General features: G+C 36.6%; 4 protein-coding genes and 1 long non-coding RNA gene across 6 annotated transcripts in view; 3 read left to right on the forward strand and 2 right to left on the reverse strand.

Moving 5' to 3' along the window:
• The first annotated feature begins 4,124 nt into the window (after nt 1-4,124).
• Nucleotides 4,125-11,095, forward strand: LOC121406163. Its single transcript, XM_041597182.1, has 8 exons — nt 4,125-4,185; nt 4,915-5,051; nt 5,281-5,368; nt 6,500-6,664; nt 7,117-7,293; nt 8,670-8,753; nt 10,066-10,278; nt 10,516-11,095. The coding sequence occupies exons 2-8, from the start codon at nt 4,957-4,959 to the stop codon at nt 10,621-10,623; spliced, it is 930 nt and encodes a 309-aa protein (XP_041453116.1). The 5' UTR covers nt 4,125-4,185; nt 4,915-4,956; the 3' UTR covers nt 10,624-11,095.
• A 681-nt stretch (nt 11,096-11,776) lies between these two features.
• Nucleotides 11,777-77,983, reverse strand: LOC121406213 (small subunit processome component 20 homolog). The gene is given in 57 exon segments (XM_041597236.1): nt 11,777-12,654; nt 15,749-15,894; nt 16,415-16,553; nt 16,836-17,030; nt 17,728-18,083; nt 18,442-18,580; nt 20,086-20,280; nt 21,383-21,502; nt 22,084-22,233; nt 22,745-22,855; nt 23,615-23,746; nt 24,256-24,426; nt 25,033-25,149; nt 27,080-27,221; nt 29,019-29,185; nt 29,703-29,870; nt 30,321-30,419; nt 31,957-32,113; nt 32,713-32,852; nt 33,133-33,392; nt 34,148-34,233; nt 35,228-35,499; nt 35,831-35,968; nt 37,529-37,675; nt 38,592-38,874; nt 39,357-39,430; nt 40,453-40,543; nt 41,601-41,745; nt 43,042-43,253; nt 43,940-44,163; nt 44,585-44,714; nt 45,530-45,605; nt 46,150-46,316; nt 47,015-47,226; nt 53,121-53,211; nt 53,800-53,943; nt 54,872-55,026; nt 55,028-55,202; nt 55,949-56,025; nt 56,554-56,700; nt 57,738-57,803; nt 58,836-58,986; nt 60,503-60,608; nt 61,209-61,300; nt 62,418-62,558; nt 63,196-63,383; nt 64,057-64,134; nt 64,990-65,124; nt 67,143-67,271; nt 68,025-68,189; nt 68,591-68,668; nt 70,016-70,160; nt 71,166-71,354; nt 72,044-72,176; nt 72,691-72,757; nt 73,390-73,470; nt 77,817-77,983. Coding segments are annotated over 57 exon segments (8,280 nt in total). The 5' UTR covers nt 77,871-77,983; the 3' UTR covers nt 11,777-12,522.
• Nucleotides 77,984-82,296: 4,313 nt separating this feature from the next.
• On the forward strand, nt 82,297-87,596 carry LOC121406384. 2 transcript variants are annotated; one of them, XR_005968784.1, is made up of 5 exons: nt 82,297-82,417; nt 83,558-83,650; nt 84,306-84,477; nt 85,737-85,824; nt 87,189-87,596. It is a non-coding gene; the product is annotated as an uncharacterized LOC121406384 (long non-coding RNA). The 2 variants fall into 2 exon arrangements; XR_005968785.1 differs by having other exon boundaries at nt 82,298-82,417; nt 85,737-85,820.
• Nucleotides 87,597-100,433: 12,837 nt separating this feature from the next.
• On the reverse strand, nt 100,434-106,079 carry LOC121405659 (achaete-scute homolog 5-like). Its single transcript, XM_041596557.1, has 2 exons — nt 105,243-106,079; nt 100,434-101,550 (listed from the first exon to the last, which is right to left on the reverse strand). Exon 2 carries the CDS (start codon nt 101,372-101,374, stop codon nt 100,844-100,846), a length of 531 nt encoding a protein of 176 aa, XP_041452491.1. The 5' UTR covers nt 101,375-101,550; nt 105,243-106,079; the 3' UTR covers nt 100,434-100,843.
• Nucleotides 106,080-141,656: 35,577 nt separating this feature from the next.
• The window catches only part of LOC121405652 (dual specificity protein phosphatase Mpk3-like), a 12,072-nt gene continuing 9,549 nt past the window's right edge, over nt 141,657-144,179 (forward strand). The window contains exon 1 of the mRNA XM_041596546.1: nt 141,657-141,888. The gene's annotated coding sequence lies outside the window, so the exon portion shown is untranslated. The remainder of the gene's footprint in view (nt 141,889-144,179) is intronic.

Genomic DNA, 144,179 nt, shown 5'->3' on the forward strand with positions numbered 1-144,179 from the left:
ATAAGCTGTGAGTTAACAAATAGATATAGAGAAGAAAAGTTTGAAGAAAAAACAAAATGAAAGAGTTATACTAATAATTTCACCATGTTTCTACTATTACTTACACAGTGAAATCGGTTTGTACAACCTAAACTGGGGTATTTTACAATTGTTTTACACAAACTTACAGTCATGCTTAATTGTTAATTGCATTTTTCGTCACAGGACAATCAGATATTGTTTTTCAATAAACAAATGTTTAAAATATAAACAACAAAATTAAAATTTTCTATACTAATTGCTTAAAATTGAACAATGTGGTTAATTTTATATGATCATACATTTTTCAACCTTTTGTTTTAATAGCGTCCCGAATGAATTCCAAATAGTAAACATTTTACAAAAATTGTACACTTGGTTTAACGTTGTTTTATCATCCTTTTGTATTGTAGCGCGCTTAGAGACTTCTGAAAGAGGTTAAGCATTAATTAAGCGAGTACGATTATAATTTCTTTCATGAGGCCGCCATCAATTACAAGCTTAACCGCTCACAATGGCGGTCTCCTGCGCTCATTAAATTTTGTTAATGTTCCCTATTATTAAAATGTGAAGTATATGCCCACACCATTTCCTTTGCTAATTATGTATAATGTTTATATTGTATACATTATGATTTTTTTGTAAATTACAAACAATGTAAATATTTTTATAATGTATTGTGAACGTCGAAAAAAAAAATGTCTGCTTTGGTTATTCAGATTTCAAGACGTTCACAATTACCACACCCAGTTCATCCCGAAACCCGGTGTTGATTGGCTCCAAGGGAGCGCACTCAGGACTATCCGCCTCAAGGAACCCCAGTGGAAACCGGTCTCTATTCTTACCATAGTTCTCGACTCAACTTCGAGGGCCCACTTTCACAGGAAGTGCGGACTGCCCAAGACTGCCGCCTTGCTACGGAAGTATTATGACGGTAGGCAATTCTTCAAGGTAATTAGGTTTGTGATTATTTAATATTTCAAAATAAATCTAGAGCAGTATTGTAATGATAAAAAAATGAAACTAAAAACGTGGGATACTGACCATAGCGTACGTCGAAAGTCTAGATACTTGCGAGCGAGCAAAAATAATTTTTATACTAAAAAGTAATTCTGAAAATTGTTTCATATTATTCTACCCAATTCATTTCTTTCCTTTTTCTTTTTTTTCGGTTGTGATTTTTTTTGGGTTTTTTTTTTTTTGGGGGGGGGGGGACGGGGGTGAGGAGTCGGGGCCACCAACCTCCCCTCCCGCTCCCATGCATCCGTTCGCCAATGATATGAGGTGTATTTATATTCATTTTAGGATCAAGAAAAAATAAAATGTTAGCCATAAAGGTAATAGTTGCATACGATATAAAAATTTGTTATATTTGAACATGGTTCTAACATACTAAGGATCCCCATTTTAATACCAACGAAAATCTAACGTAGTTATTTTACTTGCGTACAAGTTTTTTTTTGCATTGATGTGTAAGTATTATAGGCTCCATTGAACAAGTCCATTAGAAAAAAAAAACAGTAGGTAAAAAGTAACAATATTCACAATTAGTGTAAAGTGTTAACATTCTCCAGGGTATCGCACGATGACTCAGTTATTCAATTTCCTTTATTTTTTTCTCCATTTTCACCCAGTATTATTAGTTTCTAGTGTACTAGTAACACAAAATTTCGTGGCTGTGACTTAACATAAACCTCTGCAAATGTTTACACGAGTTCGACTGCAGAAAGCGAAGCGGTCATAAGGTTATCAAATATTCGTGCTTTTTCGATGCGTTCCGCAGCTTATATCAGAAATAAATTACAAAATGCCAAGATGTTAATGACAATTTTTTTATACTGCCAAATAGTGCACCCCCATTACCATCGTTGTTTCCTTGATTGAAATTTCACCTCCTTGTTAGTCACTTTTAATGAATTTAATTGTGGTCATGGGCACGTTCTTATCATAGGTTTAGGATAGGGTAAAGTGCTACATCAATGTCTGAAATTAATAAATCCGTCAGTGTGTGGAATTTTACATGGGAGTAAAAATTGTCGCCAGATGAATTGTAATGGAACCGGAATATATCCATTCAAGTTTTTTCAGTCCCAAAGTTTATGTTTCTGTTTATGGTAACTCCCGTAGGAACTCGGCAGGACAGCATTTGTTGCTGGTAAACGCCAAGCTGGTATACAACTAATTACCTAGGAAAGTTGTTTCATATTAGGGGGCCAAATGTCATCTTCTCTGTCTTGGAGGCTTTAGGGGTCCCAGAACGGATTTGAAAGTGGGGGATGGGGAGGTTGCTGAGCCAAAATGGGGGAGGGGGTGGGGCGGGGTAGCTGTCCATTCCCCCTAAAAAAAACACACACACAATCCGGTGGTCATTCGCACTCCATGGTCCATGATTTATCTTCATTTTTTAAAAATACTTTTTTGGTCTTTTTTTCTCAGGAATATCATTAGGTTTGTCCCATCAGTCATTCATGTTTAATCGGTTTAATGGAATCAGCAGTGCTACGGTACTCAACCTGACTCCTCTCTTCACTGGACAACTTTATGAAAATGTTGATGAGGAGAAAGTCAGACAGAAAATGTGAGTTTAATGTTGGTTTTATCCTCAGATACCCATAATATTTCATTTTTCATTTCATTTGCTTTCCATTTCCAACAATCATTTACAATAATTTTTGTTACATACATCTCAAAAAAGAAGAATAATAATAAAACAAGGAAACTTTATATGTATAATAATCAAGATAACCATGTATTGCAGGTTCTGTTTCTGTTTATGGTAACTCCCGTAGAAACTCGACAGGACAGCATTTGTTGCTGTTAAACGCCAAGCTGGTATATATAAAACCAATAACCTAGCTGGGATACATTTTACGCCTAGTTTAATCAGTCATAGTGGCTGACCTTATAGACGACAGAAATCACTCTTGGGTCTTTTTATCAAAGTGGAGACAATGTCAGAGTGGGGATTCGAACTCAAAACCTTGTGATTATGAGTTCAATGCTCGAACCACTAGACCAAACGACTATATAATTTTCTTTTTTTTTGTCTAAAAACGTTTTATGTCTGGTTGGATTCCCTTTAATTCTATCTCTCTTTTTTTCTTTTAGCTACGGAAAAGAGATATCAGAATGGATATGGCAGTATGCAGAGTCCAGAGGATACCTAACAAGCTATGGTGTTGATAACGGTAGCGGTATGATGGGTACTAGAACACATTGTAAGGTATCCATGACAACCATTTGTAACAATTTCTCTGGAATCTGGATTAGCCTGTGTAAAATGTCTGGAAGATGTCCTTTTAAGCGAGATTATTCAATGCACAGAAAAATATACATTTATCTATCCAGTATATATCAGGAGAAATCAAGGATATTTCATATTATGATCATGTAGGAGATTTCACATAATAAAATTCAAAATATTTTAGATAGATAACTTATCATGAATCATTTAAATGCATTGTGAAAATGATGATTGCAATTTGATACTAATTGAAAATACATCAATATTCAAAAGTTATTTAGTCGTTCTCCTCAACAGAATACTGTGATTTTTATGTCTATATTGTTGCGATAAATGAAAAAAAAAATCATTTTAATGGGCATATATCATTAGACTATGATCAAAACGTTACGTTCTGGTAATGAATACTCTCTAAATTCAAAGGAGCTAATCTGATCCTTAATCACTCCTCTCAGAGTGAGATGAGGGACCAGTCCTGATGGAATGAGATTTCAATCTTTCAAGAGTGAATTACCTTTTTGGAGTGAAAGTGTAAAAAATGCTCAAAAATAGTAAAAAATCACTCTTGAAACATTGAAATCTCATTCCATCAGGACTATATAGTCCCTCATATCACTCTGAGAGGTGTTTGATTAGCTTCTTGGTATTTAGAGAGAGGAGTATAAGAGAAGAAATCTTTGTGAAGTTTTAGGGGAGGAGCTATCAATATTTTTCTTGATATTAGAGTTATTTGTACTTTGGATAGTTTTATGGGGTGATGTTCCTTATTTAATACTTTCCTTTCCTTTTTTGCTATCATAAACGTGATTATAAGACCGTTTGTTTGACTATATGATCAATATTTTTCCTTGCCAGGCTTGTTTATACAGACCACTGTGCTGCCTCACATTGAGCATGGATGGAAGCAGAGAGAGAATGAACGGGTAAGATTACAGTGGCGTACCGTGGGTCACGGCATGGGGGGGGGGCACCATCAATTTTTTTAGTCCTTTAGTGGGCATGCCAAGTGCGCTCAATTGCCAGTTATACTGACTTAATAAGGACTTTGCCATTAAACGGATGTGTTTTTCACTGGTCAAATAATGCGAGCGCGATGCGCGAGCTGAAAATTTTTGATATTCAGACCTAAAAAGGGACTTCATAAGCAAATTTTTGTACGGTAATTATGCTGCTCTCACCAAACAAAAATGCAAGCACGAAGCACGAGCTGAATTTTTTTGTATATTATATTGACACCAAACAGACATTTTAAGGACTGTTTTGTATGAATTCATGAAGAGCACACATATCTCACCATAGTCAGGCAAGCGCTTGCTGCATTTGTTAGAATTACATCTAAACAAATGAAGCACTTCTTGTAGTAATGAACATGATACGTATCTCACTAATCAAAATCAAATATTGCAAGTGTGAAGTGCGAGCTGAAAATTTTAGAAATTCAGACCTGAAGAAGGGCAATCTATGGCTTGTTTAGGAATTTACTGAGACCATACTTTTTTCATCCGATTTTGATGAAATTTTCAGTGTTATGCTTATTCGATTTTTCTCTTATTATTCAAACCAACTTTTTGTTAGGGTGGACTTATCCTATAAATTAATATTCCATTTGTGGAAGCCCAATTACCTTGGATATGGATTGTATTTTTCGGCAGGTTTCCTACACCTCTTTGTCAGGCTTGTGTGAAGGCAACCACATGATACATGAATATATTCTCAACTACACCAGGGACTTTCTACGTCATCCTCATCCTGCCAAGTGGGCTGCGCTAGACCTCAATGCGGGTCACAGGTATATTCTCTGAAATTTGTATATTCTTCTGTTCACGAACACCCCCTAAAAAATGATGATGCCATTGATGACAATATAATGAAAAAGAAGAAATGGCATTACATAAAAATACATGACTTTACCATTTATTTTGTATGAAAGTGTTTGTCATTAACAATAGCAATAATTGTAACTTTGTCTTATGTCAATGAATTAAAAAAAATAAAAATTCCAATTTATTCATTTTCAGGAGGGAGATGGAATCTGTCAACCAGGTCGACAATGAATTGTCTAAAGTTCTACAGACGCTGCTTAATGAGGATAAAAACCTTGTGGTGGTATGATCGAAATCACATTTAACAATTCAACATTGTATCAAAACGCAATGCGTCCCACAAAAAAAGGAAACTAGTTTTCAGAGATAGATGGTTGTATCAATATAATGCGTCCAACAAAAATGAGACTTTTCAGAAAATCATGAAAACATGTTTTTAATATAAATTTGATACTTGTGGTAAGAGTGAAATGTGATCTTTACCCAGGGAAGCCACTTAAGTTCTGAAAACTTGTCTCCCAGTGGGCCCTGCTATTATTATGACCCTGGCTTTAGCTGGGAATAATGGGAATAAAATGAACCGGATGGTACTTGATAATGGGAATAAGAATCGAGTGGCACTTAATAATGGGAATAGTCAATCGGGCGGTACTTCATAATGGGAATAGTGAATCGGGTGGCACTTTATAATGGGAATAGTGAATCGGGTGGTACTTGATAATGGGATATTGAATCGGGTAGTATTTGATAATGGGAATAGTGAATCGGGTAGTACTTGATAATGGGAATAGTGAATCGGGTGGTACTTGATAATGGGAATAGTGAAATGGGTGGTATTTTATAATGGGAATAGTGAATCGGGCGGTACTTGATAATGGGAACAGTAAATCGGGTGGTAATTGATAATGGGAATAGTGACTCGGGTGGTGCTTGATAATGGGAATAGTGAACCGGGTGGCACTTGATAATGGGATATTGAATCGGGTAGTATTTGATAATGGGAATAGTGAATCGGGTGGTACTTGATAATGGGATATTGAATCGGGTAGTATTTGATAATGGGAATAGTGAATCCGGCGGTACTTGATAATGGGATTAGTGAATCGGGTGGTACTTGGTAATGGGAATAGTGAAACGGGTGGTACTTGATAATGGGATAGTGAATCGGGTGGTACTTGATAATGGGATATTGAATCGGGTAGTATTTGATAATGGGAATAGTGAATCAGGTGGTATTTGATAATGGGAATAGTGAATCGGGTAGTATTTGATAATGGGAATAGTGAATCGGGTGGTACTTGGTAATGGGAATAGAGAAATGGGTGGTAATTGATAATCGGGATTTTGGTACTTTATGGGGTTCTTTCATAATGGGAAATTCAGTATTACACCTAAAACGATGTTTCCATTTCAGTTTTTGCTTGGTGATCACGGCAAGCCGTTCCAGAAAGACCCATCTCACATCGGAAGTCATTATGAGACACTCCTCCCTTTCTTGTCGGTTACCATGCCAACATGGATGCTACGTCAGAGACCCGACGTCTTTCATAACCTTGCCATCAACCAGCAAAGATATATTGTAGGTTCATTTTACTTTGGTCCATCCTTCATAGTATACCTGATCGTGATATTGTGTCAAGGATAAAAAATTGATTTAAGAATTTTGAAAACAGTCAAATGCTTGACAATACTATAACAAAGAGGAAATTTTCATTTAAAAATGTCTGTGCATTTTGACTTACAAATTTTGTGAAATGATATCGTTCATAAGGTTTTCTAATTTCTAACACAGAGCGCCAATCCATCTTTGTCTTTAGGTGTTTAATAAGTTGCTCTCAGGTATTCTTAGCTTGTAATCTTGATTAATTCATTGCAACTTTTCTAATACACCACCAAGTTATGAGGGGGGCATGGAATTAACAAGGTATTTAAGTTTTCATTACAGAGTTCAGATTGAAACATCCCCCAACCACCCCTCCCTTCTTGCCCCTATCCCCTTAAAACAAAGATGTCTACTTAATCTTTCTCTAGGTTCACGCAGACCTGCACACCAGCATGAAATCCCTCTTCCATTTTCCAAACATTGAGGGGGTAAAGGGCGCTAAAGGAGAGAAAGCAGTGAATATATTCCAGAGCGAGATTCCGGTTGAGAGAGGTTGCGAGCAGGCTAATATCCCCATATGGAGCTGTGTGTGCGGAACCATGAAGGTGAGATCAGAGCAGTGTTTCATGGAAAAGTGATTTTCAAGGATTGTTGTTATAAGCTACTGAAATGCATGCCTTTTGATTGAATCAGACCAAAGAAGTCAATGAAATCACTGACTACTTACTCTGTGAATCACACATACAGTATCTCCAGAATCTTCAGGGTCTTTTCTCTCCAAAGAACGACTGGTGATCCTTTCTTGTGGTAAATTGCACCAAACTGTTCATTGGCGATGGTTTAGCACATGAGAAAGGATCGCCAGTCTTAAAGTCGCTCTCAGTTTATGAACAGCATTATGAAACAACCGCCTCGAGGGCCGTTTCATAAAGCTGTTCGTAAGTTAAGAGCGACTTTAAGAATGACTGGTGAACCTTTTTTATGAGTTGAACCATCGCCAATGAACATTTTGGTGTACTAGTAAACCATTCACCACTAGAAAGTATCACCAGTCGTTTTTTAAAGGACAAGTCCACCCCAACAAAAACTTGATTTGAATAAGAGAAAAATTCAACAAGCATAACACTGAAAATGTCATCAAAATCGGATGTAAAATAAGAAAGTTATGACATTTCAAAGTTTCGCTTCATTTCACAAAAACAGTTATATGAACGAGCCAGCTATATCCAAATGAGAGAGTCGATGATGTCATTCACTCACTATTTCTTTTGTTTTTTTATTGTTTAAAATATGAAATATTTTGATTTTCTCGTCATTTTCATTCGAAATGAAGTTTCATATCTCCCTGAACGCATGGAATTCCATTATTTTAACATATTGTGCTTCAGGCAAGGTCCTAATCATCAAATTCGTAAAAATTGAAATATTGTATAATTCAAACAATAAAAAACAAAAGAAATAGTGAGTGAGTGACATCATCAACTCTCTCATTTGGATGTAACTGGCTCATTCATATATCTATTTTGTTAAAAATAAGCAAAACTTTGAAATGTCATAACTTTCTTATTTTAAATCCGATTTTGATGAAATCTTCAGCATTGTGCTTGTCTGATTTTTCTCTATTGATTCAAATCAACATTTTTCTGAGGTGGACTTGACCTATAAAGTCGCTCTTAACTTACAAACAGCTTTATGAAATGGCACCTGGTGTGTTATGGAATATGGATGCTACTGTTAGGGATTTAAATGTTTGTTTGCATATTCAAACGAAAGCACCACTGGTTAACAAGCACATGCAGAGCAGAGTGCTTAGCAGACATTCAAATTCAAGGTTCTAATGGTAGAAGGCACATTGGCAAAGTAACCATAATGGGGTCTTCAAAAAACAATGCTCTTGTATTCAGATGTTTACAATGATTTCTTAGATCCTGCTTACATATATCCATCTTCAAATTGTTCTTACTGTTCTTATTGTCGACAGAAACTTCCAGCCAAAGAATTTAATCATTTTCATCAAGAATTGGTAGAGCTTGGAATAGCACATATAAATAGTCTTCATAGTCAGGTAAGTGGACTGCCTAACATAGCACACTAGTTGGGGTATAATGCTACCTTGTTACAAGGTGTTAAGCATCAACGCTCATGGGGAACTATATACCTTTATGCCCTTACTCTGAAGTCAGGCTTAATGTAAACTGTGGTTCAAAGTTGTAGTTTCACTACGGATAGCCAATTATGACGTAAATATCAGCTTTATGAAACATCCAGCCGATGTGTCTAGTACTTTATTTAGGTATCAAGGATTATTCAAATAGAGTATTGAAATTCTAACAATATTCAATTTTTTCATATCAGACATTGCCATGTTATGTTTAAGATATATTTTCAACAAAAGAGGATGTGGAAGAGGCAAGTGGATACCATGCGCGACCCAAAAAACACGTAAAAAGGACGATAGGGCACGTTACGTACGTAACGTGATAAGGGTGTCAAAAACACAAAAATAATGAAAAAAGGGTATCTATTTCGCTAGGAAAATTACGTGTTTAGGGTCGAATTTGCGGGGATGATAAAACAAAATTAAAATATTTTATTAAGGATGTCCTTTTTGCCCCAACACTTCGTGTTTAGAGTCCGATTTGCGCGAGGTGTAGAAGCTGGGGTCGTACCAAACCAAATATGGTAAGGCCGACGACTGAAGTACCCTAACAATAAAACATTATTGTACTTATTTAGGGGTTCATTTCAGGGAATATTTGCCAAGAGTATCGTTTTGTTTCCAATACTTGTTAAGGGTAGGGTTTCACACGCCAATACTTGTTAAGGGGTGCATTTTCAGAATATGGAAATTACGTGTTTAGGGTGCTTTTCGAGACCCCATGGTCACGCATGGTATCCACTCGTGAATGGAAGTGGCCCCCCTGGGGTGTATATGTAGGAGGAATGGGTTGAGGATTTAGGATGCACTGAACCAGGCAAATTGGAGGGAAGGGAGTAAGGGCGATTCCTACAAGTGTGAGGTGAATCCTGCTACCCCCATTCACGGGAATGGCCCCGTCTTACAAAGAGTTACGATTGATCCGATAAATTGTAAATCTATGGAAATCCATCAGTGTCATAATTTTTTTCTACAGGAAATTTGCAAAATGTCCTTTGTAAACAAAGGAGAACACACCGAATTTTCAAGAAATCAATGAATTTATGGACATACATTCATATCTTGAAAATTTTGAGCAAACATGCATTTTATATGTTTACTTTGCTGGCTTTCCACAGTTGCGATTGATCGGATCAATCGCAAGTCTTTGTAAGACGGGTCCCAGATTTAAAACTTTGGATTTTACTACTACTTCTGCTTTCTCTTTTCTTACCCTTAGAGTCAGTTGAATAAGGCAGACCCCAGTCTCTCTCTCAGACCCACATCGTGCATGGATCTTAGTTTCAAGAGGCTGCTCCATGTTTTCATCAACGAAAATGAAAATAAGCCGCTCAACTCGACCCATCGACGGAGCTATCACATGACTTTCCAGACCATTGAACTGGATACAATCTGGGATCTAGTCATTGACAATCAATACAATATAAAACAGGTGAGAACTACATATACAGGGCCCCATACAGGCCCAAATTCACAAAGGTGTTTTTTTAAATCATCGGTTGAACTCATGGTTATGCAGATTTCCCGGATAAATTATGCTTATTTACCGCGTATGTTAATAAATGTCCAATGCTGATGCGCTTTTGTCACAATGTGCAAAATTTATGCCTGCATCCATGCTATTTTATTCATGAGTTCACTCTTGCTTTATTGTCTCTCCCTTTTGCAGGTGAAGCAAGTGAGTCTGTACCAGAGATTTGACGTGTGCTGGGACAAACGAGTTCCTCTACCGTTCTGCGTTTGTGATCTTAGCAAGAAAGCAGAAGACTTCATCTGAGCTCAGGACCTTGCCCAACGCATCGATCTGGACTTTTCGCATTCATTACCGGGAAACACTCTACAACACACCAATTCCTTTGAAATTGCAAGTCAAATCACAAAGGAGAGCTTAGAGGCTTTTCTTGAAAGTTGGTGGACCGGGACAGCATCTGAATCTCTTGACTCTGGACAATGACATAATTGAAATTATTCGTCGTGTGCAAGTCTTTGGCTTTCGACAAAAGCCTCTCAACTCTCCAATGTAATTTTCATTGCATGTTTGAAAGAATCGATGCGTTGTAGAGAGTTTCCACGTATTATGGCCTGCGATTCTCCCAGATCCATCTTAAAAGGCATACGAACCAGAAGTCTTAATAATAGAACCACCTCAAGTAGTCAACTACATGCATCTCCTATATGACCAGGGTTACTACCCACAATGCAACATTCTCAACAGTGCAGGCTTATGATATAGGCCCATTTGAATAAACTTCCATCCCATCTCTCAAATAATCATTAAAACAATAAAATAAGTCTCTATTTTAAACAATAAAATAAGTCTCTTCTTTCAAGCATATTCTGCTCTGTAAAACGGACAGAGATTTATTGATACTCGTGTGCAATTTAAAGGCCAAGTCCACCAAAACAATTTTGAAAATAGAAAATCATGCAAGCATAGCATAAAAAAAATCACATTTGACTGTAAAATAGGAAAGTTATGGCACTTCTAGGGTAGCTTATTTTGACATAGATAAACATGAACATGTGATGTACATGTACTGTAAAATATATGTAATATGCAATGTAATTTAATGTATAATGTAATATATATCACAGTAGGAATAGGAATGCAAATAAGGGAGCGGAAAATCACTATTTATTTTGTATTTATTACATGTAATATCAAACATTCTAAGTTTTGTAGATTCTAACTAAAATTAGGTCTTTACCAAAACACATGATTTTGCCAGTCCCATGAGGAAAAGACTAACCATGTTTTGCAAGTAATTGGTGGAAAGTTGAAGTTTTTTATGTAATGTAAAGGTTGTTGGAGCGGTCGTGGAGCGGAGAGAAAAAATCATCACCGCTCGCTCTCATTCACCATTTTCGATTTTGATTGTTTTTATTTTGTTTTCAATTTTTGTTTTTGATTTTTTCCCCAATTTTGTGAGTAAAATTGTACCCCTCTCCCTACCGCTCCAACAATGCTCGGGCGGTGTGACCAGGCCTTAAAAGAAATAGTGTGTGACATCATTTCCATAAAGCCTATGATATGCAAACCACTATTTTTTTAGAAATAAGAAAAACTTTTAAATGTTTTAACTTTCTTATTTTTTGAGGTATATCCACTTTCTACATTTTCACTGCTATGCTTGTTTAATTTTCTTAATTCAACCAAATGTTTGCTGGCATGGACTTCAGCTTCAATAAAGCTTGTACATAAACATAAATTGATGCACATAATGTAGATTTGAAAATGTCAGTATAAAATACTGTAATCTATACATATATATAAAATTATTGAAATTAAAAGACTTGAAATACAAATACTGTTTGATGGCATGATTCTTGTATTAATTCCAATTCATGTAAAGTTTGCACAGGGGTAGATACCAAAGCCACACTGGCTTTTGTCTCATAGCCAGTTGGTGTAATATCCATTCTATTTTCATTCATTTTGCCCAATTAACACCAAGTCCAATGAGACCAAATTGCTATTGGACCAACTGGTTATAGACAAAATGGGCACTAGGCCATGTTGATAGTGGACGAACTGATGGTAGTCCAAGTGATATTAGAAGAGTTGGTAATCGGACGAATTGGCATTAGACCTATTGATAATAAATCATGCATGTATCTTACAAGGATCAATCCATTTCCATCACACGTTAGGATAAATACATCCCCTGGGCTACTCTCATGTTTTCTTAGGTCTCTTAGTTATATGATACGTAGGTCTCATTTGCTGGAGCTTTCTTTTCCTTGATTCCTTCTTCAAGAGTTGCTTCTTCATTTTCCTCAGAGCCGCTTTCTCAGGATCAGCCACAGCCTAAAAAAAAACATGCAGAAGAGATACATGAGAATAAAATAATACTGGGTATTTTTGCATTATGGGACCAACCACCACAGGGTTTTACACCGTAGTATAGAACTGTTGTCCCACGCGAGTGAATAATGTAGGCCCTAAGTATTGGAAGGGCAAGATCTTGAATGTGGCATAAGTGACAGTGTGTGATAAATGGCGAGGGAGAGAAGTGACCGAACAGGGTTAAGTTTTGTAGAGAGAACGGAGAAGGGCGCCCAACAGCGTTGAGTAAATTTAAACATTTAACTAGATTTTAATTCGTCATGCGGACGAATTAGGGGGTCTGTCGTATAGATATATAAACAGATATTAGATTACAAGATAGATTGACAATTATATATAGAGATGGATGGATGGAGTGATAAATGATAGGTGGTTATATTAATAAAACATAGACAGACATATAGATAGATAAGATAGATAGACAGATAGATAGAGACAGATTGATATAGAAAGATAGACGTATTTAAACAGAGATATATTAGAGAAAGAGATATATTGGAGAAAGAGATATATTAGAGAAATAGATAAAAATATATTACAGAAATAGATAGATATCCAGACAGACATACAGATAGATAGGCAATTCGGAAGGCGCTTATACAAGATGACATCACTGTGAGCCGTCAGTCGCTTTCCCCGTTCATAAAATCATACCGAGAGACTGGCCAAATCACGCCAAAGCGTCGAAATCCGAGACAGAGCAAGCTAGACGTACGATTATCGATGAGCTATACATGAAGAACGACGAGACCACGTCACCCGATATAGCAGAGGTCTTGCGGGAGAAGGGGTTGAAGACGGTTTCTCTGTCTACTATCCAGAGGTTTCGGCGCAGTCTGGGATGGGTTAGCTGCAGACCAAAGAAAAGCAAAATGATTCGTGCTGCGAATAAAGAGAAGCGCCTCCACCACTGTCGGGAGCTGGTGCGAAAGAAAGACAAGTTCAGCAACGTGATCTTTACGGACGAATGTTCCGTCCAATTAGCCCAGAATCCCGTCCTTGCCTTCCGAAAGGTAGGAAAGAAAAGGAATCTGAAGCCCCGTCCCAAGCATCCTGCAAAAGTTCATGTGTGGGCCGGCATTTCTCGTTGAGGCCCAACACCCCTTGTAATCTTCAAGGGTATCATGAAAGCTGACTTCTACATGAAGAATATTGTCACCGAAAGCTTGAAGCCTTTTTTGGATAGAAGGTTCCCCGAAGATCATCGATTCATGCAGGACAATGATCTCAAACATACATCAAAGAAGGCGCAGGAGTGCTTTAGGCAGTTGGGTATCAATCGGTGGCGAACTCCAGCAGAAAGCCCTGATCTGAATCCTATCGAGCTCGTATGGATCCAGATGAAAAGATGGATTCATAAGAAGAAAAGACCCACAACGGTACAGGAACTTTGCCAGGCCATTAGGGAATTCTGGAGAACACGGATGAACAAGCAGCTGTGCAATAGGTATATCAACCACCTCCGCACGGTTGTACCTGCCGTGATTAAGGCAGAGGGAGCGGCAACCGGCTATTGAGCTTCAAGCTCTAGCCACCCAAAGGCTCTTTTAAGAGCCACCAATGCATCAAGAAAGTAACAATGATTATCTCTCATCAGGTGTCTCATTCCCCCTTTTTTCTAAACTGCTTTCTATTTCTGAACGCTATATGGTCTACTTGCAATAACATCCCCCTAAAATCTAGAAAAATTAAAGATCTAGGGGTTTAACATTAAACATTTAAACATTTAAAGTACATGTATAATTAAAAATTATTCTAAAACTAGATTTTAATTTGTCATGCGGACGAATTAGGTGGTCTGTCGTATAGACAGATAAACAGATATTAGATTGAAAGATAGATTGACAAACAGACATACATATTCAAATAGATGTATATGATAGATAATTATATATATAGATGGATGGATGGAGTGATGATTGGAGAGATAAATGATAGGTGGTAAATAAAGCATAGATGGACATATAGATAGATAGATAGATAGATAAGATAGACAGAAAGACAGATTGATATAGAAAGATAGACACATTCAAACAGATAGAAATATATTAGAGAAATAGATAGATAGCCAGACAGACATACAGATAGATAGGCAATTCGGAAGGCGCTTATACAAGATGACATCACTGTGAGCCGTCAGTCGCTTTCCCTGTTCATAAAATCATACCGATGTGATTTTTTTACAAAATGGCGTCTAGATGACGTCATCATGACCTAATGACCTTGAAAAGCTTATTTTGGCGTTTCCATGACAGATCCAATTGATGACATGAAATTCAATGAAATTGACACTGTCAAATTTGAGATATCTTGGCAACAAATATGTAGTCATTAAAAATAAATAAAATAAAAAAAAATAAGAAAATTCTGACGAAATTAAGAGGTGATCTGTCACAGACAGACCACCTAAAAATTAAAGAAAAATGAAACTTAAATTCTTAAATTGATTTAAAATGAGAATAAAAAAAATTATTTGAATTGAAGTAAAATTTATTTTTAAAAAAATTAAATATTACTTTAAAAAATAGTAATTTAATTAAAGTTAAATAAAAAAGCTAATTAAAAATAAATTTGAAAATAAATTAAAACAAATTAAAACTTTAATTCTTGATTTGATTTGAAAAGAAAAATAATTTGAAATTAAGTAAAAGTTATATTCGATTAGGGGTGCCAAATAACCTCAGATTTAGGGTGCGCTAATTTCCATGAAACTCGGAGGGGAGAGGGGAGGGCCGCGACGTTCGAGATTCGACCTTTGGGGCGCCTATTTAATGTTTGACCGAGGGCACCAAATTTATATTTTACACAGGAGGACCTTGCCACAGTATAGCCACAGAAGTTTTCTGTGATTGGCTATAACAATCAATTGGTCTTCAAAAAGTAAAAAATATGAAAATTTGCTTCACTCAAAGAGCAAAATCGCATTCTGTTTTATTATATATTGTTTCGTTACAGCATTCTAGTCATTCACGCAATTCTACTCCTATGAGTGAATGTTGAAAAGCTTCACCAAATCCGTTTTTGAGGCTACTTTACAATGACCAATAACCTTTACCTCTAAAGCCCTCTTCCTCTTCCTGGCCAACCTGGTTTCACTGGAATCACGTTGGACTGACGCGTAGACTTCTGAGAATACATCTAATCCAACTAGGCTCTTCAACAATTCCAGGACCTCCTGACATAGCGTCTTCAGTTCAGGATCTAATTGAATAAACGGGAACTCACTCAACATGATTTCTGACACATGTAAGAAATAAGTCTTGCACATCTTTACCTTAAGACTGATGTGTGTGCCCATTTTTATTTGTCATGAGGATTGGCTAAAAACTGACAAAAAGGTTTAGGCAAGCTATTTGCTTAATGATTGCCATAATATACCATTACCATGGCGACACAATTTTCAACACATGCGAAAAAATTTGTCTTTTACATCTTTACCCCAAGACCAATGTGTGTTCCAAATTTCATGAGAATTGGTTAAAAAGTGAGGAAGTACCGGTAGTTTGAAGCAGACTAACCGACCAAGGACTGATTCCCAGGGTATGATAAAAAGCAGTAAGGGGGGGAGACAAAAGAGGAAATAAGCTATGAAAAAAAACACACACACATTATGATTGTTTTCCTGAAATAATGACACATGATTCTAATCAGAAATTTAAAAAAAATGATAAAAGTGAAGGAGACAGTTTTTCTTTTTCTATTGGTCTGCCTGTTAACTTACCAGCTTGGGCTGACCGATCATTGACCTCTCGTCCCACAACATGAAGCATGCTGGGAAGGTAACACTGTAGAGAACTTTGACCTAGGTCTAACGCAATTGCAGCCATCCACTTGATTACCGACTTCCTCTTTAGGGTGACCTGCACAGAAAAATACAAAATGAAATAAAGAAAAAAAGTTTCTATGTAGATAACGCATAGCAACCACACACTAAACACTTCCAATGTACATGTATTTGATAGTCAGATTTTCCTCTAATGCACAGTTTTGTTTTATTGTATTTATCATGAACTTTTTTTTTGGAAAGAACAATCATGTTTTCCATGAAATTATGTGCACTTCATGTTCTTCCTAAATTCTATTATGTGTTTTCTTCATTTTTTTGTACATGTGGCTCAAAGAACAGACCTTTTTTTATTTACCTTTGGAGTCTTTGCAACCTCAGTAGCTGCTATCCTGCTCATCCTCTTAACAAGCAATGACATATTCAGCTCTTCTGTCGATCCTTCTCTCTTCTCTTCTTCCGCTTCTTCATCTTCATCTTCTATCTGTTCTACCTTATCTTCAGGCTTCAATCTCCTCACCACTTTGGAAATGAAAATGAGGTTCTTGATCACCTGTAAATTAAAACAGCACATGAATATCCATCAAGACACGTCGGCTTTCATCCAAACTGTTGCATCAGTCGATTTGGGCAAAAATATCGATTTTGAGATCTTTGCGGAAAATTAAAGTACAATTCCTACTTTATATACATGTATTGTTGCATCTCTAGGCTGCAATTTCTATTAGTTTATGAGATACGGTAGATTTTCAAGGCAATACCATACAAGTTTTTGATAAAATATGCAATTCCCATTGGAAACATGTCCTGTATTTGAGCTTACAACAGTTACATGCACTTAATATGGAAAAACATGGTAACAGACCGTTGTATCTGCATGCATTGACTTTGAAAATAAAAGATTGATACGATTTGCTGATCGCGCATATTGAATCAGCGATGTTTATTCCCTAAACCTCCTTTGTACAGGGAAAATGTAATTCAAAATCGCTCAAACAAAAATTACAAGGCTAAGCATGTAATGCTTTTGTGATATTTTCTCTGATTCTTGGTTCTGTGTAAAAATAAAGATATTGATGTTAAGCAATTGTCTCAGTCTTTCCTACCACATAGTTTTCTAGCAATGAATGTATGCCTTGAGGAAAAAAAGCGGCTAGAGAAATACATATACACTGGACAATCTCAAAGTAGTTCTTGCCGGGTCATTCTGAAAAGTGAAAACTTAAGACAGTCAACAAAGATAATTTTACCTGTTCTGCCAACTCCTTGGTGACCATGCTTGAATTAAGCTGCTTACAGAACTTATCCGCCAATCCCAGCATCCTTTGCACCAGGTTACCATGGAGATAATCCATCCTCTTACCGTCGTCTGCTTTGACGCCACCTTCTCCTCCATCTTGCGCAACCGTCATCCCCTTCTTCTTTTTTTTCTTCTTCTGATGTCGCTCAGATGAAGGGGTGACGGGTGCAGCTTCCGACGTATCTTTGCCCGTTACTATGGCAACCAGATGATGCGGCTGCCAGGCAGCAAAGAGTTCTCCGAAGAGTCTGGCAGCCATCAGTCTGACCCAGGAGTGAGGGTGCAGGAGATGCGATTCCAGAGATTCTAAAAAAAAAAATTATTTAAAGGGCGAGGAAAAAATGTATGTCACTGCTCAACAGTAAAAAGGCTTCAATGTCATCTGTACAGCAAATAAGAAAGATATACCCCCTTAATCTTACTAGCTCTCCACCTCCTCCTTCGTCCTTCCTTCCTTTTTTTCTTCTTCTTCTCCTCCTCTTCCTCCTCCCCCTACTTCTTTTCCAACTCCTCAAAATTCTGCATAGACCAAACAATAAAGCAATCATCAGGAAGGTCAAACACATGAAACCATGCTTGAACCAATATCTGTGGACAGAAAGTTTTAAGTTTCCTTAGAGGGCATACTTACAGACTTTGGAGTGCTTTCCTAGGTCTCACTTACCCCACATAGATGTGATCGTTTCAGGTTGGTCTTTAAAGGTAGAAAGCCGACATTGTTTGGTGATTTTACACAGAGCCGACATGATATGAAACATGAGATGGTCTTGAGCTTTCACCTCATTCTCCTCTCCTAGTTCCTCCTAAAAATCAAATCAAATTGAATGGAATTCAAATCAGATTAAAATGAATTGAATGAAATAAAATCAATCATATTGAATTGAATAAAGTGAAATCAAATTAGATTAAATCAAATTGAATCAAATCAAATCAAATGGAATCGAATGATATCAAAAGAAATGCCAAATCAAAATTAAGTTAATTAAATCAAATCAAGCTGAATGAAACAATCAAATCATATCATATGAAAACGAAACTAACTGAATTGAATTAAATCAAATAATTCTGATGAAATAAAATCAATTGAAATTATACCAAATAGCATCCAATGGAAACAAATCTAATCAAATCGAACCTTCATTAAAATCACGTCAAATGAAAAACATGAAGTGGGATAGAAAGATACAAGCCATCAGATAAGACCAGGGGACCGTTTCATAAAGGACTTGCAACTGTTGTAACTTTGCCATTATGGTAACTACCATGGTAACAGGGCTCAGCAGCCAATCAGAATCAAGGTTTCCATGGTAGTTGCCACAATGGCAAAGTTACAACAGTTGCAAGTCCTCTATGAAACAGGCCCCAGAGCTATTAATATCTCTTCTAATCAAAGTGAACCAACTGAAGTAAAATTAATTCCGGACATTTGATGGGATTCCGAACTAATTTTCAGAGATAACAAGTTTAAAGACCAGCTATGCGTGAGATTTTCTGTGAATCTGAGTAAGATCACAGACATTGTGTACAATGTATATGGGGATAGACTGTGATAGTTGCGTGAGACAGAGATTTGAGGGGATGAACAAGAGTCCAAAATGCTTGAGATGTCTTTGCTGATGACCGAACAACTACGCAATATTTTCCAGAATCCTTGGGCACATTTTTTCAATTAATCCGTAAACACTTGGGTGGTAACATTTGTTTCTGTATGAACTCATGGAAATCATCACAGGGGGAATTTATCTTTGATGAAATGGGCCACACATCTAATCTAGTAATGAGAAAATCAATGTGACCTTCTTAGGCCGTGTTTATGCTTCAACTTTTCAGGCCAGAATAAGCGTTTCCAAACGTGGTTAGTCCAAAACACGGTCGCGTCCATGCTTACTTTCATTTAAACGCCGTTTGAAAACGCCGATCGTAAACTCACAAAAAGGTGCGTTTGTAAACGTCGTTTGACCAGAATCAGGCTTTCTGGGGAAGTATAAACATAACCACGATCGTAAACGTGTTTAAATGACGTCATTTGGTACATGCTAACGGTGATATGAAAATCCGCGGGAAAATACAGTCGTATTGCTCTATGTTATCTCCACGTAATAACAACAATCGGAAAAAAAAACTTTCGAAAAAAGGCGTGCCCAATTTGACCTCGCTTAACGATGCAAAGCCAGCTGGAGATCATGATTTGCTCTGAAAAGTTAAGCATAAACAGCACTCCCAGAACCACGTTTACGATTGGCGTTTTGAATCGACGTTTGAAATCGCTGATTCTGTCCTCGCAATGGAAGCATAAACACACCCTTACCTCTATCAAATTTTCAGGTTTGATAATATCCGTGATGACGGGTAGTATCTCTGAAAGACGTCGACTGAAATTTTCTCTCTCCGCATCCACAAATATAGCCATCAGCTGAGCCGCTAATCTCTTATGAGAGGGTTTGATGTCTTTTAACCAGTGAAGGGTTATGCCAAACAACTCGTCACGCTTCTCCAGGCTTAACTGTTTCGAGAGTAAAAAATTCAATCAAGTAAATGCCAAAGAATCAAACCAAATCAACTGAGTGAGTTTTTATTGTAAACAGAATTACAAAGTAATGTATGTTACTAAACGTTGCTGTATAAGATTTCACAATTCCATTGTCAATTTATCAACTGTCTCACTTTCAGGAAAATCTAACTACACTTGACCCTTAAGCCCGGCGCACACTATGCGATTCTCTGCAATCTGAATTTCAAAGAAATTATATTAACATCTGATAGGAATATTCCAACCAATAAAATATTAGCGATCAGATCTCATAAAAGTTGTAGGACTACTAAAATCAAGATTCAGTCTAGTTCGAGCCTCCCTGTAGGCATAAAAGCAATTCGAACCGGAATCGTAATGACGTCATCATCGGCTGTGACTTGAAGCCGATTTGGACTTTACTCCAACTACAGTGCTTGCCGCAAACAAAAATATGATTTCATTATTCCTAATATTATGCTGAACTTCAAATGAAATAACCATATTTCTTGGAACTTTCATATTATTGCATAGTCTACTCTGGGCTTAAAAAGTCTACGTAAGTGGAGGGGGGGGGGGTAATTCATTAGGAGGAATGCATATAGTATGTGGCCCACACAGAATGTACACTTGCAAATCATGCACTATACATGTATGTATGGTAGTGGATTGTATTAACGAACACTTTTCATAAATTCGTTAATATAAAACACAATATTCTCATAAAATTCATCAAACTCCCACCACACATTGCAAATACATACAGAATATTCAGATGTAAAAAATTTGCTGAAATAATTTCCCTTTTTTACAAAATCTGCCTCCAATCGAACCCTCTTTGCATGTGAAATATTTTGGCCATTTAAAAAAAGTACAGTATTACCGATCGTGTGTTTCCTGTTGGAAAAGTTGAGAAATCAACATTACAAGTTACGTGTATTTTTACCATATTTCATCATTTTTAGAATATAAAGACTTTGAAAATGTGCACGAAATTATTTCTGATGAGCATGATGCGCACGTTTGGTAAAACAAGGCCGGTTGGTAAATACAATTACTCATTATATTATAAATTTTCAGTCGAGTGTTCACTTACCTTCTCAAGCAGACTGACGATTGCCAACGCATTGAGTCTTCTGAGGTTAGCCGAGTCGTCATTCACGAGCCTCGTTGCCATGGGGATATAGAACAATCCAGCATGCTCTACAAGAAGTTTCTGCATAATAAAATGAAAAATATCCTGATGAACAATCGCTCTTTTCTTTTGTCCTCAAAAGTAAGGTATTTTTTCCAGCATTAACATGTATCTAAATATAGTGTATTATGTATGTCAAAAAGATAAGAATAAACTTACTTATTTTTCAAACTTCCTTAGGTTTATCCAAGTCCGGGGGGTCACACTTAAATGCTGAAGGGTACATGATATGCAACGCGCAATGCTATTGATCAATAAGCAGTAGTGAGCGTCCTCTTGGCATGATCTGACCAATGCGGTCATGCCTTTTATACCATATGTAACTAGGCATTTAAGTGCATCTCTAAGGCATTCTTAAATCTTTGTGAAGCATCCCCCCCCCCCGGATCTAGATGTGTGTGATTTATCTTTCATTGTACCCTTCTGCTTAAAGCGGGGTGCAAACAATTGCGAAATTAGTAAATACATCTAGGGTCCAGTTTCAAAAATAAAAACAAATGCATATTAATCTCCAAGAAAAATTTCCTACCAGCCAATCAGATTTAAGGATTTCAATAGCTTTTAACTGTTAATGAAAATTTGTGTCATGAAGACTATCCTACCTGGGGGAAGGATGAGAAGATGGTCGCTAACATCTCTAAGGCGGACTCTCGTCCAGACTCTACACTGAAACTCAACTGCTTCACATAGAACTCTAGATGGCGCTTTAACTTCTTGCCCAGTGGGTAGTCTAGTAGAAACTGATGCATCACCTGTGGACAATATATTTAATAATGATAAAAAATAGCGGGATTTATAAAGCGCCTTTTGCCTGAGGATACAAGCACTGCTACTATTACCCCAGCTCAACAGACGCTCAAGCATTCAAGGAATTTCTTCCCACTGGTTACCCATTCACATCCCCTTAGTTGAGTGAAGCAAAATATGGATTATTTTTTTGCTGAAGGAAAACATGCCATGGCTAGGAATCGGACCCACACCGCTCAGATTGAAAGACGATTCATAAAGTGCTATAAAAATAGAAATTATAATTATCACAACCACTAGACCATGGCGATGGTATATTGAGTTCAAGAAGTAATAGTACATTGTAGCAATATGCTATAAATAATGGTAATTTGGGAAATAGGTTTAATGAGAATGAGACTAAGTACATGTACATGTAGGTAGAGCAGACCTTACACTTACAGGTAGGAGCAATAGCACATATAATTTTAATTGGAAAAATTGTTATTTGGTCCTTGATCTAAACAATAAACCTACCTGTCTGCATTGTAATCTGACAGCATTAGATTGTTGCGTGATGGAGAGCTCAGAGATTTTACCCATGATGCCGTGGATTTCAGGAGCTACGAGCTTCCGAGTCATAATGGCCTGTATGAAAGAATCAATACATTGTAATAATACTGATCATATAGCATTTATTAGGTGCCAAATATCTAGTTGCCTATTCCACGGCGCACTATACATATTACCATGGCTTTAGCTCCAGCTGCTAAATGTGCTTGGTGCATTCAAGGAAATAATCGTGCCGGGTACCCATTCACCTCACCTGGGTTGAGTGCAGCACAGTGTGGGTAAATTTCTTGCTGAAGGAAAACACGCAATGGCTGGGAATGAAACCCATGTCCCTCAGATTGAAAGATGAGGGTCGTAACTACTAGACCATGCCCTGACGCCCCCACTAAGATAAGAAAATGTACATACATGGAGTGGCAAATCCATAAATCAAACTCCTCAAGTTAAATGGACAGATGCTGCAATGAACTTCCAAAGATAGAATACACCAGTGAACTCTGAAGCTTTAAGCTGGGGTGAGAACACTTGTCCACCTCGGACAAGAATATATCTTGATATTATCATTAACTAATAATTATATTTATAATTAGTATCAGATGATGAACTACATGTATCATGTAGTTTGGCACTAGGCATGGCATCACAATGGAATCCTTATGGCACCAAAGAATAAATAATGAAAATTATTTCAATTAATCAAAATTCTAAATGACTTTTTTATTCTTTGACAGATTTTTCTCAAACTTTCAGCAGTTTTTTTTAATCTTTTTTCTGCTATTTACTAGCATACTTTTTTGTCAGAGTGAAATTCCCCTTTAAAAAGAGAGAACATACCTTGAGCATTGTAAATGCAGTGGCCTGTCTTGTGTAATCATGAATATCCTCTTCTGCGTAGGCAAGCAGGACTTGTAATTGCTTCTCATTGATGGTGTAGAGTTTGACATCACGGATCAGAACCGTCACAGCCTAGGAAAAAAAATCAATCATAAGAAAAAGTACAATCAAATTTATTATTACCATCATATTCAATGCATCAACGTTCAACTCAATCGCATTCAACATTTCAAAAAACAAATACAAGGTTAAAATACATTTTGTACAATATAAAATAGACTGGGGATACAGCTTGGAAGTCTTATGAAATGCTGCCACCAATATAAAAACAATTAAAACCAAGTAAGAATATATGAAAAATACAAGAATATATGAAAAGAGAGCATATTTCATATAAATAATACAACATGATGATACAAATAAAGATAAATTGAACATTTAACAAAACATTACAAACCCTAAACAGACATAACATAACAAACAAAAAGATGATATTATATCATTATTATTATTATCATGTTTTATTTTACAGGGTAGCCCCATCTGTGACACACAATGTTCTCCCAGAGGAATCATTTACATGTAATCATAAACAGATACAAAAAGGAAAGGACAACAAAGAATATGAAATATAGGATTACCTTGAAAGTGACAACCATGAGCTCAAAGTTGTCGCCCTTCGCTGCCCCGACTCTTGCATGTTTACGAAGCAGTCTAAAGAGGGATTGCGTCAGTTGCTTTATCATTTTGCCCAACGAGGGCAGTGGAAAACGCAGCAGCCAGCTTAGACATCTTAGTGCGCATGTGATGACCTGGATGATAAAAAAGAAACAGTGTCTTGTGATCTCGATATAATGTATCAAGTATGTATAGATGTCACATTCTGTAATACTCTTGGAATAATCAGTAATGCACGAAGAAAATGATAATGATGATGGTGGTGTGATGATGATGATGATGGTGATGATGGTGATGATGCGGATGATAATGATGGCGAAATTGATGGTGATGTTGATGATGATGGTGATGACAATAATGATGACTGTGATGGTGATGATGATGATGGTGATGATTGTGATGGTGATGATGGTGATGACAATGATGGTGATGATGATGGTAATGATGGTGATGATGGGATGATGATAATGATGGCGAAATTGATGGTGATGTTGATGATAATGATGTTGATGATGATGGTGATGACCATGATGATGATTGTGATGGTGATGACGACGATGATGATGGTGATGATTGTGATGGTGATGACGACGATGATAATGGTGATGATGATGATGAATGGTTGTGGAGGGAGTGGTGATTAAGGAACTGAAATGTTACCGACAATGCTGCCGCTAATGATAATATTAATGACAATCGTGACAACTGCAATACCAATATCTTGAAACAAAAAAACTTACCCGCGTATGTTGCGATTCCATCGACCGATACAAGATGACTATGAATGGATCAAGCATCCCAAGATGCTCCTCGCTACTTGGTACAAACTTGGATCTCTTCAAACTGGTGTTTAGCAACTACAAAATAAATTCAAAAGATTTAATACAATAAAATTGAACATCATAGTATATGTACATAATACCTTCAACATTTCATATCTTCATTATGTTGACATGTAGAAAGCACAACCTACCTTTTTCATTATAAATTTGATGATGCTGATAATGATAATAGCAACAGCAACAAGAATACTACTAATAATAATTGAAATAACAATAAAAATAACAATGACAATGACAATAATAATAACAAATATATTAATGATAGTGATAATCATAACAAGTGGAATGCCTCTGGCCGTCTCACTGGATCACGCGGTTCAATATAGCAGCAGTGCTGACTTTGAATACTACTCTAACTCACACAAGATGTTCAGTGATACATGGTTACTCTTATGTCCACTTTTTATGAACGAGACCAATAAACTTACAGAGATATGATGGTTATTCAACAAAAAACCCCAACATAGCCAAAGTTCATTGACCTTACATGACCTTTGACCTTGATCATGTGACCTGAAACTCGCACAGGATGTTCAGTGATACTTGATTACTCTTATGTACAAGTTTCATGAATCAGATCCATAAACTTTCAAAGTTATGATGGTAATTCAACAAATACACCCAATTCGGCCAAAGTTCATTGACCTTTGACCTTGGTCATGTGACCTGAAACGCGCACAAGATGTTCAGTGATATTTGATTACTCATATGTCCAAGTTTAATGAACTAGACTAATAAACTTTCAAAGTTATGATGGGAATTCAACAGATATCCCCAATTCGGCCAAAGTTCATTGACCCTAAATGACCTTTGACCTTGGTCATGTGACGTGAAACTCATGCAGGATGTTCAGTGATACTTGATTAACCTTATGTCCAAGTTTCATGAACTAGGTCTATATATTTTCTAAGTTATGATGACATTTCAAAAACTTAACCTCAGGTTAAGATTTCGATGTTGATTCCTCCAACATGGTCTAAGTTCATTGACCCTAAATGACCTTTGACCTTAATCATGAGACCTGAAACTTGCACAAAATATTCAGTGATGCTTGATTACTATTATGTCCAAGTTTCAAGAATCAGATCCATAAACTTTCAAAGTTATGATGGGAATTCAACAGATATCCCCAATTCGGCCAAAGTTCATTGACCCTAAATGACCTTTGACCTTGGTCATGTGACGTGAAACTCATGCAGGATGTTCAGTGATACTTGATTAACCTTATGTCCAAGTTTCATGAACTAGGTCTATATATTTTCTAAGTTATGATGACATTTCAAAAACTTAACCTCAGGTTAAGATTTCGATGTTGATTCCTCCAACATGGTCTAAGTTCATTGACCCTAAATGACCTTTGACCTTGGTCATGTGACATGAAACTCTAATAGGATGTTAAGTAATACTTGATTAACCTTATGGCCAAGTTTCATGAACTAGGTCCATATACTTTCTAAGTTATGATGTCATTTCAAAAACTTAACCTCAGGTTAAGATTTGATGTTGACGCCGCCGTCGGAAAAGCGGCGCCTATAGTCTCACTCTGCTTCGCAGGTGAGACAAAAATTATAATAACATTAATAATAATAACAATTACAGTAATACTAATAATAAAAATGATAATTATAACAATAATAATAGAAATAGTAATACTTTAATTTTTCATTGCACAAGATTTATTAAGTGTTTATGAAATATACATGTATGTTCTATATGAATTAAATAAATGAATTGAATTGATTAAGAAAGAGAGAATAATTAATTATAAACCTTTCAGCTTAGCCTTGGAATGATGAAAGATACATATCAACCTGTAAAAAAAAATCAATGAGAAGATATGTACATGTATCTTTGACAAAGTAATTTGTAAAAAATTATCTAAGAAATGGACCAACCGATTGGCAAACCTCTCAGAATAATAAAAGATACCATTAAAAATATTTACCTGTAAACCGAACTCAACGAGCAGATGAATATGAGTCTTGGTGCTAGTCTCGGGTACCAGACCCGCTCTTGTTGGTGCTGGGAGTAATAAGTACGTACTCGGCGGTCGTTCATGTGGCTTCACGCTGTCTTTCTTCTCATTCCTACACATTACATTTCAACATACATACCAAAGTTTATCAGTGATTGAACATTACTAACAATTTATCGGAAACCAGTGGCAGACCGTGACCCGGAGGAGACAAAGCATTGGAGGGGCACAGCATTGTTCACAAAGAATACAGTGCCCCTCCAATCATTTGTCTCCTAAGGGTCACGGTCCGCCACTGTCGGTAACTATAAAAACATGAAATGGCTGATTCAATATTAATAACACTTCTTTCCAAAACTAATAACCAATAAATCTTAACGATCAGAGTTCCACTAGGTGGTGCTGCACCATCCCAGGTTTGCTCAATCTCGAGATTTTAGCCCGATCAGCCCTCTTCGCGATTAATCTTGAGATTCAAGAAACCCCGTCTCCACGATCGCAAGAAGAGCGATTCTTGCTCGAGCGAGGCATCAAGCTGATATTCCAAGCATGCGCACTTTCGATCTTGGAGTTTCAACGGCCCGCGCTTTTGAATAACTTCCCGCGATATGCAATCAAGTACATGTAGTCTTTTCACTAGCAATTTTGCCGAATTCGACCGTTGTTATGCAACAATCCTCTCAGCTCAGCCGCGCTATAATTATAAGCGAGTGAAGTATTCTTTGTTCAACATGATGGCGGAGAAGGAGGCAACGACAGAGGGAGAGAGAGAGGAGGAAAGAAATGCTATTTGCTCACATTTTGCGAAGGAATAAGATGACACTGCTGTCAGTTTTGTTATTGACCATGACCATCGTCGATAATGAGCGCCTCCCCCATCGGTCTGGTCTCTCCCAAAATCCATTCACTGGGGGACTAGGCTGGGGGGACACCATCGTTGCTGATTGGGGAATTGATGAACGCTATTCACGTTAAAGTTGACTTTCGCATGCGTTCGGTACAATCGCGATGTGTTTATGTTTTGACCAAGGCGGAAATAGAACGCGAATTGCATTATGGACTGACGTCATAAATAAATTAACCAAAGTCCAATCCCGAGTGCGTCTGCACCTACGAATTAGCGGGTTAATTTGTAAAATAGCGCGCTATTTTGCAAATAAACCGAGTTGACTTGGGATTGCAATCTCGAGATTAATCCTACGAACTATAATTGCGTCTGCATTACAAACAATCTCGAGATTTTTCAGATCGGATAATTTGCCGGATCAGAAATAGCGCGCTAATTTGAAAACTCGGGATGGTGCAGACGGCCCTATTGAGTGGTAGGAAAACTGAAATTTAAATTCCAGTCCATTTCTAACCTCCAAGTAGGAATAAAAGAAAATCTAATTCCAAATTGTTATGACGCCAGCATGGGCTGTGACCCAAAGCCGATTTGGTCTTACTCTGACAAGGTAGCATGCAGAAAGGCAGAAAATTCTGATTTTACTTTTCCTAGCAATATGGCTAACCTTTAAATAAGAAACGTTACTTTTTGGAACTTAAATTTTTTTTTAGGTTGTTCTTTGGGCCTGATGTTGGCAGTATAAAATTATGAAAAGTGGCCCATAACTCTCATACAATAAGCCATAATTAAATAGTAGAAAGTTTGATATAAAGCTAATTAAATATGAATTAAAATTATTCTTAAATCTGTCCACGTTGGGAGCTTATAAAGGGAATGTGTTGGCTGGAAGTGAATTCCACAGTCAAGCCATCCTTGGTACATGTATATATGAAGATTGATGAAGAGAAATAATTGACTTTGGGACACTGAGTCTGTAGGGTTGGGCAGCTGCAGTGGACATTGTACTGGTAAAAACATTGCATTGTATTAGATTGTGTTGGGAACTGTCATCGGTGAACTCACTTTGCAGTTGGTTTGAGCAGAGGAAGCGTTTCTGATGTCAGTCCATGGATAAAGATGAGCAAAGCCTCCTGGGATATCCCAGCATTCTCTTGGATACCCATAGTGCACCTCCGCAGTGTCTCCCGGACTCTGTTCACCGCCCGATGGCTGTTGGATCTATCCAGAATCTGTGAAAAGCAGGTTAAAGTTTATAGAAAGTAATTGCAGCAAAATATCATTTCTGGACAGAGCTTTTACAATCAAGGTTGATCTAGGTCTGGACATTCAAATCAAATCATCTTTGTGAAATCGTGAAATTTTAGATGGAAACTGACAATTCTGATGATAACTAACATAAATAGGCATATGTGGGACAGTGTATTAATACTGCTTAGAAACATGTCTGACATTTTATGGAATTCCATGCTTATTTTGCTAATTTTCAGAAATTACACTTGTTTTCTCAGATCCAACTGGCACTTAATTTTTATTTAAAAATACAAACACGTGGGTGGTCATTTTATTGGATTCTGTTCAAACTGATATTGAGATGATTGTAACCACAACTTGTATTTGTCTTTGATCAATTTTACTTCTGTTTTTTTACAAATAAAGAACACTCGAATTCTGAAGGCTAAATTAGATTTAATTGATTGGCTTTAAAATCTTGTATCTCAAAATAAAATAGATTTCAAAGCAGCTCACCTCTTTCAAAGGAGTGATCAGCTTTGTGATTGACCCTTGACCTACGAACTTTGACACCACCTCATAGCAATCATAGGCTTTTATGCTCCGAGCTTCAAGCAGCTTTCCCACAATGCCTTCTACTTCCTTCTCCTCCGACACTGCTCCAAAGAGTTCTTGGTTGAAGACCTGTTAAAGAGAGAGGATAAAAATCATCAACATAATTATCATTAGTAGTATCATTAGTATTGGTATTATTAGTAGTATTAGTATTATTAGTATTATTATCATTAGTAGTAGTATAATTATTACTATCAGTAGTAGTAGTAGTAGTAGTGTAGTAGTAGTAGTAGTAGTAGTAGTAGTAGTAGTAGTAGTAGTAGTAGTAGTAGTAGTAGTAGTAGTAGCAGTAGTAGTAGTAGTATTATTAGTAGTAGTAGTAGTAGTAGTTGTAGTAGTAGTAGTAGTAGTAGTAGTAGTAGTAGTAGTAGTAGTAGTACTAGTATGATTCTTATTAACCTCATTACTGTTATCATGATTAACATTATCATTATAATTTTCATTACTATTATTATAATCATTATTGTTAATATCACTGATATCACTATTATTATTTTTTTGAAATGAATATTCACAAACCTGTGTAAGTGAGTCTAAGCAGGGGTCGAGGTCACCAGAGGTCAACTTAGGAGAGATGTTCTTGAGCAGCAGGTGGACAGTAAAACCGAGAACATGAAGCTGAGGAGGAACAAAAATGATTATACAGTATGAATCAACTTTTTTTTCTCTTTCAAAGAAAGTCTTTATTCAATATTTCTCCACAACGCATATAAACATATGCAAAATGTATGTGATACATCAAATTCAATATCATACATATACACAATACATAATTTAAATAAGCTCGATGTGCCTCGATTCATCAAGATATACAATAAACTTATTTTGTTGCATGTGCATAGTTCGTTCTATCTCATGCTGATACTTTAATTTCTTTTGAAATGATGAGAATGATAAGTTTCCTTTTAAACATTTAGTTGAAAAGATATAATATTTGGCATATAAAATATCAAAATTAAAAGAAGAATTTCCAGCTGGTATGCCAAATACAAAGTCATTGAAAGATAATTTTTTTCACTTTTAAGAGTGTATTTTTCAAAATCATCTAAAAATCGACGAGTAAGGGGACATTCCCAAAATAAATGAGCAATAGTTTCCGTGTGTGCTGAACAAAAGGAACATAAATCAGAATGTGATATACCAACAGTTTTCAAGTACTTGTTAACGCCAAGAATATTATGAAAAATTTTGTACTGAAAATATCTAAGCTTTGTTGAAAAAGTACATTTAAAAGGAATCATATAACGATTGGATCTGAAATAATATTTTTCCATTTGTTTTGTGAAATAAGAATTTCAAAAATTTTCTCAACACACGTTTTAAGAATATATTTACACACTTTTGTTACCTTGTTTATGTTATATATAATTTCCTCTTGGTAATTCACTTTTTTTAGGAGGTTCTTTGCAAACCATTTTCCATTCAATTGGTATGGCAGATATAACAGAATAATAATCAAGAAAATTACAATGAATATCAAACTTACAAACAAAATCAGAATGTGAGAGAAAGTTACCATCCTGCTTCAACAAATGATTTACTCAACTTGTTGATGATAGCTAAAGGTAAACTTTAAATTTGATTATTTTTTTCATTTATCCATTCCATTCATCCATCCATCCATTCACTCAATCATCAATTCATTCATTTATTCATTCATTCACTCACTCACTCAAAGAAATCAATCTATTGATCAATCAATCAATCAATCGATCGATCAATCTATCAATAATAATAATAATAATATATGTAATTTATAGTGCGCCAAATCCACTCGGCAGAATGCCCAAGGGGCAGTGAGAGAAGAAAGAAAGAACGAAAGAGAATAGGTACAAATATAATAGTAATCGATCCAGGAACAATTAAGAGTAAGAGGCATTGAATAGACGAGTCTTAAGGTAACGTTTAAAAGTATCAATGGACGTGCATTCACGAATCATTCATTCATTTATTAATTCATTCTTTTCTCTTATCAGCCAATCTTTCATTCATTCCACCAATCATTCAATGAAATAGAATTTCAGGAAACAAAATTAGTCAGTGATTTTCTCTAATTTGTTCAGAGCCAATCAGATGCAAGGATTTCAGTAGCTTACAACAGCTGTCATTCAAAATATATCAATGATGAATATGTTCCCATGTAGGAACTACTTACCTCAAACCCTCTTGTAAGACTGTTCCTGAGCTGCTTGAGGATAAGACCAAAGTATTTCACACCCAACGAGTCTAGGATCTTGACCAGAGTGTCCCTGGTGATGTTACGGATATCCAGGGAACGGCTTCGTAACATCTGACACACCTTCAACAGCACACTGGATGACAAAATAGATAGATTTTTTAAAGAGGGAAATTATTATTGCACATCATCATCAACATCATAATAATAAGAAAGTTCTTGTATTTTAACACATATCACATTATGAGATTTTAACATATCCCTATGTGCTTCCAAAGGACTTGGATATTATTACCCTGGCTTTAGGCCCGAAGCCTTTTACAGCGTGAAAACATTTCAAGGAATAATTTCCTACCACGTACCCATTCACCTCGCCAGGGTTGAGTGCAGCACAATGTGGATTTATTTCTTGCTGGGGGAAATTATTCCATGGCTCCATAATCACCATCATCATCACCACCACCATCATTATGATCATCATTACCATCATCATGATCATCATCACCATCGTCATCATCATCATCATCATCACCACCACCACCACCACCACCATCATCATCATCATCATTACCATCATCATCACCATCGTCATCATCATCATTACCATCATCATCATCATCATCATCATCACCACCACCATCATCATCATCATCATCATCATTACCATCATCATCATCATCATCATCATCATCACCATCATCATCTTCATCATCATCATCTTGTATACTATCATACCTGTACAGATGTTGATCCATAGTTTCTTTTGGGAGTGCTTGGAGCAGCTTAATGACGGCTAGAGCTATGGGTACTCTTAGAACCTCTTCATCCTGGGCGATCTTATTCCTTGCTTTCTTGTGTTCTCCTTCGCTTCTAGTCTGTAAAAATAACATCAAAGGAATATTTCAAGTATAACTAGAAGATCATGATTACAAAAGGCCTTTCATCAGAATTATATCAAAACAGGAATCTCTTTTCTAGATTTTAGGGGCCTTTTGACAACCAAATACACTATTTTACCTTTTCACAGAGGACCTTCCCTGGCAAATCATTGATGGTTTTGGGTTGGCTGGTCATGTTTTACTCCTGGTTATAGATGCAACTGCGGAATAGATTATTTAAATATTTTTATTTTCTACAAGAAAATAGTGAAGCTACCTTCTTGGTGATGATCTTATGAAGCTGAGGCAGGATGCTGCGGACGATGGTACGATGAATCCTAGTTGCTATGGCGACCTGTTTCTCCTTCTCTTTCTCTATCTTATCCTTCTCTTCATCTATACCACTATCATCTTCGCTTTCCTCATCTTCTTCTTCAGCTTCTTCATCATCATCATCAACATCATCTCCATCTTCCTTGGCTTCGGTACTCTCTTTCTCTCCGGTGGAAGTTTCATCGCGGCCATCTTGATTTTCATCTTATGAAAAACAGAAATTGCACAAGATTAATGTTTAATTCACAAAATAATCAATAGCATAAATAAAAGTGTTTGTATGTATAAATTGGAAAAAATATACATATGTACCACATTATCCTGGTAGGAAATGTGTGATCTCTGAGAAAATGAAACAAAATATAAAATGGCATTTCAAGCCGATATTGGGTCTTTTTCTAAGCAATAATACACTGTCCCACATGAGCTCTTACGTGTTGGTGATCTATAGTGCAATCATCTTTTAGCTCAGATTTCATGATTCCACTGGTTCTTATATGGTGACAATTAACCTTGATTTTAACGACTTTTTTCATGAAATTATTTGCTGACACTATAGAAACCTAGCTTTAATTATAAATATTTTTCTTTCCAGGTGCATGTATGTGATATTAATCAAATTAATCAATTGCAATAATTAATCAAATCTATCAATCAATTACCTTATGTGACTGGTTTCTCCTTGTCTTCTTCTCTAGCATGCACCGTCACCATCACCAACATCATCATCATTTTCATCATCATCATCATCATTATCATCACCACCACCACCACAACAATCATCATCATCACCACCACCATCATCGTCCTTATCACCATCATCGTCATCATCACCATTGTCATCATCATCATCGTAGGCATCACCACCACCATCACCATTGTCATCATCATCATCGTAGTCATCACCACCACCACCACCATCATCATCACGACCTCCACCACCATCAAATTATAAATACCTTGTGTGACTGGTTTCTCCTTGTCTTCTAGTCCAGCAGACATTGAAAGATCAAAGTGAAATGCATCCAAAACAGCAACAATCAACCTGTTCAAGTTCAATAAAATATAAAATAGTCATTATGAAATAAATAATTTTATGAATCCTCGACAGCATGCAATCAAAGTTAATTCATTGAACGTACATCTCACAAATAATAGTTTTAAACTTACGAATTTTCATTCCATATAGTGTTCTCATATTTCAATATTTTTGACATGTACAATGCTTAAACAGGTATACAGTGTATATGTACTTTAACACATACATGTATGGCATCCAAACTTGTGAAATAATGAATATGACATATATCCCCCTTAACTCTTTGTCCGCCATGCACAGAATCATCTATTGCCGGATTAATTCTGTGGACAACAGAAATGGGTGCTCCGGATTTGCATGCGTAGTTTACATGGCTGTAACTTTTTTATGCTTTTTCCTACAGAAGAAGGTTCTCAGTAAAGTTGTAGCTAGTATGAAATTAGCTTTCTATTCATGTATATTTCATAAATATTTATTCATGTTTAGAAGATATATCTCTGATCAATGGAAACCTTCAAGTTTCAATTGGCAAACTATAAGTGTACAGGCTATTCATTCCCAGATTTTTACAAAATATGAGAACAAGCTACTTATAACCCCTTTGTCAAAGAATAATAGTACAGGCCAAATACTCCAAGCCTAGGTCACTTTTGTAAATGGTAAGGCAGGAAGTGCAGCTTAGGGAGCGTAGCTTTCGTGATTGATAGCATTGTTTAAATCAATGTAATCGGATTGTCATGAGATTATTGCCCATCGGCGTACTTGGCGAAGCACCAAGTGTGCCAATCGGCGAATTGGCGGACAAAGAGTTAACCTAACCACATCATCCGCATTCACACGTGCATACATGACCCACGTTTGAAATCAAAACACCTCTACAGAGCATTCAACATTGGAGTAATGTAACTTTTCATATTGCCCAAATGGCTTACTGCTTGAATAGAGCAGGAGGCTGTACATATATCATTCACTCTGTGTGATTCTCAACATGAAATCTCACCTGACGGCCAACTTCTGAAATTCTACGCTCCTCATGAGCAACCTCAGATACTGGGTTAGAAGCCTTAGATACTGTTGCCATGACAACACGGTAGCCATACCACCCACAGCCGCGATGGCCTCCACCACCAGGTTCATGTTCTTCGCGACCTCGGGGTCAAAGATCATCGAGGTCGCCACGGGAAGGAGAAAATGCTGGACGACTTTCCCCGATAGCTTCCCTTCTTGGCAGAACTTGGAGAGGCGACGAAGCGCCCTCATTCTTCTATGATGCTAATGATTCACAAGAGAGAAAGGGTTTTCCATTGATAATATGATATGAACATTTCGATAATAAATACTGCATGCAAATGATGTATCATACGTATATGGTCAAGATATACATGTAGTGGGCAAAAAGATTTCCGTCAATGAAAAATCTGACTTTGAAATCTAAAATCATTATCATATGATTATGGACATCATCAAATTTTTGACATTTTTCTTGTCATCATCATCATCATCATCACCACCATCATCCCCACCACCATCAACCTCACAATCACCATCATCATCACCACCATCGTCATTACCACCATAATCATCACAGTCATCGCCATCTTACCTGTATGTGTCTGATATTCTCAAAGAAATCTACTTCAACGTCAGGATCAAGAAGCACCGACATGGTCTCAAAGTGTGGATGAGAGGGGAAGGCTTGGACCAGCTGAGAGAGGATGGCCAAACTCTCATGGCGAGCAACCTACATGTAATTGTCAAACAATTGAAAACAATTGTCAAACACAACCTCATTTCCAAGACAAGGAAGTCCAGTAATTAATCCCCTTAATCTCTGTAATTGATCCCCTTAATCCCTGTAATTAGTCTCTTTAATAACTACCTTACGCTTATTTTGCTCCTGTGAAAACTGCCTTTTACTTGGTATCTCAATTATTGCAATCCAGGGTAGAAAATAACTAATTTTTCAGGGGCTTTTTTCTACATTAGGGTGATTGCAGAAATTTTGGGGCTATTCATTTTTTTCTAAGGATTATTTATGATGGGTAACAAGCCACTATGCAGTATATGCAAATATCATTCTTCTGCCATAGTTAGAATATTGATTTTCTGAATAAACATGAATATTGTTTGTGACAGATCTTAAGGCGACTCTAGAAAGAATGATCGCCCCCCAAAGCATGCATTTTGAAGGAATTTTAGGGGGATTTGGGCTGTCATTGGGGTGAAATTCCCCATCGCTCTCATGTAATTCCTACGCTGTTACAATCACTGTAAACACCATGTAATTCAGCTTTAGGGCTTCCATGTGTGGCTAATTTGAATAAATATCTTTATTACAATCATTCAAAATTTTTACACAGAAAACTTTCATCAGTTGGAGATGATACACGTAAGTTTAATGAAGTTAACCTTCAACCGACCTTAAAAAAATTATTTGGGGTGAGCATTCATCCACAACTGTGGACTTTCTCAAGCCAACTGATCATGCTGTCTGCGATCTGTACATGTACCTCAGTCTCTCTTGATCACTGGAATGAAGATTGTTGATAATAGATATCCAAAGGTACAGATCTCAGGCAGTATGATCGATTGGCTTGAGTAAGTCCACAGGAGTGGATGAAAGCTCCCCCTAAATAGTTTTTAAAGTTGGTTAAATCTTAAACTTTATATTCTTAAAGGTCAAGTCCACCTCAGAAAAATGTTGACTTGAATCAATAGAGAAAAATCAGACAAGCACAGTGCTGAAAATTTCATCGAAATCGGATGTAAAATAAGAAAGTTATGACACTTCAAAATTTCGCTTATTTTCAACAAAATAGTTATATGAACGAGCCAGTTAGATCCAAATGAGAGAGTCGATGATGTCACTCACTCACTATTTCTTTTGTTTTTTATTGTTTGAATTATACAATATTTCAAGTTTTACGAATTTGACGATTAGGACCTCCTTGCCTGAAGCACAAAATGTTAAAATAATGGAATTCCACGTGTTCAGGGAGGAATAAAACTTCATTTCACATGACAACGTCGAGAAAATAAAAATATTTCATATTTCATATAATAAAATACAAAAGAAATAGTGAGTGAGTGATGTCATCAACTCTCTCATTTGGATGTAACAGGCTCGTTCATATAACTAATTTGTTGAAAATAAGCGAAACTTTAAAATGCCATAACTTTCTTATTTTGCATCCGATTTTGATGAAATTTTCAGTGTTATGCTTGTTGAATTTTTCTCTTTTTATTCAAATCAAGTTTTTGTTGGGGTGGACTTGTCCTTTAAATAAAATCCCCCTCTCACCTCTGTCTTAGCCCTCAGACCATCTCTCAACGCTGGGATAAAGGTATGTTCAACGATCGTCACGAAAGCCGTGTCGTCCTTCTGGAGCTTCTTGATGACACCGTTGATCATGTGGCTAGAGTTATCCCTCAACGCCATGTCATCAATCTGAAAAACAAACCATACAGGTACATGTAACAATAACAACTGCCTACAACTGACTCCTGAAGACAGACAGTCAACCTGTCCGAAACGTTGAGTCTCTCTACTACTCATCATCTCTACTTGCCGACTCAAGCCAGCATCTCCTCATCAGCTCTACTACTCAAGCTGTTCTCACTCAACATTCCTTCTGGTTTACAGTCCTTTTCAGGACTATTTTCAAGAAAGAATACTCTACTCTCAAATCTCCACTTTCTCGCCTATCCACTTCTTCTCTTCTTCTATCCACTGTTTCTATAACACTCCACATGGTGTACCGTAAACCACATCAGCAATTGTACATGCCACCATGCAAACCTTCAAACAACAACTGCCTACAACTGATATTAATAATAACAATCATAATATGACATTTATATAGTACATAATATTCACAATCTCTTTGTGCTTTACAAGATGAATTAGATGATTTATTCATTACATATAGATAAACTACAATGTTATTCTTCATATTGGAATTCATTAGAGCTTTATGATTTTGGTAAATTAATGAACACACAACTTTTTTGTAATACATTATCACGTTAAACAGGGCCTGCGAGTAGAACATTTTTCAAAACAGGATTTACTACCCTGGGTAAAATATGATGTCGTTGTCATTGTTGTTGTTGTCATTACTATTATTATTATGATCATTATTATTATTATCCATTTGTGTATCACACTACTTAGTCTAATTCTAATTCATCTGCAACCAGTTCATCTCCTCAGGACCAGGCGCGAGGTGCGGGATGTTGAGCGGTAGGGAAGCCGGTATACTAACACGCAAAAAAGCCCGGTCTGGTTAGGGTTAAACTGTTATTGATAAAATTGTTATGACAATAAGTTTTATGAAACAGGAAACAAGTGAATCAGAACATACCTTGAGAATGAAATAGAAGCAGTTGTGGATGAGAGGAGTAAAGAACCGCACGTCCAACTTCCGGCTATCATCCTCCAACATCTGATTGGCTAGTCGGAACGCTTTCAGACGTAACGTGTAATCGGGTTCATCCAAGCGTTTCCTGTCCCACGCATTCAGGCGGGATACGGTGCGGGCGATGTCGTCGAGGGCGGAGTCTTTGGTGGCCATGGCGGAGAAGATTTGGACGAGGACAAGGCGCGAGGTGCGGGATGTTGTGCGGTAGAGAAGCCGGGATACTGGGCTAAGAACAAATATCATTCAATATCGTGAAATGTTACCATCTTGAAACATGGGAAAGACACAGCTGGAGTCCGTTGTAGAAAGAGTTGCGTTTTTACGCATGTCCAAAATGCACGCTGTTGATTGGTTGAAAATCAAGTTACGCATGATTTCTTATAGTTGGAATTGATTGCAACTCTTTCTGCAACGGGCCCTAGAGAACTATCTTACAAAGAGTTGCGATTGATCCAATCAACCATAACTATGGACGGCCAGCAACATCAAAACTGATATCCATGTTTGCTCGAAATATTTTCTCTTTAAAGAAGGGCCCCAAGATTCCCTTCATAGTAATAATGAAATAAAAATATCAATCCATCAAGTGTGAATAATGTGCTTTTCAAAATGAGTTACAAACAATTCAATTTTGATAATTTCAATTCTTGTAAATTTCATTCCTGACAGGAATATCTGACAGGGAAATAGTACAGGTGTGTAACTTACTTTAGGAAGCAGCTTGTATCATCTATCAGTTTCATCAAGTTTTTGATAGTACTCAGGATCTCAACCTCTGTATTCTGGAAGAAAAAAATGTAAGGAAACTTTGTTCAGACTCAGATAACCTAGAGGATTTGGGGAATACACAGGCCGTTGGTACTGCACTTTCTAACAAAGGATAATGAAACCTTCATATAATGACCTGTATGTAAAGAGAGACATGAAAAAGTGGCCTATATAACCATGGGAGCATTCCATCAACATTTTCACCCAAAAAGTTGTCAGATCTGGCAACTTTCCTTGATTCTGATTGGCTGAGAAGCACTGTCACTATGGTAACTGTCGGATCAAACAAGACTCGTCAGACAAAGCGTCCGACAAATCCTTTTTCGAAACGCTCCCCAGATGAGAAAAAATTAGGCAGTCAGTTCATTATGTACAGGTGTATGGGTTGAATCTTGGATGACACTTCAAATAGAATTCACATCAACAAACATTTATCGCAACTTTAGAATGGCTTTTCTTTGTTTTTAAAGAACATTGTGGAAAATTCCTTAGGAAATAAGCCAGTTCATAGTTCCTTTCTGCGCATGATCAAAAGATTCTACGCATGATCAGAGGAAGGTCATTTGTACTAAAGTGACATGGTGCTTTAAAATCTAATGAGATAAGCACCAACTTTGATGTCTTGATTATTCATATATTCTTTTGAATTGTCGTTTTCATTTACATCCACAAAAAACAACAATGCTTCCACGAACGACTGGTATTTCACAGTTTGTCAAGTACATTGTGCAACATGCTAAGATATGCATTCAAAGTAGGAATGCAACAAATACCTTCATTAAGTGTTCATTGGTGTTCCATTCTAGTCACCTGGTCTATTCAATTTCTTCATCCTGCTATGTAAGGCAAGCTTACGTAATATCTTGCTTTGAAATCTGCCTATCATGATGAAAGAAATGAAAGGTCATTTGACCAAAATTGCCCATGAGGTAACTACGAACTGGTCTATTATGACATGTACTTGAGGTTGATTGGATCAATCGTACATTTTTTATGGTAAGACAGGGCCCAGCAATACACAGACGTTTGTTCTCACCTCTGATATTCTAGCTGACTTTTGAAGGTACGGCAGCAGCAATCCAACGAGAGATGAACAAAGATCCGACGCTTCAACAAAACCACTCATCCTGGAAATATATAACAACAACAACAGTGAAACATTTTATCAGACAAGTCATGCTTTACCCAACACTTACCATAACAAAAGGAAGCATCCCTGAATATTTTCAAAAATTTTTTTTTTTTTTGGAATACACGTCCTGTCTGTACAGTATGCTCTACATAATTCTAAAGAAATTGGAGTTAAATATAGCATAGTTTAATTTCTGATATATAAATATTTCAAAATCAAATAACTACCTATATTTCTCCACAAAACAACACATTTTGCTCATATCAAAGAGTTACGACAAGGACAGCTCCACAGCCAATCGAGGAAAGGGATTAAATTGGAAGACAAGTCACACAAAAAATGTTGAAGAAATGTTCCACCAAACCTGACAAATGCAAACACTTCATATATTATCAAAATTCTAGAGGTACAAACAAAATAATTAATTTTACAATATAGGACAGTTAGGCAACAAAACAGATTGAAAGAAAAAAATAATTAAACAAATACTGCTTCCAGCAACCAAATAAAGTGGAGAGGGAGATTGAAGACTATTGCACCGGCAAACTTTACGTATAGAGGATACCTAATGACTGGGTAGTCTTTGATCCAGACTATGGTGGGTAGAGGGAATAAAAGACTATTGCACAGGCAAACTTACTTATAGAGGATGCCTAACTCTTTGGTAGGCTATGACGGGGTAGTCTTTGATCCAGACTATGGTGGGTAGAGGGAATAAAAGACTATTGCACAGGCAAACTTACTTATAGAGGATGCCTAACTCTTTGGCAGGCTATGAAGGGGTAGTCTTTGATCCAGACTATGATGGGTAAAGAGAATGACTGAGCAATACATACACAAACTTACTTATAGAGGATGCCTAACTCTTTGACAGGCAATGACGGGGTAGTCTTTCATCCAGACTATGGTGGGCAGAGGGAATAAAAGACTATTGCACAAGCAAACTTACTTATAGAGGATGCCTAACTCTTTGGCAGGCTATGACGGGGTAGTCTTTCATCCAGACTATGGTGGGTAGAGGGAATAAAAGACTATTGCACAGGCAAACTTACTTATAGAGGATGCCTAACTCTTTGACAGGCAATGACGGGGTAGTCTTTGATCCAGGCTTGTGTTGTATTTTGATTGCACTATTGAGATGTGTCAAAATAGCTGGAATGTGAGGTAGAAGCATAGATATGCCGGCGCTCAGACCACCTTGAGAGGAAACAAAACAAAACAGTTGCTTGAAAATAAGATACCAGTTACCTTTTCCCTCAAAAGACAAAATACATGTACATGTAGTTTGGTCCCATTCATGGAAAAAGTTGCTGATAGATTAATAATAGTAATAATAATAATAATATTAATTATACTACTACTACTAATAATAATAATAATGATAGTAATAAATATAATAAATATAATCACTTGCAGTGATAAGAATCAGCATGCACATCGCCCATGGAGCAACCTACAAACTGTCGAATCAATCATTTGAAAATATTTCAAGTTTGATCAATGTATGCATAACATCCTAATGATGTTTTGATTGTGAACTAAAAGGTCAGGAAGACTAAATCCAAGCTCGCTCTCAACCATATTAGTTGTCAAATTTCATTGACCAGAGATGGGAGAAGCTTCAATAGCTAAATGTACCAGTTCCTTTTGGCTTTTTCTTGTCCACCTTGACATGTTTCATCATAAACCCACACAGATATGGCGTAGCGGATCTGACTCTCGCCTTGTAATCAGAGGGTCGTGTGTTCGAATCCCACCATGGCCTAGCGCCCTTTGGCAAGGCGTCAATCCACACTTTGCCACTCTCACCCAGGTGCTAATTGGGTACCGGTAGGAAAAACCGTCATTGTGGTTGGTTTCGCATGTTTGCGCCTAACAGGCTGCTTGGAATGCTATGAATCCAGTGACCGGGTAATAATAATTGTGAAGCGCTTTGAACAGTCGTAGATTGATAAAGCGCTATATAAATGCCAATTATTATTATTATTATATTATAAAAAAAGCTTGATTAGGCTTTGTGTATACTATGCAACATCATGAAGTACAATGAACACCAAAATTCTGAAGTATAAATCACCTGTCACTTATTTTTTGTTTTATATCATTATACTGCATTATGAAGTAAAATGAAAAAAAAAGAAAACAAATTCTGAAGGATAAGTTAACCGTCAGTTTAGATTAACTTTGTATATCATTAAAAGCATCATGAAGTACAATGAACACCAAAATTCTGAAGGATAAATCACCTGTCACTTATTTTTTGTTTTATATCATTGTACTGCATTACGAAGTAAAATGAAAAAAAGAAAACAAATTCTGAAGGATAAATTAACCGTCAATTTAGATTAACTTTGTATATTATTACGAAGCACCATGAAGTACAATGAACACCAAAATTATGAAGGATGAATCACCAGTCATTTTAGAATTTTTATATCATTGACCAGCATCATGAATTACAATGAGAAAAACAAAATCTGTAGGATAAATCACCTGTCCGTTTAGATTCCTTTTCGTCCTGAAGATCGGCCTCAACTTCCTCCTCCTCCTCCTCGGTCTTCAACATCAGAAGATTCTCAATGATGTCCATCACCATGGCAACCACCGGCTGACAGACCTTGGGAACCGAGAGAAGGCCTATGACCTGATGCAGTAAGGTCACGTTGAGGTCATCGGGGTGGGGCTTTATTAGTAGATGGTGGTATCTGCAAACAAACAAAGGTAGGGATGAAATATGTCACAAAAATAAATCACCATCTTTGCAGTAAATGCAGTAAGCACTCAAGATTTCAAGCAGAGCTGGCAAACACACTATTCATATTGTCTTTATATAACAATCATAAACCAAATAAAGCGTTTTACTCCTCAGTTAACAGGGGGAGGTCAATTTTACCTCATCTCTCTAAATGAATTTCGCAACTGCCAAAAAAAATCATAACTTTGTCGCTTCCTTTCTTTTTTTTCGGCAAGCCTAGCGCGTATAATGAATCAATCTACATATTGTTGTGAAGCTGTCTAACAATTCATTCATGCATATGATCACAGACTTGCTCAAAAACATAATATTGTGTACAAAATAAATACAAATCTGTTTCCAACCCCAAATCATAAACATGTGATTAGTCTTACTTTCGCTTCTTTAAACAGACTTACTTTTTGCTGTTTATGATTACAAAACGATATGACAAAGTTAATTGAAAAAAAAACAATAAAAAACATTACAGAATGCTTCCAAATATAGATTTACCTCCCTCCCCCCCCACACACATGCGCACACAAACATTTGTAATCTACTCTGCTTTTTTATGTGTACTTTGATTGCATCAGATTTTATCTTTACAGTAAATTTGCAGAAATAAATTTAACGTTAAAACTTAAAAGCTTGACAAACCTAGTGTACTGGCTCCAGGTGAAAGCTAGCCTGAGTAACGGTGACGGAGCCCCTACACTCTGCGAAGTCAGCTCCTTCAACTGAGGATACACAGCTCCCTCAAACACAGCGTCAATCTCAGTCTCCGAGTAGGGATACTCGTTGAATCGGCCGAAGAACTCGATCAGTCTCTGCATGCAGACCTGACGTAGATTCTTCACTTGGTTTCTACAGAACAGCTGAAGCTAAAGGGCAAAGAGATCATTTGTACCACTATCATAATCTCTATTAAAGTAATCATTTGCACATAAAAATTTGTAGAAGCAGACTCCCACAATTGAATTGAATTGAACTTACTGCTCAAATTAATCAATGAGATTGCGCACTGCATATTATGTATGCGTCGGCATTTAAGTTCGACTTTAAGTCATAGTTAAATCTTTTTGAATCCCCCCCCCGAATCTCCATTGTTTGAACTTTTTATTGTTTACCCCAGAAATGGAAAAAAGGAGTATTCGCCCCAGGCCTGTTACTGATGAATTAAGTATCAACAGTAAAAGATTTGTACATATATCGCTATCCATAGTTAAACCACATTATAACACTGTGGTTTCAGTAAAATTCAGTTTTCCCAGACATGTTACTGGTTCATTAAAGTCCACTTACTTCATCTCTCCTTGACAACAACAGATTGTAGCTGGCCACGGCACATGTGATCAAACGGAACAGCAGAGGGCGGTATGAGTCCATCAGATGACCTAGTTTACTGAAGATTACTCCGATGGTGTCTAGCATACTGAAATATGATACATTTAAGTAATTTCATTACAAAGCATTCTTAAAGTGATTGGGTAAGTTAAATACAAGAAGTGGTAGCGATCTAAAAATGAGTTCAAACAGAAACCAATATGTGCCGATTGCCTCTGGAAGAACATGTGTAACTGCTGAGAAATGAGCAAAATAAGCACAGAATTCCATAAAATTCCATTGGGTGTTTTTCCAAACAATATTAATACACTGTCCCACTTATACATTTTTTGTGTCAGTGGTCATCAGAATGATAGGTTTTCAGCTAAGATTTCATGATATCACAAAGATAAGTCTATTTCAATGTACCAGAACTAGATCTATACAATAATACGGTGGCATTTAACTAATATTAAAGACTTTCTCTTGAAATAATAGTTTGCTGCAACTACTTTTTTCACCGTTAATATCAAAGGTCAGCCACAGTTCACAAAAAATTAAATAAAATGAAATCAGTTTTCAGGGGGACATTTGATCAACATTTAATGCGACATTTTGTAAGATCTGACAACTTTCCTTGATTCTGATTGGCAGAGAACCATTGTTATTATGACAACTGTCAGATGGAACAGGACTTGTCGGATAAAACGTCCCAACAACTTTCATTAAATGCTTCCCAAGGGAGCATTTTATCAACATTTTTCGTCCCATCCTACAACTCGTCAGATTTGAAAACTTTCCTTGATTCTGATTGGCTGTGAACTGCTACTATTGTAAATTTTGGGTAAAACATCTGACTCATATTTTCTGCCAGTGAACACCAAGATATTGTCAATGAGCGTGTGTCTGAATATGTAGACTAACCTGTGTTGTTTTCTGAGTGGAACGACTGCACCAAGGTCTTGTGAGAGCCACTCAGATCGCATGGTACGTAGATCATCTGAAATAAAGCAAAGGACAAGTTCAATTGTGATACATGTTGTTAAAGGGTACATGTAATTGGCTGTGAACAGATTAAAAATGGTCCTGTATGGTCTCATCGCCATCATCATCATCATCGCTTATAATCGTCATCTCTAAAGCCACCTCCAATGCAATTGCCACCACCATCATAGGCATCATCATCATAATCATTGTCATCAGAATCATCACCACCATCTTCTTCATCACAAGCATTCAACAGCATCAGCATCACCACCCCCACCAACACCACCACCATCATTTTTTTTACAAACTGTTAAGGCTCTATAATGAGCTCCATGTAAACCTTCATCATCATCATCACCATCATCATCACCATCCCTATCATCATCATCACCATCATCATCATCACCAACATCACCATCACTATCATCATCATCATCACAATCATCCTCATCTTCATCATCCTCGTCATCACTACCATGACTATCCCCAACATCATTGTGATCACTACCATCACCATCTCCATCATCATCCTCACCACCACCACCATTGCTGCATACCTTTGATAAGATGTTTACAAGGCTCCATTACAAGGTCCATGAAGACCTTCATCTCTTCCGGGGTAGAACCAGCGATGAACCTAAGAATGACCGATCTCCTGATCGCTATACCTCCTTTGCCTTGGGTTCCAGGGCTTGTCTTACTCAACATCTTCCCATACAGGATCCTACAGCAATGGACATCATCAAAGAATATGTTAGCCCTAACTGCACTGGGAGTATCAAAGCCTGCACGCCCCCCCCCCGGTAAATTGTCGATCCATCTACATGCATTACCAACTCGTCCACATTTTACATGGTCTACCTTCATTTAGTCTGCCATTCAATCACTCAACATTTCGTCTAACAACCCTTTGGTCCTATCCCCAATTCGTCTTTGACTATTTCGTCTCATAACCAGTTGGTCTAATATCCATTTTATTTTCATTATTTTGCCAAACTAACACTCGGTCCAATTAGACCAAATGGTGTATGGACAAAAAGGCTATTGGACGAAATGGTTATTAGACCAAATGAATCAGAATTTTTATCACTTTGAAGCCTTGTGTACCTTTTGGCATCAACTTTGAGAAAATCAGTCCTTCCATTTCAAAGTCATGTGGCCAAAAGTCAACCTGAAAAATTAGATTTTTTTTCCATATTTTGTTCAAAACCAATAGGAGTGGTATTTTCAATTGTATACCTTTTACATGTATATGACATCACAATAGCTTTTCATATGACATCAAATTACCATAGCTATGACATGACAATACCTTTCTTATGACATCACAATACCAGACCTACATGTACATGTAAGTCATCACAATAAAATACCTATGACATCACAATGTTTCTCCTATGACATCACAATAAAATATCATACCTGAAAAGAATAGGCAGCAGTCCTTCTCTGTGGAGAGGGTCAACAATACCAGTGCTTTCATCAATACCAAAGTGAACCAAAGCATCTCTAAAGAGCTTGTCATCCATTAACTCATCAAGCTGTTCTTTGTACGGCATCAGATATCTGTAGTTGTACGTATACAGGCAAGCGAGGGCGGCCTTCTGAATGTCTGCGTTTCTACTTGAGAGCAGCTAGGAAAGATATGAGTAGATAATTAAAATGTTGAGTCCATTTTTGTATTTAATTGATGAAAGTGACCAGAAATTTTATTCAATATTTGGCCAAACTCGAAAATATTTAAGTATTATGCGATAGAGAATAGGGAATACCTGCATAATATTCTTGAAAAATTCAGACTCATATAAATCTTGGTCAATATTTTTATGTTAATACAATAACAAGGTCAAAGCTCATTCACCTTAATCATGTGACTTGAAACACATGCAAGATGATCAGTGATTCTTGTTAAATACCATTACTTCTAGGATTCAGATTCATATATTTTTAAAGTTATGATGACATATAAAAAACTTAACCTTCATAATGATTTCAATATTGATACAACATTATCAAAATTCATTGACCTTGAATGATACCAAAGGGGCATTGCAAGAAAATATTTACGATCGATTGCTAATTTCAGATGCAAATTAATGAGTGATGAATCAATTTTTACTTAACTCTTTAAGCGCCATTGGCAGCTATTTGTGCCCATAGGCCACTTATGCCGGTGGCAGCTATTTGTGACAAAGTAACTTTTTTTGTTTAACCAATTTTACAGCTAGAAAATCAACACCATATTCTGTGTTTTTTTATGTTGTTATACTGGCAAGAAATTCACAATTCATTTTATCATATAAAAAATAGTGGTTTACATAGACATTTTTTGAGTAAAATTGTATTTTTGCATCATTATTTTGAAGAGTTGATTTTGGATATTGCCGCGATCTGAATCAAGATTTCCCCTATAGAAACATGTGATATAACGGTTGTGTGTAGCAATACACGTACTTCTATGGGCAGAGCAAAGGCGAGTGTGCGAAGGCATTCAGCTCAGAATTGACCAATGACAGAGCGGTACGATGTTCCTCACCCAGCACTACTCGCCCATTCGCTATTGTTACATGAATATTCATGAGGTATCGATCGGGTCTTTTGCAGGCCGGTATGGTAGTATTCTTGTGTCAAGGCTTTTTTGTGCCTGCAAATGTGCACGGTTTGGGGGAGATTTTTATTTTGTATTTTTTTTTGGGGGGGGTTATACTTTGTTTTTTGCATTCTCACAAAATTGTTCTCGTTATGAATATATGAGTAAAGAAGGCTGTCATCCAACTCTCGTCGCACTGCAATCATCACACTCATTGTTTATTTATTAATTTATTATTGTTATTATTATTATCATTATTAGTATGACTATTATGATTATCATAATTATATTATTGTTATTTTAATTATTATTATCATTTTCGATATTTTTCTCCTTCACCTTATTCTTATTATCATTAAAGGGATGGTCCGGGCTGAAAGTTTTATAGTTTTATAAATAGGGCAGGATTCACTGAGCAAATTACCGAAAAATTCATAAAAACTGGATAACAAATAACAAAGTTATTGAATTTTAAAAGTCAATGCGGCAAGGGCGAAATAAAAAGTATGATGTGTGTGATCTTTTATTTACAAAATTCTGTGAATTTCATGCATTTTCCGCAATGCGTTTTTTTTTCATTCTTCCTCATTTGTTTTATTAGCGAGAAATAATTAATATTAATCAATGTATCATTTCTTCCGATGATCCGCTTTCTTTTGATTTTCCCTTTTTGCCAGCAAAAGGATGATGGGTAAATACCCCTACACGCTGAGCTCATATGTCAAATCTGATATCATATACTACTAAATGAAAAAAATAATATATCAAGCAAATTTGATAATTGAAAATGTTAAATGTACTAACATATTGAGTATGTTTATTGTGCATGAGTCCTACCGCATGAATAAAATATTGACAATGCACGTTATAAAGAAGTTTATTGGTGTCATTTATATATAATGTGAACAGCAAATGATGTTCATTTCATTTTTTTCAGGAAAGGGGAAGTCAAATTAATCCTTACCAGATTAATATTTTCAATGACGGGGTAATTATCGATATCACAAATAAGAGGTGTAGTAAATATAATTTCTGATATTGTCGAAAGCAATATCTTACTTTTCCGATAGATGATCCATTACAAACATATTACTTGAATAAACAAAGGTTTAACAAATTATAAAGATCTAAATTTCTACAAATTGTTAGTAATTGCTACCTTCACACCCCATCGCTTCGTTATTTCTTTTTCCGCTTTTATCTTTCAATTTTCTGTATGTTTGATTTGTCAAGAATTACATGTATATAGCTTATACATTTCTTCAATCTTAAATTTCATCTTTATCCTTTATTTCTAAATATGCAAAGTAGGCTACAGCTATAAGTTGATTTATTTATTTTAAACTATTTGTTTTCTTTATGCTTTTGATAAGTGGAAGTAACGCTGCCAGTGTTTGTGCTGGTGGTCGTGCTGGTGGGGGTGTGCTGTTTCCCCCTTGATTTCTTGTTATCATTCTCGACATTATCCATGGCATCTTTACCATCATCCCTATCGTCATCATCATCAGTTAGATTACAGGAAATTTGACGCATATTGTTGATGCAAAATGTCTTAAAGTCGAAACAAATATTTTAATAAAAATTATGTATTTTAATGGCAATAAGTCAATGGAAGGTGTTGGGGAAAGAGACAGAGGAATTTTAATCTTGATCTCAACGGAGAGAAAAGCTATTGTTCGTATCGGAACCTTTGAAAGTATTCAATTGTCAAATCAAAAGACGCGCGCGTGGCCCGATTTCTATAAACATCCTGTGCTAAATTGCTTTCCTCGATAATAGGTCAGGAGGGAGCGCGGATTAGACATTCCTCATGAAAGGGAGTCTGGGCATCTATTGTTTATGACTTGGTGGAATGAACAATAAAATGTAGTCGCTATCAGACAGGTTGCTACTTTGGTCGAACATTATTCTTTTTAATGCCGAACAGATATAATGAATATTTCACCCCCATCATGAAATGTCCACAGAGTGAATTTTACCTGTTATATCTATCATTCTTTCACTGTTCAGCTACGATTTTATATCAAATAGTGATCCCATTGGGTTTCCTGGCATGTCGACGAAGACCGTTGCCTTTTTTCAAACCGCTTGCTATGTATGCTCGCTCGCTGAATGAAATGAAGCCTATAGTTTGATAATAATCAATTATTCAAAGGCAAAATATGCAATGAGGCCCTTTTCTTGTCTCAGATTGTCATATTTTCATATTTATATTGCATTATATTTTCCACAAGAAAAAGAATATCCAGCATCTATTGTCCATTTCTTGGCATGTACGAGATGCATAGTTGGCTTAGATTAATATCCTTTCATAGATGAGGCTACAAAGATCAGATATGATCATATTTGAAAATATTTTTTTCCAGAAATCTTTATATCCTCTCTATACAACTCATCTTTATTTCATAACAAAATATACAATTTACCCAGGTCCTTTGCCGGAAATAGTGGGGCAAAGTCCGCTTCACTGGCAATATGCAGGAATTTGGAGTGTATATATACATACATATATATATATATATATAAACATATAGGTACATTGATATAAAACAAACACATAATGAGCTACGTGCAGTACATAAGAAATCGTAGTATGGGGAGATGTGTAACTATAAAAGGAATGAATTATGTGGACAGATGTCACGGGAAGAGAAAGTAAAATAAAAGTGAAAAAAAAACCCGAGATGAAAAAGAAAGGAGAGAGAGTCCAGAGATTACGAGAGATGGATGGATAGATAGATAGAGAGAGATGTGAGATCAATTACGAAATAATGATAATGTATGAATATTATGCTAGAATTATGTTTTGTAATAAATACATTTAATTTTTTATTCAACCTGGGTCATCACAAAAAAGGGCTAAAAATCAACATAAACATTTCCACCTGACCTCACATTTTTTTTAGGCGGGGGTTCAGACCAGAAATACAGAACAAATAGGCTTATTTTCATTTTGAAAATTTGTATTGATTTTTAGTTTGTAACTGATCTGCATTTCCTCTTCTTGATTCACGAAAAAAAAATCTAGTTCTGTGTACTTTGCCAAGAACGCTCACATTATTTTGTGGGATTTTACACCCCAAACCTGTTATACCCCTTTCATAAACCTAATTATGCGGCTAATTATATAGCAGCATAATACGGTCGTAAAATCGGAAGAGGACCAGAGTTATCCACATTATTTTTATGCTGCAATTATCGGCATAATAGCAGCATCGGGACCAGATTTTGACTTTATGAACGCATTTCGAAACTAAGGCGGGTAATTGCCATGGAGCGATCACAAGGTCACCCTTTTCAAACGCAACCGCATCCGGGGGAGGGTGCGGTTTCCATGACGATTATCCTCCTTTTTCAGGACGGGCGCTCGTAAAAATAATGCGGATTATTTTCGGAGTTTATGAACGCAATTTTTATTGAATTATCCGCATAGGTTTATGAAAGGGGTATTAGTGTATTGAATCTGTCCGATCCCTCTTTATCTATATTTAAATACATCATCTTTAGTTTTCTATATTTTGTCTCCTTGTGACTGGCAATAACTTTGTTACAGTACGAAAGCCCGTATGTACGACGAATAGACCCTGACAAAATATGACCAAACTTTACACTGATTCATGATCGAACGATAGTTGACTGGGTCGCAAATGTTTGTTGGCGACACTGGATAGAAATCGCCTACATTATCCAAAACAGTATATAGTTGAGTGCATCGCACACCACAAATCGTATCCAGGTTACGATTTTTCCAAAGCATGTTTTGCATTACGACAATATTGACAAGAATTGAAATGACATAAAAATTTACTCTGCACTAATAATTTTGTTGCGGAATACCGCGCATTCTAAAAAAATTACCGGGTCTTGTTTTGAAGACTACACGAATGTAAGGGTACGGTCGGCTGCACTGTGAAGATACATGGCTCTAATATATTATTGTGTGTGTTTGCGTGGGGATCGCAGCTGTGCTGTGATTGGTCACTTGATCGACGACAATGCCCTTTTTTGGAAAAGGACGGTTTCAATTGTGTGTGTATAAACCCTCTCGTATTTCAGAGGAAATAACTTGAATAGCAAAATAGTATTTCATTCAAAAGATCATTATTTTTCATATTTTTGTTTGTTCAGTTACATCAATAGATACGTCATTTGAAAGGGTAAACATTGAACTTTCATTTTATATTCTTAATTTCTTGGTATCTCTACAATTCCTTGGGTTATTTACTCTTTGAAATGTTCATGAAATCATAATTTTCTAGGTTTTACTTATTGAAAAAAACGATGTAAAATATTTCATCTTTTCTCAATTTTTCCAAACGCAGATTTGAAAGGTCATAACATGATCATAAAGTCCATGAACCATGCAACATTTCATGTGTAGAAGTTTTCATTATACAACGTACGGGTAAAGAGTTATTACCGTTTTAAAATCAGTCTTTGCTTACGTTTCGGTCAATTTAGGATTCCTCGAATATCCCTGGCACTAGAGGGGTATTGGACCTGGCATAGTAAGAGTTAAGCAAATAATACACGAGCTTGGTCACGGTCCTGGAGATTAGTATAAATAGAGTACGATATCAGACAATTTTTGTCACTTGAAAAAGAGTTGCAGCGGCACTCGAAAGCTCGTGAATTTGTAAGCTAGTGAACACTTTTTGCAAGAGTGATCACGAATTTCTTGTTGACCATAGTAGATTGCGAGACAAATGAATACCCTCTAGCGATTATTTCAATCGGCAATAATGAACCTATTTAGTAATACACTTGTTGATGCAAGATGGAGACCGTCAATCAATTGTAAATTTGAAATGAAATGCATGAATTTCAATTAATTTTTGGAAACTTAATGTAATACTAACTTGCGATCCACTGCACCCATCTTACAACATCCCATTAAGTGAGACATAACAATGCGTTGAAGACAAAATGTCTACTTACGTTCATGTAAAGTGTTCTGAGTTGAGGCTCAAGATATAGGGATTTAGGATCCTTGTACTTGCTGAATAGATGGAGATGGGCTAGGATAGACCTGAAAAGAAACACAAGAAATTATATATATACTCCCAGTAGGTCCCTTCGTTCTGCAAATCAAAATTTCTTAACAGTCAAGAAAGCAAAAACTAGAAATTTTTGTGATAGGTCCTTTTCAAGCTCTGCCCCATGTCTTTGGAACACTCTTCCAGCTTCCCTCCGTTGCATCCCAAATATCACTTCATTTCGATCAAATTTAAAAACATACCTCATGAAGAAAGCATATTTAACATCGCCCCATTTACAGTGTCCTTGATTTTTTTTTCTCTCTCACTCTCTTGGTTTAATGATTTCTACAATGTAAAGCACTCTGATATGATTTCATGAAAAGCGCTATACAAGTTTAAGTTTTTATTATTATCATATAAATCTGGCATTCTCCAAAAAATGAACAAAAAACCCTTGGTATATTGACTGCTTGTAGAGTATGGCATGTTTTAGAACTGACAAATTTATACACTGTTTCCTCTTTCTCGTTTTTTTTCTCTTCTTTATTTTTTGCGGGGCATGATATAGTCTTTGCAAAAATACACATTGTTCCATACTCTTTTTTTGTTTCATAAAATGCCCTCATGGCCCTACCTACCTGTAGACCGGTCGTTTCTTCATTCCTTTATGATCTTCCTTCTCATCCTCCTCATCATCTCCTGATTGGCTGGTCGGTTCATTCTTGACCAGTCGTAGGTCCTGAGTGGGGGCACTGTTCACATCAGTCACATAATACTCATTCCTGTCAATACATAATGCAAACCACAAAAATATTAGTCAAAATAATCCCCTTTAAATAGCGGTTAATTCATTAGAACAACGTTAGCGCTTAACAGATATATTAATACCCTGGTCATCGCATGATTATTCGAACAAGTGTATTCTTAACAGGCGCGACAGCTCAGTCGGTAGAGCGGGAGATTCGTATTCCGGTGACCCGGGTTCGATTCCCACTTGGCGCGCAAGGCCCTTTGGTAAGGCATTAATCCTCAGTACCAGGTCCTTCGGAGAGGACCTTAAGCCGTCGGTCCTCTGGTTGCTTGCTTACAAGCATTCATGCTTTCTTAGCAGTCAGGTAAAAAATCACTACCACCACCAATTATAGACCAAATTTTCACAATGCAAGCATTTATTTTCAAATTCATTAAAATAACACAATAACACAATGAGAACAAAACTATATATACACAAAAAATATAAATATTAATAACAAAAATAAAAGTATCAACAGATCATAACCAGAACAGTGGTAATAAAGTAATAGTTGGTGCATAATTATGACAATACAGTTTAAACAATAAATGGTAATGGGGTATGGAATAAAAAGCCATAAAAAGTCTTGGTAATACACCGATACCCCATTTATATCAATCGTTAAAATATCCAGTATATAACAATAGAATAACAACAAAGCTGCCAACCTGAACAAGAACATTTCAGTATTTTAAAGGCTGAAAATCAGTATTTTGGTGAGGAAATGAGTATTTTCACAGGAATACCATAGGACAACACATAAACTGAAACTTTAGAAATCAGTATTTTGCATGACACCATCAGTGTACTACTTGGCAGCTCTGTAATAATAATAACTAACAGCAGACAAAAGTTATGTCAAGAGTATTTTTATTGATTTTTCACATAAAATTATGGGAATGGTAAAACTGCCTTACTTGATGAATCGAAGCAAGAGTGGCGAGAGCTCTCGAGATCGTCCTTCCGCCTTCACAACGAAACCCTCCATCGCCTTCCACAACAGTCGTCGAAAATTAATGTGGTCCGGCCGATCGGAACTCTGCATATCATCGTCGTAGCGACGATGAAAAAGCTCTTCCATGTTGGACGGTTGTGACTCGATGCTTTTGGGGGGCGGTGTGCAATGTTTGATAGAAAGATGATGATCGATGGTAGAAGAGGTTGTCTTCATTCAGTTTGGCGGCGCTGTGTAGGGCTTCGGTGAAAACACTCCAAAAAGACACCTTCTCCATGCCATAGGCATGTGACCTGCAAAATTATCAGAAAAAAAAAATTCTTCCATTTAAAAAACTAAAATAAACTAAAATAGCCACAGGAAACAATAATGCACTACCATTAGAAAGTCTGTAAAAATAAATTCTGGTACTGGAAACAACAGAAAATAAAACATTCACAGAATTGAACAAAACTTACACATACCGTGTTTACATGTGATCGACTTTTGGTTCAGAACCAAAAGTCGATGCAAAATTGGCTTTTGGTTTATCTTGCACTCCGTTTACACGCTGCATCGGCTCAAAGTTCAGAACCAGCTTTTGGGGCAAAAAACCTGAAATGATCCGTGCACCAACAATATATGTCATAATAAAGACAACGCTGGATCCGTGCGCTTAATGATAAAGTAAATGAAATGCGTGCCAATCAGATGCAGAATCGGCTTTCTGTTTACACGTAGTAAAAAAGCTGATTCTGCATCGGCTCGCGGTTCTGAACCTTCTACTTTGGTGGTGCAAAATTGCCGATTCTGAACCGAGAGGCGATGCAAGTTAATCAAGTTTACATGCAAAACAAAAAAGCCGATTCTGCATCGGCTCGCGATTCAGAACTTCAAGCCGATCACATGTAAACACGGGAACAGAATTACAAAAACTATAGAGAAAGATATCTGTAAAATGATTTTTCAGGAAAGTGTATGATTAAAGAGTAATGAGCAGTTGAAGATCAGATAAATAACTGAAAAAAGGCCATCTATTTATACAGTTTAATTTTCTTACTTGATAAGGTCAGCCACTGGCTCCCATAAGAGCTGGAAGTTGATGTACAGTTGTCCAAGTAGGAACTTCAAAGGAACCTAGATTAATAATAATTCAATATGAGCACAAAAAAAAATACAAATAACCTCTTGAAAATATTTGAAAATTCTCACCCTAGTTCCTAACCCTAACAAACCATAGGTCACCGGAAAACTGATTTATAGATAAGTCTATGATTTTCCTCCGCCTCTGCTTCTATTCATTCTCCTTTTCCTATTTTTTCCATTTCCTCTTCTCCTTCAACTTCACAATCATCATCATCATCATCACCACCACCACCACCATCATCATCATCATTATCATCATCACCACCACCACCACCACCATCATCATCATCACCAAAAACATCATCATCATAATACCATATTCTCCATCATCATCATCATTACATCTTTTTCATGTACTACATAATCAAACTTTTTGTGTGTTTCTGTAGCTATAACTTGCATATTTTTATTTGTGGTTCAATTAATATATCCTTGAACAAATACAAACCCATCATCATCATCATCATCAAACAGAAACTAAAGTAAAATGAGCAAATCAATGATATATAGGGTACAAACCTTTTCAAATCCTTTTGGTATATTGTTCTTCACGGTGTTATACTGTAAATGACCCAAACACTTGAGCTTCTCACGGTACTTATCTACCGTTACCGGAGCCTCTTCAGCTTCCAGGCAAAGTCTGAAGACTGATACTGGTGGCATTGTCTGAAATTAGAAACCAATTACAAAATGTGGATTATCAGGCATTAAAGACAGTCACAAACCTTTTACAGGGCCAAAATAGTGGTATTGTCTGAAATTAGAAACCAGTTACAAAAAACAATTACAGAATGTGGACTATCAGACATTAAAGACAGTCTAGAACCTTTTCCAGGTCTTAAATCTGACACTACAGTACATGAACCCAAGGATCAGGGGTTGATATAATTTGCATATTCCAGCTGTAATTTTTAACTAAATTTGGGAGGCTATTTATTGTATTTGATTTACTAATATTAAGAGTAAAACAACCAATACATCATCAGTCTGTCATCTGTAGAAAATTTTCTCAGTAGATCTTGGGGCATCTACAGAAAGATGATCACCCCAAAGGCCAAAAAGCATTCCATTTGGGGAATTTAAGTGATGATTTGAGCTGATATAACATGTCGCTCCCAAATATTTCATAGGCTGCCTGGCTAAGATAAAGTGGAGAGGAATTCCCACCAATTAAGCTGAAGTACAAGCAAGAGCTTGGATCTTGACTCTCACTAGCTGGTCTTACGTGCTGGATCCTAATGTAAGATTTAGTCAGTCGAGGGGAAAGTGCGCAACCTGACATATTCTATTGTATGTAAACTTTCTTTATTACGGAAATAAATACTAGTACTACTACTACTACTACTACTACTACTACTACTTCTACTACTAGTACTACTACTACTACTACTACTACTACTACTACTACTACTACTATTACTACTACTACTACTACTACTACTTACAACTAACTACTACTACTACTACTACCACCACTACTACTACTGCTACTACTATTACTATTACTACTACTACTACTACTACTACTACTATTACTACTACTACTACTACTACTACTACTACTACTTACTACTAACTACTACTACTACTATCACTTGATTAATCAGTGTCTTTTCAAGTTCTTAATAGCAAAGACAGTTGATAAAATATTTCTTTAAAAAAGTTTCAACATAAATTGCAATTTTTTTCACAACAATGCTTACCTGGTCTTCGATAGCTGGCAAGACAACAGGAAACTTGTCAAGTATTCTTAGAGTAAGCCGACGAACCTGTAAGTAGGAAATTTCTATATCAATATCTCCCCATTGCATTTGTCATGTTATACAAAAACACCAAATCCCTTCAAAGGCATCGGTTAATACTACGAACTAAGGTCTCATTTACCAAAAAATATCCTTAAATTTAGTATTGTTCTAATGAACAACAATTAAATAATACCCAGGATAAAAAAAAATTATTTATGAATGCACTTTCCATAAATCTTAAAGATAGATGCCATTTGTGGTCTTTTTCCAAGTAATAACAATACACTGTCCCACATATGCTTATTTGCTGGGGCCGCAGAACGGGGGTGGGCTGTGAGAGCTTCAGTCCCTTCAGATCACGGCCGCCAAACGCCACAAAAAATTGCACTCTCGTGGACCAGATGTAAACTAAAAGACTTTGTAGAAAAATTTTCAAAATATAAATTTATAGGTTCTTTAATTATGCTAAAAAGCGAATTGAATTCGCCCCTAATTTTTTTGGGTATGTTTTTGCCTTTAACTTACTTTACATAGCTAGCAAAATGGTATTTTTGTGAAAGTATAAATGTTTACATTTTAAACAAATATCTACCCAAAAATTGCTTTGACATAATTAATTTCCTATGAATTGTATTGTTCTGAACATATTTAAGTATTTCTTTCTTTTTTCAAACCTTGGTTTTTGTTTTTATTCCAAAGCACTTTGTAGTGGACCCTTTTGTGATCATACATACCATAAAATAAATCCATTCAAAAGGTAAAAATAATTATACAATTATGATTTTTGGTTGAAAACCACTTTGCACTGACCTTGTACACAGAATCCCATTTTTGAGCAATTTGGGGTCTGACATGCGCCTACAAAATGTAGCATAATTTTAGAACTGCATACCCGGTTGTCGCTAATTTGGTATCAAAAGATGTGCAATACTTGAAAGTAAAAAGTCGGTAAGTCGCGCAGTAAAAAAATTTCGGCCAGTGGTGTAGTGACAAAATATGTTGAGGGGGTCAAATTAAACTAGTAAACTTTATTGTACACATGTAATGAGTGCTTACCTGACTATGTGGTAATGATAGGTTCTGTTCCAGTACTTCATAAAGAGATGTTAAAGTATCAGAAGTCAGGATTTCATCATCATCCATCTTAGAACACAGGCTAAGAAAACAATCTACAGCTAGGAGGACGGACGGTGAGGACGGGTGACGTCTAAAAGAACAAGAAATCAGTGGTAACATGATCATCACAAAACATTTTCAGAATAAACATTTATTGGGCGATTCCTTAAGTGTTGTATGGGACAATTAGACAACAATATCTAGTCTCTTAGCTGATTTTTGAGCAATAACAATTCATTCTTTGTCAATAATAAAGTTATAGTGGGTGGTCATGTGAAAAAAATGATTACCAAACAAAAAATGTTTGGTTATGGGTGAATTACAGGTGAAAATGTGTCGTACAGGACTCAGAAATGTCCTGTACGACACGCATTTTAACCTCTAATTTACCCGTGGACAAGATATTTTTGTTGGTTGTCATTTTTTTACATGACTACCCAGTAGTACGTAATTATTACCACAAAATACATAGAAGTTCCTCGTTTGTTTGGACAGCAGGTTGAAAAATGTTGTGAAAATGGCTGATTTTTCTAGCATGGAATCGTCCTTTCACTAATCATATTCATACTAGTTTATATAATGCTTACACTTACATGTACGTCATCAGAAATAACCCTAAGATAGTAAAGAGTCTAAAGTGTCAATGAAAGTGGATGTAAACATGTCATCTAATAGACCAGTTCGTAGTTACTTCATGGACAATTTTGGTCAAATGACCTTTCATTTATTTCATTATGATAGGCAGATTTCAAAGCAAGATATTACGCAAGCTTGCCTTACATAGCAGGATGAAGAAATTGAATAGGCCAGGTGACTAGAATAGCACACCAATGTACACTTTATGAAGGTATTTGTTGCATTCCTACTTTGAATGCATATCATGCACAATGTACTTGGGAAACTGTGAAATACCAGTCGTTCGTGGACGCATTGTTATTTTTTGTGGATGTAAATGAAAATCACAATTCAAAAGAATATATGAATAATCAATACATCAAAGTTGGTGCTTATCTCATTAGATTTTAAACCGCCATGTCACATTGGTACAAATGACCTTCCTCTGATCATGCGTAGAATCTTTAGATCATGTGCAGAAAGGAACTACGAACTGGCTTATTATCATTAAGTGTGGCGACATCAGATTATGATCATGAAATAAAGCATAAAGGTCCTTGAACCTTGAAGAGTAATCCCTTTCAGCAGCTTCAAAGCTATCCCAGGATAAAAACATTCTGTGTATCAGTGCGAGGTGCCATGGTGAAGTACAGTGTAAGTTGAAATTCCACTTACATGGACATTAAAAGTGAGTGTGCACCGTGCACAAACCATGCCCAAAACCACATCCCTCGCAGAGTATCATAACTGTTCAAATAATACTTTTTCTTACCAGACAGATTAAAAAGCCTCTTTCAAATAATATTGACAAACAATTCTATTTCCATTCTTTTAATAGCACACCCAAACAATTTCATATTCTCTTTGTTTTAAGAGAGTCCCATCGCTGTTGCTTATCCGTAGTGGAAGTATAGCATAAATGCACAAGAAGCAAGAACAGTGCAGTCGTATTAGGGTTAAGTAAATGAAATGTGAGCAATGACGGGACATACTTAACAAGAGCCATGATTCTATCTACACCCAGGACTGAACTGGGTGAGTCTGATCTGGTCAGAAGGAGACTCTGGATGGCTTGTGAGAGGATGTATAACTTGGTTTCTAGGAGAAAATAAAAAAAAATAAGAAGTATTACAACAACATTGAAGACAAAAAATTAGTATTACAACACATTTACTAAAGAAAAAAAAATATATTACAACCCTACAGAAGAAAATTAGTATTTCAACAACATTATTGAAGAAACAAAAATTGTATTACAACCCTATTATTAAAAAAGAAAATAAGTATTACAACACTATCATTTAAGACAAAAAATATGGTATTACAACACCATTATTGAAGAAAAAACATTAGTATTACAACAAAAATTTATGAAAATACATAATTTCTTTTAATATTTTGAAAATAAATGGGACATGATTCAAGGCAATCAGATCTCACCCTTTACCTGGATATTATAAAAGAGACCACCAAAAAGAAGGTAGACCAAAAGCCAATTGGCAGTATTTGCTCCATCATCACTCATCACTTCTTCAACTTAGTCGTTTTAACCAAATTAAATGAAGAAGAGAGTTGCCCAATGTCAAATTCTATACTTTCAATGCCAAAGTCAGTTCCTAGCCTTGAAATAGGTATTTTCTCAGATGATACTTCATCCGAAGAGTGATTAATCTGCAGATAAAGCAGAGTCAAACTTACCTTCCTTTTGTGGTGTTAATTTCAGAGCAGCCTCAAGAAGATGCAACACAACATCCTGGAGCTTCTTACAGCATTCTGACTTATCCACAGGTCTGTCAAATAATACAAATAGTACATTTTATTGAACCCTTTGAGTTATCAAGAGGTCTGTCAAATTATACAAATAGTATATTACATGGAACTGTGTGTTTTACTCATAGGTCCGTCTCTTTTAGCTTTTGTTTAACCCTATCTAGGCCGGGGGGGGGGGCCTCGGAGGCCCCCCCTCAACGAATCGCGCGATATTTTCGCCGTGCGAAATTTTTTGACCACGCCGCTTGCTGAGTTTTTTCCTTTCAAGTCTTGCGCAACTTTTGAGACCAATTTTGCGTCACCCGGGTATGTGGTTCCGAAATTACACAACATTATGTAAGTGCATGTCAGACCGAAAATTGCTCAAAAACGTGATTTCGTGTACAAAGTCAATGCAAATTGTGTTTTCAACCAAAATTCATAAATGTATGATTATTTTTAGTTTTGCCAGTCTAAATGTATTCATTTTATGATTTTTATAATCACAGAAGAGTCCCCAACAAATTTCATTGAAAAAACAATGAAAAACAAAAGGTCAAAAAAACAAAGAAATACATAAGAAATTGCAAAAAACAATATAATACATAAGAAAATGATTTGATATCACAATTTTTTTCATGTACTCTTGCTAAGGACACCACAAAGAGTTTCTATACCAAAAATTAGTACATTTGGAGCTTTATTTAGGGAGTTAGAGGAAAAAGTATGATTTCGCATACTAATTACGCATAAATTAGCATAATCACTTAATAGCGATTCGCATGAAATAAATTACTATACAATCTTGTAGATTATGTCCCAGACAACCCGCGTGCCAATTTTCGGCGTGATCGCGCGGTCGACGGCCGAGATCTTAGGGGGGGGCCTGGGAGGCCCCCCCCCCCCGGCCATAGGAACTCCCAAAATACCCCGGCCTAGATAGGGTTAACCGTAAGAGCCGGGTTATATCGCACGGTGGATTAATCGCGAAAACATATTGTATGGAGATGGAAGACTGTTTACTCAGATGAAAAGATCGAGGTCTACAGGATTACCTCACCTCATAACATGATGATGACAAAAAAATATGAGCATTATGCTCCATCAGACATTGCATGTAGTCATTGTGCTTAATATTTTGATATTTCATCCTCTCACCTGACATGAGGAATGCAGACGAGAGCAGCCCAGAGATGAGATTCCTTATAGTCCTCATGACAGTGAAGGAACGATGTAAGGTAGGCTGGTACACTCCTTGCACTGTCTTTCTCCTTCTTCCCTTGTTTCCTCTTGGCCTTACTGCATGAAATACATGTAAATATAAACATGATTGTATAAAACAAATAATGCACCACACTGAGGGCGCTAGTAATAATTATACACAAGTAAGGTAGCCTGGTACACTCCGTGCACTGTCCTTCTCCATCTTCCCTTGTTTCCTCTTGGCCTTACTGCATTACATTCATGTACATATAAACATGATTGTATAAAACAAATAATGCACAGCAATGAGGGCATTAGTAAGAATTATATGCACGAGGTACCGTACCATAAATAACATGTTTGTTCAATGTAGATACTAGCCTTTACCTGGGCCCCGTCTTACAAAGAGTTACGATTGATCCAATCAATCTCAAGTATATAGAAATCCATCAATGTCATGATATTTTCATACATGATATTTGCAGTGTCCTTCATAAACAAAGATAAGCACACTGAATTTTCAAGGAATACTTTGAATGTATGAATAATCATCACATCCTAGAAAATTGTTTGAACAAGCATGCATTTTAAATGTTGATGTTAATGGCTGTCCATAGTTGTCACTGATCGGATCAATCGCAACTCTTTGTAAGACAGGGACCAGAGGTATTGCTAACGTTTCATGCAACAGCATCAGATTCATTAAGGCAAAGGCAAGCCTAGATATGGATACCTGATGTGTATTTGTCGGCTGAAGTCTACCGGGTACGGACTGTAGTCGACGATGTCTTCTCCCACCGTCACAGACGTCCGCTTGGTGGTAACAAGATCAGCCAATGTTAGAAACATCGTCTCCATGGTAACAGTATCCTGAGCAGCCATCTTGGAATGACAGTATTCACAAAATGCGGGTAGAACATCCTGCAAACAAGGCATCCATAATAAAAGGAAAAGATTTTCAAACTCTTGTTGGAATGCTCCCAAGGGATTGTGGGAAAAAAAAGCATATATTGTGTGCAGGAAGCCACGATCCAATAACAGGGTAATAATCTGGTAACACTACCTTTGCTTCTGGGACTATTGCTCCAGGCTTTATTTCATCTCAGATGTAGGGTTAGGGTTGCAATAGGGTTTCATTTCAGATTTAGGGTAAGGTTTAGGATAGGGTATTAATAATAGCAAGGCCCGGAGGGAGAACAGTCTTTCGAAACTGAAGTGGCTACCCTGGGTAAGTATACATGTACCTTTACAATTAATACCTCTACAGCTCTGTTTTCATAAAGTCAAATCAAGATAAACAAATAAACTTACACACATACAGTGGTGCTTAAAAGTTAGTGAACCAAAACAAGAAAATGAACAACACTTTTAAAAGAGTTCAAGCTCTGCCATGTTTTAGATATATAATTGTGAAGTCAGGTGACAAAATATCATATTCGATCAAGTTATCTCTGGTCTTGCTCAACATTGTAGTATTTTTGTCTTCATTCAACACTCAGCATGAAGGTGTGCATTTTGTGGTGGGATTCATTAACCTTCAAAAGATAAATGGTATTTCAAGCACCACTGTAACTATATGGTTACAACACTGTACCTCTTCAAAATTATCGATGTGAAAAACCGAGCGGCTGAACTCAAAGACAAGCTGACTGCTGTAATTGCTCCGATATACCTACAGAGAAAAAGACGATGGCAAAGAGGTATATTACTAATTGGTCTGTGACTGCTTTATCTACTTTGTTTGGTTCATGGGAAAAAAATTATATGGAGGCTGGGTCAGGATGCATGTGTATCTCTGCACCCATGTATTGATAGCTGGATGCAGGCTTGAAAGTATTCACATGCATCCAGATCAAGGCTGGGGTTACGTTCATATACATAATTTGCGCCCTTTTCTTTGATAATTTTTGTTTGCATTATGCTATATTTTGTTTATGTTATTGTGATAATTGAATCATTCTTACTGTCTTTCTGTATATTTAATATTTTGTTAATTTGTGATTGTAAAGTGCATAGAGAACAATTCTAGTTATTATGCGCTTAATGAATATCCTTTAGAATTATTAGTATTATTATTAGTGCACATCCCCAACTTATGGGGCCTGTTTCATAAAGGACTTGAAACTGTTGTAACTTTGCCATTATGACAACTGCCATGGTAACCATGATTCTGATTGGCTGCTGAGCCCTGTTACCATGGTAGTTACCATTATGGCAAGGTTACAACAGTTGTAAGTCCTTTATGAAATGGAGCCCAATTACATGTATATCAGGATGATATACCTGCAGGTTACTGTGATTCAGTTCACTTTCACCTCCCTGGTAAAGGAGATGCCAAACAAAACAAGGATGAAAAACATTAATAATAGGTTGCCATGGCGAAAATGAAAGAGCGTGTAGTAGTTTCATGGTACACCATGTATCATTTTATGGGCATGTGTTGAAAATACGGACCATCCAAACTTAATGCTTCGACAAGTGTGTTCTTGCCGTTTTCAAGAGAATAATTATACATGTAAGTGCTTACCGAATCAACAAGAGCAGTGGTATCTTCATGGTGTAGATTTCCGTTGGTTGCTTGCAGTAGGCTGGAGACAAGACTAAGCGACGTCTTCCCATAGGCTTCTGGCAGTGATTGCTGCTTCACAGCTTCTACAGCATACTATATAACATACAACAAAATTTGAAAAAAGCAGGCTATGTCAGTTAGATATAAGGTAAGGTTTCGAGCAGTAGAAATGTGGCTCTTGAAGTAATCAAAGATCATTCCCAAAAAGGCTTTAAAGGGAAATGAAGCCTTTGGAACAAGTAGGCTTGCGTCGAATCAGAAAAATCAAAGAATAAGAACGTAGAAAGTTTGAGAAAAATCAGGCAAATAATGAAAGAGTATTTGAATATTGCAATCACTAATGCTATGGAGATCCTCCCACTGGCAATGTGACAAGGATGTGTGATGTCACATGTGAACAACTTTCCTTTTGATGGACTATAGAATACCCTAAAAATGTCTCTTTTTGCTTTTTCTTATGGTGATACAAACTCTTTATCCATGATGTATTCTTTGAAAATCTCTATTACATGCCCTTCTATAGAAAGAACATCTCCTGATTGATCTGATAAAAGAGGCAATTTAAGTGAAATATATACTAAAGTAATGGGGAGAGTTGTTCACAAGTGTCATCACACATTTTTAGTGATCGTAATATTCAAATGCTCATAACTTTCTCATTATTTGTCCAATTTTTCTCAAACTAACGTTGATCTGATTTTTTTTATTTTTCTCTTTTCACACAAGCTATCTTGTTCCAAATGTGTCATTCTCCTACAAGTTATTGTGAGAGAAATGTATTTCAATATCTTCAATGACCTCTTTGACCTTCGGCCTCATGATTCCAAAATATAATCAGATTGTTGTCGCTCCCATATGCATACATGTACATAAGCCATGTTTGAAGTCGAACCCTGAAACGGTTCTTAACCCTAATTCTCCCGGGGGCCATAATTTTCGCGATATATCTGCTGCGCGAAATTTTTTCACCTCTCAGCTCACTGACTTTTTACATTCAAGTCTCGCGCAAATTTTGAGACCAAAGTTGTGACGCCCGGGTATGCGGTTACGACATTACGCAACATTATGCAAGTGCATGTCAGACCCAAAATTGCTCATAAACGTGATCTCATGTACAAATCCAATGCAAATTGCGTATTTAGCCAAAATTCATAAATGTACCATTATTTCTACTTTTACTGATTAAACTTAATTAATTTTGCCTTGTTTATGATCAGAATTATGTCTGGAACAATTTCCATTGAAAAAACAATAAAAAACAAAAAGTAAAAAAACAAAGAAATACATAAGAAATTCATAAAACAATAAAATACATAAGAAATTTATTTCCAAACCAAAGTTTTTTTGAATTACGATTGTTAAGAATGCTACAAAGAAAATTTTTACCAAAAATTAGCATTCTAGGAGCTTTATTTAGTGAATTAGAGCAAAAAGTATGATTTATGCATAAATTAGCATAATTAATTCATATAAAATAAAATCTCATTATTTTGGAAAATTTTACCATACAGCCTTGTAGATTACATCGCACACTACCAGCGTGCAAATTTTTGTGTCGCTCCCGCGATTGGCGGCCAAGATCTTAAGGGGGGCCATAATGGCCCCCCCCCCCGGGAATGACAAGAATCAAAATACCCCGGGGAGATTTAGGGTTAAGTTACCGCGAGGATGAGATTAACAGACGACCTGAAATGATGCTGCTTCCACAGATCACCTATGACAGGCGTTGGCAAACAAATCTGTTTAAGGCAGATAATCTTGTTTTTATAGGGAATTCAAATTGATTTGGTAATAAATCACCCACAGAAGGACAAGATTGATGACCAGGAGAATAGATGTTATGTACCGGTAATGCCAATGGAAATTGCCTGATGATAGAATCATTATCTCAATTTTTCCTGGCCCGACAGTTGCCCTAAGCTAAGCAGGCTTTTCCAAAGTACATCTTTCCATGGTATATATTGAGCTTGCTTTCTCCAGTAGGTGTCTTTGTAACAGTTATTTCCAATGCTTTTCACAAAGACTAGGGTCAGAAAAAAATAATCAAAAGCTGATGCCCATATGACTTGAAGAAGTGGGCTTAATTGTAAGCAAGGTAATAAGATACATGCCTGAGGGAGTTGTCTTGGATTTGCAATCAAACTTCCATTGCGAAATCTGGTCATCTGGTCAAGAAGCTGTACCAAGCTGTCCAACTGACCAGCAGCGTCGGTCTGGCCTTCAAGAAACGATGCCTCATTCTGAAAGAGTTAAATAAATCCCAATTCATAGTCACACAGTCTTGAATCCATCATGGTACAGTCTAACCTATTTTATCAGGGGCCCGTAAAACAAAGCTTAGCAATGATTGTAGAACATTTTTCTATGGTTGATTCCATTGATTACAATGTGCAATTAATTGTGAAAATCAGGCTAACCTTTGTGTTACGGGCAAGGGCCCCTTAATTCCTGTCTTCTGGATAAACAAAACAAACAAATAAGTAACATAGATAATGATTATAGTAATAATATGCAACATATATATAGTGCTCAATGCAACTGTTTCTAAAGGGCTGCATACCATTACTCTGACTTTAGCACGGCTACACTGATTGAATGTGCAAGCATTCAAGGAATTCCTTCCTACCGGGTACCCATTTACGACACCTGGGTGAAGGGTGGCAAATGTAGATAAATGCCTTGGCAAAGGAAGAGAGTGCTACGGTGAAATTTGAGCCCCAGACCCTGTGGCTCTAAGTCCAGAGACTTATCCACTGAGCACAACACCTCTACATATATTTCAGAGCTGCCAACCTGAACAAGAACATTTTAGTATTCTTATAGCTGAAAATCAGTATTTTGGTGAGGAAGTCTAACCCAAATTAATACCATAGGACAACACATAAAATTGAAACTTAGGAAATCAGAATTTTGCATGAAACCATCAGTATTCTCATTTTTCAGTACTAAATACGGAAAATCGGTACTACTTGGCAGCTCTGCTCGATACATACCAATAGTGCATCCCATATGACCTGGCTATGCTCTCTCTTCAGATATTTAGTAAGACACCTAAACATCTCCTGAAAGCATTCCAGGACCAAGTCCCATGGAAGACTGACTGCATTCTCGTTACCATGGCGACAAGGACCAAGACGAGACAGTAACACAGGTAAAATCTGAAATCCAATCAAATGGTAAAGTCCACCAGGTAAACCATTCATGCATTCATGTTTATACATATGTTCATAATTATATAGTTGTAAGTTTATTTTGTTTTATTTTTTAACCGCGCCACTTGCCGAATTTTTATTTTCAAGTCTCCCGCAACTTTTGAGAGCAAATTTGTGACCCCCGGTATGCAGTTTTGAAATTACGCAACATTTAGACAATATTTCTGGGGTTACATGACATTTGCTCCGCTCTTAATTCCACACACTAATCAAATGACCAACTTTAATCCCCCCCCCCCCAGTTAAATAAGGCGTAACCACTTTATCAAGAAATCAATGTCTGCTGCAACTGCTTTTGTTGACCTTTAATGATAAAAGGCCCTGGAATGAATATTTTTATGACTTACCCTTACAGCTGACGAGTGAGTCTGATGTCTAACTCCTTTCAACATTTCAAACAATAGATGACCTAGACCTCTGGCTTGCTGCAATACAAAACAAAACGAAAAATCAATGAGAATTGAGTGTTTAATTTGAATCTCAATACCAGAATTGTTCTAATTTTAAAGTGATTGATCACTTTGCTCTGATTCTCAAAATTCTCATTTTGGTTCTTCGAAATGGGCTAAACGTTATGCTTATACATGTAGTGTAAGAATACTAGCCCAAAAGTTTCAAAGTATTATATCTACAGAAACTATTTCAAAACTTTGGAGATGTAAACAAAGTTTGAAAATGATTGGCGGTTGGTTTCAATAACTATCTTTGTTTACTTGTACTGTAAAGGGTCACTTTTAATAAGCCATCATTTGTGCATTTTATGATCTCCCACTAAAGTAATATGTATTGAACATTGTACTGATTTGTATCTATTGTTGCTTTTTAAAGTGGAAATAAATTTAACTGAATTGAATAACTACATGTATGTGTATAGAGGAAACCTGTTTACTACAACACACACTCTGGATGAAACCAGCATGACCTACATACAGTGTATACAAGGTATACACTGAATGTACAGTGTAGCTAATAATAGGGTGTGTAAAGTAGATACACACAGCAGATGGGAGTCAACACAGCCAACAGACTATTAGAATTTGAGAAAACCGGACACAAGCTAAATGCATCTCAGAGACAGTTATCAAAATCAGGCTAATAAATTGCTTACTTGTGTCTAAATGAGAGTTTTTCCTCCTATACTATGGTCTGTTTCAGGGTTTTTGAAGACAAATACAAGCACTCATACACATGTTTCATCTTAATTTCAGAATTATTCAAATCAACTGCTCACAAAATGAAACAATCACTTTAAGTTTGAATAAACAAAGAGTTGCGATCGATCTGATCGACCACAAAAATGGAAAGCCAGCAACATAAACAGACATGTGTGTTCAAAATATTTTCTCTGTCTGCTGTGTACTCGTACATTCATTGTTTTCTTGAAAATTCAGCATGCTTCTCTTTGTTTACAAAGGACATTGTGCAGAATTCCAGGAGTAAAAATTAGGATATTGATGGATTTCCATGCACTTGTGGTTAATCAGGGCCCCGTCTTACAAAGAGTTACGATTGATCCAATCAATCATAACTCTATGGAAATCCATCAATGTCATAATTTCTTCTACCAAAAATTTTCACAATGTCCTTTGTATGCAAAGAGAAGCACAGTGAATTTTCAAGAAAACAATGACTGCATGAATATATATCATAGCTAGAATATATTTTGAACAAACATGCATAATAGATGTTGACGTTGCTGGCCGTCAATAGTTGCGATTGATCAGATCAATCGTAACTCTTTGTAAGATGGGGACATCCCCTTGAAGACTAACCTGAGGGCTATCCTGTAGGTTTCCAAGCATGAAGTCAAATAAATCCCCATGATCTTTCACCTTTCTCATCATGAACGCAAAGCTCTCGGCAGCGAAACGTCTAATGTACTCCTTACGCTCCTCACCCAACAGAGGAGAATACATCCTGTACAACATAACAGAGGGGAAACATCGACAATCAATGAAGAAATTTTAAATATAAATAATTATACCAACATGCTTATACAGCGCATATCACTGCCAAAAGTGTCCCTATGCCCTCAATTGGATATCACTGCCAACATGCTCAATTGGATATTATTACCCTGGCTTCATCCACGCAGCCTCTAACAGTGCGGTGGCATTTCAAGGAATGAATTCCTGCCAGGTACCCATTTACCTCACCTGGGTTGAGTGCAGCACAATGTGGATACATTCCTTATCGAAGGAAATTAAGCCATGGCTGGGATTTGAACCCACGACCCTCGGTTTCAAAGTCAGAAGACTAAACAACTGGGACACAATGCTCCACAGTAATCAGTATTTGTTGTGGGTGCGTCAAGGTCTAGTGGTTCCCATTCTAGGCTTTTAAACAGAAGGTCGTGGGTTAATCCATATTGTGCCGCACTCAACCCAGGTGGGGTGTATGGTGTACCTCGTAGGATTAGTTCCTTGAATACACAGAGAACTGACGATGAAGCCAAAATAATATCACTCTGTATGCTCTGGAAAAAACATATACAATCCAACAATCGAGCTACTATTGTTATCTTTGTTATTATTTGTGAAGACATTTTCTGTATATAGCTCTGTTCAAAGTTTTTACCCAATGTTTAATGATCACAATTTCAAAATACATTGCCATATATTCAGCTTCTTTTAGAATGACTTCTGCCAGACATGACAACATAACCCGACATGTACATGAACAACAAAACAATTGCAAAAATACCAGCATAACAAAATCAACTGCATTGAAGTAAGATCACAATCACACAATTAAAAAAAGAGAACCACAGGTATGTAGTTTGATACATCAGGCAAAATGCATGTCGATGGCATGATAGTGGGTGGGGGGAGGTTCTCCTTCCATTGCCCCCTCCCTTTATTGCCACTCCTCCTTACCCCTGCTGTATGATATACTGCCTAGAAAGGGCTACGTAATACTCACTTGTAAACGTCTTGAATATCTCTAACCAGATATCTCCAGAGATATTTGAACATGTAACACAGACATTGGAAAGCGCCCTCTATCAGCTCCGTATCCTGGGTGTCCAAGAGAGAAACGACAATCTCAAAGAAATCTTTGAAATGAGGGTAGAAGTCTGTCTGGAGATCTCTCGCAAGCTGAACCACGAGGCTGGGTAGAGAGAAAAAAAGGAAAGGTAAACAATTGAAAAAGGTAAAATGCGAGGAAACTGGGTGAGCGAGATACACACAGACACACGCCATGTCCATATTTTCCCCCACTTACCAGGACATCCCCAGGGGGTTTATGTGTGGCTGTGTGATTGCTCCAGTCATCTAAAATTTTCATGTAGATTCTTTGTGATTGAGCCAACTAAAACATGCCTGTGAAGACATTGTAAAACAAACTGGAATGCTTGTTTATTAAAACCCATCTCACTTTCATTAGTGTTTCTTTCTGCCATTTTGTGACTTTGGATTCGGAACCAATCTCTTCATTAGTGACATGTGCTTAGGTGTAGTAAATGGGTACCCAGTAGGAAGGAATTCCTTGAATTATCGAGCATCCAATCAGAGGGGCGTTTCATGAAAGGAATTGTCGGACATTTTATCCGACAAGTACCAGTTTATCCGACAGTTACCATAGGAACAGTGCCTCTCAGCCAATCAGAATCAAGGAAAGATGTCACATCTGACAACTTGTCGGCTGAAAATACTGATGAAAGTCATGAAATGCTCCCCAGGATAGCCACGCTAAAGCCGGGGAAATAGTATGCAGCACTTCACAACATTAATTTGTATTACTAAACGAGCATATAAATGTTGCATTATTATTATTATTATCAAAAAGGAATTACTTACTCAAGTAACGGTATATAAGCCATGCTGTTGGGTACCTTCAGATGGGTCTGCAATGCCAAGACTATCTGGTCTTCAAAGTGGACAAGTTGAGCAAAGCTCTGAACTTGATCAGATATCTCATGGCTGAAGTTGACTGCAAAGGAGAGGGATATTCATTTATATTGTGATGACGACAATGACGATGACAAGACAACGATGGTGATGATGATCAAGATGATAATTTATTGATTTTGCTTTTTTTCCTATAAGGAAGCTCACAATTTCTACATCAATCAAATCAAATCACCTAAGTTCTTATATCTCGATCCACATACTTCTTTCCATTTAGTCACGTATATTCTAACATTATGTTTTTATGTAGTGTAACTTATGAATTATACTTGTTTATCAATATATTATATGCATGTATTATATATAACCCTGCCTATTGTTCCATTTTCACTGGTAAAGGACCTGGGTAAATTGCACCTTCTCTCTTTGATTAGCAAACATAGATGATTTATGTATATTATGTAACATGAATTTGTTTTACATCCAATTTTGATGAAATTTTCAGTGTTATGCTTATTGTTGGATTTTTCTCTTTTTATCAAAATCAATTTTTTGTTGGGATGGACTTTACAAACAAGTGTTGAGTGTTTATTTACCAAAATCTTGAGTGCAATTGAGCTCTCTCCACTTCGCCAAGCCTTCAGCAAAAAATGAATCTGCATCCTGAGAAGAAAGATAAAAAAGACCATAAAAATATCACTCCATGGTGTTAACATTTGTTTATCAAAATAAAAAAAGTTTGAGGACATCTCTTAAATAGCAGCTTGATTTTCAAGTAATAAAGTAGCAAACTTGTTTTAGAGAAAGATTTCTTAACAGGCATTAGGAGACGGTTTTCAGATAATTTCTCCGACACAGACTTTTTCCTATCACCTGCCCTATATGGAATAAAAACCCATTGTTTACCCTAACATTAATTCCCCTTCACATGTTGCCTAATCTTGTAAAGCGTTTAAAAACTTAGACTACTAGTACCTGGTAGTTAAATAGTTATTAAATGTGCGTAATTACTAAAATATAATCTATTATTATCAATCAGTATTATTATCTTGCAAATTCATTAAAAAATGAGTACTATAAAACACTACTACTACTAATACTACTACAACTATTCTACTATCAGAACAACTACTATTGTTTCTAAAGAAATAGATATTTCTATGATAATATAGCAAAATAATCAAGAATTGTGATTATTACAAATATCGCGAGTGTAAAAGCATATACTGTATTCAAAATACCAACGATTATCCTACATGATGGGTGACAGTTCAATATTCAGAGTATTAACCTACCTGGGGCTCAGCCTGAGTCTTCTTACTCCTGTGCACGACATCGATATTAATGTGAGCTATTCGATCTGAGAAGGTTTGAAACTGCATGGAGAAGAATACAGATGAAATCAAATATGATCATCGTTTTGGTACATTTCAGATATTTCTCGTGGGAAAATAACTTCAGTGAATTTCCCCCCCCCCCCTTCCCGTACCCCTTCAACCAAAAATAAAAAGAATTTGTAAAATAGAACTTGGCTGGTCTAAATTATAGGGGAATAATACATTTCTGTATTTTGCTGTTAAAGGGAACAGAAACAGAAAGATAACAATGGAAAGATTAATATGAGAGGAGCAACTTAACATACATCACAAGTGGAATGCCTCTGGCCGTCTCACCTGCATCACACGGTTCAATATAGCAGCAGTGCTGACTTTGAAAACTACTCTAACTCGCACAAGATGTTCAGTGATACATGGTTACTTTTATGTCCACTTTTTATGAACTAGACCAATAAACTTACAGAGATATGATGGTTATTCAACAAAAAAAAACCAACATGGCCAAAGTTCATTGACCTTACATGACCTTTGACCTTGATCATGTGACTTGAAACTCGCAAAGGATGTTCAGTGATACTTGATTACTCTTATGTCCAAGATTCATGAATCAGATCCATAAACTTTCAAAGTTATGATGGTAATTCAACAGATACACCCAATTTGGCCAAAGTTCATTGACCTTTGACCTTGGTCATGTGACCTGAAATGCGCACAGGATGTTCAGTGATACTTGATTACTCTAATGCCCAAGTTTAACGAACTAGACCAATAAACTTTCAAAGTTATGATGGTAATTCAACAGATACCCCCAATTCGGCCAAAGTTCATTGACCCTAAATGACCTTTGACCTTAATCATGAGAGCTGAAACTTGCACAAAATGTTCAGTGATGCTTGATTACTATTATGTCCATGTTTCATGAATTAGATCCATTAGCTGTCAAAGTTATGATGGGAATTCAACAGATATCCCCAATTCGGCCAAAGTTCATTGACCCTAAATGACCTTTGACCTTGGTCATGTGACATAAAACTCACGCAGGATGTTCAGTGATAATTGATTAACCTTATGACCAAGTTTCATGAACTAGGTCCATATATTTTCTAAGTTATGATGACATTTCAAAAACTTAACCTCAGGTTAAGATTTCGATGCTGATTCCTCAAACATGGTCTAAGTTCATTGACCCTAAATGACCTTTGACCTTGGTCATGTGACATGAAACTCTAATAGGATGTTCAGTAATACTTGATTAACCTTATGGCCAAGTTTCATGAACTAGGTCCATATACTTTCTAAGTTATGATGTCATTTCAAAAACTTAACCTCAGGTTAAGATTTGATGTTGACGCCGCCGCCGTCGGAAAAGCGGCGCCTATAGTCTCACTCTGCTATGCATGAAAACTAAAGAGTAATGGAAATTTGATCAGCCTCGCAACACATGCATGCAAGTTGCGTTATGCATCTTTTAACGTTGGCGAAGGCAAAAAGAAACAACAACCAGCCCCTGTCCAATATACATGCCAATATTCAGGCACTTTAACGTACAAACCAGTGTACGTTGGCATTATCCACTCATTCATAACCTTGTTCTCAGTTATATCTCCATGTGTGGCAAAATAAGGGTGGCAATGTTTGGCTTATTTTCTCTTTTTCATTGGGGAAAATAATGCTTGATTTTTTAACTCTGACAGTTTTTACACCTATTATTCATATTAAAACTTGGCTCTTATTTAAATTTGATTCATTAAATCATTTTTTTTCTTAATTTAAAATAGAGATCAAAAAATGAAAATTTTCATGTCATATTACTTTCCACCAATAGAGGGCGTACACAAAAATATGCCCAAAATTCAAGTTGTTGAGCGCTCTGGTGAATACAAAAATTCTTCCCAAGTTACCAATGAAAAATCTATTGCAACTGAATGGAAATTAGTAATTTTGATCACAAAAGTGATATTTTAATGATTTTTTAAACATTGGCATACCATAGTCCTACCTGTAGATTCCCCACAGGCAGGGTAGGGTGGTAGCAGTGAACAAGTGGCATTATCCTGGTTAAAAGATAAAGATCTCAAAATGACTTTTTACAGAATCTAATATAATGACCATTCAAGTGTCTGTTTGTATGAATAAAAAATATGTGCCAAAGGATTCTGAAAGAAATTGTGTAATTGCTGAGAAATCAGCAAAAAAAGTGCGGATTCGGTCACTTCCGTCGGGTCTTTATTCCAGCAATAATAATACGCTGTCCCACGTGTGCTTATCTGTGTTGGTGATCTTCAGCGTGAACATTTTTCAGCGTAGATTTCAAGATTTCACAAAGTTCAGTTTATGTAACTTTACCAGATCTAGATCCTCGATGATATACTGACAATTAAGCCTGGTTTTACAGACTTTCTCATGAAATCAGTGTTTACTGCAACTACTGGCATTTCTCTTTAAGTCACCACTCCATTCACTGCCGTTTATTTCGTCAGCGACGGTGACTTCTTTCCTCTCCCTCTGACTATGTACACAACGAGCGCACACACCGCCACCCACGAGGAGAGAGCGAGAAGTTACGCGTCTGTAACGTTGGGGAAGTACAATTTAGGAAACAAGATGGCGGCGTAAACATCGGTCAAGTCTCTTCCGTCTTTTCATTATATTTTTCTCATTTTTTGATGAATTCTTGTTTAAATATAAAACCAAGAGCGTAATAATGTCGGAAATGAAGTTTTATCCCATGTACATGATTTTAGGGCTAGATCTTTTAGAAGGAAAGTAGAAATCTCGGGGGCGAAAGTTTCAGGTTTTTCAGCAGTACATGGAGATGAATGGAAAGGAATACCTGTTAGCAACCAAATCATGCGAAAATGTGGCGAACAAACTGCCAGCATGCCGCATGCGAATCTATGTTCGCATGATTTGGTTGCTAACTTCAGTTCATATCAACATTACGGTGCATGGTGAATCTAAGCGATCCGCGAAGCGATGTCTACGCCGTGTCGATCAACGTTGAGATCGAAGCCAAAGTACAGCCATTCCCGATCACGATATTTGAAAAGTGGTGGATATATTGACATCGAAATGTGACTGAGAGACTTGTCATGACATTTGGGAACAAATATTGGTGATGAGGTATGCTGGTAACTGGCCGGTGCGAAACTGCATTAGCGCCAAGAATTTGGGTAGGCCAGCCTATCCAATTTCAGAGACAGTCTCCAGTTTTGGAGACTTATTTCCTTTGTTTACATTTGCGGCAAAAGGATTACCTTGGCAGCAAATAAAAATGTGATAAGCAGATTCCTCATGACAAATTACCCCTTTTCACCGTCTACTTTTGTTTTGATAAGGATTTTTGTTGTCAATCACACACAAAACAAATGGGCTTCTGACCTCAGTGAGACAAAATTTTGGGTGGAAAAAATCATGCTTTTGTTGGTGTTGTTTCTTTTGTCCTTTTGCAAAGCAAGTCTCCAATGTGGGAGATTGTCTCTCCCTATTAGTATTGGAGTCTCACATATTGGCCGTGCGCCTCAAGGCCCTACTGAAAACCGGTATGGTGGGACTATTAGATCTAAAATAATGAGAATCAGCGATAGTATTAGTATCTCGATAGATTCACTTGTTCACTGCTACCATCTGGCCTGTAGAGAATCTACAGGTAGGACTATGGTATGCCAATGCTGTATAGAGCACACACTTTAAAAAATCATTAAAATATCACTTTTGTGACCAAAATTACTAATTTCCATACAGTTGCAATTTATTTATCATTAGTAATGTGGGAATATTTTTTGTATTCACCAGAGCGCTCAAAAACTTGAATTTTGGGCATATTTTTGTGTACGCCCTCTATTGGTGGAAAGTAATATGGCAAGAAAATTTTCATTTTTTTATCTCTATTTTTAATTAAGAATAAATGATATAAAGAATCAAATTTAAATAAGAGCCAAGCAGTATGAAATAACAGGTCTAATGGAAACTGTCAGTGTAAAAAATCAAGCATTTGCCCCAAAGAAAAAGAGAAAATAAGCCAAACATTGCCACCCTTATTTTGTCACACATGGAGATATAACCGAGAACAAGGTTATATTATAACCTTGTTCATTGAATGAGTGGATAGTTTGGAAGCCTATCATAGAACAGGTTTAACTGTTAGGCCTAGTAAGATTGGAACTAACTCCGTGGTTGGTGGATAAAGATATGACTAACTTGTCCAGGTGTTCAGAAACGGGCCCCAGTTTCTCAACAGGTTGAGATTACGAGCGAACACATACGCTATCGCTAGCACGTACGCATTATACACAAGCTCGTGTTAATCGGTTCACACCGCCACTCAATATGTCTGCTACTACTATGCGCACGTGAGTCGATGTCAATAAATACAATAAACTGACCTTGAATCTATTCGTCTCCTTATGATGAGATGATTTGGAGCTTGTTTTCACCATTCTTCCTCTAATAAGTCCTTAACAGACTCTGAATAATTCCTAGGTTAATTAACAAGATATTTCAGAAAAGACAGATCACGCTGTCGCAGGCTAGCGCAGCTCGTGGACATGTCGAATTGCCGGTATACAGCTAGCCGCGCATCCAGGCGATTTTACTTTTTTTGTAATTGTAATTTGAACTTCATTGCTTTTCACTTTTTCACTGACCATTGCAAGAGCAAACGACCACAAAAGAATTAAATTTCATATATGAGTTGACATTATAATTTCGGCACCCACTAAAGTTTTTTGTAAATAAACAGAAAAAATATATAGGTAAAGGTCTGAGGGAAATGTATCAAAGATAAAAAAAAAATCAGTGAATCTTTTTTTTTAATTTGTGACGTCATATGCGAGGAGCTTCTCATGTCCATGCGTTTTCTTAAAAAAATTGAAAATATGTTTTATTGTAGGCCTATAAGGCCTATACCTCGATCAATGATTTCACACGAAGGCCCGCAGGCATTGACGGCGGAAGCCAAAAAAATAGGGGGGGGGGTCTCCCCAAAATTTTGTGATGGACAAATTGAAAAATAATTTGACAAGCGAAAAAAAAGGCTATCAACCTAAATTTTAGGGGGCAACACTTTAAGGGGACGCAGGAAACATAGTTGACAAGCAAAAAGAAAAATATAAATAGAAATAAAAGTTTATCAACTAGGGGGGACCGTCCCCCCGAGCTAAAATTTTTGGGGGACCTGCCCCCCCCCCTTCCTCCCCCGCTTCCGCCGCCTCTGCAGGGCCTTACAATCTGCTTCTGAAAGAAAGTATTCTAGTCATCTTGATCCAAAAAAAATATAAATTTATGCATTTTATAATAGACATATGGGACACAGCTGCCCATATGACGTAATACAAATCGAAAACTTTCACAGTGTTATTATTTTTTCTGCGGTAGGCCTATTTTAAAGGTCAAGTCCACCGGCCCCCTTTCAAAATGTTGATTTGAATAAATAAAGAAAAACCTTACAAGCATAACGCTGAAAGTGGATGTAAAATTAAAGAGTTATGCATGATTTATGACATTTTAAAGTTTCGCTTATCTTTTTCAAAACGGAGTATGCACCGGCAACAGCTCCGTGTCGACTATTTCCGTAATGTTTGAATTATACAATATTTTATTTTTTACAGAATTATGTAAAACTTGACTGAACCACGTTATGTTTAACAATGTCATTAACTCCACATGTTCAGGGAGGAAAAAAGAGGAGACAAGATCCGGGAGAAAATCAGAATGGGACTGTACTAGTAATAGAATACAAAAATAATAGGGAGTGGGTGACGTCATCATCCTCACTAATTCTTGTATACCAACCAGGATGTGCATATTAACTCTTGTGTGAAATTTAGCGAATTTTTAGTATCATTGACTTTCATATTTATGACATCCGATTTTGATGAAACTTTAAATTAGTATCATGCTTTTTTTTTTTCTCTTTAAAAAGAATCAACTTTTTATTGGGGTGGACTTGTCCTCAACAACAAACTTTTCGTCGGGGTGAGTAAATTCCCTTTCATCCGGGCTCATTTTTTGCGACATATAGTGACGGATCCAACTTTCGCCAATAGGTGGCCGTTATTTTTCATCCAAAGTTTCCCCGTCGGCAGCTATAAAGCTGGGGGGGGGGGGGCTTCAGTTTTATTATTATTATTATTATTATCATTAATCATTATTAATGGGAAGATCTCAGATCGTCCTTAAAGGAAGTCCACCATGACGATAAGTTGGTTTTCATAAAAAGCAGAAATAGATGAAAACAATTTAAGTTTGTGACGTCATATGCAATAGCTTCCCCGCAGCGATATCGGCCCTATATCCATTTTTTTCTAAATATTTATTTCATAAAAACTTACATGGTTTAAAATGATGTGTCTGGTGGCATACACCAATCTCTGAAAGACACCACTTTTATGTTCTTAATATTTAAAATGCATTTAGGAGAATTTACATCACAGGCGTGACACGATTTATATGGGACAGCTACTCATCCTCTGCATGTGATGTCACACCTTAAAATAATAACTCAATTTCGTGGGACGAATTTTCATCATCCCTATTTTTTCTCCACTGATTAAAGCCAACTTAATATTTATCTGATGAAATTTGATCGGCCTGAACTTTACCCCCGGGGGGCCACTTACATTGACGAGTGGATACCATGCGCGACCAAAAAACACGTAAAAAGGATGTCTTTTTCACGACAGGGCACGTTACGTACGTAACGTGAAAAGGGTGTCAAAAACACAATAATAATGAAAAAGGGTATCTAATTCGCTAGGAAGATTACGTGTTTAGGGTCGAATTTGCGGGGATGATAAAACAAAATTAAAATGTTTTATAAAGGATGTCCTTTTTGCCCCAACACTTCGTGTTTAGAGTCCGATTTGCGCGAGGTGTAGAAGGTGGGGTCGTACTAAACCAAATAAGGTAAAGCCGACGACCGAAGGACCCGTAACAATAAAACATTCCTGTACTTGTTTAGGGGTTCATTTCAGGGAATATTTGCCAAGAGTATCGTTTTGTTTCCAATACTTGTTAAGGGTAGGGTTTCACACGGCAATACTTGTTAAGGGGTGCATTTTCAGAATATGGAAATTACGTGTTTAGGGTGCTTTTCGAGACCCCATGGTCGCGCATGGTATCCACTCGTGAATGGAAGTGGCCCCCCAGGACTTTACCTAAAATTGGGCATCCTGGGCAATTTTCGTAATTATGATCAAGATGTATAAAACTGTTATCAATTAATACGAGAAGAATCCTGCTGACATTCTTAATATTGACCCGAAAAGGGACCTGTTTGGCGCAGTTTGCAGTGACTATAATCAAAGACACTCCAAGAGGAAGAATGGACACTCATAAAGCGCGTACTGAACGCCGAATTTCGTACTTGGTGAAGGGCGCCGTCTAGCGTTGAGTAAGTAAACTTGCGCAAGTCGGCAAAGCTTTGTGTACAAGACAAATAATGGGGAAAGTGATGGGGTAAGGAAAGAGGGCAAAGGGGCAGTAAAGGAGGATAATTCCACCTACCATTTTCCGGAAATATCAAAGATATATATCATTTATGATTTTGTTAGGATTTTAGGGAGGGGGGGGGGGGTCGCCAACTTAAAAAAAATGAATCGATTTACAGGCACGGTGGACTTAAAGGGGAGTTCACCCTGACAAAAAGTTTATTGTAAAAATAATATAAAATATTGCCGAAGGTTTGAGAAAAATTCATCAAATAATTAAAAAGTTATTAGAATTTCAATTATTTGATTTGTGACGTCATATGCGAGCAGCATTCCTACATAGCAAATGGTAAACAATCAATGAAATGTCATTTTCTCAGAAAATTGAAAATGGTTTTCACTGTAACTTTTGTATATCAATAGACAAATCATTTCACACCCGATCATGAAAAGAAAACAAAATTAAGTCATCAGGAACCATACAAAATTTGAAATTCATACATTTTATATTTCATAACACATGGGGCAGCTGCTCGTTTATGACGTCACAAATCCAAAATTTTGAACTCTAATAACTTTCTTACTCTTTAATGGATTTTCCTCAAATCTTCACCAATATTTTTTACTATTTGTTCTGCTATTTTTACAACAAAGTTTTCTTCAGGGTGAACTTCCCTTTAATACTTGCACAATACATTGATGCCAACAATCTGGCATAGCCTCCCAAGCCCTTCCCATCCTCAGATAGTCTTTCGCTCCTATAAGGGGGCGGTCCCTTAACAAGTTTAATTTTAATCTTCTGCCCCCTTCCCCACCCATAGCGCCTATTTCTAGTTATTTGGAAAAGCTGCCGACGAGCTAGTCACATTGCAGTCACATATGTGTACTCACATCTCTTAACATTGGGAGGGGGCGCCTGTATAAGAGTTGAAAATTTTCCCCAAAAGGGACGGGGCCCTTGTTTGCCATGGCAAAGACTAAGCCTTTGTATTTATACGTTTAGTAACAAGCATAACTGAGTTTTGCACCCTAATATCTAATCGAAATGAAAGAAAAATCTGATTCTACATGTTTTTATCAAAATGTGTACTTTTCTGGGGATAATAAGCCCTTACCATGGCAACAGGTAATATGTAACATTTTATTATTAAATTCTATAGCGTTACAAAGGCAACATAAATATTATTCTTATGAACTCATTTACAGAACACTTACTGTAATCATTCACTGTTAGACCGCTGTGTAAAATCGGTGCTGTGTACGAACGGTTATGTATTTTTTTTTCACAACCCTGCGTAATCTTACCCGAGTTACGTTAAATATTGGTTGCGTAAAGAGTTTCTTCAATAATAGAGGTTACGATTTCACGTCAATTCCCGCCAAGCACCCCGTTTCACAACAGTTAATTGTGTACATGAATTTACCACGTGACTTGAGACAGCCAATCAGCCGTCATAAAAGTTTGTACGCAAACTTTTGATATCCAAAATGGAGAGTGCCAAGGAATTGCTTTGCGATTGAGGGTTCGAGTCACGTCAGCCGTCAAAATTTTGAGGGTAAGTGTGATTTTTGGAAGTATTTTTATTAAGAAAGTGTAATGTAGATTGTGATGGATCCGAGTGTGGTCGAATGTGGAATTAAGTAAGCTTGCTTTAGCTACAAATCTAACGTTAGAGAGCAGTGAGTTGGATCGACAGTGCATGACTGAGTGCGAGTGGAGCGTGTGTGCGATTGATTGGCTACCGCGTATTCTGGCGCCGTACCGGTACCTGGCCTTCTCAGTCCGCAGCTGGTCGGCGATGCGAATTCAGTCGTTTTAACATTTTTGTACCAGCTAAATATACCGGTAGGTGGTTTGAATAAAAATGAATAAAACGGCTGTTTTTGACTCGCCGTACGGCCGCCGTAGAGCAAATTTGACCGAGCCTATTAGTAACCCCTGTGTGGTGAAATAATGTGGGTAGGCCTAAGCGGCTTGGCATATTTTCTCTTGTTTTGGGGGGGATAGACTCTAGATCTATGCTTGAAGTTGAAGCCTTAATTGTTTCTAATTCTATCACTGTCACTCAGTTCCAATCTAACTTAGATTGAAACTGTGATACTATTACTAGTCAAGTGTAGAAACAATCAAGGCTTCAATTTCAAGCATTGAAGATTCGCCAAAATTCGACATGTGCCGCCTAAGAGTGATTACTAAGACTAAGTTGGATGTTTTTTCTAGATCAAGTTAGGCTTTTATGCAATATTTTTTGTTCTAAAATTTCTTTTCAGAAAATGATGTTTGCAGCAATATTTGTTAAATATATTTGTCTATTTTTAATTGCAATGGTCATTTTATAATTCTATCTCAATAGGTAATAAAATCTTGAAATGAATCGCCCTGTTTTACGCCCATCATTCGACATCCCCCGCCTTTCATTCGACATTCAAATTAAGGTCAATGCGTGCTGCTGAATTGCACCGCATGCGATGTGCAACCCAGAAGTTGCAGCGGCCGTTCGCTCCCACATTGCAACATCTCTTGATAAATTTGTTTTACTCTAACGTTAGAGTTACAGTTAAAAGATGAATAAAGTAGGAAACTTAAATATGTGGCAATATATTTTGTTACTTGTCATAATTTGGTGAAAATGGCATGGATCTCACTTTAGCTGTGAAATGTCTTTTAAAGTGATTTTTGTACTTTGTAATTTCAGAGGCCTATGGAGCTGAGTGAGGATGAGGATCCAGTTTTGCAAGATAAAACGACACCAAAACCAAGAAAGAGGGTCAGATGCCCCTATGAATTTGTAAGTATTTGTAAGACTATAAATATGAATGTGGGGTGTTAGATCTACATGTATACCGTTTGTAGCTAAATCATTCCATGTACATGATTCAATTGATTGATTGCTTTGACTATTTTTTAAATTGTTTTAATGGTTAAGCCTACGGTAAAACATGATGGTGGGCCCAAGTCGGCGTACCTAACAATTTGAGTTAAGATTTAACATAAATTTTCTCTTATTTCACAAAATATTTTGGTTAGTAATGTTCCTTATATTATAAAGAGTAAGTGTACCCAATTTCTCATTGAAAAATGAAAGAAAATATCGAATTTTCTTGAAAAAACCTCGGGCAGTCATTTTCTGATTGAAAAAAAAATGGTACAACCCCATGACTGCCCACTCTTTCACTTTGCACACGATTCAGGAATTTTTTATTAATACCTGTCTATGTATTGCATGTGTAAAGTTCATGCTTGTGTATCTTCTTTTACTAGAATCGTGCAGATAGGTGGGTGCGCAGACTTGGGAGACCGCGCAGATATGGGGGAACTGACCATACTTGTTTATAGATCTTGCCCCATTGATGTTATATGGGTCATAGAGGGCTGTTTGGCTGAGCTATATCAATCAAAATGATGATAATCATAATAGATTTATGAAATTGATTTCTATTCAGGATGTTGAAAGGTAGAAACGGAAGGGGCTTGCTGGAGGCATTAACTCGAGGATGGGTTCTAAACAACAGCGAGAGATTCAACTCAAAATTCTAAACAACAGCGAGAGATTCAACTCAAAATTCAACTCAACTGAGTGTTGGTTAGCCATCTAATTGAAGAGCATTGATGGAAGTAAGTGAAATTTGGGGGTTGAATTTGCGCCTATTTCCTCTGCATATCTCTTCGATCAGTCATTACGTCCCCTATAGATTGCTGCACGCTCAAAATTCTGTTTTTTCTCACCTGTTTGAAGCTCAGATTAAAAAGAAGGGAACCTTCACTCATGCCTTGCCATCAACATGAAATAACCTCACTCAAGTGATTAGAAATAGCAGTTCATCTGGCACCCCAGACTTTTGCTTGATTATCCTGAAATGCGCCAAGTGAAATTAAAGGGCTAGTCCATCCCAGAAAAAATCCCCAGATTCAAAATCAATAGAAAAAAATCAAACAAGAATAAAACTGAAAATTTCATCAAAATCTGTTGTAAAATAAGGAAGTACTTTGACATTTTAGTTTTGCTTATTTTTCACAAAACAGCACAACTCAGTGATATGCAAATGAGAGAGTTGATGATGTCACTATTTCTTTTTTATTTTATTGTATGAATAATGTAATATTTCAATTTTCACAGATTTTACAATAAGGCCCCTTTTGGTTGAGCCACAAAACGTTAAAACACTGGCAGTTCCACTTGTTCAGGAAGGAATAAAACTTTGTTTATCATGACAATGAGGAGAAAATTAAAATATTCCATATTGCATGTAACAAAATGCAAAAGAAATAGTGAGTGGCCTACATCATCAGTTGCCTAATTTGTATATCTACCAGGATGTGCATATAATGTAGGTAATTGTTTTGTGAAATTAAGTGAAACTTTGAAATTTTCTTATTTTACATCTGATTTTGATTAAACTTTCAGTATTATGCTTGTATAATTTTTCTCTATTTATTCCAATCAACTTTTTATTTGGGTGGACTTGTTTATATGGAGATTTTTGTGTAGAAATTTGCATGGTTAAATTTGTTTAATAATTATTTCTTACAAACTTCAATTCACACTTGTAGTTCACGTATGAAATGCAAGTGCCGATATCAGCATGATTGTGATTTTGGCAGACGAGATTGGAAGCTAGGCCCACCCACTTACATGTAGTCTCAAAAAGTCCAAACCAGCCCAATTTTTCAAGTTTAAACATATTGTTTAAATGGGGATACAGTTCATTATCTCTACCTCTTAATATGACTTTACCTCTTTATTCTATTGTACTTCTGATCATATTTTCAGTACATGTTATTAATATTTTTGGCAAATTTCATCTTTTGCATTTTTAATCAAATCAAATCTTGTTTTGTATATTCAATCTATTTTACACCTATTTTTTTGAAAGCCCACCATCACAAGTGAAGGAAAGCCTTGCGCACAGCCTTGTGGATCAATTCAAAATTTTGAAGGACATCAACGGAATCACAGGGTATGTAAGTATCTTGTATTCTTGTTTTTGGGGTGCTGTGGATGCAAGGATAGCAAACATAAGAAAATCAGCTCGAAACAATAGCCCTTTGATGTAAAACAATGCACTAGTTGAACTTTTAATTTGGTCTCAAAAGATGCTAGAGACTTGAAAGTATAATCTCTGTGAGCGGCACGGTCAAAAAATTTCGGGTAGTGGAATTACCACGGAAAAGGCAGTGGAGGCCCCCCCCCCCCCCGCACCGTGGCCTTTTAGGGTGAAGAGGAGATTAATGGCAGAATTGTTGACTACTGTGGACCGGAGAGCAACCCTTCCAGAATCCTTGAATTATTTATAATCTCTAAAAATCAAATGGTGTGCAAGGCACATTTTGTTTATCTTGACATCCTATCACATTATAACTTAGCATTGCAGTAAAATATTGAAGGGTGACCGTCCGAAAAACAATGTTGTGTCAATTTCTATGTTAATTTGGACAAGGAATTCATTTTTAACAACAATAAATGGATAAATACTGTCTTTTAACTTAAAATTTAACCCTTAATTTGGGGGGGGGGTCAATTTCCTGTCCGGTGATGTGTTCAAAACTTACTACCTAATCAGCCAAATTCCTGTTGACAAAAAAAAAGAAAACCCTTTACCCGATCCCGGGGTGGGGGCAGTCAAACATATTGCTGTACACACGCGTGACCAAAAAACGCGTTTAAAGGGTTTTTTTTTTCAGTTTTGGACGCGGTCCACGCGTGGACTTGCTAAGGTATAAAAAACACAGATTTTCAAGAAAAAGGGTGGTTTTGAAAGACTGGTTAAAGGTCAATCGCAGGTCAAACATATTCAGGGTATGTTTTTCCCCAAGGCTTTTTTTTAAGACTAGCCAAACGTGTTTAGGGTATTTTCCCCCCAAGCTTTTTCCCCCGAGATCATATTTTGGCTACAACTTGTTTAGGGGCCAAGATATTTATTTTTAAAATTTATGTATTCATTTATATATTTACAACTTTATTTTATTTTTTTTGTGGTGGGGGGGCAATGTGACTTACATTATTGAAACATTGCAGGCTAATAGCTTGCCAACACAGTTGCAATATGATACTAAACATGTCATGGTAGTTTCAATAGTACTGTTAACAAGGAAAAAATAGTTTACTTCGAATTCAAGCACAAAATGTAACTAAACCACCCATTGGGGGTGCAATCCAATATGACATATTTTCTTTTCTGTGTTCGTAAAATGTTGATTTAATCTCATGTGTCATTTATTGAGAAGCTGAAAATATATTATTTTATGAAAGCAAGAACATTTTGATCATGACAGAGTAAATTGCCTGCACTTATAACTTTCCCTTGAATCTCATCTGTTCAATACAGGAAGGAACATCCATTGAATATTATTTGGCCTATCTTGATGCAAAGGATCAACCACAGCCTTTCTTGTTGATCCTTGGAGGCACCCGGTGGAAACCGAGCCAGGTTTTGTCATTGTCGAGCGTAACACCGTCCAGTGTACATGTACTTCCATCATGCAAGCTATAGACGTCTGCTTTAAGTTAACCTATGTGCTGGATGTTGACTACCACACCCAGTGTTCTCCTGCATGGCAAATATGCTCCAGCAATTGGTGTATGAATTGCCTCCCGGTGCTTTGAGTGGTGTTGTCCTGCTCAGCTTTTGAACTTTGCTGGGCAACATCAAGAAGGAATTTTAGTCTGAATAGGCAGCATTCAGTACTAAGGAAGCAAGTAACAGTAGTTTTGTATTAAATAGGCGATTTCTCTTTGGTTCTCCTTGTTAATGATTAAAGACTTAGACCGTAACCAAAACTGAAATGGACAAATCATATACCATTTGAAAGCTTATAAGCTACTTAAGACAGAAAAGCAAGTTTTGTTTCACAAAATGAGCATTTGGGGGTACGGAACACAAATGCTCATAATTCAAAAGCCAGGTGTCATTACTCTGTTTTGCTTCACAAAATGAGCACTCCCAAATTATGGGGGGGGGGGGGATCAGGTTCTGCAGATACATTGAATTATCTGTTCCCATTATAATTTGTCACTTGCATCCTTTTGACTAAACAGTATTTCATAATTCAAAAGTCAAGAAATATTACTTTTGTTGCTCACATGTCAAGTACGTCTCGTAAAGTAAAAAAAAATATTAACAAAAGTTTTGAGAAAGCTGTCACTTCCTTTTTTCAAACCATGACAGAGTATCAATGTGAAAATGACAAAAACTCATCTGGATGGATATCTGGACTAAATTGCAACATATGTGTTGACACATACAAACAACCTGGTATTGTTTATTTATATTTTTGCAAATGTTTACATTGTTTATGGATGAAAGTTAAATGGAATATGATAGCTAAATGTGAGAGTTATTGGTTATGTCACATCTGGATCAATCAAGGACTTTGAGATGGGGACTGCCTTTTTTTTACTTTCCAGCTCTTGTTATATTTTTGGCTTATATGAAATTTTCTCATGCAAATTGCCTGTGATCCTCTTCAAGTTGTATAGTCATGAAGCTTTTGATTTATCACTTCTCCCATTAAAATGGCTGTTTTCAATGAAAAGAGAATACATCAAAATTTAAGGGTTATGAACAAGGAAAAACGTATCAACGGGGCCTTAATTCATAATTGATAGTTTAAACATATATGTATTTAACATAGTTTGAGCTCAGTCGAAACTGGCTTATATTACTGCAGATGTTTCACTGAAATATTGTTGCCAAGTTGTATATGTAGTCAAATATCTATTGAAAATTCAACAATGCAGAGAAGTCAAACATTGTATAGATATTACTATAAAACGGATTAAGTAGCTGAAAAATTGTTTCACTTTTGTGTCCAACTTCAAATGTCATCAAAATGTATTGATGTGTTTATAAACATATCTACATATCTATAGAATATGTAAACAGATTACAACCTCACAGTCCATCACCAATAATGCCTTCTTTTCTGAGAGCAACAAGTCCTCAAATATTTGAGTGCATGTCGGATATAGTTCAACCCTAAGAAGACTGGGGGGGGGGGGCTTTTTTCGCGATAAAATCCGCCGCGCGAAATTTTTTGACCGCGTCACTCAATGACTTTTTACGTTCAAGTCTCTTGCAACTTATGAGACCAGAATTTTGATCCCCCGGTGCGCAGTTCCGAAAATACACAACATTTTGTAAGTGCATGCAGACCCCAAATTACTCAAAATCATGAATTTGTGTACAAATCCAATGCAAATGGTGTTTTTAGCCAAAATTCATAAATGTATCATTATTTTTCCTTTTATTGCTTAAAATCAATTAATCTTTTTTATAGTCAAAATAAAGTCCCTGACGATTTCCATTGGAAAAACTATGAAAAGCAAAAAGTCGAAAAACAAATACATAAGAAATTTAGAAAACAATAGAATACATAAGAAAATAAATGTGATGTTGAAATGAAATTGATCAGATGTCTATCTAGAGTATGTGAAACAAAAATTAGCATTTTAGGGGCATTATTTTATCAATTAGAGCAAACTTAAGATTTTATGCATAAATTAATGAGCATTGAGATTTTTTGCAGAATTTGATGATATAGTTTTTGTCTCACCTGCGAAGCAAAGTGAGACTATAGGCGCCGCTTTTCCGACGGCGGCGGCGGCGTCAACATCAAATCTTAACCTGAGGTTAAGTTTTTTGAAATGACATCATAACTTAGAAAGTATATGGACCTAGTTCATGAAACTTGGCCATAAGGTTAATCAAGTATTACTGAACATCCTATTAGAGTTTCATGTCACATGACCAAGGTCAAAGGTCATTTAGGGTCAATGAACTTAGACCATGTTGGAGGAATCAACATCGAAATCTTAACCTGTGGTTAAGTTTTTGAAATGTCATCATAACTTAGAAAATATATGAACCTAGTTCATGAAACTTGGACATAAGTTTAATCAAGTATCACTGAACATCCTGCATGAGTTTCACGTCACATGACCAAGGTCATTTAGGGTCAATGAACTTTGGCCGAATTGTGGATATCTGTTGAATTCCCATCATAACTTTGAAAGTTTATGGATCTGATTCATGAAACTTGGACATAATAGTAATCAAGCATCACTCAAAATTTTGTACAAGTTTCAGGTCTCATGATTAAGGTCAAAGGTCATTTAGGGTCAATGAACTTTGGCCGAATCGGGGTATCTGTTGAATTACCATCATAACTTTGAAAGTTTATTGGTCTAGTTCATTAAACTTGGACATTAGAGTAATCAAGTATCACTGAACATCCTGTGCACGTTTCAGGTCACATGACCAAGGTCAAAGGTCAATGAACTTTGGCCGAATTGGGTGTATCTGTTGAATTACATCATAACTTTGAAAGTTTATGGATCTGATTCATGAAACTTGTACATAAGAGTAATCATGTATCACTGAACATCCTGTTCGAGTTTCAGGTCACATGATCAAGGTCAAAGGTCATGTCAGGTCAATGAACTTTGGCCATGTTGGGTTTTTTTGTTGAATAACCATCATATCTCTGTAAGTTTATTGGTCTAGTTCATAAAAAGTGGACATAAGAGTAACCATGTATCACTGAACATCTTGTGCGAGTATAGAGTAGTATTCAAAGTCAGCACTGCTGCTACATTGAACCGCGTGATGCAGGTGAGACGGCCAGAGGCATTCCACTTGTTTAGATAATGCCATGGGTAATGTGTGTGCCAATTTTCGTCGCGATCGACGGCCGAAATCATAGGGGGGCTGATTCAGCCCCCCCCCCCCAGTCTTCTTAGGCGTTGAAATAGCCCAGTCTATTTAGGGTTAAATAGACTGGGCTATTTCGACACCTAAGACCGGGGGGGGGGGGCTGAAACAGCCCCCCCTTATGATCTCAGCCATCGATCGCGACAAAAATTGGCACACACATTACCCATGGTATTATCTAAAAAACTATATCAAATTCTGCAATAAATCTCAATGCTCATTAATTCATGCATCTTAAGTTTGCTCTAATTAATAAAATAATGCCCCTAAAATGCTAATTTTTGTTTCACATACTCTAGATAGACATCTGATCAATTTCATTTCAACATCACATTTATTTTCTAATGTATTCTATTGTTTTCTAAATTTCTTATGTATTTGTTTTTCGACTTTTTGCTTTTCATTGTTTTTTCAATGGAAATGGTCGGGGACATTATTTTGACCGTAAAATAGATAAAATTAATTGATTTTAAGCAGTAAAAGGAAAAATAATGATACATTTATGAATTTGGGATAAAAACACCATTTGCATTGGATTTGTACACAAATTCACGTTTTTGAGTTATTTTTGGGTCTGCATGCACTTACGAAATGTTGCATAATTTCAAAACCGCGTACTCGGAGGTCACAATTTTGGTCTCAAAAGTTGTGTGAGACTTGAAAGTAAAAAGTCAGCAAACGACGCGGTCAAAAAATTTTGCACGGCAGATTTATCGCGAAAAATGTCGAGGGGGGGCTGATTCAGCCCCCCCCCCCAGTCTTTTTAGGGTTAATACTTAGATTGGCTTTCTTCATCTCATATTTTTGCTCCATGATGTTAAATGTCTTCATGCCATTTTGGGATTAAAAAAAAAGTCAGTGATTAATAGTGGATATTTACTTATTATAATGCTAGGCTTGGTGATCAGGAATTGGTTTTCTTCTTGTTTTTATTTTCTATATAAAATGAGAGAAATTATTGGGGAAAAAAATAAAACCATGATATGAGCCCTCTTTCATGAAAAGTTATATAGACTGATGTTATTTTTTTCAGTATATGAATTGCCTAAGAAAATAAAAATTGATCGTTCAGCAATTGTAACAGTATAGAGCCCTGTATAGTCTAGAAGCAAAATATAGAAAACTTAAGCACGCTGTCAAATTCGTTTTAAAAACATGCAAGTATATTCAGTAGTATATAAAATTGACCAGTAGCACAGGCTGACTGGATTTGTTGAATTAATAGGGCAAAAATAGTTATATGCAAATACTCTCAGGAAACAGGATCAGAAAGTGTCAATTTTTTTATTTAGAGAAAGGAGTGTTGCAGTTTTATTTACTTGTAGGACATTCATTATACTGACATGTAAATTCAGTGTGAAATTGCTAAATATTCCTTTAAAAATTTTGAAAGTACATGTTTGTATACTTTAAAACCATTGAAATTGGTTAAATTGATTTTATTTACGGTTTGATGTATTGCATGAAAATGTATTTTTGATGCATTTGGAAGAACGTATCGAATTGATTTATGAATGGAAATAAATACTGTACATCATAACACACAATTCTTTGTCTGTATGTATACATGTATGTGTCAAAGAGTGGCCTGTCTAACACAATTGGTTGTGTAAAATGAAATTTCAACAACTCATGTGTAAGTTTTAAGCAACTACTGTGAAAAGCACCTACACAACCTGGCTGTGTAAAATTATGGTTACACAATTCATGTGTAGAAAATTTACACAACCTGGCTGTGTAGAATTATGGTTACACAATTCATGCGTAGAAAATTTACACAACTGCTACTTAAAAATGTACACAACCCGGTTGTGTACAGTTTTACACAACCGTTGCTGGGTTCATATATGATGCAGCGGTTGTGTAAGAATTTACACAGGTTGTGTAAGATTTTACACAGCCAGATTAACAGTGTTGTTTTCAAAATTGGATGTGGGTCAAACCTGTAGATCATGTCACTTTTGTGGTGTTTTCACCATTTTTTTTGCAAATTATGTGTTTTCTGTTGCCATAGCAACGGTGTAAGATGGCATTCATTCATTCAGCAACAAGCACTATGTTATACAACCTTAAATTATGAGAAGTGAAAGAAGAGACAGATTCTACATTTTTTTTTAAATGAAAACAAACTCCACATTTTCCTGGAAAATAAGCTGTTACCATGGCAACGGACAGATTGTAACTATATTGATGACCTTTTGATTGACCTTTGACCTATTGATGACATTTCAATTGAAGCTTGATATTAATTGATTTGGTAATTATTACCATGTTTATTTCACCATATACAAGGAAATATAAGGGTTTCTTTTTTAAAATAATCCGTTGCCATGTCAACTGGCGAAGATGAACCTGGTTTGGTAGGCTCCCCTATATACTGATATAAAAATTTGTTCCATAAGGAACCTCTGTATCCAAAAGTATGCTTTATGTAACGGTGATCAAAAAAAAATGACACTAAGCCACCCCTTATGTCTTGTACACCGAGCTTGGCCGATTTGCACCAGTTTACTTACTCAACACTATTGGGCGCCCCTTCCCCATGAGCGTTTCAAAAAAAAAATGGAACTTAACATCCTGAGTATACCCAGTCGTTATGAGCCCGGAGAGATTGCCATGTCCGACAATCAATTTTGAACAGTCATTTTAGTTGTGACGCAGATGGAGGACTGTTGCACTGGTGCCTGTCTGACAAATATCTGATCATTGTGGGCTATTCCAACTGCTTGGAATATATCTTGTTCGCGCACATTTTGCCTCAGTGTCGATTGAGATCAAAATTTGCTCAAGAGGATCGACAGCATGGACTTTAAAATATACAATTTATTCTGCTCACGCGACGATTATATTTTTTTATCATTTTGATTTAAATAGTATCATTTTCATGGTTGTACTTCTTGGATTGGACACTAAAGCAACTAGTATACCTGTTGCTTCAGCTCCCCAACTTCATTACTACTCCCTTCATTTCTTGCATGAGCTTCATGTCAAACGTTCTCTGTTACTAGTGAACAACAAGCCTTGTGATACACTTTATTTTCGTTCTCAGCCATTCTCTTTTGTCTCTAAACACATTTATCATACCACTTTTTTCTGCGTATCCACTGGATCTCGCAGTTCTCCAGGACTGGAGGAAATCAACAGAAGAAGAAGTTATAAGAAGTGCCTACTAGAATGACAATTTTTAGATCTATCGGGAGATATATTGTCAATAAAAATCACCTAGCTCACGCTTCGCGCTCACACCATCTTCTAAGCGAGATCCACATCCTCTTCAGTCTTCACAACTTTTTCCCGCCAATTTTTCCCTATAGGTCTCCTTTCCAGTTAATACAAGAAAGAAAAAAACAGTTCGTGCGTCGTGCTGTAATTGTTTATTGTAAACATAATAGTATACCGAGACTGACCATATCTAACTGGACTCGTGCCCCACATTAGCACCAGACTAACTTTTATTAGGTCAATCGTTCTCCATCAAACTGACTTCCTGCCAAAATTACACAACCCCAACAATAGTCGCCACGCGCTTCCTATTGTGACGTGCGAAGGCGCCGGACACCACACGGTGGACCGCCCCGTGGGACGGGGCTTAGCTCTACGCGGGACCGGTCTCCCACCCGTACCAAACAAACACCGTGTGACGCGCGCGTGAGCCACGGAAATGAACCCGCGAAAGAAGTACCGTCAAACTTCGTAGGAGGCACTCCGGTACGCACGTCAGTCCGTCTCATATTCGCAGCCCCAGTCACCCTTCTCTCGTGTCTCCACGGTTTCTTTTTGGTCCATTTTTTTTTGTCCAGAGAGAACACTCATGTGAGCATTGATGAAACAAATCTGAGCTTTTTAATCTCCTCGTTCGAGGGGGGTTTAACTTGTTTAAATGGCCTCCGGCTTGTTTTTCGAAGGGGAAACCGAGCGGAAAGAGATAAATAGTGAAGCTCTTGCCGCGGAGCGCGATGCACGTGTTCGCAGAGAGCTGAGCAAAGGCGCGCGCGTGGGTAATAACACCGCAATAACGCATAGATAGGCGCACACATCAACTACGTCGCTCCCACGTGCGAGTTTGTTATTTACCCCGCGTGGGGAGTCCGTTATATTGCGGGCGATTATAAAATTGGTGGAGAAACAGGAGATGGGGGACGAAATCGAATATCGACTCTTCCGAGGGTGATGAGGAAACGGCTTTACTGGTAGTTCCTATACTCGTATCAAGTATAAAGAGTAGATAAAATTTAGTAAGACACAGAGATAGGCATGAAAGCAGAGATTCGTGCACGTGGGAAAACAAGATACAGCGGCAGTAAATGACGTCACTCGATTAGGCTTATTAAAGAATTGATTGATTACTGCATACTCCTATCAAATTATCTGAAGGTGTGCAAACATGACAATGCATCCAAAATTAATTGCTATTTTTACTCATTAAGATTTTTTTTAGCAATGGGGAAAATTCAGTAGATTCTCTAAACCGTGGAGAGTAGCCACAATAGGAAAATAACCGACCAAGGTCAAACATTCCGGGGGTCATTTTGTGCCAGCGGACTGTCTTGAATGCACACCAAAAACGTATGATTGCTTTCTATATTTTTGGCGTAAAGTTAAAGTTCGCTCCAGCGAAAGTTGATGAAAGAACAAGCATAACACTGAAAATTTCATCAAAATCGGGTGTAAAACCATGACATTTTAAAGTTTGACTTGTTTACATGCACAACTCAGTGATATGCAAATGAGGGAGCCGATGATGTGCCCACTCACTATTTCTTTTTTATTGTTTAAATTAAAAACAGTATTTCAATTGCTACAGATATTGAGGACTCTCTTTACACTCTAAAAAATGAAGTGCTAATTTAGCTCTTAAAGAGCGTGTATAGTGACTGCACTTCGGAGTGCTGATTTGTCTAGTTCAAATTTGAACTAGACTTCGGAGTGCTGATTTGTCTAGTTCAAATTTGAACTAGACAAATCAGCACTCCGAAGTGCAGTCACTATACACGCTCTTTAAGAGCTAAATTAGCACTTCATATTGAACTAGACAAATTAGCACTCCTAAGTGCAGTCACTATACACGCTCTTTAAGAGCTAAATTAGCACTTCATTTTTTAGAGTGTAACTAAATGTTAAAACAATGATAATTACACATGTTCACGGAGGAATAAAACTTCGTTTCATATGACAATGAGTATAAAATTAGAATATTTCTTATTCAATGTTATGAAATACAAATGATATAGTGAGTTCATGATCAGTCTCCTCATTTGCATACCGACCAGGATGTGAATGAAAATAACTATTTCAGTTTGTGAAATTAAGCGAAACTTCTAAGTGTCATAACTTTCTTATTTTACATCTGATTTTGATGAGATTGTCAGTATTATATTTGTTTGATTTTTCTGATTTAATTCAAACCAGCTTTATGTTTGGGTATATTATTTTGTTCCGATACCTGTCCTTGAATCAAATCTTTGAATTGATGTTACTGGCATGAAATTGCCAATAAAATTTTGGTTTCCTTAAAGGTCAAGACGACCCAAGAAAATGTTGATTTGAATCAACAGAGAAAAAATCAAACTAGCATAGCGCTGAGAATTTCATCAAAATCGGACGTAAAATAAAGAAGCTATGAATATGCAATCGCATATAGCTTCGCTTATTGTTCACAAAACAATTATATGCACAACTCAGTGATATGCAAACGAGAGAGTCAATGATGTCCTTCACTCACCATTTATTTTTTTATTATTTGAATTATACAATATTTAAAATGTTACAACTAAATGACCAACCAACAAAAATGCTATAAAGTAATTTCACTTGTTTAGAGAGGAATAAAACTTTGTTTCATACGTCAAAGAGGAGATAAATTAGAAGAATATTTTACATTTCATAGATACAAAAGAAATAGTGAGTGGGTGACGTCATTATTCCCCTCATTCGCATACCATCTGGGATGTGCATATAACTGTTTTGTGAAATTAAGCAAAATTTTAAAATGTCATAACTTTCTTATTTTACATCCGATTTTGATTACATTTTCAGTGTTATGCTCGTTGGATTTTTCTCGTTTTTATTTCTTTTTGTTGGGGGTAGACTTGCCCTTTAATTAAAATGTGGGCTCAGGATGTTGCTTAAAGGACAAGTCCACCCCAACAAAAACTTGATTTGAATAAAAAGAGAAAAATTCAACAAGCATAACACTGAAAATTTCATCAAAATCGGATGTAAAATAAGAAAATTACGACATTTCAAAATTTCGCTTCATTTCACAAAAACAGTTATATGAACGAGCCAGCTACATCCAAATGAGAGAGTAGATGATGTCATTCACTCACTATTTCTTTTTTTTTTTATTGTTTGAAATATGAAATATTTTGATTTTCTCGTCATTGTCATGTAAAATGAAGTTTCATTCCTCCCTGAACACGTGGAATTCCATTATTTTAACATTTTGTGCTTCAGGCAAGGAGGTCCTAATCGTCAAATTTGTAAAAATTGAAATATTGTATAATTTAAACAATAAAAAACAAAAGAAATAGTGAGTGAGTGACATCATCAACTCTCTCATTTGGATGTAACTGGCTGGTTCATATAACTATTTTGTTAAAAATAAGCGAAACTTTGAAATGTCATAACTTTCTTATTTTACATCCGATTTTGATGAAACCTTCAGCATTATGCTTGTCTGATATTTCTCTACTGAGTCAAATCAACATTTTTCTGAGGTGGACTTGACCTTTAACATTTCAGCAGCGTATAATGATGGGACCCGGCGAGCGAACCACATCATTTGGAACAAGCCCATCGGGCCTGGAACATTATCTTTATATAAAAACAAAGAAACAAACACAAATAAACAAGCAAACAAATACAGGTAATCAGTTACGATTGCGTAGCGTACATTTTTATTCAATTATAGTTCTTACCATGCTGAATATGATCGTTGTTACTCCACGAACGACACATAGTGTGGACAATGAAAACAAAATGAATGAATAAAAGGAACAATGATTATTTTTAACGTTAAGAATTATTATTTTTGCTTGCGTAACGTTCCATGTTTTGTTAGAGAGAGAGAGGGGAAATATCAATTTACGTGAATTTTTGTGGGGGTGGCAGATAGGGAACGTGAAACAAAATCCCATATAGACATGATAAAAAAATTATACAGATGGAAAAGGGAAAAGAGATAGGAAGGCTTGAAAAAGGAGAGGGACATGGAATATAATGGGTGTAATTATGAGGGGATGTGTGTGGAGAAACAGAGGGGGGGGGGAATCACAGAGCTTTTAATAGATTAGTCACCAAATAAATGCAGAAAATACCAATATCGGGAACCTGTCGGGGGCATTGAATATAAATTGAAATAATGATTTATCAAATACAAAGTAAAATTGATCAACATAATGAGATATTTTTAACCGTTAAAGAATTTCAGTCGAAATCATGAATACCGAAATGCCTAAAATATTGTTAAGCCGTGAAACAACCACCTCGAACTGCATGGCGGCTTATATTTGGCGCCGCGTGGCCATTCCTTTTTAGTGTTGTGTGCATGGCTATCAATCGTCAATGGATAATAGTTTTCAATTTATTTGCACAACACAAACATGATGCAGTCTACATGGTCAGTGGAATTTGTCGTTGAGATAAATATTTTGGATATAAACATTATTTTGTTAGGTTTATTAGTGCATTTACATGTAGGTAATGTATTTCCACATGTAATGTTTGTTGTTGTTTAAACAGAGTTGATTAATCGTGATAGATACAGACTTTGATGAAATTATACAAGCCGTAACATTTGTGCTGAAATATCTCTATAGCAAAAGCTATTATTCGAAATGTGCATCAAGCACTGTTTCATGATGTTCTTCTTTCTTTCTTTCTTTATTTCTATATTTTTACTTTAGAACTATTATACTTCATTACTATCTCAGCTTTCAATGTCTGTACCTTAAAAAGATGATTTCAATTTTGGTAACGATTGAGGAAATAAAGATAGTTTTAACCAAGCTGTCTACATACGCAATTCCTGAAAATGTAAGAGAAGAGAAATTATGACAATTGATTTTTATTTTTCGTACAAGCCTGTGGAAAACAAAAGATATATAAAAATAGTAAAAGTAGAGTTAGTGTCGTTTAGAATGAATTTCCTTCTCGTGGTTACTAAATGCTTAAAGTGATTGGTTAACATTGGTTTGACTTAAAAAAAATCTGAGCTAGAAGGTCACACTTGTCAACTGTGTCTGTGATATGTTAGAAAAAGGAAGCCGAGAAAAAAATTGCGTTCGAAAATGATTATTTAGTGCTTCAAAAATTGAAATATATAGTGACCGGAAACACCATCTTAATTTCATCCCATACACTTATGTGTACTATTTAGGCGTCTACAAGACGCCTATTTACAAAATCGGGATTTGCCTTAAATTGTAGTTTTAGATTTTCATTCTCAATAATGGTTGTTTTCAGGGTTTATTAGTTCTAATACACATGATACATGCACTTGTACACATGTTTCATCTTGGCTTGAGATTTTTTTTAATCGGCTGCTAACAAAGTTAAACAATACCTTTAAAGCGCCGGAAGAGGTCGGCAAACCTTGCTTTTACATTACATCGAAGAAAATAACACTGCCACCCTTTCACGAATAAAATGACTATAAAATGAAAATAAGCAGAAAATCCCAATATGATAAATAATTCCCAATCCGATAAATTTTGTTCGTGTGTTTCACTGCAAACCGAGGCACCCGCCCCTACGCTACCCGGCGCTCCCGCGAGAGGCGTTACCTATAACTCATCCCGCTAAATTTGCAATCATCTGATCATCGACGCCGCTACCATGGCTACAGTAGTGAAGCACAGAATTGTGCATTGTTTTTTAAGGGTGCACGATTAAAATTCAACAACAACAACAACAAAAATACTAAACCAAATACGGTCATTTTTTTTATAAACCACCAAATCACTTAGTCACCGTCGATCATAGTCATCATGAAAATAATTTTATAACGGGAAAATAAACCAATGGAATGTAATCGCTTCAAAACAGAACCCAAGTCCAACCATGCTAAATAAATATATCTTTCTTATCTATGTACATAATATACAAATATATACATAATAAATCAGAATTGCACATTAATTGTAGCACACAATACACTTGATTGCCTTATAATGCATACGTGGTTGGCAACATTTTTAAAGCAAGTATTTTGACCCGGCTCACAATCACAGGCAAGTTATCAGCCTGAAAAAATTGTCCTGTACAGTGTAATAAAATTCTACCAATGTTTCATGAAACAACGTTATTGACAATATACAGATTGTATTTGAAATACACAAGTTTATATTGTATAACATAAGACATACATTTTGTAAAAAGAATATTAGCATAAGCAAACCCAAAATACATGTATATTGAATGACTCGGTCGTGAATATAAAAAAAGGATACAGAAGAGACCACACTTTCTTTTATTTATAACATGTGTATATTGTGCCCAAAGCTACGCAATATTAACGATTATGTAACATTATCAATTAGGAAATGTGGCCATTTGTGTTAGAATTGGACTTCATTTATTAGAAAGGAATATGCAAATTTTGATTTAGTGAACAATATGTCGAGATTCCATTAAAAAGTAACCAATGTCCGTTCGCCAGTACGCTCCAAAATAACATATTCATATTATTCTTACTAGACATAATTTTTTTGTAAGTAATATCACATCATGATTTCTATACTAAAGCCAGTCGCCATTCCCTTATGGCCAGATAGTGTCCATCTAGAGCATGGAGGAGCCGTGGTGTAGTGGTTCTGACTCTCAACTTGCAAACAGAGGGTCGTGTGTTCGAATCCCACCGCGGTCTGGCGTCCTTTGGCAAGGCGTTAATCCACACTTTGCCACTCTCGACCCAGGTGCTAAATGGGTACCCGGTAGCATGTGAAAGTAATTGTAACTTGTCCAGTACTATGTGCGCCTCACAGGCGACTGACTGGAATACTCCCCAGGGAGCGGAGGATGTGCACACTGTGTGCGGGAATGACTGATTGAATCCGATGACCGGGGTAATAATAAATCTGTAAAGCGCTTAGACACGTCATTCCGATGTATTGAGCGCTATATATAAGCGGATTATTATTATTATCTATTTTGTCAATCTATAAAGATTCTATGCATGAAGTATAGAGATGATGACTTTCGCATCACGATTTGATAGTCATGAAGAGAATGTTGTTTCACAAAATTCGATACACCATGTTATCTGATCTTTATTTGTCATCTGCCTCGCTGCTATGGTAACCACTTTCTTTTTCCTCAGGTTCGCCACAATTATTCTCCTTTTCACCTTCATCACTGTCCACTAGAACACCTTGTAGCTGCTTAATGTAGCGAATAGCCATCCTCAGTGTTTCGACTTTACTCATGCGTTTCTCCGGGTTATCACACGGTAGGTGCTCGCGTAAACGCGCATACCCCTCGTTAACATTCCGAACGCGTTCCCGTTCGCGTTCGTTGCGTCTTCGGATGAAGCTCGGCTCGAGATCGTAGAAACCGAATGGATTCGGGAGCGGGACGTAGCTGTGTCCGTAGTGGCTGATGAAGGAGCTTGCGTAGCGCGGATCCAGGTAGTTTGGTACGGGGAAAGGTACATCGGGGTTTGTTGCTGATGGGTGGTGGGGGTCGCGGATTGGGTACATGCCGCCCGGGCAGTCGGGGAGAGGTATGCCGAGCTGGACACAGGTCGGTGTCGAGTACAGCGCCGACTCCGAGTGGGATTCTTCCATCATCATCGACATCATCGATGGGGATTATAGCAGCAAGTTCGACAATCACACCACAATGAAGATTAGACGTAACCGTCTCTGTATCAGACTGCTTAACTTGATTTATCAAAGAATAGACGTAGGAAAGTTCTGTTGGCCGGCTGCAAACTTTGCTGGCAAGTCAGACGCAGAGGATGATGATTCGTAATAATCTGTAAAATAATTAAAAAAACAGACAATTCACCCGATGAGTAATAGATTCTTAATGTTGTTCATATACAGCATGCACAAGATGTCAGTTTACGATCATGATCTTCAAAACTGACGAAAAACTTAATTCGCAAATAGAGGGTTTTCTGTCCTATTTCCCAGCATTGCAGCATTGAAAAAAAAATACATTATTACTTTTTTTTTAATATGAAATCCGTGGAATGAAATCCATAATATGACATCATGACATATTTTTTTCTAAATAGTTTTGCTAGCATAACAAACTATAGACCAAAAGTAATAAACTTATTATTGATAATACGTAGATCTGTATGGACAATAACTGAAACCGCGGATCTTTCATTATATTATTGTAAGGTGATAGATTAAACATGATCATCGATAAATAGTTAATATGCCAACCAGATAGCGCAAGTGTAACTTTATATAACATAACAACGCAAATCCATTCATTAGAAAATCTCGTCTTTACGACGATTTGTTGGTAGTACAATATCAATATAGCAAAGAGAAGGGGATGGAGAACATATTTCATTATGCTCTGTCTATATTGATGGAGGCTTTTTATGATGACTCAGAATCAATTTCAATAAATTAAATCGATTAAACGTTCCCTCCTGTTTTTCAAATTGCCCTCCCTTGTCATAGTCGTGTCCAACTCTATTCAAAGAAATTGAATGAAAGGAGTTTCATGTTCATTGATACAAAATTTGATATTCAAGGGGAAAAACAAATGAAAGAAATTGCACTTCTAGTTTACTCTCTGTTTTATATTCATTTTTGTTGTTATCATCATTATAATTATTGGTAATATCGATTATAATCATTATTGTTATTATCATTATCAGTATTATGATTATTATTCATAATTATTACTATTATTGATATTTTTATTGTTATAATACCATAATCCTTATCATTATAATTAGAATATTATATATATATATATATATATATATATATATATATCATGATTTTATTTATTCATTTGAAAATAATCGGTAAGCCTAAGTTCTAAAGATTGAAATGGAAATTATTTAAAAAGTAGAATATGGCGGATAAGAACAAATCTTATTTTACTCTCGGCCTAGTATCTCGAGCCGTGTGCATCATCTGAATCTTGTTAATTCCCCGTTTTATGTCCTTTTAAATTTTCCTTTCACCTTTTCTCCTCAGCTCAGTAGGTAAATATCCAAACAAATCTATTACCCCTAGGCCGAATCTTATATGAAAGCAATGCTAAGGCATGCACTGCAAAAATGCCGGTGTTGATTTAACAACAGCCTGGTATCTATATCGGTAAACACCAGGGAAGTGTTAAAACAGCACCAGTTTAGAATCAAACCGATATTGTTTAACACTGATATTGGTGTTGCTTTAATGCCCATCTGGTGTTAGCCTAACACCAAACCGGTGTTGTTTCAACACTTCCCTGGTGTTTATCGATATAGATACCAGGCTGGTGTTAAATCAACACCGGCATTTTTGCAGTGTTATTTTAATCGAAAAGGTTTGATTGACTATCCATCCGGCTACGAATGTTAATGCAAGTAAAATATAATTACTAAAATAAATCGGCAAAATAAAGGTTTTTAAGGAGTAATGGTTTAGACAAATACGTACACCGGTTAACCTTTCTTCAGATAGAAATATGGGCAAATCAAAATTAAAAATTTTCGTGGTTTTGGTGGCAGTGTTTGATGATCGACGACCATTGGTGTATCGTTTCTTTCGTATTTTGTTATATAAAAACTTGATTATTTTGATTTTGCCAATCGCACACTTGTGTTAGATTAGAATACTCATGAGTAATCACAGAAGGTACATTGATACAGATGCATTTTTTAAAATGTGACCTAATTAAGTCATCGGCCCACTATCTCTATCTCGTCCATATTTAAAACATGTATCACTATATTAGAAGGAGTCTGGGAAGAATAGCAAAATTTCGAAATGTATTTTTTTCCATTTTCTAGCACTGTTACTAAAATATATTTCATTCATTATTACTCCATCGATTAGATTATATGGAAAAACTGTTTTTTTTTTCGTACAAAATGTCGAAAACTGCATGACTATAATGGATTTATTACAACGAGGTGTTTCTCGTCGGTATGACATTGAAAGAAAACATACGTACCATTATCCAGCTAAATCAAATTTTATATTTAAATTCACTTTATGTCAATATGTATTCACACACTAATCTACTGAAAAGAACCACAAATTATCAGTTACTATATATTTTTTTGTGAAAGGATTTGTTCTAAAATTATTTCAGTTCAGAACCTATACAAAGCAGCCGGTCGTATGTCTGTATCTTTGATATAATGTTGAATAGAAACATGAATCAGTTAAAAATCATTTATTATTTTTTTTTTGCTCAATCAAACCATTTGTATCATTTGTAGGACTGATGATCACTTTGGACAGCCTTCCCCTATCCGAAGCCGACCTACCACCAACGAAGGGTTTACTATCGGGGAACCACGGCCCAGGGCACCATCAGCGGGTGGTTTCCTTTCCCTAAGGAGCTCGGCTGCTTTCGAAACACCACCGCTACCATGGCTACGTTCAAAGTAAACCCACTTCTGGATACATATTGGTAATTTAGAGGAATATTTTTTTTTTCTGAGTATGGTTTAGCTCAGGGGCGGCAATTTGATAAGAGAGATGCAAAACACTAATGTTGGCACATATTCAGAGAAAACGCATGTCATGCATGTTGTGGCTACCGAGTTGCGACGATTACATTGTTTTTGTATTTTGCTCTATTTTACCAGAATCTTGTAACAAATCATTGTGTTTTAATATGAAGACACCATGGATACTGGGAATCAAATCATTTCGTCTGATTATTAAATTCTAACCAATTTGAGAGTCTAACGAAAATCACCACGACAATGACATTTAATTGGATTAAAAATGGAATGTGTATGGAAACTATGCAAGATACTAAAACAGCAGTTCGTTAAAGTAATGACATACTGGTGTCAAATAAATGGGACACTTGCACCAATCACAGTGATAATGAGGGAATGGATGATATTTAATTAACCATCGAGATCATGAAGATGAAACACACAACTGAGTGAAAGAGAGTGGAAATATTGTGTTGACTTTTACCAAAGTAATATTTTCTGATGATTGGCTCTATAAAGGGTAAATCGATATGCTGCTCCCATGTCGCATTCTTAGTGTTCTGTTTTCTTCAGTTATAGAAGTTTTGTCAGGAGTAAGAATATTCGAAAGAAATAAATGATAATTAAAACACTCCTAATTATGCAATAAGAAGTAAGAAGAAAATTCTAAAAAGGTTGTGCAAAATTTGCTATCAATTATTCGGCTTACTGGAATGAACACATTACACTGCAAAAACTACGGTGTTGATTTAACACCAGCCCGGAATCTGTATATGTTCAAACAAGAGCTGTTTTGATACTAATTGGTGTTGTATAAACACCTATCTGGTGTTCGACCAAAACGAAACTGGTGTTGTTTAACACTTCTCTGGTGTGGACAAATATGGATTCCGGACTAGTGTTAAATCAACACCGGAGTTTTTGCAGTTTAGTACAGTGTTACCTTCCTCAAGAACATCTTCGAGATTAAAAAATAAATATGTTTCCGTTATGATTAAACATTAGTAAGTATTTTGTTCTAAAATACTCACCGAAATGTTCTTGTCAGTCCTTCCTTCATACGCCGATGCTGCCGGGATGCTCTGTGGCAGGAAATAAAAGCACCCTCGCTGCGAGATTCGCCCTCTTGAAACGTTGTCAAATTGCTTCTTAGAAACAACAACCACACTTATCACCCATCGCCTGCTAAATGTTTCCTTTTTTGTTGTTCAGAATGCAACAAAAGCAATTTGATAGTCAAACTTTCCGATATTTATAATTGTTTTTAACGGCATAGAATATCGTCATCGTATTCGTTGCCACCGTCGTCTTCTGATTCGATGGTGTCGTGGGCGACGATGTCCTCGGAAGATAGAAGTGACCGGATTTCGATTCACATTTAGTTTTCAACTTCTCCCGTTATAAACATAGTGATGCGACCCCCGTAAGATGAAGTTTAGATCGGTGCTAACATGCTGTTTGTCTGCTAAAGTAGAAATTTCGATGGATCTAACGATGCCTCGAGTAAGAGTCAGCAAAGATTGATAAATTAAATCTGATTATTTGAAATGATTGAGTGTCGTGATACTATCTCATAAAAATCAGCTTGTGCTTAAAATGAATTTCAGTCCCTAAAATGACAGAGCACCATTCGTCATAATGTACGTCACAAAATATTGGTTGTCAAATCGGCGAGCTGCTTTACAAAGTACAATCTAAGCCAACCGCCGTGTTATTAGAAGGTTGGTTAAACCCAAATGACTTCCCCGGGCTTTCGGGATCCCTTTTTATTCGGAGCGGTCCTAGCATACCTCCCCTTGGCTCATTTTCGTTTTGTTTCATCGACCCCTTTTCTCTCTGCTCGCGTGAGCCGCTTTTGAAGGCATTGTTGTTTCCAATATTGTTTGTGTTTAACCATTACAAAAATAACTCTCTCCTCCCAGTCCCCACACTCCTTTTTTTCATCCTCAACCGGCACGCGAGCAACTTCTTTCTTTTATTATGCAAATGAATGCGCAGCGAGCGAACTGGTCATGAAGTATTTTGTGTGTCAACTTTCTCCTTCCTATGTACACCGTTTAAGAGTGTGTGTGTGTCGACTATAGACTGCATTAACATGACTTGTTAATTAATCATACAGACACTGCGCATGCGTCAGCGCCACGCGCCAGAACAATACACTCGTTGCCGACTCGGTGAATAGTTTAATTGGTCAGTACTCTGACATTAGTCGGTCAATTTGGCGCGAACTTCTTCTTCCCTTTTTTTTCGTGTCGCCAACTTTTTGATATAATCAGCGGCCACCGTTCTTTTCTGTTCGGTTTATCTAAACGACGTTTGCCCCCTTACGCCCAGCTCCGTCCACTTGCCAACGGGTATGCACCGCCGATGGGCTGCCGGCGGCTCGCCTTTCCTTAGCGCTAAAATGCAAACCTCGCTTGCAGGAATTCGACGGGGGAGTTTCTCACTCGATGACAGGTTATTAAATCTCGACCGTGAATGAGGCACGAACTTTAGTTTGTTTATACAACAATGGAACGTTGACTGGTTATTACACGCTGAAAAATGATTGTGTTTCACAGATTTATAAGTTACAAAGATTTTTTTTCTATCAGTGGCGGTATTAATTTTCGTTACTCCTCTCTTATTTACTTATCATAATCTGTCGCCGGCTTTTTGAAATGTAAAGGTCTCTAGCCTTGACAATCAATCACAGAATAAATTTCAATGAATACACACGAGGGTGAAGGCTGTATATAGATATCATAGAAGATTAACAAATCAATCAAGATTTATGGCTGTTATACGGGTGTCAAAATGACGAGTAAAAAGTAGACAGACGTGGCTATAAGAGCGTGGAATATGACGTTTATACAGCGCGTCCCAAAAAAAATGCCCCACTGATATGCGGCTAAATAACTTCCAAAAATAAAAATTATTCTCAATGAAATGTAGGACATAGGAAGCCCATCTCTTGTTCTAACTTCTATAAAAATTTCATTGGTTTCGCTTCAGTGGTTTTGAATATACAGCCTATTATGTAACAGTGGTGCTTTTCAGCCCATTCCAAGTTTGCATGCATGCAACACTGCTCTGTGTTTTGCATTTTCTTGCATATCAACACCCTTTGACCATTCTGACCAACGAGATATTAACTCTATCTCCTTGTTCTGACCAAGGAATTCCCTGATCTGACCAGGGAAATTTCCATGATCTAACCAGGCTCGTCAAATCACAACCTGGAGCATGCTCAGAATACAAAAACAGTATTTGACAATACATTTCATGCTTGATAAACGGGAGATGCACAATGATTGAGACAACAGGTCATGTCTGTTTCATGTATAATTCCAACAATACTGCATTTTTGTTTTAATTTATTTTTTTAGTGAAATTGAAGCTACTGAGGTCAAGTTTAATAATTTAATGTAACTTTTTAAAAGAAAAAAGTCAAAATTTTCTATGGTAAAGTTCCTTTATGCAAAGGGTGATTAACATGTGGATTACCCCCTTTTTCAGCTTATTTTACTCATCCATCATTCACATTTTCCTTCAAATTGGTGCACTGATTCCTCTTATCAATCATCAAACAAACTTAATTTTTATGTTTCTTGTCCTTCTGAACATGTTCAAGTTTATGATTTAATGAGCCTGGATATGATTGGGGAAATATCCCTGCTCAGATCCTGGATGTAAGAATGGGGGTTAACATGCCATAGACAATGAAGAAATGCATCAATACTGCAAACTTGGAATGGGCTAAAATGCACCACTGTTACGTAACAGAGTGTGTATTCAAAACCGCTGAAGCGCGACCAATGAAAATTTTCAAAGAAGTTAGATCATGAAATGAGCTTTCTACTCATGAACATTTATTTGAGAATCCTTCCACATTTTAGAATTAATCCAGTCCTATGACAGAGGGACATTTTTTTTGGGACGCGCTGTACAAATATGACATTATGACAACTGAAGAAGAGAGCTAATGGTTCTATGGAGAAAGAAAGAGAAATGGAGGAAGCGAATGAGAGCTCTCTTCGTTTATGTCTTTATCCCCCACATCATTACTATACCATCATCGTCATGTAGGCCCCATATCATCACTGATCACCACCACCATCATCATCGTCAACATTATCACCAACTTTTGCCAGTTTCAGTTGTATACTTTAAATTCATATGTTTCTTTTTTATATTGTTATACTGACCTGTATGGAGGTAAAGGGATGTGGGAAGGAAGACCTGTGGGTCATGGTAATTTAGTTAATATTTTCCAAAACCAGGCAGCCCCTTCATCTCTATTCCAGGTCCTTTGTTTTGTTATGTAATTTGTATTGTACTACAATATCTCATGTATTTTGAAATGCCCAATATAATAACAATCATCATCATCATCATCACTACCATCATCAAAATCATCATCACCATTATCATCATCATCACCGTCATCATCGTCATCACCATCATCACCATTGTCATCATCACCATTATCATCATCATCATCACCATTATCATCATCATAATCATCATCATTATCATGATCATCATCATCACCATCATCACCAAAATCACCAAAATCATCATTACCATTATCATCATCATCACCATCATCATAATCATCACCATCATCAACATTGTCATCACCATCACTATCATCGTCATCATCATCATCTTCACCATTATCACCATCATCGTCGTTGTCATAATCATCAGCACCTCATTATCCGTCCAACATAATACAATCAAAGTGAAACAGTTCAATGACCGTTCTCCCCCCCCCCTCCCCCGTCCCCTCCTCATTCTTAAAGGTCAAGTCCACCTCAGAAAAATGTTGATTTGAATCAATAGAGAAAAATCAGACAAGCACAATGCTGAAAATTTCATCAAAATCGGATGTAAAATAAGAAAGTTATGACACTTCAAAATTTCGCTTATTTTTAACAAAATAGTTATATGAACGAGCCAGTTACATCCAAATGAGAGAGTTGATGATGTCACTCACTCACTCACTATTTCTTTTGTTTTTTATTGTTTGAATTATACAATATTTCAATTTTTACGAATTTGATGATTAAGACGTCCTTGCCTGAAGCACAGAATGTTAAAGTAATGGAATTTCACGTGTTCAGGGAGCAATGAAACTTAATTTCACATGACAATGACGAGAAAATAAAAATATTTCATATTTCATATAATAAAATACAAAAGAAATAGTGAGTGAGCGATGACATCAGTTCCCTCATTTGCATACCGACCGAGATGTGCATATTAACTGTTTTGTGAAATCAAGCGAAAATTTAAAATGTCATAACTTTCTTATTTTACAACTGATTTTGATGAATTTTCAATGTTATGCTTGATGAATTTTTCTCTTTTTATTCAAATCAAGTTTTTGTTCGGGTGGACTTGTCCTTTAATCACTCCATCCTACGATATATATATTACAAATCTTCTATTCAAAAGTAAAATAAGACTTAGCGTGATTGCCGCTTGGATAGGCATTTCGTCTCAAGTAGGTCTACCACATATAAGGTGTAGAAATAGCAATTACCATGATGGCATAAAATAAATTCCAAATAAAATTGATCAAAATGACACTTCCCTCTGTCACCATCTTATCTGGATCTTCGCATAAACTCAACGGCGGTAAACAGGGGGGGGGGGGGTGAGAGAGAGAATAGCATGAATTGACAAGTATCAGTCGACTTTAACCTGAGCGGTCTCTCACATCTCCTCTCCCCCGACACTTCGGCGCGCTGTATGTGGTAACGTGGGAACCATAACAAATCACAATGATATGCAAACAAAGCAAGATATAGATACCAACTTATCATGCCAAGAATGGCAACTTGTTGTAGCGACAATGAACGCATCTTTCTCTATCTGTTCTCTGTCACTACTGCGCAAACTGTCGGTAAGGAATGTCTAACAGGTAGATTGTTTTCTCAAATTTGACAAATTTGTGAAATTGCCTTCCTAGGGAATTAAGTTTAGGCATGTGATTGGAAACAGATCCATCAGGGGTCCTTGTTTCATTAAAGAAATAGCAATAATGGTAAGCTTGCCATGGTTTATCTTCGATTGGCCTAATGCCAATTCGTCCAATAACCAACTCGCCTACCATCAGTAGGCGAGTAATTTTATGTCTCAAAATTTTACTGGAATATTAATTGGTTATTGGACATTTCTTTCAACAAAAAAAATTTTTTTTTTCAATGCTGTTGCGGTTATGATTTACATCAAATATTTCACTGTTTATGTTTGTATATTATGTTTTTACTTTGTAAATCTTTCTCAATTCAGCCACTGGCTGTGATGAAATGATAATAAAACCTTCATTTCAATTCAATCAGTTCGTCCACACTATCCACAGGGTCTAATTCCCATTTCATTCCCTCACTCTTTGGTCTCTTTTAGCTAATAGTCAGTTGGTCCAATACCCAGTTAGTCAATAGGGGGGCCTACACCATTTTGGTCTAATTGCTTCCATGATTTTTCAAGTGGTGAAAATTCGGAAAATATATAGAAGAAAAACTGGGGAAAAGAGCGATAAAGTAACATAAAGAAGGAAGACAAAAAAAACAGAGGTATATAGGTGCCGTGTAACTACGATTTCTCTACACTGCAAAAACGCCAGTGTTAATTTAACACCAGCCTGATATCTACATCGTTCCACAGCAGAGAGGTGTTGAAACGACACCGGTTTGACGTTAGGTTAACACCGATTTGGCATTTTAGCAACACCAACAGACCAATGAGTGTTAAGCCAATAACGGTTTGATTCTTAATTTGTGTTCTTTAAGCGCTAATTCTATGGTGTTTTCCGATAGAGATAGGGCCTACCCGGGCTGGTGTTAAATCAAATAACACCGGTGTTTTTGCAGTCTATAATCTATTCAAACAAACTATGCCTTCCCCTTTAGCATGTCTTGCCCCTTATTAGAATATGTTGACGCCATCCCTAACAAGTTTAAGATATGAAAAAGGGATAATTGTGAAATATTATGGGCAGTTATTATCAATACCTTTGAACACTTGCGTTGTTAAATCTTCACTCTATAATACCATCATCATCTTCGATCCCCGCCTTATTATTGTCATATCTGTTCATTACAGTACAATTCCATAAAGAATATCAATCATTGAAAGAAAATGATGATATCGTAAAGAGTGGACTTGAACATGTTCAAAGCCCCTATTTTCTGACTCATAGATGTGTCAAATTTACCCTAATCCGGTACAAGAGGGGTCGCGCTGGGGATGTGCCGAATTTTAAGTGAGGCACGGCGCCGAGGTTAGAATGTGATGCCAACATGCCGACGTGGGGGGGGGGGGGAGATGAACAGGGTGCTTTTGTTGTCATTTTATCCACGTCAAATTGTCCTTAATAAAAAATGGCGGGACTGAACCTTTTACAGAGAAACATAGTATATAAAAGCTACTTGCAGAGTCGCTGTGTTTGCCCTGGGGTAGCGCGGTGTTGAGTAGACCAGTCAGGCGCGCTTCAATATCCCTTCTCTCCTCGCTCGTAGGCTAACACCGGTTCAGCTCCGGGGAATTTCTCGGTCGATCTTGCCTTATTTGTAAAATTTTCTCCACGAGGTGTAAAAATATTGAGAGGGGGGCATAGAGAGGAAAGGAATAAACGGCATAGAAAGACGAGGAAAAAATCAATTATGGAATCATAATACTTGGATGAGGCAAACTGCCTCCTCGCTACAGTGTTGAGAGAGGAATATTTTAACAAGCATTGGTAGAATCCTTCTCTTCTCGGCATTCTCTAACACAATCATATAACATATAACGATATGTCATAACTTAAAGATCAAGTCCACCCAGAAGAAATTCGATTTGAATAAACAGAGAAAAATCAATTAAAACAAATTCGGATGTAAAATAAGAAAGTTATGACATTTTAAATTTTCGCCTATATTTTTCACAAAACAGTTATGCACAACTCAGTGGTACGCAAATGAGAGAGTCGATGATGTCCATTACTCAGTATTTTTTTGTTTTTTATTGTTTGAATTATATAATATTTTTTAGAATTTGACATCATGGACTAACTTAACTGAACCATAAAATGATGTAATAATGGTAATGCCACATCTTCAGGGGATGAATAAAACTTTGTTTCACAGGACAATGAGAAAAAAATAGAATTGTTCATATTTCATATAATAAAATACAAAAGAAATGGTGAGTGTCATCAGTCCCCTCATTTGCGTACCGCCCAGACTGTGCATATAACTGCATGTTTTGTGAAATTAAGCGAAACTTTTAAAAGTCGTAACTTTCTTATTTTACATCCGATTTTGATGAAATTTTATTCAAATCAACTTTTTGTTGGGGTGGACCTATCCTTTAACATAGTTATAACCTTATATGAACGATGCATAAAAATATTCTGTGGATTATAAATTTTCTTTTGTGTGTCTACTTTCGTATTACATGTTTTGCTTCAGATTTCTTGACATCGTTATTGTTATCATAAAGGCCTCATACAAAATGCTATCAGCTTTTCTAATTACCTTTCCATAATCAGCATACGACTCGTTCGCATTAACCACTGAATGTTAACGGTATTAGTTTTCTATACTAAACATCTTTTCACATCCAGACAATTTCCTGACCATAATTTACAATATCAGATGCATGATGGGCGGTCTACCTTTATCCGATTGTTTGATAAAAACTGCAAATTACACATAAATTTGCTGCATGCATGTCACGTGTTTAAAAATAGATTCTAATTATGTTTTAAATATTCAGAGTATCAATTACATCGTAATCACTATATCCGTATTGCTTTAATTTTGTATTTGTTTATTTCATATAGGCCTTCGTATGGAAGCTTAAAAGTGCCACCGAGATGTTGAGATAATTATCTCGGGAAGTCGACATCTTGATAGCAAAAGATAAGATGACGAGATCCTGGATCTCATCATGTTGACATCTTTTAGAAGAGATGATGAGATGACAAGATCCTGGATCTCATCATGTCAACATCTTTTAGAAGAGATGTTGAGATGACGAGATCCTGGATCTCATCATGTCGACATCTTTTAGAAGAGATGATGAGATGACAAGATCCTGGATCTCATCATGTTGACATCTTTTGGAAGAGATGATGAGATGACAAGATCCCGGATCTCATCATGTTGACATCTTGTAGAAGAGATGATGAGATGACAAGATCCTGGATCTCATCATGTTGACATCTTGTAGAAGAGATGATGAGATGACAAGATCCTGGATCTCATCATGTCAACATCTTAAGAAGAGATGTTGAGATGACAAGATCATCTCATCATCTCTTCTACAAGATGTCAACATGATGAGATCCGGGATCTTGTCATCTCATCATCTCTTCTAAAAGATGTCAACATGATGAGATCCAGGATCTTGTCATCTCATCATCTCTTCTAAAAGATGTTGACATGATGAGATCCAGGATCTTGTCATCTCATCATCTCTTCTAAAAGATGTCGACATGATGAGATCCAGGATCTCGTCATCTCAACATCTCTTCTAAAAGATGTTGTCATGATGAGATCCAGGATCTTGTCATCTCATCATCTCTTCCAAAAGATGTCGACATGATGAGATCCAGGATCTCGTCATCTTATCTTTTGCTATCAAGATGTCGACTTCCCGAGATAATTATCTCAACATCTCGGTGGCACTTTTAAGCTTCCATACCTTCGTGATCTTGGCCTACATGTATTTCCTTTTCTTCTCCCTGTCCTCTGCTCTGTGTAAACAACTTAAGATGATGAAATCATTGTTTCATTATTTGAATCATGCAGGGGCGGATCCAGCTTTTTATAAAGGGGGGGGGGTTTGGGTGGTATGCGAGGGAGCGTAGCGACCGGGTCCAAGCGAGCGGAGCGAGCGAGGGGGGGGTGTGGGAGGGGGGTGTCCCCCTCCCACAGTAGGGAAAATTGTTGAAAATCTGTGTGTGAAAATGGCATTTTCTTGCATCTAAAACACCACTATTTCGTATAGAGGTCGTTGCCAAATTAACCCCCATGAAAATTTGTAAAATGAAGTTGCATTTTCCTGCAACGCAAGGCCAGTTAACAACACAGATACAAAGAATTGGGGACCTTGGAATAAGCACTGTTATAGACTAAAAAGAAATAATGATAATAATAATAGTAATAATAAATGAAATGAATACATAGAATTAGAATAAAATAAAATTACAAGTTAAAAAAAGATAAGATTTATAAAAATGGTCCCCGGATTTTTTGGGGGGGTTGCACCCCCCCCCCCCCTCCACCCCCCCTCTAGATCCGCTTCTGTCATATTAATACTGGAAAGGAAAACGAATCTTGCCATTCAGATGTGAATTTTGAATTAATCTATTAGATTATTATTTCAATTAATTCATTTAATACATTCGTTGTGTGTGTACACTCTAAAAAATGAAGTGCTAATTCAGCTCTTAAAGAGCGTGTATAGTGACTGCACTTGGGAGTGCTGATTTGTCTGGTTCAAATTTGAACGAGAAAAATCAACACTCCGAAGTGCAGTCACTATACACGCTCTTTAAGAGCTGAATTAGCACTTCATTTTTTAGAGTGTATTTTTTTCATGTAAGAAACATTGTTTAATGTTTCTTATGATATGGAATTCGTGTAAATCGTGTACAGATGTTGAGTGTATTTTTATGTAAATGCTTGTAAAGGGTAATGCAATTCGGCTTTTCAGCCGCTACAGATACACTTGATGTAACGAACCGTGTTAAATAAATAAATATCTAAATGCCATTGCAAGAAGTACACTCTAAATTTCAAGGATTTGAAATAAACCCTTTTGACCGTAAACAGTGACCAGTCGCATATTAAAATTAAACAATACGTATTTGAATTTAAATCTAACAGATTTGATTCCAAGTCCTTTAAGATTTGAAAATGAATTTATTTCAAATCTTTTTACTAAGACTTTAGTCTTTAAAGTAACTACAGTCGGGTATCCTGCTTTTACAAAGTAATCTTCATTTTCTTCTCTTGCCATTACTAATACACACACACGTCACTTTCTGAGCTCCAATTTCGCTTTTCATAAATCCAGTCTTACTCATCTACTCAGCTCATCTCGATTCATCCAGTGAACAAAACACTACGATGTGTTTCCATTCTAATACCAACACTGTCACATCAAGTGTCAAATTCCCATTAGCATATCCCCTCAACCCCATTCACCCTCAACCCCAGTAGCCTCCTTAATCAAAACTCTCTCCGTTCCGCTCATCTCCCCCGTTTTGTAATCCCCAGATCCCCTTACCCCCGTCGAGCTCTATAACGCCACCTCCTTCGCCCCGGTCCCCCGCGACGGCCCGTACAGGTGGCACAGGTGTACTCACATAGCTAATGAGTTTGCATCGATCGGTTGGGCAGTGGATAGCAACGCCGCGACTTGGCCGGCGCTTGAGTGGATGACGACCGATCGAGTTTATTGAATCTTGGCTCGCATCGGTTGCGTATATTTCGCGCCACTAAGGACATCGCAATGGCGCCTTAAAGGGAAACAGACTCTTTTGTTACAGAGTTGATTTGTATTTTTCTGCACTGATGTTTTATGACTGTTTTTTTTCTCAATTCGTAATATTTAGTATGCTCTAAAAATAAATATGATTATTACCTTTTTTTCTTTTTTTTTATTTTCTTTTGATTTTTCATATTCAAACTTAACATTTTTGGCTATTAAATTATGATTCATCTTTGATCTGCAATTGCAAAAGCGCTTCGTCAAAAATATTTGTCAGTTTGTAGTTCTTAAAACTTGCACCAAGTATAGGGTGATGCTCAGATTCATGGCAATTTTCTACGAGATAATTAAGGTTTTGATAAATTGTTTCAAATGTAGGCCCCGATATATTTGTTTTAGTCATTGTATTTTTACAATTTAATTGTAAGTTTTATTCCATGCTGGGAAGGGCGGGGGAGGGTTAAACATTTACGGCCATGACATTGGGCTTTTATGTTTTTATATCATTCTAATTTTCAGTGGTGTGTTTTAATTGTTCGATGATCATGATGGTGAAATATGTGTAGGCCTATATTAAGATAATCCCTAAAATCCAAATTAAATCAAATTTCTAACAAACATAATTTAGTTTCTTCTGAATCATTGATTTTACTTTATACATAAAAACAATTACAGAAAAACAACAATAATAATAAAAAAGTATTAATACTGTCATTCTTAAGGCAGCTTCAAAATATATGTTTGACAGTCTAAAATTGGCAATATCATTCGACATGTCATTAAATGAATAAGAAAAAACTGCATAACTTAAGAAAAGTACAAGTTGACTAATAAACTCGTGATGATATCTTAAGATTGTAGAAGCAATAAACGTTTTGTTCAAAGGAAAATGTCTGCATGCTACGAACATTAAGGGCGCTAGGAAATAGGTAAACAATGGTTTGAAATGGGACACAAAAAAGAAGAAATACGTTTGAAAATGTTTCACATTCTTTATATTGTTTGTGCATTTTTAAAACACCTTAAAAAATCAAAGACTTTGCTTATTTTACTTATTTGATTTTTCTTTCTCCAAATCTCTTTTCGTCTTTCTTTCTCTCTCTCTCTTTCAGAATAACTCGGCAAAATTCAAACTATCTATTCCAAGCGAGATTTAGCGACAACCGTTATGAAAAATCCGTTACGGTTTGAATTATCATCATACACTGGCACCTTCGATTTCAAATTTCCTTCTCATTTCATTAGGTACTTGAGCGGTTAAGTGGCGTGAAGAGCGCCCGGAGCTCTCGCGGGAAAGGATCCCTCCTTCGCTCGATGATTAGGAGCTAAGACAGCTGAGTCGCACACACGAAATGATAAAACATTAATATAATCCTTTGCTTGTCACCTTCGTGTGCCACTTATAAATAGCTATCTCCACTCCATTCACATATGGATTTTTTTTTCTATTGTAAAGAAAAAAATGCATCTTTGCCATGGTTACCAAAGACACTGCAAGGTACCTCGGGGTTTCATTGAAGGAATTCTTTTTTTTTACAAATATTGTATTGGATTTTAAAACATTATACGTTCTTACATCATAAGACACTCACCATGTAGCATCTAGTATAGTTACATAGAGATATTACAGAAGGATTTAGGTGTGAGATGAAATCTCACAGAAAAGTGATGAAGGCCTTCTTCTCTTTAATATTTATTTCTTCGAAACTTTCTATTCATTTATTTTTATTTTGCAAAGAGGAATTCTTAGTTCTATACATTAATAAAATTCCGTAATAAATTGTACAGCTTCAAATATGAGCAAATCGTCAGACCTGGTAATTTTGGAACGTTTTGAAGACTAGAAATATTCTATAAAATCATGGCAAAGTGTATAAGGAGTGTCTATCATTTTATTTCACATTTCACACATAATTTTGTTTCTGGTGACAGTCTGGCTTCTTTTTATTGTCTTATTTTCCTCTTGTCGCTTTTAATATTTATATAAATGAATATATTTATATGTATATATATGTATGTATATATATATATATATATATATATATATATATTCATTAACATATGGGGCCTTAATGCCGCCCCGCTGCGCTTCCATATACATAACTATAGCCAAGTTGCAGTAACTTTCTTGAAGCATTTTTTGCTATCTACTGAAGATATGGAACAAGTTCTACCCAAGACCCCCTTTCATGAAACTTGTTTCAAATGATGAATAACATTGACAACTCAATCAAATGGCAGTCTTTCATTGGCTAGTTACAGTGGCTCCTACCTATATGAGATATCAATTTTAAGCGACGGGCTAACCCGGTAAACATTTATTCGGTTGGCGAAATAAATCCGTCCTTGCAATGAATGTTAATGAATTAACAAAACCTGATGAAAACTATTCGGTAGCTTTTAGTAGATGAATTCATCATTTCCATTGATATTTTCCTGTCGTTATACCAATGTTTATCATTGAAAGCAAATGTATATATTATATATATAGAGAGAGAGAGATAATTCACCAGTTCACCTTCAAAACAATTGTCACCCCCCCCCCCTTGAATTACTCGGGCGCGCACCTAACGTACTTTAAATCTAGTTGGCTATGCATCTAATTCAATTGTCAATATATAGGAGTGAGTTGTTGACACTGTTCAGTTTTAACTATGGAAACCATAACAATCGTTTAGTAGTTCTATATCTAATATAGATAGCGGAGAAGTGTGTAGGATTCTACCACTCCTATAGGCTATAGTGTAATAAGCATTGTGCCGGTTGCATCACAGTGTTGTGTGCATGTGGGCATGTATTATAAGTATAATGTATGCTTGAGTTCGTTTGTTTGTCTGTGTGTCAGGAAGTGTGTGTGCGTGCGTGGGTGTGGGTGAGAAAGGGTGCGAGAGGGTGCGTTTGTGTGTGTTTGCTTGTAGGTGTGCATGGGCGTGGTTGTTTGAATGTATGAGGTAGGGTGGAGGTTTGTGTGTGTGTGTGTGTTTGTGCATGGGTATTTATACAATGTATGTGAGGGTGTGTGTGTGGGTAGGGGGGGGGGGGGTAAGAGAGGGTTAAGGTAGTTTTGAAGGCTGTTCGTATTTGAAGGATGGGTGCAAATTAGTTTCACTCGCTCCTTCCCCCTCACCCCCACACCCTCTCTCTGGTTTTGTGTGTGAGAGATAGGTCTGAATATTTGTGCGGGTGTGAGTTTAGACAAGGAAGTGTTGTGTATACATATTTATGTACGATATTTTCGGCGTAAGGACGGTCTGGGGTAGGTTTGAAGTTTGCGTGTGTGTGGGTGTGTGTGTAGGGACGTGGTGTGTGGATGGGTGGTTGCGTGTTAGGACTATGCGTAATTATGTAAGTACCATAGCCGAGTGGTCGTATATGCACCCGACTAGACACAGGAAAGTCCGGGATTCGATACCCGCAAATATAGCCTTTAGTGTGGGGGTGTGTGTTCTAGTCTGAGTGTACAAATGTGTTGATAATGGATGTATGTGTGTAATATTGTATAAAAATCATAATGGGGATATTAACACCTAAAATCATTGTTAAGCTTTCATTATTACAAATAATGTTAGCATCTTTGGTGCTCTTAGACCAAAATCCTTGGCATACGAACATGATGAACAAAAGAATAATGTAAAGGAAGTTGAAAGAAATATGGTTATAGCGGCCAAAAAGTGAAACTTCGGAAAAGAGATGTAATTGAAAGCAATAATGAACTTCGAGCTTTTGCCCCATAAACATAACCCCCACTGACAAAACGTGCGCTGACGGCGTACGGTAGAAATGTGCGCTCACTCAGAACATTCTCCCGTTCGCTTCGTTGAGAATTTTTATTAGACTTTCCCCGCCTTGCGCCGCGTAGAGGAGCCTGATAGAAAACGGACCAAATTGATTTTAAAGACATGGGGTGATCTCTTCTCCTGTTTAACAGAAAATATGCAGGCTTTGATCAAATAAAATGCAATGAAATCGTGACAGCATGGGCTTTGAACAAATCCAGCGCCTAGAAATGACGATCTTGAATAAAAACACAGCGGGATGTGACTACTTTTTTATCAGGAAATGTTCGCAAATGCGATGAAATCCTCAAACATTTATTGTTGAGTTGTAAGATTCCCCACTCCAAGTGGCAAAGTGTAGGGTTCTGACGGGTTTAATGTTTGTTTGTGTAAATAGACGGAAAATCTCCTCTTATACATGCTTGTTTAACATTTTCAATATTCGACAGGATTTGCGAACAGGTTGGGTTTTAACTTGATGTCACCGAAACGTCTTAAAATGCACAAATTGAAATAAAAATAAATAAATAAATGGTAAAACGAAGCAATTTTCTTCAATTGTCGACCTTTTGATAACCCCGGAAAATCGACACGGTTACTGGACAAACTAAAGATATACGGAACTGTTGTTGACAAAAATATTCGTTGTCATAAACGCTGTTAGTTATGGTAAATCCCTTAAAAAAGTGCCTGTCACTATTATAATTTCTTATTGGATATGGTGAATATAAAAAATGTGTTTTATCTTAGAAATGTGCATTTCTACAAAGAAATATAATTTGGTCGGGTGCCTTATTTAAACTATTAAAGTACTGTGATGTAATTCTATTAAATTATATTTCGTCACCTTGTTATTTTACATTTTGTCCAACATGTCCATCATAAGAAGATTTTGCTCGATTTTGTCATCTATTAATCACTATTGCCCTCTTCAGAAAATTTTGGACATTTTAAACTTACAATCCTATCTTAGGATAGGTTTTAATATATTTTCTCTTCACAGATTTAGATTTATTAAATTGTATTTCACCTTTTTCTCTTTCTTTACTTTTTGTGTTTTTTTTTTTCGTGGAATATTGAAACTCTTGGGGGATTAGTGCCGGCAAGTTCCCATGTAAAAGCCTGTATTTCTGCGGGTGTACCGTATACACGCAGCCATCTTAAATGGAGTTAAAATACTGCTTAAAATCATGAAAATCGGTAGGTGTAAAGGGTTTACCGACTCTTGCATGAATCACTGCTCCTTCAAGAGCAAGCAAAGATTGTGCCATATCCCTACCCTTTCCTATACTCTGGTATTACCCCCGTGTCTCAGCGAGTCGGGCTTTTTTCCTTGGTGTCTCCCCCAAGCCCAGCCGCCACCTGAATACATATGGTCGTTTACACAGCCGGCTTACTCCTCCACTGCAATATTGATCATACCACCAACCACATGAAGGCATTTTGAAGATGGTGATGGAGAGAAAGAGAGAGAGTGTGTGTGTGTGTGTATGTGTGTGAGGGGGGAGAGGGGGAGAAACAGAGGGCGAGTGAAGGAAGCATAGTAGTGGGAGAGAGCAAGAGAGTATAAGGAGAGAGACTTTAAGAAAACATTAAGGAGAGGGTACGAAACATATATTAAAGAGAAAGCGAGGGGAAGAAGAGGAAGGGAGGTTAAAATGTGAATGGATCGGGATGGAGATAGTGAGAAAGAAAGAAAGAAAGAGAGAGAGAGATAAAGCCAACGATACTATAAATTGGATGGATATGGAATCAGTTGGAGAGAATAAGGGAAACGAATGCGTGTGAATGCGCGTTTGTTTGTGAGAGAGAAGAAGAAGAGGAGAGAGAGAGAGGGGGGGGGGGAGAAGACAAAACCGAAAAGTAATGCTCAACTATATCTGCTCGGAGAAGAGCTAGAAATTCATTAAATCAGCGCTGGGAGGGAGATTGTTTAAATCAGTGCGTGGCACGAGTAATGATACCCCATACTTAGTCATTGTAGTATTTGTTCCAAGAAAACAATTTGTTTCTCCGCCGAATACGGACCTGTATTTTCGGAGCGAAAGGAAGATAAACGCCGCTGACACTGCGGAAACAATATAATTATGTTTGATCAGTTCTTGTCAGGGTTATATTTGTATCAGAGAGATGATCACCGATGTTGAATGAATCCGGACAATTCGTCATTATTCTGGAAGCGATTGACAAATTGTCTTCCCCCACCCTTTGTTTTCATTCATTTTATTCCCCCATCCTCAGAGTTCTCCATCTCAGTTTGCATATTTCCATTATTTTGCATCAAATTTGTGAATTTGATATTTGATTTCAAATTTAACATGACAGGTGTTAATTACATTTGATCGATCAAAGCTCAGGAACATGAACTGGGGTCCGTTGCAGAAAGAGTTGCGTTTAAACGCAAGTCAAAAAAATCACTCGCAAGTCCCAAATGCGCGCTGCTGATTGGTTGAAAATCAAGTTGCGCATGACTCTTTCGAATTGCGATTGATTGCAACTCTTTCTGCAACGGGAAACTGATGAAATGGTGAATAAACATCCGAGATGATAATAGTGCAACTGCAAAAAAAGATGTTTAAAATTTTAAGCACGTTGTTTAAGCTCATCACTCTAAAAAAACATATTGTTTAAAGTTTTAAGGAAGTTGTTTAACGTTTCAAACATTTTGAAAGTAACTTTGAACAATTACAAAAAGGTAAAGAACAACTGTTTAAGAGTTTAAAAAAAATTGTTGTTAGACTGCAAGGATTTAATAACGTGTTTAAAATTTGAACAGCGATGATGGGATTAATTGATTTGATGAAATTATCTTCTGCCATATTCGAACGGATAATCTACACAAGTTCAAATGGTTTAAGCAATACTGATTGATTAATAATTTAACCGTTGTTGTTGTTGATGTTTTTATACCGAAATTCAAGTGTTGTCCCGTGGAATGAGTTGGCTAGAGTCAAATAGAGTCTGATTGTGGTGTTGCGAAGTAGCTGGTTGACCTGTGGCTTGGTAGATTGATGGTTGGATTGGAGCGTTGACTAGTGAATTGATAAGTTGATGGAATTGGACCGAGGTGTTTAGGGCGTAATAATATATTGATGGTTGGATGGAACTGTTGACCAGTGGAATGGTATAGATTAATTATTCGATGGAATTGATTACTGGTGGATAGATTGAATTAAAGTGTTGACTAGTGGATTGATACAGATTATGTACTAACTAGTGGATAGTCATTGGCGGCGGAAGCCACAAATTTTAGGAAGGGACAACCCAAAAAATTTTTGCAAGGAAAAAAAAGAAAAATGTTTTCAACCCAAAATTTTAAGAGGGGACGTAGGAAAATAAATTGACAAGCAAAAAAAAAAAAAAAAAAAAAAAAAAAAGGTCATCAACAACAAATTTAGGGGGGACCGTCCCCCCTCCTCAAATTTAGGGGGACACGTCCCCCTGTCCCCCCCCCCCGCTTCCGCCGCCTATGGTGGATAGTTATATGCCGATAGTTGGGTGGAAGTGTTAACAAGTGTTCATTGCTTAATAGTTGGATTGGAGTGTTGACTAGTAGATTGATAGATTATGTACTAACTGGTGGATTGATAAATCGATTATTTGTATTACATTGTTAACTAGCGAATTAATAGATGGTTGAATTGGAATGTTGACTAGTGGATTGATAGATCTGGATGTAGTATTAACTAGTAGATTGATAGCTTGATTGTCGGATTCAACCATGGATTGAACTCGAGTATTTACCAAGCGATTGAACAATTCGCAGGTGGATCCTGAGAATGTTACATTAGCAGATATATCCCCAGTGTATTTACCTTAAATGACTGAATGTAGCTACTAGAAGTAATTGCCATTTTACATCCATATAGTTTAGAGTTTTGTTAATTAATTGATGTCGATTAATTTGTAGGATGGATTGAAGCCAGGATATTAATAGTGTGTTTCCTTTCGAAAAGACTTTCATTCTACTCTGTGATTAATCTCTGCAGACTTTCATCACGCCAATCTTTTACCCCCCCCCCCTCCTCAACTAACCATTGTCCAATATTTGTTCGTTAACCAGTCCCTAATATCTAACTCCGTGTATACATATAAATATCTATCAACTCCCCGATATATCATCCTCTTTCTTTTTAAGTTCACACTTTCGACTCCCCCTCTCTCTCTCTTCCAGAACATACCCTTCCTTTTTCATTTTCTCTCCCATTCTCATATGTTTTAACTCATCTCTTTCCCTCCCACCACTCTCCCCGATCCGTCATGCAACCGAATATCAGGACCCGGAAAGAATTTAGTGTGATTAAGTCAACCCTTAACAATCGCACTAGCAACTAGGGCGCGGGGCCGAATAATAGACGGTCACGTGCCGGCGGGCTCCGGCCACACGCCCCCCTGGACCTCCGATGTGTACCGCGTGTAGATTGGCGCTTCTTCGTGGTTTGGATCTTCGGGTGTGGAAGTAAGAGTGGAGCTAGGCCGTTCGCGAAGGGATCCCCCGATAGGATAGGTTATAATATTACTCGCTGGCACGTGCACTTTAATTCAGCGTTTAATTGTGTTCTGTTTGCCCCTAGAAGGTGGGGGAACCGGGCTGAGACAATGACGGGTACACATCGGCAGGTACATAGTACGGGTGGCAAGTTGATACGAACCTCAACATGTACAAGTGGATACATGACTTGTGATAAACATTCATAATAAGATAATTGAAAAAATCGAGAAAAAATGATGTATCAGAAAAAGTATTTGGTTATATGGTTATTGCAGCAAAATTACAGGCCATTATACTAGGCCTATATATTTATAGGCCTACTATCTATCTATCTATCTATCTTTCTATCTCTTATGGCTTTGTAATCATATTTCATCACTTTTTTATTTGATATAGTAGCATGACTTATGTTAATTCTATTGCTGTAATTTCTGTTTAAAGTTTTAAGAATTAGAAATTAATATTAAAGATTGTCTTTACTAGTTAAAAAAGGCAAATCTGTAGGTATCATATAAGCGATAAAACCGCATTGCCAACGAAATTTACGAAAATTTATGATTTTCATGTATCCTATTTTTTTTAATTTTACTTTTGAAAGAATTAAAGACACCGAAAATGTATTCTGAGTTCCGTAATACAAAGGTTATAGCGATTAATCGTACTCTTGATTTTTACGATTGATTGTACGTTGTAGTCAATGTAATCGAGCCTAGAAAAATGTTCTACGATCATTGCTAACCTTTGTGTTGCGGGCCCCTGGACATAGGGGTGCAAGGAAAAAAAACACAACGAGAATAAAAACATTAAAAGCGACCGGTTTGCCCGCACGTATCTAAAAGTGTACTGATCCTATATATACACGATTCCATATATCGCAACATTCCCCAGAAAGGGTTTACAAGCATCGGCGGCGGAAGCCCAAAAAATTAGAGGGGGTCCACCTGAAATTTTGTGATGGACACATGTAAAAAAATTTGACAAGCAAAAAAAAAAGAAAAAAAAAGGTCATCAACCTAAGTTTTAGGGGGGGGGCAAGAGACATTTTAAGGGGGTCCATCAGAATTAAGGGGGACCCAGGAAACAAAATTGACAAGCAAAAAAAAAAAGGTTATCAACTAAAAAATTAATGGGGGGGGGTCGTCCCCCACCTCAATTTTTTTTTTGGGGGGGGACCTGTCCCCCCCGCAACAACGTGAAGTGAACAGTTTTAATCCTGATGACGCTTTCATATATCGACACGTCGTATATGGGTGAGGATATTATCATAATTGATTATGCGATGGACACAGCAATAACAATCACATTTTTTTCGTGCGGTGCTCACTCTGCATGCTATTTGCGCATTGTTTTATCTCGTAATAGGTCCATGGTTTTATAGACCTCGTGGGTAAGTTGTCAATGAAAGAACGGCGAAAAAATGATTTTTCCTCGTTCCGTGATCTGTCGTATGATCCGTTGAAAGCACTATGATTAGCGTTTCGTACCTCGTTTTTCAAACATTCAAATTTCTTCTACGATCAATATGATTGCCTCAATTGACCAGTTCGTAGTTACTTCATGAACAATTTTGGTCAAATGACCTTTCATTTCTTTCATCATGATAGGCAGATTTCAAAGCAAGATATTACGTAAGCTTGCCCTACATAGCAGGATGAAGAAATTGAATAGATGTAAATGGATGTAAATGAAAACAACAATTCAAAAGAATATATGAATAATCAAGACATCAAAGTTGGTGCTTATCTCATTAGATTTTAAAACGCCATGTCACTTTAGTACAAATGACCTTCTTCTGATCATGCGTAGAATCTTTTGATCATGCGCAGAAAGGAACTACGAACTGGCTTATTGATCCGATACGATCTAATACGTTCTGATATTTTTTTGTTTTGTAATAGTATTTATTAATCATTCAGTTCAATACAAATCATCGTACAAATACTCATGGTATTAACATAATCATATACAATGGATAAATTCGATAACAAAAATTAACCATTTATAACCAATATAAATTCACAAAATCATACAATAGTTACATGTATGTAAAAAATTTATTACTCAACATTGATTAAACTGAATGAAATTTACAATAAAAAAAAAGGAAAAGGGTCCGAGTGCACCCCCCCCACACAGACACACACAGAAGAGACATAAAACAATTAGACAGTACAAAAAAAATACAAAAACAAAGAAAAAACAGAAGGAAGGAAAATAAAGAGAGAAAAAAAATAGAGAAAAAAAAGAAAGAAAGGAAAGAAGTAACAAGCAAAGTAATAAAAAGAGGACAGTCTACAGTGACAGACAGACCAGCCAACCCCGCACGTGTGGAAACGGGCAAAACCATCCCTCTCTCATCCTTCTTTAATTGTTTTTTAGTTGTTCCCACTTTTTATAATGCTGTGTTAATGTTTTTCGCTCTATAGCAATTTTCTTTTCTTCTTCTTTACTTTTAAAAATAGTGATATAATCACTACGATTACTCCACGGTTACGATCATGGTTTCAATGACCTAATCATATGGAGGTGCCGTGGCCGAGTGGTCTAATTAAGGCGCCCGACTATACATGGAAAGTCCGGGGTTCGATCCCGGCCGCGGCACCTATTCCCGTGAACAAGGCAGTTAATCTACAATGCTCTTTTATTCTGCTTTCAAATAAATGGAAATGCTATATGCTATATTGGTAACTAGGTGTGCATTTAGCTAATCAAATATTTAATATATCAAGGGAGAGGGAATGGTAAAACACCGACTCCTGAAGAGATAAGTAAAGAGTTACTTCTTGGCAAAGAAGTCCACCCCAGAAAAAAAAATGATTTGAAACCATAAAAAAATCGTTGGAAATTTCATCAAAATCGGATTTGAAATAAGAAATTATTTATATGTTAAAGTTTTGCTTCATTTTTTACATTACAGTTGCACCATTAAGTGGTATGCAAATGAGAGAGTCGATTATACCCCTCATTATTTTTTATAATTGTTTGAATAATACAATTTTTACGGTTTACAGCTTCGACAATAAGGACCAGCTTGACTGAACCATCAAAAGTTAAACGATGGTCATTTCCGATGTCAGGGAGGCACCAAACTTTGTTTCACATGACAACAAGGGAAAAATTTGAATACTTCATATAATAAAATACCAAAAAAAATTGAGTTGATAATGACGTCATCAGTCCCCTCATTAATTTCGTATACCAACCACGTTGTCCATAATAACTGTTTTGTGAAATTAAGCGAAAAAAATTAAAAGGACATAACTTTTTTACATCCGAATTTGATGAAATTTTTAGTGCTATGCTCCTGGATTTTGTCTTTTTATTTGAATTGACTGTTTGTTGGGGAAGGGATTGTCTTTTAGATATCATGACTCACTTTAGAAGTTCTTCCCCCGACTAGGAAAAACCAAATCCGGTCAAAAATTTGTATCTACAGTTTCTAGGCTCTCTCCCATATATAGTTTTAAATATTGTGGCTGTTTTAATTTTAATTGAAAAAAATGAAAACTTTAAAAGGGGCCAGTTGCAGAACTTCACACGAGTTTTAAGATATATACAATATGCGCTATATCAAAACTTCTTACTGCGCAAACTTTGGTGCTGCTGCCCCCGCCTCTATTCGCGGTCACTTAAAAGTGCGCTTTTAGGGGAGTATTACTTTTAAGACGCAATTTCGCTGGTTTCACAAAAATGCCCAACGGCCTTACGTCATCATTAACCGACTAAGCGGTGTAAAATTATCCCGGCTTAATTATTCTGTTGTGTTTTCTTGTCCTCTTTTCGTGCTCGTATCAAATGCCGACTTACCGAGGGCATCTAAACACAACTCCTGAGCATTGTCAAAAAGACGACCAAGATTATTCTAGAATAAGAAGCGCCTTGAGACCTTATAGGGCTTAGACACCCCCGCTATGAACCCAGCGATTTGAAGTTAAATCAATTTCAAATTTAGAGTCCAAGTTCAGTGCCTTTACCCTTCAGCCTACCCGCGCGAGCCTTTGTTCAAAGTAATAAAATTCAAATAAACACTTGCACAATATTGTAAGGAGTGTGTGCGTGATATCGAATATGGGATAGAGACGCTGCTGAAATATAAAAGAAAAGGGGACAAAGTTTTGGGGGCGTTATATATACACAAAAATCTGGTCACGGCCATCTTGGCCAAAACATCAATAGCGGATGCGAGCTTGGATAAAGTTGCAAGATAAGCGGGGCAGTAGCAGCGTAAGTCTTTTTTTTGTATCAAAAGAACATCTTGTGGTTCTATATGTTCTAGTTCTTGTCCTCTTTTGTTCAAGGCATATTATGTAGGCGTTTGTTTAAGACCTGTTTTATTTTTCTCTTTGTGTCAAACAGGTCAGCTAGTGAGGAGCTTGATCTAATTGTATAAAGAGAGCCGATGGATTTTCTCTCTCTCTTTTACAAAATCAACCCGCTATGATGGAGGATCGTGATCGAGAATCTTTAATTTCTGTTTCCACACAACGAAACAGATGTGAATCGATAGGATAGGGGGGGGGGGCGTATGTACCCCATTTTCACGACATCACCTGTACCCAATAAATAAGCCTATCATATAATAAGAGCCCCTTTCTGTATTTTGGGGGATGGAATGTGTTTCATTGGCTAGAAATTCGTCTTCTTGGTATATCAATGTACTTGGTATACTTTCTTCTTCACATCCATTTGCTCTTCAATCGTTCAACCCCGGCGTCCACCCATACTTAAAAAACCCGAATTTTTACAGGGAAGCGATATTTTTTCATGTAGTTGTAGTTTAAGTTTGTTCTAGTTCTAGCAGGGACGTCCCTCTCACGTCCCTAGTAACGTAATACTTTGGTTGCTCTGGGGAGTGTTGGTTTAAGGGCCTTTTATTTCTCTTTGTTCTTTGTGATTGTATGACAGAGAGATTAAAATAATCAGTGTGCAAGGTTGACCTGCTTGGCGATTAACCCAAATTTCAAACACCCTAAAAAAGATTTAACCAATATTGGGTAAAATGGAGCATGCATGCTGCCAGGTTGGGTAAAAAAAAATTACGCACATGTGATATGGGGTAAAAAAATACCCAGGAAGCATGTATGTTACCTTTCTACCTCATATTGCGAAAATTTTACTTAGTGTTTTCAGAGTGAAAAGGGTTTGATTACAATGTAAGAAAAGACATTTTCATTTGACTGAGAATATTGAATGTGCTCATCTGTGTATATTTCCCCCTTCAATTTTACCCTCATTCCAACCCATGTCTTTCCGTAATCGCCTGCCTATATTTCCAGTCTGTTATCTCATACCAAAAGTAGTGTTCACTGTTCGAAGCAAAGTTTCGTTTCAGCATTAGTATTTAAACTTTATATTTGAAATAACAGAATCTGCAGTTTTCCGAAACGCGCATGCTGAACGGCCAACTTTTTAATATGTATAGTTTTGAATTTGTTTTAATAAAAACAGAATATATATATAAACTTTTATGTAGAGTGGATTTGCAAACTTGGAGACAGGAGATGGAAAAGTGAGGACAAGATCAATAAACAGTTATAAGTTTCGTTATTGAATAACCAACCTCATACAGTATCGTTTTATTTTCAAAGCCCTTTTTTATTCATCTTTGTCCAAATGTGATTTGTTTAGATTAAGATGCTACATGTTTATACGGCATCCTATACGAAACATTTTTGAAACGGCAATCACATGATAAAATTGTTGAAATTGTGCCAGTATCTCCCAACTCACTTATCACGCTGACCCACTTCTCACGCCACCACCAGTCAGTTCTAAAGATCTTACTTTAGTTGTTTCCCCAAAATTCCCTCCCTCTTCGTGTATTCGATTTTAACACCGGTATTTATCAAGTACCAGGGTATCTTTAAACGCTTGTGAATCCCTTCCGCAAACTTCAAATGACATTTTTAGAGTACCCAGTCCCAAACTGCATTGTCAAACTTTCTCCCTCGCGCGATATGAACGAAGCGAACAATGGGCGATCGAAAAGGAGAAAAAAATACGGTAGCCGCTGCCTGTCAAATCGGATAGCAAATATAAATATTTGAGCAATATGCAGTGTGTCTCGTACTTCGCATGTACCCTTCAATCATCTACTTAATAAAATACAATGACATTTGTTTGATATTCAGGACAAGAGGGTTTCAAGTGCCTCAAATAGACACCGTAGCTACTGGTTGCTGTCTCGTGTTACATAACATCGCACAAAAACAGTCGCGTGCCTATATTGTTGCACAATATTTTTCGACTGGCGAAGACAATTGTTTTTTTCATATCCATTACTTCTAAACTGCTTCGATGAAGTGGCCAGTCTTCGATCTGATTAAGGAGGGGACACGAAAACATCTTGTCAATATTTAAAGGAAAACAAACAAAACGATCGCTTTGCAATGGGGTTGCCCCGATCAAACGGACGGGTATGACGCCCTTTTTCGACAAAGGTGAAGCCCACAAACTGACTTTGATGATTAATTTAAATCCAAGCTTTGAGACTTAAACAAAAGAACAACGCTGTAAGAGGATAAAGGGCGGGGAAATGTGGATGAACAGGTGAAAGTGATACAGAGCAAGGCGATAAGGATAGTGGAATATATAGAGAGTGAAGAAAGAAAGAGAGAGCGGGAATAGGGGGGTGAAGAAGAAATAGGGGAGCGAGCGAGCGAAGAAAGAGAAGACAAAGTGTGTGAGGGAGTTGAGGGGAAAAGTTTGAGAGGGCATGGAGGGGGAAAGGAGTCCAGGAATGAGGAGAGAGGGAGAGTTGATAGAAAGACTATAGATAATTTGATAAGTGAATATAAGTTAAAAGTAAAATCCACAGAGCAAAATTTTAAAATTTCATCAAATTCGGATAACAAGTTATTATGTTATTACATGAAATCATAAATGTTTTATAATTTCTTACATTTGTAAATGATGTGTCTCCATTATGATGAAATAATCAGTCAATCCAAATCTAGTTCTTAGTAGAAATATTTTGAATAAACCTAATTTCATATTATAAAATACAAAAGAAAGGGTGGGGATATGACATCACCAGCCCACCTAATGAACTGCTTCACCAGAATAATGCAAATCTTTAAAATTCAATAACTTCGTTATTTGTAAACCGATTTTGATCTAATTTCCAGCATTTTGCTTTGTGAATTTTACTCTATTTATTAAGATGTAATTATGTCCAGCCTGGACCATCCCTTTAATAGCTGATAACATTAGGCACGTCCCAGATACAAACAAATTACAAGTGAGAAGGAGGAAGGGAAATGAGATTTGAAAGAGAGAGATGGAAAGAGAAAGATGGAGGAAGAAAAAAAAACGATAAGAGAGGGAGTGAAAAGAGTGGAAGGGAGAAGCAGGTATGGAGGAAGAAAAATGTTTGTATTTTTGGTAAATTCTGCTCATATTTCAGCATAACATAACAAAGTAAAATGTATTACAAGAAATGGGCAAGATCATACGCAACACAATTATAGATTTGAGGGACATGATAATGAGGGTTTGTAAAAACTGAAATAATTTCATTCTTGAAAACTAATTCGGGTCCTAAAAATATCAACAGAATGTCCTTGCCAAATCTTCACAGAAACGTTATGAACTCATTTTCAGGACATACAATTTGATAGCAATGATCGCAAAACAAATATGGGAACAGACATAGTCCGCAAAAAGGCAACGAGATGACTAATTAATCAATTAAGAATGTATCTGGTCGGACGCCATAGTTGATAGTGGACAATACGACCCCGACGAGTGGACACTTAAACCACTTCAATCAAAGAATAGGACACCAAAAGTGGGCGGGAGACATACAACGCTATATAGTCTGTGTTTGGACAAAGGGTCAGTTAGTACTGATATCAGAGGTACCCCCTTCGTGTCTATAAAAGGCTAAACGATTGGAGACTATAACACTGAAGAAGGAGTAGGATAAAGAGATGGAGGGAGGGATGAAGAGGATAGGGTGGAAGTTGGGAGAAAATGATATGAAGAAGGGATGAGGAGGAGGAAGAATATGAACTGTATGCAGAAGAATAAGACAATGGCATACAGATGGGAGTGGGAGGGAGGGGCTTGGACCCCTCAACATTTCACAACCAAGGAAAAACAGAAAAACAAAGAAAATGAAAATAAGAAAAATGGCTGAAATATGGTTTGAATATCTGAATATTACGTCAAAATCTATCCTTACAAAATATCAAACGCTCCTCGCTCGCTTTGCTCTCTGGCTTTGTCACATATGCCATGTCTGGCCCCTCAAAATATTTCGGTTCATTGAGACACTGGAAGAAGAAGAAGAAGAACTGAGAAGAAGGAAAAGAAGCGAAAGAAGAAGAAGAAAAAGAAGAAAAAAAGAAAGAAAAGAAGAAGAAGAGGAGGAGGAAGAAGAAGAGGAAACGAACGACATTAATTACGTCGCAAGATCATCGCGGTCTGACGATTTATTTATTTATTTCGTTTTGTTTACCCAGGGTAACCCCATCAGTGGACTAAGCACTGTTTTTCTTGGGGGCCCTGCATACAAGCAACAAATACCTACATATGATAAGTATAAACAATAAAAAGGTATTAAACAAGGAAGAAAATGTGTTTAAAGAGACAAGCAACCTGCAGGACATACACATAGACAAACTGAAATACCTGTGTGTATGCAGAACAAAAGTGAACATTGGGCACAGTTGTATCATTTGAGGTCAAATTTCATGAAATATATATATAAAAAAATAGAATGAATAATTCATGCGATCAAATATACAATATATAAAGTTAATAAGCAAAACTGTCAATAAATTATGGCATTCAATGTACAACTAAAGTAACATGGAATATTTTTATGTGATTGAAACTGCCATTTTACTATTAATAGGAGACACCAATAATGAAATGTTTATGAATGAAGTATATTATCTCCTTAGGAAAAGGCTACTCTAGAAAGCGATTAAAATGCATCAGAAATATGTATTCATATCAAATTCTTTTGAATGCAAACAGGTAAATATTGAACAATAATGTAGATTTGGAAACCTGAATTCTGTTTGACGAAATGTGCGATTGAACATGTGATTTAAGTGGGAGTCTCGATTGAGAGTCACGAGCCGAATTACAAGAGGAAGGCAAAAGATATTCGTTCGAGGCAAACCATTCCCAATTTTTGTTTTAATTTGATATAGCTGAGTGGTGTATTATTTTGAACGCAGAAATAAAAGCAAACAAACAATGACATAAGTGTATGCATTATGATTAGCCATCTAGCACTGATTCTAGGAAGGGAATCTACTAAACTTCCTTTTCTCAAATTGGTAAGAAATATCACTGAATGTTGGAAACTATTTGCCTGGCGGAAGAATGATAGGAATTTCATTGTTTGAGGTAATGAATTTAATTCCGTCAGGAGATGTCTTCATAAAATGTCAATGTATTCTTTAAAAAAATAATGAGCCGGTCGAGGCACCCTTTTCTGGTCAGATATAGAATGTCAGATATATCCTATCCACATTATAGCCTCTACTTTTATCCTTATTTTTGAGGGGTTTTTTTACAGTGATATGGTAAATGTTATACGCGCGTGAAACCTAATTGGATCATTGATTTGACTGATTCAAACATTAACGCAAGATGGCGCTATCGAATTTAAAGCACATAATTCATCAAGCATCAAGCAGATATATCCTATCCACATTATAGCCTCTAATTTTATCCCTATTTTTGAGGGGTTTTTTTAACAGTGATATGGTAAATGTTATACGCGCGTGAAACCTAATTGGATCATTGATTTGACTGATTCAAACATTAACGTAAGATGGCGCTATCGCATTTAAAGCACATAATTCATCAAGCATGTCAAGTAACATGTGCACCCTCCTTTTCATGGTAAAGGATAACTATCATGATTTTTTTTATCAGTATTACTACTCAGTGGTTTTACTTTTCCTGCCAGGGACCTGGGCTTTAATTACATTCTTTCGAGTTAAAAGTTAACAAGTTATTTCCGTCCTTAATAAGCCTATTTCAATGTGTTGTTAACATTGTAATGTTTTGCTTTATGGCAGATGGCAATAAAGATGAATTTTACGTATAGAGTGTATATATTTGTCTGTGAATCTATGTATCCAACAAATATTATATCATCAACATCGTGATCATCATCACCATCATCATCATCGTTGCTTTAATCATAGGATCCTCGCCATTATCATTATCATCATCATTATTAGCATCATTATCGTCATCTTTATAGGATCATTATCTTAATCATAATCATCATCATCATCATTCTAATCATTATCAACAGCATCTTCTTCTTCTCCTCCTCCGCTCAACCCAGAGATCTACAGCTGGTTGCTGTATTGTTGCATAATTAAGAGCACAAAGCACTTCCTCAGAGTAGTATCGGTGATACAGTACAATTACACATTGAAGAGAGAGAAGAGAGAAAAATCGTTATCGAAGTCTTTGTCATTACCATCAAGACTATCCTAATCACAATGAACATCATTGTCACGATTAAAATATATTCTTATGATTACTAGGACGATCGTCAAGGGGTTCATTTTTAAATGAATTATTTCATATTCCTTGCTCAAGAAAATTAATCTATCTATCTATCCATCCATCCATCCATCCATCGATCTACCTGTTTGTATGTGGATCTATGTAATATTTATATCGAATTATATATCTGTCTTTCCATCTATCAATAAATATACTAATGGTTAGGATTTCTCACCTGAATGCTAAGAGAGCATGAATTCTTATAAGCAAGCAACCAACCAGAGGATCGACGGCTTAAGGTCCTCTCCGAAGGACCTGTTAATGAGGATTAATGCCTTACCAAATGGCACTATAGCGCACCACGTGGGAATCGAACTCGGGTCTCCGGAATACGAATCCCTCGCTCTACTGACTGAGCTATCGCGCCTCCTTTCAATCAATCAATCAATCAATCAATCAAACTATCTATCTATCTACCTACCTATTTAGTTATCAATGTATCATTATCATCATCATCCTCATCAGCATCATCATCACCGTTGTAATCATGGTAATCCTCCTCCTTCTCCTCATCATCATCAACTTCATCAACTTCATCATCTTCATCATCGTCATCATCATCATCATCATCATCATCATCATCTTTATCATCATCATCATCTTTATCATCATCATCATCATCCTCCTCCTCCTCATCTCTGTAATCTTTATCATCATCATCATCATCATCCTCCTCCTCATCTCTGTAATCTTTATCATCATCATCATCATCCTCCTCCTCATCTCTGTAATCTTTATCATCATCATCATCATCATCCTCCTCCTCATCTCTGTAATTTGTATCATCATCATCATCATCATCATCATCATCATCATCATCATCATCATCATCATCCTCATCATATCATCATCGTGTAATCATTATCACTCATCAAAACGCTTTATCCTCATCACAATTACCTTTATTGTCATGGTCAAAATGTATTATCATCATTACTATAGTATCATCAAAGGAAGGCGTTTGTAAATAAATCATTTCATATACGTTGTTCAAGAAAACTGAGACAACAGACTACCTAAATCCTCCGTGTGATGAATAATCATGAATTAAAATCTAGTTCAGTGAATTTTAGTTTTCAAAGCTTCCATTCGGTGGCGAGTACAAAACGATAAACATCCATACAGTAAATTCAAATTAAAAGCCGCAGATCATAAAAATAAAATCATATCAAACTAACAATTCGCAAACAAAATACATCAAGATCTCTTCAGGCATTCACTTTGAAATGAGATTTCCTTTATCAAAAATATCAATAGAAATGGGGATCAAAAGATTTACTTGTTTTCTCCAAGATGTCTCATTACCAGGGAAACGGCAATTATAAATATATGTATGTGTAATTGGTCATCGAGTGCGTACACTCTTGCATAATCCTTTAGAGACTCGATCCTGAGTTGATATGAAACAAAAATAAGAAATAATTATGCAAATTAGCATATAAACCATGATTATAGGATATTTTCAAGACTATTAACTTGAAATCCATAATACGGAATCACAGGTTAAAAATTAAGAACACTAGCTTCTGCTTTATATACACTTTAAAAAAATTATTTGGTAAACGTGCTCCATGAGGGCTATCATTTGTCAAACCAACTTTGGGCATTTCGTTTGGGCATTTTTATTTAGCCAGTGTGATGAAAATTAAGCCCATTCTAAAGTAATTGCTGTTTATTTTTACTGAACAATACGCTTCCAGCATTGGGTAAAATGCTGCCCCTAACTGGTTGGACTCATAATTACCCTCGTGATGGTTAAAATTTTACCCAACATATTTTTACAGTGCAGTAATATGCATTTTTTCAGAGCCATCAAAAAAATGAATGATAAGAAATTCAAAGTATTATAACAAATCTGTAAAGAGACTAGTATTCATCCTTGGTTATGAAAATAAGAACTGATATTTAGTATTACAAAATAACATTGTCCTCGACTGTAGAGGCACGTTTCACCTGATGCATGAAACATTATTTAAAAGACCGGATTTTTTTTAATAATATCCTTTCGTAATTAATTTTAATTCCAGGTATGATCACCCCGATCACCGAGAACAATTATATATGCTTCCATGTTATTTTTTTTGATAGCTTGTTTCACACGTTGCGTGAGACATTATGATGTAAGATATGAAACACGGAAATAATGCATTTAATGTAATAATATCCGTTCGTAATCAACTTGATTCACGGTCTCATCACCGAGAACAATATAGACTCTAAGGGTATTTAATACAAAGAACCAATCTTGAAGACATTGCGGCTTTATACCCCAAGTGTTTTCCGATAAACGCATATAATTAACATGATCAGATGATTGAGGTGTATACCAAGAAGTATCTAAAATTATTCTTTTTTTTCCGGCAATTTCGATCTTAGCAAAGCAGATCGATTGATTTCAGTAGTGATAACATTTGTAGGGAAAATCTCTTTTAAATTGCCTTTGACATGTTTGAAGCGTTCCTAAATTTTTATGATAGGGATTTTTCGCTGTGCGACGCAAGGCTGACTCGAGAACACAGAAAAGGTTTCTAAACTGACTGTCAAATGACAATGAATAGCTGGGAGGTCTTTGTCGAAATTTTATTCAATTTATTTGTCAATGACAAAATAAAAAAACAATAAAAACAATCAGCAGATATAAATGCAAACACATAAACTTGCACACACACACACACTCACCCTCACACACACACACAAACACGCACACACAATTGGTGAACCTGAACAGAAGATTCAATATAATAACAAATGTCCAATGCTGAAGCGCGTCTTTGTCAAATTTTGCCAAATTGGAGCCTGTTGCCGTGGTTATCCACGCTATTTTATTCATGAGTCCTCTGTTTTGAATTATAAAACTCCCAAGAATGTTCTTTAATCTTATTGGTCCAAATCGGATCACATGATCTTCAGCGAATTGCACTACTGCATCCAAAATGCACTATCCTGCACTCTGACGTCATACCAAATGCACTATCGTGCACTCTGAAGTCAGAGTGCTGGAGAGTGCGAGATCTGGAATTATCTAGAACTATCTAGATTCTAGATCAAAATAATTAAGCATTCCGGGCAACTGTGCTCGACTCGCCAAATAGATATAACCTAATATGCCAAACTTTATATAAAATAACTTTACTTCTTGGAACTTTCATAGTTAATGCAAAATGCGATTTCTTGAAAAAATCGCGTCGCACCGGATCGCGTAGTGTGAGACAGGCTTAATTCATACAGGAGATCTGCATTAACCATGGGTTAAATCGGTCATTTTAAAAACCATCTTTGTGAATTCGGGCCCTTGAGACTCATGTTAACGGTTTCATAAAGCTCTTCGTAAAGGATTGCGTGACCTTTTTCATCTTTTTTTGCTCTCAATATTCTTTTCATTTTCTTCTTTTTCTTTCCAATTTTGTTCGTTTTTCCCTGTTAAAACCAATACATGCTTTGCCCCTATTGTTAGACAGCACGACCCTGAGCACGATCCGCGCTTTATAACGTTGCCATGGCAACGAGATCGTTGCAATACAGCTTGTGCCACGGCAGTAGCATACTGTCAATAGAATCACTGATTGTTTCCGGTATTAACATGTACATCATTGCCAACCGTGCATGCTAAAGGTACACAAAGGCTGGAAATGGAGAACTTTTTTGTCATAAATTAATTGTTTGGACGGAAATTATTAGTAATTGATTCTTAATTGAATGCCAGTGTCCATCGGCTATAAGACCCGTCATAGAAATGGGATTGCATGTGGAACAGAATGACCGTGAAGTGATACACGATCCCATGTATTCCACTTTCCACGAACATGTGTTTAGAACAACATCTTCAGTAGATAATAACACACAGGCATGAATTAATTTTACTTACAGGGGTGATGACAAGATACATAAAACTGCTCTGAAACATCCGAAAGATAGATATTATACATTCTAACAACAAATTCAGATATATTCAAATTTAAATTCAAATCCAATTTCGATTTCTTTTTCAAATAGGAAAAAATAATAATTAAATTTAACGAGAAGAACATGACAAATGTTAGTTATTCTTCCTTTCTTTCTTCTTCTTCTTTGTCATCTCAATAAGACATATTGCGATGAAACAATGAAATCACTTTTCAGATATGCAAATTGTCAACCTTTGAATTTGCAATTCAATTTCGATTTTTTTTTCTCGAACACGAAACAAAATAAAACAAATGACTAATCACATTAAACGAGAAGAACATTAATTGATTTTTAAAAAATGGTTCTTCTTCTTCTCCTTCTTGTTCTTCATCTTATTCTTCTTCATCTCAATAAGACATATTGCGATGAAACAAATAAATAACTTTTCAGATATGCGAACGGTCAACCTTTGGAAAAAGCAATAGCAAATATTTAAAATGATTCACATCAAGATACTGAAAAAAATATGATTGCTACTGATTTGAGGAATAAAAACAGATTATCGAAGCGATTGAATTCTAAAAAAAAGTTGTGCAAATTTATGGAAAATAAATAGATTAGATATGAAGATAATATCCTTTCATGTTTTTTCAGGGATTAGACAAAATATCAATTTGAGAAATTGATCCGAAAGTTGTTAATGGTTTTGTCAAGTTGACATATTTATATTTTTGTTTTCTATGAATTTATATATTCCATCATACCGTTCTTCCATTTTTGTGTTTTTAAAGAAAATAGAAAAAATAGTCAATCATGATTATGATTGTATAATTCACGGCTACATGTAATAAAGGTTTTCCTTTTAAATCCACTGGGAACTGAAACCATATACAGGAACGCGCGAATATTACGTAATGAGTTACGGCCTTGTGACGTACTTTGATGACATCTTGCATGCCCTGTGACAGATCATGGATTCAGTGTTTCGTCAAAATTAAGAACAAAAAGCTACATAATTAACGCGAAAAAGAAACGAAGTAAAAGAGAGAAAGGAACAATATGCTCATCCACCCCCTCCAACACTCAAACGGTGACACAATATTTGATCCGGCAATTTGCTTCAGGATTGCTGAGCATACACCCGTTCGACGAAAACAGGCAAATGAAACCCATTTTTTCCACTAATTTCCCAGACTTTTGTTGATATTAGCCATATATTTTATATTGTATATATGTTGGACACATACATATTCATCATACTGTATAGTCAGCTGATAAATTACTTTTCTGCGTTCGCTTTACAATTTAAATTAGAATACATTACATATAAGAACAAAGAGCAACTTAAATTTGCAATAATATAATAGTATAAACATGCTAAAATTTAAGGCAGCGTCTAATTTCATCACTATTTTCTGCCAGTAACAACTTAAAGAAATAAAGAACTCAGTGCTTGAATTACGAAATTAGCAATACTTGAGTAGATGCGTTTCATTTTTTTTTTTGGGGGGGGGGGTGGTGCGTTTAATTTCACCAGATGAGCTTGACTGTATTAACACATTTGAATTTTCTAAATATACTTTGGGAACTATTACTCTTTATTCATGCTATTGTTGTTTTGTATGCGGTTTCGATGTCTTGGTACCCCCCCCCAAAAAAAGATAAATAATAATAATAAATAAATAGGGTTAGAGTTGCTACATTTTTTTAGGTTTTACGGTTAGGATAGGGTATAAAGTGTTAAATAAATGATTGAAGTTGGTCATTTCCTTAGTGTCTGGAATTAACAGGGGAGCAAATGTCACCAGAGCAAATGTCAGGCGACTAACTCACATCCAAATCAGTAACGTATTTGGCTTTATAAATTGAGGGGCTAGGGGAGGGGGATATTGCTTTAAATTAAAGGTTCGATGGATAAAGTAAGCGAGCGAAAACTTTGACCTGTTTTAAATGAATTTCAAGTTTGATTCACTCCCCATACATTCCCATTCCATTTTTCCCCTTCTTCCGTGACGTCTTTATCAATTACGTTTACCCATTTATTTATTTATTCAATCTTCTCTTTATTTATTCATTTATCTATTTGCTTATTTCATTATCATTATTTATTTACTTTTTATTTATTTATTATCTTTATTTATCTTTTTTTTTTTGGGGGGGGGGTACCAAGACATCTAAACCGCATACAAAACAACAATAGCATGAATAAAGAGTAATAGTTCCCAAAGTATATAAAATTCAAATGTGTTAATACAGTCAAGCTCATCTGGTGAAATTAAACGCACCACCCCCCCCAAAAAAAAAATGAAACGCATCTAATCAAGTATTGCTAATCTTGTAATTCAAGCAGTTCTTTATTTCTTTAAGTTGTTACTGGCAGAATATAGTGATGAAATTAGATGCTGCCTTAAATTTTAGCATGTTTATACTATTGCAAATTTAAGTTGCTCTATGTTCTTATATGTAATTTATTCTAATTTAAATTGTAAAGCGAACGCAGAAAAGTAATTTATCAGCTGACTATACAGTATGATGAATATGTATGTGTCCAACATATATACAATATAAAATATATGGCTAATATAAAAAAAGTCTGGGAAATTAGTGGAAAAAATGGGTTTCATTTGCCTGTTTTCGTCGCGAACGGGTGTATGCTCACCAACTCCTTGATTCGTCGGATCAATCATTTTAAGTAGTGTATGCACTTTTTTAAATTATGGATACTAGCATGATTGTCAAGATATATTAAATGCACGACGATTTTGCGGGAATGGACATGCAGCAAAATGAAAAAAAATCCCGTTTCTTACTTTCTATAAGATTTTATATCTAACTATTTTTAATTCATTTCCGGTATTATTTCAATACACGCATGAAACAGATAGGTCTTTATGTCACCATTTGAAAACTCTAGTACATTTAATCCCACAAATCAATAATCTCGACGCTGATTTATTGTTTATCCAGCTACCTTGCTTTGCAGACGGTATACTCACGCCAAATCAAATCCGAAAATGTTCCGCGAGAGATAGCAAGGCAGAATCCCCGCGAACCCGAGTTCATTATCATTCCCATTGGGCAAATAAAGCTATGATATTATACACTGCCCATATTGCGAAAGGATAAATAAGTGATATTGCAATATACACACACGCACGCACCCTCCCTATGCACGCACACCCTCTCGATCACTCACTCACTTACACAAACACACACACACGCACGCAAACAGAACACGCACCGGGATCGCCAATGTATTTTTAGCTGTATAATGCTTGCAGCATCACGCTTGCTCTTCACCTGTAGCTATTCATCCATGCTTGTATTTTCACATTGCGAGTTAGAAATCTGTCGACTTAGCTACTTTCAGGTCGCTTCTTGTAGTATAACTCTTTTTTTTTTCTCCGAGACTGGCGCCATTTGTACATCCTGCCTTGAATGACACGCATGTAGAACACGATTTCCAGTTCCAAAGATGGGTCTTTTCTGTGATACATAGAAGCTGTGAGTATGAATAGCTCTTTTCTCCATCTCTTCTCTCATTCACCAGCCATGCTACCACCCCGCGGTGGATGCGGCATTAGCTATGACCGTTGCCATTGCGACCGTCTTCCTCTCGTCATCCCGACATCAATTTACAAGAGGGAGAACACCTACGGTACAATGCATGATATAGAATCTGTTGAAAGTACCAGAGACTGTCGTTTTGTAAGGTTGTTCGATGATAAACATGATAAAAGACGAAATACATTTAAAAGGTTCTGCTCTTAAAAAATATTATTATTGCATTGGGTCAATGTCGCATAAAAAATGTGTGTGTGATGGTGTGTGGGGTGTGTGGGGGGGTTTCAATATATTACATTGTGAAGGAAATTTGTAAAAGAAGAGAGAGAGGGGAGGGAGGCGGAACATAAAAAACGACAGAGGGACTGGGGAAAGGGAGAGAGGGAGAGACTGAAAGGGTGGGGGCGAACAAAATAAATCGTTACTCCTTTTAGATCGAAGTTGATTTCCTGGCGACTTCCAAGTACTCGAGTGGGATGTCATTCTGTAAAAAAACTTTCATTTCCGTTGATTTCTAATTATGTGAATCATTATTTTTAAAACATGTTTCCAATAAATGCCAGTTGTGTTTGCGACTAAAATCAACATAAATGGATTGTTTGATTAAATTGGTAATGAGGAAATATTTATGAGAAGCATAATTTGACAAAGGCCTAAATATTTATCCTTTTTATCATAATGAGTCAGTGAATCATTGGTGGGTCCGGGGGGGGGGGCGGTTGGCACATCCGGCCCCATGCCCCCACCCTTTTAGAGGAATGATCAAAATTTGTAATGTAAATATGCCTTTTTAACACACGTGTGCCCCCCCCCCTTTGAAAGCGAGGACTTTTTTTATTTTGCTTGTCAAATTTTCCTCAGGTAAAATTTGCCACCCCCCTTTTGAAAATCCTGGATCCGCCCCAGATGTATAGTATGTATAAGACTGGCATAATATATCTTTTTTTATTTTGCCATTAATATACATTAATGGTGTTTTGTCACTGTTTGTCATATCTCAACAACCTTTCTTCTCTTTCTTCTCCTCCTCCCTCCGTCTTCTTTTACCACTTCGCTGTCTTTTTTATCGGTCTTCCTTTTCTTTTCTTCTCTTTATTTTTGTCTATGAATATTGACTTCAATAGGTTGGTTAGACGAGTGTATCCGTCCTCATCACCATAACAGCTAGTTAGTCAAATCTTATTAGATCGATTCGAAAGCGTGCATAAACAGGATAAAAGAAACGAAACAAATTACGACTTTAATAGAGAAAGAAATAGGATAAGGAGTGAGAGAGTGGGAGAGAAAGGTATAGAGGATGCTGGCGTGAAAATTTGACTAAAAAAGGAAAGAAACTTTACATCGAATGCTTGAATTCGTGTCGATGATTAATCATGGCTAATCGAATATTACGAAACTTGATTGAATGCCTACTGGATGACAGAGACTCATGAATATATTAAGGTTCCAGTCAAATCAACGAAACCCAGTCACAATCGATCAATGTGACGCCATTCGAAATAGCACAAGGTCTTTGATCGATCTGGGACAAGCAACATTAGTTCGACATTAATGTAGAAGACGAAGGAACCTCCACAGACAACCAAGAACCCTTTTTTTACACTCTTTTCCCCTTCTGTTTTCTTTCCTCTCCTTTTCTCTTCTGCTTTTTTCCCCGCCCCCTTTGCATGGCACCAACCATGTGTCATATTTCACGTCTACCGTCTCATCTAATGAAATTCATTGTTTTGAATGCGCCCCATCAACAATAAAGGGCTGAGAATCATTGATTAAGATCCGGTCCCAGTGTACTTACGGATGCAAAGAGGATGCAAAGACGTTTAAAAAAATATGTTGCCATCCGTTGGAAAACGCTGCGCATCCACTGTGTTCTCAACACGTATTCATACTCTCTACCCATCGAGCATCTCTTCTCTGTGATTTTCGCCAATTTGGTCAATTTCTGGAGCGGGTGAAAACGAATGGAGCCACCCCAAAAGTTTGCCCGTCCGTTCGTACCTTATAATATAGTTTTGTATCCATCGGCCGATGGGACCGAGCCTCAAGGCCGGTCCCACTGGCCGACGGACACAAAACGTATTCATAACGGATACAGCAGGTAAGCAAAAGTTCGGAGTGGCTCAAGCCGTTTTCATCCGCTCCAGACAATGAACAAAATAGGCGAACAATGAAATCACAGTGGACGGATGCTCAATGGACATAGAGCGTATGAAACACGTATGCAAAGAGTA

Source organism: Lytechinus variegatus, chromosome 19 (genome assembly GCF_018143015.1).
Source record: "Lytechinus variegatus isolate NC3 chromosome 19, Lvar_3.0, whole genome shotgun sequence".
NCBI classification, from domain to species: Eukaryota; Metazoa; Echinodermata; class Echinoidea; order Temnopleuroida; family Toxopneustidae; genus Lytechinus; species Lytechinus variegatus.

Excerpts from the sequence above, each read along its gene's own strand:
- LOC121405659 (XM_041596557.1), bottom strand. The coding sequence starts at position 101,374 with ATGATGTCGATGATGATGGAAGAATCCCACTCGGAGTCGGCGCTGTAC.
- LOC121406163 (XM_041597182.1), top strand. The coding sequence starts at position 4,957 with ATGATACATGAATATATTCTCAACTACACCAGGGACTTTCTACGTCAT. Across the intron at positions 5,052-5,280 it reads GACCTCAATGCGGGTCACAG|GAGGGAGATGGAATCTGTCA; the intron begins GTATATTCTCTG and ends ATTCATTTTCAG. Across the intron at positions 7,294-8,669 it reads GTGTGTGCGGAACCATGAAG|AAACTTCCAGCCAAAGAATT; the intron begins GTGAGATCAGAG and ends TATTGTCGACAG.